The 144179-nt window shown below is 45.1% G+C and overlaps 1 protein-coding gene across 2 annotated transcripts; it reads left to right on the forward strand.

Annotated features, from left to right (window-relative positions):
* Window positions 1-19438: 19438 nt before the first annotated feature.
* On the forward strand, window positions 19439-106349 carry LOC106601601 (speckle-type POZ protein). Of its 2 annotated transcripts, none has more exons than XM_045715379.1 (11): window positions 19439-19517; window positions 43168-43325; window positions 63357-63620; window positions 64018-64139; window positions 64309-64460; window positions 71265-71392; window positions 91471-91648; window positions 98111-98166; window positions 100150-100272; window positions 102467-102609; window positions 105409-106349. In XM_045715379.1, exons 3-11 carry the CDS (start codon window positions 63543-63545, stop codon window positions 105551-105553), a joined length of 1125 nt encoding a protein of 374 aa, XP_045571335.1. In that variant the 5' UTR covers window positions 19439-19517; window positions 43168-43325; window positions 63357-63542; the 3' UTR covers window positions 105554-106349. The 2 variants fall into 2 exon arrangements, with proteins under 2 accessions (XP_045571335.1, XP_045571334.1); XM_045715378.1 differs by having other exon boundaries at window positions 43168-43311.
* The last annotated feature ends 37830 nt before the right edge of the window (window positions 106350-144179 follow it).

Genomic DNA, 144179 nt, shown 5'->3' on the forward strand with positions numbered 1-144179 from the left:
CAATTTAACAGCCAATTCAAAGGAAATACCATTGGAATGAATCAGGGACTGTGCTGGAGTCTAAGGTGCCTAGTCACTTTGGAAACATTTCCTGATTCTGAAGTTAAATGGCAGCTACTGTCTGTGTGTTATCAACACCTTTACTCAGAGGGGTAAGATACAATAGGAGAATATAGAAAACAAAAAAACACAACAGATAAACAAACATCTATATCCAAGTTCTTATCATCCATGGCATCTGTGTGTTGATTGAAATCGAATCTAATCTTTTCTTCAACCGTGGAAAGAAAGCAGGTCAAAATTTAAATAGCTGAAAATAGAACATCTGGCTGGGCCTTGTCAGTCACCGGTGCGTAATGAAATATGGAAATGAGGGCGCTCTTCAAAGAGATGCGGGCCTTCCGTGCCGTCTTGGGTCTCCAGCAGGCCCCTCAACAGCCCTGGTAGAACCCCGCCCTCCTGAAACACACAGTGCATTTTCAGGTGCTGTGGCCCAAGCCATCAGCGCTGCCAGTTCGTTAGCGCTTGCAGACTGGCAAGGCTGGCAGGTGGCATCATTAAACTTCAAACCCGCTTTCGACCTGGGGTTCTGCCGCAAGGAGACCGCCCGCTCACACGCTTGCCAGCAGCTGATTAGCGCCACACCACCACCCAACACCCAACACACCTTACCCCCCTCTGCTACCATCACCAGCCCAAATAGAAAGCACCCTGTCTCTGGCCAAGCATAATATCTTTATCAATAACACCAGTCTGTCTTCCTTTTGTTGTCCCCAACATCACTCTTCTCTTTTCTTCGCCTCCACTGAAGGCTGACGGCATATCTCCCCCTGGCAATTTCCTCTGTGATTGAGTCATGAATGATAATGGCTGAATTATTTGCTGAAATGGTCTCGTAGGATTCATTTCATGTTCACTGATAATGGAAGGGCTTTGTCTGTCTTGCTAATGGTAAACTGGTGAGAGAGACGGATCATATGTCTTTGTAGGCAGCCTGACTTTGTATTTTCATTGCCACATTGTAGAATCATTGATGTATTTTTATATTTTGTGTAGTGGTTCAACCTATGGACGACAGGATCCATTTCCACATGTTCTACTTTATTACCACAATATCTAAGAGTGACCAGAAATCCTGTGAGTCTTTCAAACTTCTACTTTGAGGTCCACATGATCTCGCCATCCCTTCAGATCCCAACACGCTGTGTCACTGACCTCCCATCATGACATGCAAAGCCCCAGAGTGTTGTCAGGGAGCTGTGGCCCTCCCATTGGCCCCCCTGGTCAATCTGCGTAGCACAGTCTGTCACTCTTAACAGCCAGAGCCTTGAGGAGGTACAGTCTAGAATTTAAGACCCAGTCAGATTTCCTCAGTCCTGTCTCTTAATATAAATCACAGACATTTCAGTTGGGACTCTTTCTTTAATGCTGAGAGAGAGCTTTTGCCAACTGTACCTTTTTAACTGGACAGAAGAAGATCTGATAATGTGCTCCAAAAGCACCCCCGGGAGATGTAAGGACTGCTGTGAGGAGAAACAACAGTTTTGCTGCTGTAAGACGATAAGAAAAGGGGCCTTACTCATAATTCAGATCTGTAGCTAATGAACACAGACACCCACACAACTGAGGCAGACTCCAGGAGAAACTGGAACAGGACTGAACCAAAATGTCCTCTGACGGGGAGGGAGACAGATGAAGGTCTAAGGAAGCCCTAGAGTAAAAAATAAACACATTTACAAATATGTGTAACTTGTTTCTCCTTCCTCAAGGGAAACAGTTTCCAGTTTTTGGATTGTTATCTTTTATGCCACGTTGCTATCTTGGTACCAGTAATTAGTGTCCAGGGCATGAACACAAACAAATGAGCATGAGGCTAATAGGAAGACCAGTAGATCAAGCAACATTTGCTTGTTTATGTCTTATAACTCTCCACTCTGTATGGGTGTAAAGATCTTCTCCACTGATTTGCCACATGAGCAGTGGCACAGAGATCACACAGTTACTCTCATCAACTTCACAGACTTGGGGCTTTGACACAATCCAGTGAACCCCACTATGCTGTTCCTCCTGAGTCAGGACTGGCTTCTCATCATGTTGTCACACAGTGCACGCAAGCCACATATACAAAGAAGTCATAGGGGACCACAGACAGAAATGTTCCACTGCCTTATTGCAGAGGATTGCTGGGTATGTTACTGTAGCTCTCAACATGACCGCTGATGAAAATGAATGTACATTCATACACATTCTGTGAGTTTGGGTGAAAAGCATAGGCCTCCGAAGATATACAACACTCTTCTCTAATAGGAGTACATGCAACAGGGTATTCATCTTCATCACAATTATTTCTCTCTCTGCAATGTTGGGAAGGGCCCGTCAGTAAGCATTTCACTGGTAGTGTACACCCGTTGTCTACGAAGCATGTGACAAATAATATTTGATTTGAATTCACAGATTGCTTTGACGTTATTTCCTCCACAGGGAGGCAGCAGAGTGTGTGTGCGTGCGTGCGTGCGTGCGTGTGTGCGTGTGTGCGTGTGTGCGTGTGTGTGTGTGTGTGTGTGTGTGTGTGTGTGTGTGTGTGTGGCAGCAGAGGTGAGCACCAGGCAGGGCGACCCCTCTCTGTAAGTGGTTGACCCCCGGGGCTGGGCATGGCCACCATGTTCCCCTGGCTGCTGGCCCTCATCCAGAGCAGTCAGAATGGTGGAGCAGCGCTGGGACTGGAGCAGAACCTTCGGACTCCATCTGTCGCCTTCTCCGCAGTCACAGCAGAGCAGAGGGAGACAGAGAGAGCCACAGACAGGCGTGCCCACCCCCACCAGCTGCCAGCACTCCCAGCATCTGACTTTCCTTCCTCCTCATCTTCTCTATCACATCCTTCTGTTCTCCTTCCCGCTTTGCCTCATTCTGTTTAAGCTCAAAGTGTCTTCACCCAGGATGTTATTATTTTTGGGGCTATTTGTGATAACCCCTAATTTCTACATTTGGAGTGAAAGTATCTGTAGAAAGCACCAGGTTAGAGGGGAAGTGTTTTTGCTCTTCCAGATGTTGCTACAGTGAGAATATGAGTGTGTGCAATATATGACGCTGACCCTAGGGGGCGGTGTCACCTCTTCTAGATACCAGCCACTGTATTTTAATTATGTGAAGGTCCCAAACACTGCTGGGACCCAAGAGTCGTGCTCTGCTACACTGGGACTGGTTTTTGTATTCTGAGCTCAAGTGCTTCTAAATGGTACCACAAGGTTTTAACATAGGGATTCACAATTGACATTCTGTCCTTCCCCTGTCTTACAGCCTACTGCAGAATGAACCTGTCCTTCCCCTGTCTTACAGCCTACTGCAGAATGAACCTGTCCTTCCCCTGTCTTACAGCCTACTGCAGAATGAACCTGTCCTTCCCCTGTCTTACAGCCTACTGCAGAATGAACCTGACCTTCCCCTGTCTTACAGCCTACTGCAGAATGAACCTGTCCTTCCCCTGTCTTACAGCCTACTGCAGAATGAACCTGTCATTCCCCTGTCTTACAGCCTACTGCAGAATGAACCTGTCCTTCCCCTGTCTTACAGCCTACTGCAGAATGAACCTGACCTTCCCCTGTCTTACAGCCTACTGCAGAATGAACCTGACCTTCCCCTGTCTTACATCCTACTGCAGAATGAACCTGACCTTCCCCTGTCTTACAGCCTACTGCAGAATGAACCTGTCCTTCCCCTGTCTTACAGCCTACTGCAGAATGAACCTGTCCTTCCCCTGTCTTACAGCCTACTGCAGAATGAACCTGTCCTTCCCCTGTCTTACAGCCTACTGCAGAATGAACCTGTCCTTCCCCTGTCTTACAGCCTACTGCAGAATGAACCTGACCTTCCCCTGTCTTACAGCCTACTGCAGAATGAACCTGACCTTCCCCTGTCTTACAGCCTACTGCAGAATGAACCTGACCTTCCCCTGTCTTACAGCCTACTGCAGAATGAACCTGTCCTTCCCCTGTCTTACAGCCTACTGCAGAATGAACCTGTCCTTCCCCTGTCTTACAGCCTACTGCAGAATGAACCTGTCCTTCCCCTGTCTTACAGCCTACTGCAGAATGAACCTGTCCTTCCCCTGTCTTACAGCCTACTGCAGAATGAACCTGTCCTTCCCCTGTCTTACAGCCTACTGCAGAATGAACCTGTGCTTCCCCTGTCTTACAGCCTACTGCAGAAATGAACCTGTGACCGCAGATGTGTTTGACTAAGACAGAGAAAAAAACATGACTAATTCTGATACATCTCTGGTGGACCATTCCCATTTAGTTGCAAATTGAAACAGGCTGGAGAGGAATTTTCAAAACAGACAATCAGCCAGAACTGACTAGGCTGTAATTAACTCAGCCTCAACAGCTACAGACAAATCGGCTTGCTGTAGTTTTTGGTACGTATGCTACCCCGGTCCCCATAACACACTGGACATTCAATAGTACGGATGTGTAACTCCTTAATATAGCAGGTTTAATTTGTCCAGCAAGTTTGATGTTACTTATTGAAAACTGAATCATATAGTCAAAGCAAAAAATGTTATGAGACCTGGAGACTTCTAGCATGCTTCAAACCAAAACATTATGCACAGCTAAAGTGAAAACTCATCAGGAGCTATGCTGGTCATTATAGCTGGAGCCTCGAGGCAATGATATGAAAATGTAAAACTATTAAATAAACTAAACTATTTGTCTAGACTTTCATATCACTTTTTCCTTCCTGTCAAATGCGTACGTGCATGAGGCAGAGTTGAGATGATCACAATATCGTATTCATGCTGGCAGTATTTTGATGAGAGACAGGGATATAACCGAGGCCTGCTTCCAAACCACTGTGCGTAGACTGCTGTTTAGGGTCAGACGCCACACGGGGGACACGAAATGCACGCTCTCCTAAAACCGGAGAGCTAAACAATAATTTGTCCGTGCAAATATCCTCAGCAATAGCATCCACTGTCACATAGTCCATTAAGCGACACATTGTGACATGGTGCGAATATGGCCTCTGATTTCTTAGGGCCTCTATTCCCCCAGACAGACCTGGCACTGATTGTGTCCCTGCTGGGTCACTAAAATCAGCGCTTTGTGAAACCTGCAGGCTATCAATTGCAAGAAGATTGATGGATGTGCAGCAGAGCATTTATTCAATGGCCCAACATGACATTATTTGTTAAAACATGCCTATGATGTGATGGTCATCCTCATAAAATCATTTAAAACATATGTCTATGCTGATAGGTGCTTATACCTCTTCTCTAAACTCATGGACCTCTCTTACAGTGACACATATTTGCCTATCCTGCCTGTCTTATTGACACATGGGTGGTTTGATATGTGAGTGAGGTGAAACATTTTCATTTTCTACCTTGGTTTGCTCTAACGTCCCGGGAGACGGCAGACGTTTGGGCCGCGGCTCAGCTCACAATCACACTGAAGAAATGGCCAAGCGCGCTATTGAGGCGATTACCGCCTACACCTTTGACTTTCCGCTCCGGGCCTGCTGTGATGCATCGCATTTGGAATTCCGACAGTCGTTTTATAAAGCTATTTCAGCCACCCAGGTGCTTTTATACGCATGCTTCCCCCCTACCCACACAGCAGAACAACCATCCAACTAAAACCCCATTTTATCATCTCTCCGCGTGAGGATATTGGGACACATATCAAAGAAGTCTGGTCTTATGTTTAGCCAACTGAAAAGAATATGGTGGATGTATAAGCAACCAGGCTAGCCTAGTACAGCTTAGTGTGAAAAGGGTAATAGGCTAAACAGCAAATGCTAAATAGTAGCATAGCCATATGCTTTTCTTGTGTATTCTGTTAGAAATCTGTCTACATAAGTGACATCACTTATTTTCAATGAACATCTCCCTGTGTGTTTTACCTGAGTTGAGTAACAGCTGATGCAGGAATTCTGCTCTGGACCATGTGAATAATTGTAGGTCTATTCCTGATTTTTAAAGCTCCAGACTCGTTAACCATATGAGCCTACTGTATTGCTGCCATATTTGCACAATATAGTGGAGACAAATGCCCCAAATCGCCCATATCCGCACTTTCATAGGGAAGTCTAATCCCATTGCAAGTTATTGCCTTCATTTGTCTCCCGTGTTATCATTACTGTGCATGTGATTGACACTCCCGCGAGAATCTATTTGGCAGGCTCACCTTCCGTTCCTCTCCTGTAATGTGCAAGCCCCGCGTGATGGACGCTTCTCTCGGGGCCGATGCACCTTTCTTCTGATCATCCTTTATCTCTGACTGAACATATTGGATTATTGATTTTGCGAAAGACTCGGCGTGTCGGGAGTGTGTGGTTGTGAGCGTTCAACAAACCCACATTCCTCTGTTGCAAGTTGCTCATAATAACCCTGACATCTATCAACATACAGACACAAAATGGGACATAATGAGCAGGTTATTTATTATTTATTCCATCGCAGTTTAGATTCCATTCGCTATATAATTGGGCTTATGTAATAGGGGACAGAGCTGTCCATGGTGCTGAAATGTCTCACACGCAATGTCGAATCTCAGAGAAGTGGCAAAAAGAGATTGAGAGCAGATGATTAAGGAAACCCTTCCTCCAAACCGTACTCTGCTCTCTGTGCCGTTGTTGGGTTGACTCGTGGGTGTTTTTTTTACGCAAGGTAGGCACACATATGGCTCCAATGTGGAAGTGGATTAGGCAAAGTGGAGCGAGGTCATTAAACAGAAGTTAATAATCCAATGAAACAACACACACCACACACACACACACACACACACACACACACACACACACACACACACACATACACACACACACACACACGCACACACGCACACACATACCATCAGAGACGGACCATCTGGAATCTCACTCGTCCTCTGAAGAGATGAATTACTGGACTGTAGCTCCAGCGCCAGCAGCATCCACAGGCAGTCCTCCTCAGCAGTACAGTGGAGGGAGGAGGAGAGGGGAAAGCTGGGAAGAGAACACAGACAAAACAGGTAGCACTTTCATGGCTCCTCAGGAGACTGTGTGAATTAGGGCAGTCTGATGGGGAAATCAGCAGGAGGAGGGAGGAGGCTTCAGTCAGGAGGAAGACATCAACTTGGGACATGGATTTTATTGATATTAGTGTGTAAACTCAGTCGGTATTTGTGTGAGAGAGGGAAAGAGGCAGAGAGAGAGAGAGAGAAAGACAGAGTCAGATGGAGAGAGAGATGGAGAGAAAGTGAAAGAGGCCGAGAGAGAGAGTATTTGTCTCCAAAGGCCTCCCCAAGTGGGACGCCTCTCGCTGTTCACTGACGTCAATGGAGCAGTGACATGTGACTCATTAGAGCAGCAGACACGTGACTTGTTTGCTAGCTGTTCAGTTTCAAGGCCCCCACCACACCACAACCAGCACCCTGTCCGCTACCCTCTCCCAGACAGCTTGTGGCATACAGTGTGTAAAGCAGAGAAAGCCCCAGGGACCCGCTCCCCATGTCCCCCTGCTGTCTAAATGAATTAGTAACATGCAATGCTACAAACACTAGCAGACCACAGATTCATGCAAAGCAACATCTGGGCACACCTGAGCATCACAGTGACAGCGGGAGCCCCCATGAACTTACTAGGGAAGTACCCCTAAAGGAAACTTGTAACTGTCACCATATGGAATGTGTAATTGTTGGAGTACAAACACTCACATGATGTGCCAAAACTGAGTGTCTCAGCATAACTGCATAGACAATATGGTTGTCCTCCCTGTACTGTGTTTACCAGTGTGGTTGTCTTGTCTTGTCATATTTAGAACTCAGATAATTGGTGTGTGTTCAGGTGAAGTCATTCCCACTTGATTCACTGACTGTGTGTGTAACTGGCTTGTGTTGACAAAGCCCTACCCCTCCCACTGCTTCCTCAACACTTCCGTTAGACTGCAGAGAATCTCAATATCTCGTCCCCTCTGCCTGGCTCTCTGTTAGGACTCTTTCTCTCTATCTCTTCTTGCTATCTCTCCATTTTCTCTCAACATTTCCACCTATGTCATGTTTCTTCTCCTCTCTTCCCCTCTTTCCTTCTCTCGTTCTCTCTCTCCTCCAGACAAATGCCACCAGTGACAGAAACAGCTCTGCTGGTTTGCTCTGAATTTGCATACTGTATGTAAATGAGTGCCAATGTTGTTCATAGATCTGTAATTAACCAAACAGCCGAAGCTTACAGACAAACGTCGGTCTCCATTACTTTTCCAATAATAGAGTTTCTGGTGCGCTGCTTTTAAGTGGCTAACCCGATTACCTTCTCTCTAATGCCTTTCCAGGATTGGTTGAAACTAATGTCCTAGATGGGACTGCAGGTCTTTGACTATTGGAGCTCGAGTTTGTTTCATGATGAAAAGAAGCTCCCCCCTCTGAATGCCTGAACGGATGCAATTATATTCATTATAGGTTCTTGGGCCGAGCGTTTATATAATAATGTGATACTTTCATGTTTTTAATATACCACTGCCTGAGAATATGTGTCATCTATATGAATTATGTGCTGTACAAAGAAGACTTAAGCCATTCCCAGTCTGTCAGTTGATTTGAGGAGGTAGGACACAGTTTGATCTGGTGATGCCATGTGAGAATGGCCCTATGAGTGACTCTACAGACTGGGATTCAAAGGATTCAAAGCCCATTTGTGCCTGAGGAATCAACATCTGAAGCTATCCAAATCCAGGTCATACATTTCTGATCTCTCTCTCTCTCTCTACAAATCAACAATGTGATTGATGGCTGAGGTCAAGAGGGAGCGGTAATAAGAAAGTCAGTATTGCTTTGGGAGATGATAAGGTATTACTGAGACACTGATGACAGAGATGTTAAATGTTTCTGTTTCAGCTCTTCTTTAAGACACTGTAATGAGAACACACTATTCTCTGCGTCTCAGAATCTCTGAACACCCAACTGAGATAGGATGGGCTTTACTCTGTATCACTTCATAGTGCCTTAATGAGACTTCATTAAAAAGTCCATGGCATCTTTAATGGCCACAGCAGTTTTTGTTTGTCTATAAGCACTGCTGTTCTACTGGCCTAATTTGGGGATGGAAGAGAAGAAAAAGTGCATTGACCTGTGGCTTGGAGTCGTTACGCCCTTTCAATGTCAGGAAAACAGATTGATAAAGACAAGTACAAACCCATACTGAGCTGATTGGTATCTACTGCAGTGAGCAGACATACAGTATGGGCTAAACAGTGTGAAGAACATGACTTGTGTGCCAGAATGTCTTAGTTGGAAGTGCAGCAGTGCAGGTACAGTATATGGCACATAGCCCTGAGATTCACCTTGCTGAGAAGTCAATCATAGCAGAATTTTTTTATTCCAGGCTTTATGAGGTAATTATCATTCCAATTGCATTGTGCTGGCTACAGCCTAACTGTGTCCAAGCAGTTTCCACTTCAAATATTTCTCCCTCACTTTTCATCTCCTAGTAGCTAATTAAGATATTAATAATTGGCTCCTTTGACAAGAAATTTGGGGAAAAAACTGAAATAGCAAATAGGACATCTATCTGAGAAGCATTATATTGGTTGGATTAGAAGAGATTCCCTTCCCATCTTGGGCAAACTGAGAATCTGGTTCTCACAAATGTATGCTAATGTCCCAGAGCACACAAACTATCTTGTTATGCTCTTAGCCCTCAAGAGGCCTTTCTGGAAATGTTCAAACTATCTTTTCAACTTAATCATTTCATTGCAGGACTCTTTTCCACCCGGCTGACTGATTGAGTATGCATTTCAAGCTCGTCATAAGAGAGGTAGCAAGCACAAACAGCACTGATTTCTTCTTTTCAATAAAGAAAACTACCTCCGTTTGGAATAGTGGGACCGTCTCTAATTAGAGGAGAAAGAGTCCCTTTCTAACAGCGTTGGGATTTTGAAAAAGTCCATTTGCCAGAGTAAGGAATCATTAAACACACCATTAAAGCCCTCTCCTTTAATATTGTTGAAGGGAGTTTTAGCCCATTTAGTCTGTGGATTGAGCGTTGTGAGCTTTTTCTATGCATATTTTCATTTCCTTGGCAGGGAAGTCAAGGATACAAGCCTGATCAAGCAAACACACACACTGAATATTTAGTCTTACAGTCTGCATTATCCATTGAGTGTAGGCCTAAAGTCCAGCATTCATCTCCACACAAACCACAGTGAAATAAAGTAGAATACCCTGTAACATCTAAATGACAGTCTGACTTGTAGTTTTTTGTTTCTGTCTTTACAGTTGATTTTTTTCACTCAGCGGTCTGACTTGGCCTGCAGCGAGGGGCTGGTGAGTCTCGGTGGATATGTTGGCCTAAGCAGCCGGGTCTGAAGTGATTATGTGAGTGCGGTGGGAGAGATTCCTTCAGGGCCTGTGGGAAGACTACACACAAGGCTACACGGCCTCTATGTTGACGAGAGACAGAGAGAGAGAGAGAGAGAGAGAGAGAGAGAGAGAGAGAGAAGAGATCTGATCTGTCCTGATCTGTGGTCTCAAATCCCATTCTAATTATTATTATGCAAAGCATGTGGACAATGGACATATCATTGTAGGCCTATTACTTTCTAAATTAGTACAGGAGGCTAATATGCTTCAAGTCATTCCTCTGTGTCTGTTCACACATTTTGTGTAGGGATATTTCAAAAAAAAATTATCATTTTATTTTCATTAATTATGATACATTATGATATAAGTTTGACTGAAGAATTTTAAACTGATTTTTGCCACTGTATTGCCTCTGTTCAAGTTATCCCTTTGAAATGTTTTAATCTGAGTCTGTCTTGATTGTGTAAACAACACAAACAGTAATTAAGCAGTAAAAGCCCGCCATAATGACCTGTAACAATTAATTATTCATATTATCTCGCTTTGTCTTTTAAAGTGCAGCCAAGCAATCAAATTAGTTTATTTTTCCTTTTTGCCATTGCCTTGTTTACTCTATAAGCACGTCCTTCAACGATCTCTTTTTCAGAACTGAGGAGCTAATCCGAAGAAAGGCAAGCTGTCGTTTATCGCTGCCTAACAGACAAATCCACTCTAAATGGCCGGAGATATTCACTCATTGGCTCAATAAATCCATTTGTGAATTTACCCAGGGACTCCGGCGGATTGTTGTGGTTGATGTTGTTGTTTACTATCCTTTTTTACTGACTCCTCGGTCTAGACTCTTCAACTTTAAGGATAATTATGTAAATAAACAGCACATAAATGGAAAATGGGGAGATAAACACTTCAACAGACAAAAAGTCATCACTGTTGGACTGAGTGGTTAGTATCCATTTGCTTTTAATAAAACGTAGAGAAGTGCACTGGGAATGTATTCAACCTGCCTCTCTGCTCAATGTTTCATAATTCTCTTAATTTCTTAGGTTCTTCCTTTTGCCTACCCCATCTGTTATTTATTCTCACTCTCCTCACATGTCCTCAGTACAGTCTACTAAATGACCTAAACTGCACCTCAGCCCCTCATCCTGTCATATCCAACCTTCCTCATTTCCTCCTGTACCTTCTCTCTCCTAACCCTAACCCTCCCGTTCCCCCTCTCTGCTGTCCCTCCTCCCATGGTGTGGTTGGTGTAGTAATTGAGTGAGAGCAGTGACCCTGGAGTGCTACGTGTAATCCACACTCTATAAGCACTCTAATTAAAGTGCAAATTCAATACTCCCTCATCAACATTTTACTGGCTGCACATTTGCTCGCCTGACACCCCTCAGGTAATTACAGGGAGACTGGCAGTTCAATCATTCACCAGAAGAAAACATGAGCAAAAAACATGAGCAAAAAAAAGACAATGTGCTGCCTTTTTATGGTGTGGGGATAGGAGTGCACAACTGAAGCACACTGACTGTACCACCACTTGACCTGCCTCCTGGAAATCTTGCTTTCACTTTTTTCCACATTCAGATAATCTAATTCCTTTCTTTCTAATGATAATGATTACATTATCAAAACCAATGAAGTGATGTGTGGCCACATGAGAGGATATTCTCCAGATGCTACACATAATAAAAGCCATGAGCACACACATGCACGCACACACAACAATTTTTCGCCAGTATGTGTTTGTTTGTGTGTTTCACTATGTGTGTGAGTTTGTGTGTGTGTGTGTGTGTGTGTGTGTGTGTGTGTGTGTGTGTGTGTGTGTGTGTGTGTGTGTGTGTGTGTTTGTGTGCATGTGTGTGTGTGTGAGTAGGAGTATGGTTTCGCAGCTTTAATTAAACTTCCACTATTTTCTCTCAGCTTGTCCCCAAAGGGCCCCGTCTTCTTCCCCACCACATGCTTATTTATTTATAATTGCATTAAACTCCTTCAGAGTGGAGCTACCGGAGAACATGGTGCCAACCCTGCAGACTGAGCAGACACTGTCACAGGGTAATACACTACTATGTGGTGACTGCATTCTATTGGCTTGGAATAATAAGGATTTTGCATAACTCATGAACATGTGTGTTATGCTTGGTAGTAAAAATCACAAATGAAATATGTAATGGTATTCCTGTCAAGGCTGTTCCCCTTGCTATGAATGGGAAAGAGCAAACATATCCACTGTTTCGGGAACATCACGAATGTTCAAGCCAACATCCAAATTCTGGTGCCAATGCATTTTTTTATTTTAGTAAGAGTTCAATAAACGTTTAAAGTTATCTTTTTTCTTCTTGACAAATATTTTACATTTCTTTACTATATTTCTATAAACTTCTTCTGCCTTCAAAACCATATATCCCGGTAGACAACTGCTTGGAAGAAGATCACAGAAATAGAATCTAAGAACTTCAGTTCAAGATGAATAATCTATGAAAGATTAAAGTCCACAAAATAATATGCAATCTGTCTGTGAAAATCACATCTTTCATTTCAACGCTGTGAAATTGTCACTTTCTGCTACAATAGTTTTCACCAGTTCCACGTACAGGAGGACACAAAGTTTTGGAATGTTCAGATAAACCAAACATGCCTCTCTGACATCTAGAATAAGGAATCACATCAGCTCTATTTGTGGTATTTCTATCTACAACATTTTCGTAATGAACATGGCCCTGGAATGAGATCAAATGGCGGGAGTAGTGCGGACAAAGTGGAGGAAATGGAGAAAAGGTTGGGGAAGCAACAGCTGTGCTGGAATGCGTTCTTTCTGGGTGACAGTTCTGATGATATGGAGTGGAAGGATGAGGGTCAAGGATCTGAATGGTCTGTAGTGGAAAGACATAGGAAGAAGAGAGATCATGACACTGAAAGCAGTGGAGCGTCTAGTATGGAAAGCATAAAGACACCATAAGGTAGGAAGTAAGAGTAAAAATGTGTCCGAGTGGAAAGTTGTGATGGTGTTTGATGAGAACACAGGGCCTTATTTACACCCTATCCGATTAAGAGAGAGGCTAGAGAGGCTCAGAGATATAGAATCAGTCATGATGTATCATATGCAGATTGGTGGAACTACAGTGAGGAGTCCTGTAGTAAGTGGACTTCCTCTCGGGGCTGGTGCTTCTGCTGGTCCTGGTTTCAAGACCTGTTCAGAAATCTTGCGCTCTTGAATGTGCTTTGTCAAAGGACACGTTGATAATGAATAAAGTTGACTTCATAGCTTTCATTGGTAAGGTTATCAACACGACTTCGGTTGTGGAAAGCAGAAATGCCAGGTTGAAGGTTATTGTAGGTATGACAAAATAGTTATTGGAGGTAACAAATGTTACTGTGGAAAAGGTTGCTGACATGCTGAATAATCCTAAAGGTGGATAGTTTCAGCATGATATAGATTAAGTTTAATGGGATTGGGGGGGTCTGGGAGGGATTTTGGGGGGAGCATGTGCTAGAAGTTAGTAGGGATTTATTTAATTATTTTATTTTATACCTAACAAAAATATAAACGCAACATGTGAAGTGTAGGTCCCATGTTTCATGAGCTAAAATAAAAGATCACAGAAATCTTCCATATGCGTAAAAAGCTTATTTCTCTCAAATGTGGTGCACATGTTTGTTTACATCCCTGTTAGTGAGCATTTCTCCTTTGCCAAGATAATCCATTGATTGGTGTGGCATATCAAGAAGCTGATTAAACAGCATGGTCATTACACAGGTGCACCTTGTGCTTGGGACAATTAAAGGCAACTCTAAAATGTGCAGTTTTATCACAAAACACAATGCCACAGATGTCTCAAGTTTTGAGGGAGTGTGCAATTGGTATGATGATTGTGGGAATGTCCACCAGAGCTTCTGCCAGAGAATTGAATGTTCATTTCTGTGCCATAAGCCGCCTCCAATGTCAATTTGACAGTATGTCCAACCGTAACCACGCCAGCCCAGGACCTCCACATCTGGCTTTTTCACCTGCGGGATCATCTGAGACGAGCCACCCGTACAGCTGATGAAACTGTGGGTTTGCGCAACTGAAGAATTTCTGCACAAACTGTCAGAAACCGTCTCAGGGAAGCTCATCTGCGTGCTCATCATCCTCAACAGGGCAAATGTTCACCTTCGATGGCCACTGGCACACTGGAGAAGTGTGCTCTTCACGGATGAATCCCAGTTTTAACTGTACTGGGCAGATGGCAGCCTGCGTGTATAGCATCGTGTGGGTGAGCGGTTTGTTGCTGTCAACATTGTGAATAGAGTGCCCCACGGTGGCAGTGGGGTTATGGTATGGGCAGGCATAAGCTACGGACAACGAACACAATCACATTTTATCAATGGCAATTTCAATGCACAGAGATAACGTGAGGAGATCCTGAGGCCCATTGTCGTGCCATTTATCTGCCGCCATAACATCTTGTTTCAGCATAATATACGGTCCCATGTCGCAATTCCTGGAAGCTGAAAATGTCCCAGTTCTTCCATGGCCTGCATATTCACCAGACATGTCACCCATTGAGCATGTTTAGGATGCTCTGGATCGACATGTACGACAGCTTGTTACAGTTCCCGCAAATATCCAGCAACTTCACATAGCCACTGAAGAGGAGTGGGACAACATTCCACAGGCCACAATCAACAGCCTGATCAACTCTATGTGAAGGAGATGTGTTGCGCTGCATGAGGCAAATGGTGTGACCAACAGATGCATATCTGAATTCCCATTCATGTGAAACCCATAGATTATGGCCTAATGAAATCATTTCAATTGATTGATTTCCATATATGAACTGTAACTCAGTAAAATCTTAGAAATTGTTGCATGTTCTTACAATGTTCTTATAATGGTGCTGGAGGGGATGGTTGCCGTTTTACGGGCTCCTAACCAACTATGCTATTTTGTTTGTTTTTTTGCATTGTTTGTAACTTATTTTGTACATAGAGTTACTACCTCATCCCCATATTATTACTTACTCTCTTGCTTTTTTGCACCCCAGTATCTCTACTTGCATATTCATAATCTGCACATCTATCACTCCAGTATTTATGCGAAATTATAATTATTTTGCCTCTAGGGCCTATTTATTGCCTACCTCCCTACATGTGTCTACATAGATTTTTCTATTTTTCTATTTTTCTTTTGTGTTATTGACTGTACGTGTAAGGGTGCGTGCTGGTGGCAGGGAAGTCAGGCGCAAGAGATCGAACTTGGTATAAAATGGAGCAGTTTAATTAGTGCTCAAAACTCAGAAAACCAAAATATACAAAATAATACAAGTGGGTACAAAACCCGTCACACACCAGAACATATCTAGCACAAAGCTTACAAACAAACAATCACCAACAAGGACAATGAGGGGGAACAGAGGGTTAAATACACAACATGTAATGAATTGGATCGGAACCAGGTGTTATACAAGACAAGACAAAACCAAAGGAAAATGAAAAGAGGATCAGTGATGGCTAGAAGGTCGGTGACTTCGACCGCTGAACGCCGCCTGAACAAGGAGAGGTACCAACTTCGGCGGAAGTCGTGACAGTACGTTTGTTTATGTGTAACTCTGTGTTTTTGTTTTTGTCGCAATGCTTTGCTTTATTTTGACCAGGTCGCAGTTGTAAATGAGAACTTGTTCTCAACTGGCCTACCTGGTTAAATAAAGGTCAAATAAAATTTTTTTAATAAAGTTGCTGCTACTGTCTCTAATGACCGAAAATAGCTTCTGGACATCAACACAGTGATTACTCAACTAGAACTGGACAAAGGGTTTTATATAATCAGTCAGACGCAAAGGATATACTGCTTCCCGGAGACCAGGCCCAAATCCCTATCATTTGCGTCGGGGTGCCTTGTGAGGATTCGTAGGTTAGTGAGTAAATCGCCACCACCATCGGTTCTGTTGGCCAATGTGCAATCACTAGAAAACAAACTGGATTATCTACAGTCAAGATTATCCTACCAACGGGACATTAAAAACTGTAATATCTTATGTTTCAAAGAGCCATGGCTGAACGACGACACGGATAATATAGAGCTGGCTGGGTTTTCCGTGCATCGTCAGGACAGAGCAGCTACATCTGGTAAGACGAGTGGCAGGGGTGTGTGTCTATTTGTCAATAACAGCTGGTACTTAATGTCTAATATTATTGAAGTCTTGAGGTATTGCTCGCCCGAGGTGGAGTACCTCATGATAAGCTGTAGACCACACTATCTACCTAGAGAGTTTTCATCGATATTTTTCGTAGCCGTCTGTTTACCACCACAAACCGATGCTGGCACTAAGACCGCAGTCAACGAGCTGTATAAGGCCATAAGCAAACAAGAAAATGCTCATCCAGAAGCAGAGCTCCTAGTGCCTGGGGACTTTAATGCAGGCAAACTTATATCTATTTTCCTTCATTTCTACCCGCATGTCACATGTGCAACCAGAGGAAAGGAAAACTCAAGACCACCTTTACTCCACACACAGAGATGCATACAAAGCTCTCCCTCGCCCTCCATTTGGCAAAACCATAATTCTATCCTCCTGATTCCTGCTTACAAGCAAAAACTAAAGCAGGAAGTACCAGTGACTCACTCAATGCGGAACTGGTCAGATGACGCGGATGCTACGCTACAGGACTATTTTGGTAGCACAGACTGGAATATGTTCCGAGATTCATCCAATGGCATTGAGGAGTATACCACCTCAGTCACCGACTTCATCAATAATTGCATCGATAACATCGTCCACACAGTGACCGTATGTACATATCCCAACAAGAAGCCACGGATTACAGGCAACATCCACACCGAGCTAAAGGCTAGAGCTGCCGCTTTCAAGGAGCGGAACACTAATCCGGACACTTAAAATAAATCCCGCTATGCCCTCAGACAACCATCAAACAGGCAAAGCGTCAATACAGGACTAAGATTGAATCCTACTACACCGGCTCTGACATGGCAGGGCTTGCAAACTTTTACGGACTACAAAGGGAAACCCAGTCGCAAGCTGCCCAGTGACGCGAGTCTACCAGACGAGCTCAATGACTTTTATGCTTGCTTCGAGGCAAGCAACACTGAAGCATGCATGAGAGCACCAGCTGTTCCGGACGACTGTGTGCTCACGCTCTCCGTAGCCGATGTGAACAAGACTTTTAAACAGGTCAACATTCACAAGGCCGCGGGGCCAAACAGATTACCAGGGCTTGTACTCAGAGCTTGCGTGGACCAACTGGCAAGTGTCTTCACTGACATTTTCAATCTCTCCCTGACCGACTCTGTAATACCTACATGTTTCAAGCAGACCACCATAGTCCCTGTGCCCAAGAATGCGAAGGTTACCAGACAAAATGACTGCCGCCCAATAGCACTCACGTCGGTAGCCATGAAATGCTTTGAAAGGCTGGTCATGGCTCACATCAACACCATCATCCCGGAAACCCTAGACCCACTCCAATTTGCATACCGCCCCAACAGATCCACAGATGACGCAATCTCAATCGCACTCCACCCTGCCCTTTCCCACCTGGACAAAAGGATCATGTATGTGAGAATGCTGTTCATTGACTACAGCTCATCGTTCAAGACCATAATGCCCACAAAGCTCATCGCTAAGCTAAGGACCCTGGGACTAAATACCTCCCTTTGCAACTGGATCCTGGACTTCCTGACGGGCCGCTTCCAGGTGGTAAATGGTAGGCAACAACACATCTGCGCCACTGATCCTCCATACGGGGGCCCCTCAGGGGTGTGTGCTTAGTCCCCTCCTGTACTCCATGTGAACCCACGACTGCGTGGCTAAGCACGACTCCAACACCATCATTAAGTTTTCTGACGACACAACAGTGGTGGGCCTGACCACCGACAACGATGAGACAGCCTATAGGGAGGAGGTCAGATACCTGGCAGTGTGGTGCCAGGACAACAACCTCTCCCTTAATGTGAGCAAGACAAAGGAGATGATTGTGGACTACAGGTTAAAGGATGGCTGAACAGGCCCCCATTAACATTGATGGGGCTGTAGTGGAGCGGGTCGAGAATTTCAAGTTCCTTGGTGTCCACATCACCAACAAACTATCATGGTCCAAACACACAAAGACAGTCATGAAGAGGGCACGACAACATCTTTTCTCCCTTCGGAGACTGAAAAGATTTGGCATTTGTCCCCAGATCCTCAAAAGGTTCTACAGCTGCACCATCGAGAGCATCCGGACCGGTTGTATCACCTCTTGATATGGCAACTGCTCGGAATCTGACCATAAGGTGCTACAGAGGGCAGTGCATACGGCCCAATACATCACTGGGTCCAAGATTCCTGCCATCCAGGACCTATATACTTGGCGGTGTCAGAGGAAGGCCCAAAAAATTGTCAAAGACTCCAGTCACCCAAGTCATAGACTGTTCTCTCTGCTACCGCACAACAAGCGGTACCGGAGCGCCAAGTCTAGGTCCAAAAGGCTCCTTAACAGCTTCTACCCCAAGCCATAAAACTGCTGAACAATTAATAAAATGGCTCCCCGGACTATTTACACTGTTTTTACACTGCTGCTACTACACTGTTTATTATCTATGCGTAGTCACTTTACCCCTACCTACATGTACAAATGACCTCGACTAACCTGTATCCCAGCATATTGACTCGGGACCGGTACCCCCTGTATATAGCCTCGTTATTGTTATGTCATTTTATTGAAGAAGAAGAAGAAGTGGAAGAAGAAGACTGTATAGTCAGGCTTTTTCACATACTGACTGTCCTATCACAGCATGGCAATTATATATATATAATTTATACTTTATTGTAAACCAATTCAAAATATATAGAAAAACAATGAGTTTACAACAGAGAAAACAAGCATTACAAACGACAGTGAGGGGAATACAGACAATACATTAAAACAATAATGTGTCTTGATTGTTTTTTTTGCTATGAGAAGAATGAATTGTGTATATTTATTGTTCAATTTAATTCTCAAAAAGAATAAAGAGGTTTTTGACTCTTATATTTACATGAATAAATGTATTAATAAGACATGTACTTTCATGAATAAAGTATTTAGCTAAAATTACAAAGCATGGCAATGTTTTGGTATGGGCGTGCATGCTTTCGTCACAGGCATAACCCGGATGTAGAGTGCCAGTGCTGACAAAAAAAAATCATATCCTGCCGTGGAACAGACTGAAAAAAGGTGAGTTTTAAAACAAAAGGGAACATTGCTTTGAACAAATTCTAAACTTTGCTTGTACTCGCTTTCATTCTGAGACCAAACACCAGTGAACGTGTGAGTTTGGTATCTAACAGGAATACGGAAGGCACTTAGCCAACTTGTATCTATCTATTTTACCTTCTCAACAATCTCGACTGTTGATGTTCAAGATAGCAAGCTACACTTAGCTAGCTAACGTTAGCTCGCTAGCTAGCTAGCTAGTTAACTAGCCAGCAGTCTGGTAGCTAGCTCGTCGGAAGCAAGCCCTGACAAATCGTCTACCAAACATTAGCTAATCGTGCTAAAATGTAGCAAACTACTTGTTGTAGTTTCCTACTTAGCCAGCTTACTAGCTAGTTGGTTAGCCAGCTGAGCTAGTTAGCTAGCCAATCTACGCTGCCTCGCGCTTGTCTGACAATGGTTTGACAGCTGGTTTTAGTTTGACCACTTGTGAAGGAAGGATTCATTTTATGTAGTTGGTGTGCGGGAAAGAGGTAGATTATTCCTAGAAATGAATACATGAGTAATTCTCACAGGGGCCCTGTGCGTCAGTAAAAGCATATTTTTTTGTTGTTGCCACATTATGAACCCACAATTTGCTCTGAAGCCACCATCCCACAACTGCCCGTATCCTGCCAAATAGTGACCATCACTTGTATCCCGTATTTGTTTGCATGAGTTGTGCGGCACAGTGGCCTTTGCCAGAAACTGAGCTCCATAGATAATGTGAAGAGCAGGCTGAGGGGTTGCTGCATTGCAGAATAAGGTCCTGCCTAAAGATGAGCAAACTGTGAAATTGTCAATATGGTTAACCATGCACAGACAGAGGAAATTACGATGGCAGATGTTTTTTAAGTGGGCGTTTTGGGGCACAGCTGGTATTTCACCAAATAAAATGTTGATGCAAGATTAGTTTTAGTACATGAAGTGCTGTGGGAATTCTCAATCATTCTTGTGTGGTCCTTCAGCATTTTTCCAGATTGTAAACACATGCAGGTTGAAACTGAGGGAGCCATGTTGGAGTTTAGTTGAGCATCTGAGTGGTTTAGGGAGGTATGCTCTGAGACAGCATAGATAACAACTACTGGGACACCCATTACAGTCCCAGTCCTAAAAGCTGCCCGCAAGGAGCTGCGCTAGAAGTACTCATTCACCTGCCACACACCTGCTCCAACAGACACCTCAAAACTGATAGGCCTACACTATTTCAGTGTAAGTCAGAGTTTTGGCTCTGTTGATGAAAATGGGGCCTGTGAAAGTCTGAAGACAGACAGGTGTTTAGTTGTGGCTTGAGTGCAGAGACTTCATCTTGGCAGCTGTTTAACTGGGAAAGTCATTTTGGTGTGAGTGGAGTACTTGTCTGACTAGAGTACTTACCTTGATTTGACATGCTGGCCTCACCAGTCAGTGTGGCTGTGCTGAGAGGCAGCCATCTCATAACGGTAAGGAAACCCCTGTGGTTGTCAACAGGAATGTGCTTCTCTATATGAAGACACATTTTGTACATGCTTCCAGACTGCGTTGACAGGAAAGGATCCTCAGAGCAGGCACAGAGTTCCGTAGTTAGTCAGGCTGTAGTCAGTGATTAGGCCAAAATGGTAAAAGAAATTTCCGTTGCACAACACCTTAATGACCATGACTGGCGATGGAACACTTCAAAAGTTACCGGTTCTGCAGTACCTACCTAGTCGTTTCACTGCACACAAACTCCTAGCCAGCCATCACTTCCCAGCCAACTCCATCCATCCATTCTATGTTATGATATGTTAAATTGGTCAGCACTCGATTTAGCGGAGATGCACTCTACACACCATCCACAGGACAGAACACTTTGTTTTATTTACGTGAGGTGCTTCTTTAACTGCTAGGAATAACAGCCAATCGAAGTGCATGGCGGAGGGCAAGCTAATGTAATCTGACAGCAATGGAGTGGTAGAGGCCGCTCAGGAATCGTAAAGCTGTCGCTGTTTAAGCTCCTAAATTTGTTGCTAATACCCGCCTGCCTCAGCTTCCACATGGCCACAGAGCCGTGAGAAGAGCACCGGAGTGTGCGTCCAGGCAGTTTAGTTGTGTAACTGTGTCTTTCCACCTGTGTATATATGTGGATAATGGTGGTAATAGGTGTGTGTGTGTGTGTGTGTGTGTGTGTGTGTGTGTGTGTGCGCAGCTCCAGTAAATGTGAGTCAGTGTGACACTACAGGTGCAGCTTTAGAAGAAGCCCATTTCTCACAATGCTGATTACTTGTGAGGGAATGCAACAAGTATTGAATTAGTTTGCTGAGAGGTTGGAAATTGAAATATGGATTGGGGCCGCAAACGCCTGCCTGTGCTATTGGCTGTTTTGGATGTGTGGGATGAAATGTATTTTGTGTGCGTGTGACTGATGCAGACAGTGGCGGTATCTAATGGTTTTCCACTGCTCATTCCTGCATTCCAATAACAGGATGGGAGCAGGAGTGACACAGATGAAGTGGATGTTTTTAGTCACCTTAAAGAGACGCCAGGCCATTTTTTTCAGCCAGACTAACACCAAGCCTGCTGCTCTTCCATTACATTATGGCATCCATTTTAAAGTGAAACACAAACCAGGGCCGGTTTCCTAAAAGCATCATAAGGCTAAGTTCATCGTTAGAGCCTTCGTAGGAGCATTGTTAAATCCAAGCTTTTTCCTTAACCTGTCTGGGAACGTGGGACGCTTGCGTCCCACCCTAGTCAACAGCCAGTGGAATCGCGTCGCGCGAAATACAAATACCTCATAACTTCAATTTCTCAAACATATGACTATTTTACACCATTTTATAGATACACCTCTCCTGAATCGAATCACGTTGTCCGATTTCAAAAAGGCTTTACAGCAAAAGCAAAACATTAGATTATGTTAGGAGAGTACCCTGCCAAAAAAAATCACACTGCCATTTTCAAAGCAACTAGCATGCATCACAAATACCCAAAACACAGCTAAATGCAGCACTAACCTTTTGACAATCTTCATCAGATGACACTTCTAGGACATCATGTTACACAATACATGCATTTTTTTGTTCGATAAAGTTCATATTTATGTATAAAAACAGCATTTTACATCGGCGCGTGACGTTCAGAAAATATTTTCCCTCAAATGCTTCCGGTGAATCAGCGCTACAATTTACAAAAATACTATTCTAAAACATTGTTAAAATGTAATATTGTCATTCAAAGAATTATAGATTAACATCTCGTGAATGCAACCGCATTGCCAGATTTAAAAATAACTTTACTGGGAAATCACACTTTGCAATAAACGACGTGGTATGCTCAGAAAAATAGGCTAGGCGATACATGTTAGCGCCATCTTGGAACCATCTAAAATCAAATATACTATTGTAAATATTCCCTTACCTTTGATTATCTTCATCAGAAGGCACTTCCAGGCATCCCAGGTCCACAACAAATGTAGTTTTGTTCGAAAAAGTAAATTTATGTCCCAATAGTTCCTTCTTGTTAGCGCGTTCCAAAGGCTACTCATAATGTACTGAAGCGCGCGGGACTTGTCCTCACGAATGTGCAAAAAATATATATTTACGTTCGTTCAAACATGTCAAACGTTGTATAACATGAATCTTTAGGGCCTTTTTCAACCAGAGCTTCAATAATATTCAAGGCGGACGATTGCATTGTCTTACTAAACGTTTCGGAACAAAAGGGTTCCCATGGGCGCCCGCGTCATAGTAGTAATGGCCCTCCCCCTGTGACCAACTTCCCAAGCCTCTCTTTGGGTCAGTTTCTACCATAGAAGACTCAAACCACTTTGTAAAGACTGTTGACATCTAGTGGAAGCCTTAGGAAGTGCTAAATGATTAATAAGTCCCTGTGTGTTTCAATGGCAAAGGCTTGAAAGTGATTCCACACATCAGATTTCCACTTCCTGTTCTCTAATTTGCCTCAGTATATTTCATGATGTGTAGCCTAACATGCGCAATGATGTGCCAAATCGGTGACTTAGTGCATTTGTATTGGGTAAGCATTAGAATAAGACGCCTCAATATTTGCAGCCTTAGGTGGTAACTTCTAAGTTCTGATCCGTCGTCAGTATTGTGAAATCATTCTTATGTTAAGGCAAGATTAATGGAGAAAGCTGATCCGAGAGCAGCACTGCCTTTTCTTTCCAGCCTATCAGTATCGACACATGCTCCTACAACTCACTTAGCGACCATTCTCTCTGCGTGGTGATTTGGGAAACGCCTGTTACGTCTTTGGCCGTTATAGGAAAGATGCATTGTTAAAACACTCATAAGTGTAAATTCCTTCGGTATCGGGAAACCGTGCACAGCTCACTCCATCTGCCATTTAGATGTATTTAAATGTGCTGCTTTGCTGTGCTGGTGGCGGTTTAGCTTAGTGAGCGTCTGGCTGGGTGTGGAGAGTGTGGGCTGGAGGCTGGCCTGGTCTGGGGGCTAGAGGCCATCTTCTCCCTGGCCGAGTAGCCTTGCCGCTGACCCCGGGAAGCTATCTGAATATCAATGACAATGCAGTGATTTAGAAGTGGCCGTGGCCCCAAAGTCAGATCTAATCGTGCTGGTATTTACTGCCATTTGAGCTTGGAAAGCAGCAGTAGACCATCTTGCTGTTGTGATGTGAGGCCAGTTGAATTCAAAGGTAATATCCATATGGCTGTTTGGTATTTGGGGAATGAATCACCCATCTAGGGGTAGTATTTCTGAGGATTGGGTTAAACAGGGTTTAAGCGCCGTGTAAATTCAAGGTCAAAGGGGAAATTATGCAAAGAGATGCCCAGACAGACGGATGGAGTGAGAAAGATAAGTGAGACTTTACAGAGGGAGATGCTAAACTATTGTCTAGTAAATTGGAAGTGAGAGGAACTGGTTTAATGCAGGTGGAGTGAGTGTTATGTGCAAAGATGGAGATAAAAAGATGAACAAATCTAGATAAGATGGAACGAGAAAAGGAGTTATATAGGAGGTGGAGGTATAGAGAGAGCGAGTGAGATGGGGGAGAGGGAGGTGATGTTGGGGGTGGAAGAGGATTGCGGTAGTGAAATCGATAGTTCATACCATTCTGAAATTGAGTTTCTTTCTTTTTTTCTCTCAGAGAAACAGGTATGGAGGGTATAATATGAAATGGCTCTGGCTGAGGACCGTTACTCGAGCAGCAGTATCGATTCCTGGGCCGTGTTCCAATTATAGTTGGGTATTTTTGTCCGAGGCCCTCGCTCTGCAGCCCTTAAAAAGCTGGGGACAAGGCCGGACAAAGTTTTTGGGTGACGACTGATTTTGTCTTATCGCTTCCCCAAAGCGGCCCACTTTTTCAGTCATCAAAGAAGTTAGCTGGGAAATATCGTGTGCTGTCTCACTGGTCTCTGAGGACATCACTAGAGAATGGAGATTTCCCCCATGGCTGTCCCTCTTAACCTGTTGGGGCTAGGGGGCAGTATTTACACAGCCGGATAAAAAACGTACCCGATTTAATCTGGTTACTACTCCTGCCCAGTAACTAGAATATGCATATAATTATTGTCTTTGGATAGAAAACACCCTAAAGTTTCTAAAACTGTTTGAATGGTGTCTGTGAGTATAACAGAACTCATATGACAGGCAAAAACCTGAGAAGATTCCTTACAGGAAGTGGCCTGTCTGACAAGTTCTTGTTCTTCTTGGCTCTGTTTATTGAAGACTGAGGATCTTTGCTGTAACGTGACACTTCCTACGGCTCCCATAGGCTCTTAGAACCCGGGAAAAAGCTGAATGATATCGAGGCAGCCCCTGGCTGAAAAACATTAGCGCGTTTGGATATTGGCCGGTCAGAGGATCATCAGACTGGGGCTCGTGCACGAGATGTTTTTATTTTCTCTCTCTTTGAACGTAAACACGCTTTCCCGGTCGGAATATTATCGCTTTTTTACGAGAAAAATTCCATAAAAATGTATTTTAAAATCGGGTACGTTTTTTTTATCCGGACGTGAAAATACTGCCCCCTATCCATAACAGGTTAAGAGATTCACTGGCATTACAGAATAAAGAGAAAATAATATTGTTTGTGTGTAGGTTTGTCAGTGTGTGTCTGTAGCTAAGTGGATTTGGCCATGTCTCTGTTGTGGGTTTGCATAACCTATGTGCAGGAAACATACATTCTTTCTACACTTGTGTGATTGAGTGTGTGTATTTGGGGGGGCAGGTTGGAAAAACAACACCAGGTTGCAGACTCTCTTCTCTGGCTGAATGGCAGTAGAATGACAGTAGATTGCTCTGTGGCGTCCTCCACGCTGCACTTAGCCGTTCATTGTGTGTGCAGCCAGACATGAGCAGAGAAATTGTAGCTCTTTGTCGCCTTTGTTCCTGGAGGATTTCCAAGGTACAATGGCATGTAATTCCCAGCCTGATGTCCTTGCCTTTGCTCCTGCTTTTAGAGAGACTTATCTCGGTTTGGAATTGGGGGAGAGGGGGCTGCTGGATCTTGGAATAATGTAGGACAACTTTCTGGTACTCTTGAGGTTCAGTAAAGTTATTGTGTTGTCTGTCTCTATTAGCGGACTCTCTCCTCTTTCTCTAGCGTCTGTCCCATTTGTATTTTATTCCTTTTCTCTCTTCCTCCCATCTCTCCAAATAATGTCAGGCTCATGCAATATGTTGTTTCTCCACTTATGTGTTAATGAAGTGGATGAATATTCATGAGGCAGAGCTGACATCGCTGTGGAGATCTTGTCAAGGGAATATAGAGTGGCAGGGCTAGACATTAACTTTTTGCTTGTCATGCCACTAACACCATTTGCACGTCATTGTATGATGCAAGGAGCCATGCATTACTATCTTTTTTTACCATAGAGACTCAGACCAAAATGTATGCTACACTCTTTGCGTAGTCGAGCCTATCTCAAAATACAACACTGCCCCTTTAAGGCTCTCCTGGAGGATGGTTAGCCACCCTTGGTAGCCTATAAAATAGTGCAACTTTACAATTACTACAAAATACTTTTCCCTACAGGGCTCGACATTAAGGGAGTCCCATTGTCCCTGTGATGATGATAAATGTCTGTTTTAAAATGGACTGTTTTAAAATTCATCCAACCACTGCACATAAAAAAAACTAAAATCCCCAATGTGGCTGATGCAACAGATCAGACCATTTAGCTTAAAATGTTGATAGTTTTTTTTCTTTATATTAGAAGCTCAACAATGCGCACATGGCTGTAGGCTATCCGTGGATGTTCCAAAATGCAATTAGCAGGAAAACATCTTTCTCAAAAGCGCACCGCATGCACCAGTGGTTTCATGTAAAAATTAAGGGGAGATCTAAAGATGCATTAACTAGCATGGCTTACTAATATGACTAGGATTATGCTGTTGGACAATAAAATAACGTTGACTTTAAAACCAGTAGAACATGAGAATCATGCTGTTTTCAATGGTGTATTAAGTGTTAATAAAATAATTCCCTCAACATTTCTATGGTTGTATTTTGGCTATGCTAGGCTACTTTGAAAGAAGGTACATGCTTCAAATTACATTAAATGTCCAGGTTTTAAACAATTATGTTTATGGTCAAATAGATTTAAAATGCTAACCTTCCCTGCTCAGATTTAAGGTGGGTGACGTGTGGTGCGCCACAGGCACTGTCCTTCACTCTCCAGTCTTGTGACCATTTGATCTGAAGGAACCGTGCCTCCAGTATGTCGACAGAATCAAGCCTTTACATGCTCATGTTAATTATCCTTCATTATATTTGTCAATCATCACTATATTTTTGTAATTAAGTCTCATTAAAGTTTGGCCACATTTTCTGGCACCTCATGTCAGTATCGGTTTGGACATGAAGCTGTAGCCAATATGCATATCACCTACATTTTGACATGTAGGATTTTTTTTCCTGAACATTAATAAAACTAGGGGTGTGAACATTTTAAATGAAGTTGGGATCCTTAACGTTAAGAAAAATCCTTAACCGAACCCCCACCCTACAAATTAAAGTCACAGTGCAGTTATCACACTTTTTAAATTTGTATTTATTTATTTTTTCTCTTTGTCATAGCCTTACTAGACTATGGCTATAAAGGCCTAGGGAAGGTAGTGTAATTTAAATTAATTCAGAGAGGAAGAGGTGAACTTTAGGCTACTGTGGTGAATTTGCAAGGCATGGAAGACAATTAAGACCTTGTGAGATGCAGATTCCCAAGATGTATATGGTTCTGCCTGCCCCTCCTCTCTCTCCCTCATGCTGGCCTGCCTGCTCTTTCTCTTCGCTAATGACCCAAGTGTGTGTTCAGTCTTTGGTCTGTTGCGAGGATATTCTACATGCTTAGGCTATTCATGGCACTGGTGTTGGCAGTATACAGTATCTTTGGGCCAGTCTTGCACGGGGTAGGCTTCTCTTAGTTGCTTAGTGGGTAGGGGTGTTACTGTCTCATATGAAATTACAGTAGGCTACTGGTGTAGCGTGTATTGATTACCCTTTTCAGATATAATGATATGTGTCCTCTTGTAAGCGCCTTGGTTACGACATGCTTGTTTGTCTGTTAGGGCAGGCTACACTACGGCTTTTTAAACGCTGACAAGAAACTTTCTCTGGAGACATGAATGCCATTTTATTTGTCTGTAAAGTAATGTCGAAGCGGGACTACTTTCCATCACTAGGCGTCCAGAACTTTCAATCCTAGCATGCCTGCTGCCTGTGCTCTGACTAAAAAAAGTACTTTAAAGTATGTTAATTATCACGACTTACGAAGACATTTAGTAGAAAGAAAGCACTTCTATCTACCCTACCATAAAAAACAGCATAAACAACACAGCAGCATCAATCAGCAACGTTTGTTGTCAGGGAAACAATTGAACATTCTATGCTGGAGCAAAATTTTAGTGTCTGAAAAGGTACATACGCTGCTGATGCGGCACTTTTTTTTAATTGTCAAAGTGATCAATTATGGACATGTTACTGTGTTGCGTTCTGTGTGTGTAAAGGGTCGCGGTAGATATAACTTCATTGCACAAACGGTCATACATCTGTAATAGGACCATTTGCATTATGAATAAATGTTGGTTATTAAATTTTTTTTCTTATCATTTTAAATGGAACCCCCCCCCTCCCCAAACATGGCAATTTAAACGTTAAGAAAAAATGTCCATTTGGCACATCCCTAAATAAAACATTACTCTGTTGGCCTCTGATCCAATTCTGATCAGAGTAATTGTTTGATATTGTGATTTTTGTGTGAGGCATTGTACTTAAACTTAAATCTATATTCTTCTGCCCATTTCAGAAATACAATCTCAATGTATATGATGTATGCTGTGCTTACTTCTCTCACATATTGCCAATCTATCTCACCCCCCTTCTTTCATTATGTCTGCTTTGTATTGCTTTTCAGTGTACAGATACTCTTTTTGCTTGGCAGCCTTTCATTTGGATTCTCGCTCTCTCATTCTTCTTCCCTCTCTTCCTTTCTCTCTCTCCTCCATTGCTCCATACCTCTGTCTCCGTGGCAGGGGATGTCAGACCCCTGCAGCCCACCGCTAAAGTATCTCATTCGATCTGTAAAATCTTTGATCTCACGATATCCATGCACTGAGCCACGACAGCAAATTGTATGGATGTTGCGGCACAAGAAAGAAACGTGTGCATGTGATTGTCATTGTCTGTGTGCTCAAAAACCTTTAATTTGGCAGTGTGATGGTGTCAGCATTTGTGGGAGAAACTCTTAATTAGAGGGAAGAGCTTGTCCTCTCTCTGCTTGTGACGTTCGATAGAGCAGTAGTTTTATCAGTTGATATTTAACCCTGTCAGCTCCAGACAGTATGACAGATCTCCAGTCTCATTCTCCCAGACATGCTCCCTATGGTCAGGGAAGGGTGGAGTTTGGTCAATTCATCTACACTCTATTACAGAACCCCTCCATCTTCATAAATCCACTCACCAGCTATCTATAGGCTATACACAACCCACTGGTATAGGCTTTATACAACCCACTGTCACTTCACCTGTCTCATCACTCACTAAAACTGATGCTGGGATCACTAGCAAGAGCATGTGTTGCTCAAATTGATGATATTGAAGGCCATGGAATGGGGTTACAACCTAACTTTGGGGGTAGCACCCTGACTTTGGGGGTAGCAGCCTAACTTAAGCCATTACAGTGTAATTGATCCAACCTTCTTGGGGGCAGCTATGGAGGCAGACAGCCCTTTGAATATGCCCCACTGTCATCTCCTTGGACACCTCAGGGTCCTGATGACAGGGAAGGACACTCATCTTGTCTGTGTGTCTGTCTCTCTGTCCCTCGCTCCTCTGACGGTGTGTGTGGGCTGTGTCCTCGCCCCCCCTCTGTCTGTTCGCTCTCCTCGCCCCTCGACTGATCAAAGCCCCTTTGAGGGTTCTGAGTAGTTCTGAGCTAATAGCCGATAGTGATCTGATGTGTGTGTGTGTGTGTGTCTTCTCAGTGATTAGACACCCAATGACAGGCTGAGCCAGCCCTGCCTACCGTTTTTATCCTTTAAATGGGCAATCTGCAGTTGCGGCATCCATTTGTTAAAACGTATGAATGATAAGTACCCATTTGATTCTTGAAGAATATAGCTTAGAAATGCATCATGAGCTTAGTACTACTGTCGTACCCCATGAGAACCCAAAATATAAGCTTGTTTTACTCCAATGTTTGTAAACAAAACATAGTTCAAACTTACATTTTGTCAGTCCTTGCATTCATAGCTCTGCCTATGAATTTCGTAGTGGTTACATTTTCTCCAGCCCCATCCCTCAACTGCGGATTGCCCCTTTTAATGTTGCACCTTCCCCAGCAGTCGACTCAATTATCAGTGATTAAGTTAGTGTCAGTCTTTAGCGCTGAGCCATACCTCTCCTCCCCGCCGTGTGGCACAGAGGCCCCGAGCAGAGCTACTGATCCCAAGTCAGCGCTGTGGAGGGACGTACATTATGTAGACAGCTCTAAGTATAACCTCTGTCCTCAACTCTGATCCCCAGACAACAAGGTGACAGCGTACTGAAAGTTGGCAACACCCCCAAAGCCTTAACCTCAGTGAGGAGGAAGAGGTGTTGCATTACATTATAGGATAACTGTATAAAGCCTTAACCTTAGTGAGGAGGAAGAGGTGTTGCATTAAGTTATAGGATAACTGTATAAAGCTTTAACCTCAGTGAGGAGGAAGAGGTGTTGCATTAAGTTATAGGACAACTGTATAAAGCCTTAACCTCAGTGAGGAGGAAGAGGTGTTGCATTACATTATAGGATAACTGTATAAAGCCTTAACCTCAGCGAGGAGGAAGAGACATTGCATTAAGTTATAGGACAACTGTATAAAGCCTTAACCTCTATGGGCTAGGTGGGACGCTTGCGTCCCACCTACTCAACAGCCAGTGTAATCCCGTGGCGCGATATTCAAATACCTCAAAAATGCAAAGACTTCATTTTTTCAAACATATGACTATTTTACACCATTTTAAAGACAAGACTCTCCTTTATCTAACCACACTGTCCGATTTCAAAAAGGCTTTACAACGAAAGCAAAACATTAGATTATGTCAGCAGAGTACCCAGCCAGAAATAATCAGACACCCATTTTTCAAGCTAGCATATAATGTCACAAACCCAAACCACAGCTAAATGCAGCACTAACCTTTGATCTTCATCAGATGACAACCCTAGGACATTATGTTATACAATAGATGCATGTTTTGTTCAATCAAGTATATATTTATATCAAAAACCAGCTTTTTTACATTAGCATGTGACTAGCATGTGACTAGCATTCCGACCGAACACTGCCGGTGAATTTACTAAATACTCACGATAAACGTTCACAAAAAACAGAACAATTATTTAAAGAATTATAGATACAGAACTCCTCTATGCACTCGATATGTCCGATTTTAAAATAGCTTTTCGGTGAAAGCACATTTTGCAATATTCTAAGTAGATAGCCCGGCATCACAGGGCTAGCTATTTAGACACCCAGCAAGTTTAGCACTCACCAAAGTCCGATTTACTATAAGAAAAATGTTATTACCTTTGCTGTTCTTCGTCAGAATGCACTCCCAGGACTTCTACTTCAATAACAAATGTTGGTTTGGTCCCAAATAATCCATTGTTATATCCAAATAGCGGCGTTTTGTTCGTGCGTTCAAGACACTATCCGAAAGGGTAAATAAGGGTTACGAGCATGGCGCATTTCGTGACAAAAAAAATCGAAATATTCCATTACCGTACTTCGAAGCATGTCAAACGCTGTTTAAAATCAATTTTTACGCCATTTTTCTCGTAAAAAAGCGGTAATATTCCGACCGGGAAAACGTTTTTTATTACAAAGAGAGTGAAAGTAAAAGCATGCTATCCCCTCATGCACGAGCCTCAGTCTAATGGCCCTCTGATAGAGCACTTGCCAAACGCGCTAATGTGTTTCAGCCTGGGGATGGAATTACATTGTTCAGCTTTTTCATGCCTTCTGAGAGCCCATGGGAGCCGTAGGAAGTGTCACGTCATGCCAGAGATCCCCTGTATTTGTTAGAGATGATCAAGGAGGGCAAGAAATGGTCAGACAGGCCACTTCCTGTAAGGAATCTTCTCAGGTTTTGGCCTGCCAAATGAGTTCTGTTATACTCACAGACACCATTCAAACAGTTTTAGAAACTTTAGGGTGTTTTCTATCCAAAGCCAATAATTATATGCATATTCTAGTTACTGGGCAGGAGTAGTAACCAGATTAAATCGGGTATGTTTTTTATCTGGCCGTGCAAATACTGCCCCCTAGCCCCAACAGGTTAACCTCAGTGAGGAGGAAGAGGCATTGCATTACATTATAGGATAACTGTATAAAGCCTTAACCTCAGTGAGGAGGAAGAGGCATTGCATTACATTATAGGATAACTGTATAAAGCTATCCTGGTGCTTAGGTTCTTATCCAAGCTGAGATGACCCTGCTTTCAGAGGGAGAAACAAGGACAGAGCCTTACATTGCAGAATGATATTAGTGATTCTTATTATTCCAGTTAGATTTTGAACTTGCAGGGGGTTACCGAAGATGGCATTGAGATATATAAGATCTGAGCCCTTGTCGCTCAGTCCTCACCCCCTCCTCTCCACCAGCCTTTCTCTAGAGTAGAGGACTGGCCTTGGTGGTGGCACAGGCGTGTGTTTGTGGGTGGGTGTGTGGATTATTGTGAGGCGTCGCGTAAAAAAACCCTCTTGGCTGCAAGGTCACGTCTCTTCTCTGCCTCATCCCCCTAATCCTGGCCTGTAAAGACATACCTAACACCCCCCACACTAACACCATAATACCTCCCCTTAGCTACACACACACACCCCTAACCCTCTCTGTTCTGCCCTGAAGTCTCCAGAAGGCACACCTCGCATGTCTTTGCCTGTAGCATTTTGACAAGTGAATAAACATCAGCTGCTTCAATGCCCCCCTGCCTCCCAGCCTCTACCTAACGCATAATGCTCCCCTCTCTTCCACCTCTATCTTATCTGCCCCTCACTTGTCCTCTACTCTCCCTCTAACTCTACCGTATCTCACAGGCTGGAAGTGGAAGCCGACCCTTGTAGGCTGGTTATGGATCCCCACAATCACTGGGCTATTACCTCTACCCTGTCATTACATATAGATAAGACCCACTTCTAGTCTTTAGTCTATCTATAGAAAACCTAGCAAAATGCTCTGTCCGTATAGGTTCTGAGTCCTCTCAGGGGACAGACAGACAGGTGTGGGTTGGACAGGTAGGGAGTTCTCAGTTGGATTTAAATGTATAAACCTCTGAATTGGGATGTAAATACCTTTTGCAGATTTGGTGGGTGTAGCTCTCTCCCAGTTTGGCGCTCCAACCACGATCTCCCTCCCTGTGCCTCCCTCCCCGTGTTGTCCAGTGAGCAGCAGCAGTGATCAGTAAGGAGAGATGGTAATCTGCCGTAGCCTTAGCGCTCTCTGGCTCTGCTCTCCTTGAAGAAGATTGATGGCCCTCCTGGAAAGGCTGCTTTTGTGGATGGGCAGAAAAAAAGAGGGGAGGGAGGAAATGGATTTAGAATGGAAAATTTGAAGGAGAGGGATAGAGGGAGGTAGTGGGAGAAGTAGATAAAAAAGAGATGGTGCTTGAGAGGTTAGGAGATGAATGGGGGATGAGTTGGAGTTGATGAAATTATGCGAAGGGGTCCGGGGGACTGTGTTTATCTGAATGTGTGTTTGTGTAAACATGGCCAGAGATTAGGCTTGGACTCATCAGTCCTCACCCATTATCTGACTCCCACACACACAGTACTCGCGCACACACAATTGTATGTTGGTTTAATCCATTTGAATTCAATCCATTTTTGACAGCATCCCTTTTGATTTAAGCGAAACCTTCCATTGATGTTTGCCCATGGAAGAAGGGGCCAGAAAGTGACTTTTTGGACCTGATTGCCTAAACATTCAGGAGATAATGGTGCTTAAAGTTCATCCACTTTGCATACCATACCATGAGACATCCATGTCTTCACCATTGGGGAAAATATAAACTGTTGAGTTTAAATTATATCAAAAGCTCACAAGCAGGGTTGTCAAACTATTTGATAATTTCTTCCCCCAAAAATGTTTTAATAAAAAAAAAAAGTGGACCAATTAGCATAAATGCGTAAGCTCAGATTTTTGTTGTTTTTGATATGGGCGTATATTGTAGCTTCGACCCAACTTTACATCTTCTGCGGTTTTGTGTTTGTGCCCGCTATCTGTTGAGACACAACATGCTCTTGAATACAGGGTGGTGGGTGTCATTTCAAGCATAGAACAATTATTCATAGAATGGACCTATCCCTTCAGACCACTGAAATTTAGCTGGTATACCATTGAAATGTAAATTGAATTAAAATTGTAACTTCTAATTATTACCACAGAGATGGCCGCCAGTCCACCCACCATCAGATGTCAACTTAAATGGTCATGTCTATACTATGTTTCCTATGGAGTATAAACAGTATCATTTAAAAACAACAGATATTCCCATTCAAGGCAACATTCCCTCTCACACCATCTTTGTGGTACCATTTCAAAGTGGAAATGTCTATTTTATTCCCATTTCAGTACATTTAGTTACCATAACATGACACCCACCCTGTATTGAAGAACATGTCTCAGCCGATGGTGAGCACAACACAAGGCTCTAAGCTACCACATATTTGAATCTAAAAAAACAGTAGTTTACGTGTTTTTAGGTAATTAACGTTTAAGGTAAAATAAATTATATTACAACAAATTGAGTAGTTTGATAACCCTGTTTTTAAGTGATATCAATCTCAACCGTTTCTCTTTTGCAGTGATGAAGACATGGCTGTCTGGTACCTTTTCTATCTCTTGAATCTCTTGGCATTCGGGTCCAAAAAGTAATTTGAGCATTTCTACAATGGGCAAATATGTATGTAAAGTTTGCTTCAAATCAAAAGGGGTGCTGTCAAAAAGGTATTCAAATTGATTTACCTTCTTAGTTCAGGTTTTCACGAATAAACAGATTTGTACTACAGTTCCTGTCAAGATGCATATTTGCATACACAAATGAGCTGTGCATAAGAACCATATGTAACCATAATGTGTGTCTAGGTCTGTGAGCACACACTGTTCCATTCTACGTTTTCCATTTTAGTCATTTAGCAGAAGCTCTTATCCAGAGCGACTTACAATTAGTGCATTCATCTTTAGATAGTTAGGTGAGACAACACATCACAATTGTATCAAGTACATTTCCCTCAACACATTTCTTCCAGATGTTTTTGAAAGATGGGCAGGGACTCCGCTGCCCTGACTTTAGGGGGAAGCTTGTTCCACCAAGTTGCAGGAGTTTGATGGCAGAAGCGGGTAGCCCAGCCAAAAGAGTTGCACTAGATGTGCCTGGATTAGGACCTGCACCGCTTCCTGTGTGAGGAAAGGTTGTACTCTGAAGAGAGTGAACTTGCAGGAGCGAGTCACTGCTTTGATGTTTGCAGAGAATGACACTGTTGTCCAGGGTCACGTCAAGGTTCTTTGCACTCTGGGAGGGGGGCACCTTGGAGTTGTCAACTGTGATGGAGAGGTCTTGGAGCGGGCAGGCCTTCCCTGGGAGGAAGAGGAGCTGTGTTTTGTTGAGCTTGAGGTGGTGGGCCGACATCCAAGCTGAGATATATGCCAGGCATGCAGAGATGCGTGTGTCCACCTGGCTGTCAGATGGGGGGAAGGAGAAAAAGTAGTGTCATCTGCATAGCAGTGATAGGAAAGACCATGAAAGGATATGACAGAGCAGAATGGCTTAGTGTAAAGAGGAGAGGGCCTAGAACCAAGCACTGGGGGACACCAGTAGTGAGAGCACGTGGTGCAGACCCAGAGTCAGCTTTGGCAAAGTGGAGAGCAGTCTCGGATGAGTGACACAACTTGAAGCCTAACTGGTTAGGATCAACAAGATTGTTCTGAGAGTGATAACGAGAGAGTTACAGCACGCTCAAGTGTTTTGAAAAGAAAAGAAGGGATACCGGTCTGTAGTTGTTGACGTCCGAGTGATGAAGTGTTGGTTTCTTAAGGAGAGGCAAACTTGAAGTCAGAGGGGACACAGCCAGTGGTCAGGGATGAGTTGAGGTAAGTGAGGAATGGGGATGGTCTGGAGGAGGGGATGGGGTCAAGTGGACAGGTTGTTTGGTAGCCAGCCTTCATTAGTCGCAGGATTTCTTCGAGAGAGAGAGGGGAGAAAGAGGTCAAGTAGTTCTGCGGGAGTTATGTGTCCCCCGAAACATGACCTGCCGCGCTGCTTTGCTTTGCTGCTTCTTTACTTCTTATGGGTACCTGGGACGGTAGCGTCCCACCTGGCCAACATCCAGTGAAATTGCAGAGCGCGAAATTCAAAAATTCAACATTCTTGAAAATGTGTTACACATCAAAATAAAGCTTAACTTCTTGTTAATTGTCTCAGATTTCCTAAAGTCTTTACGGCGAAAGCATACTATGCGATTATCTGAGGACAGCGCCCAGCACACAACACATTACATAGTTTCCAGCCAAGTAGACTAGTCCCAAAAGTCAGAAATGGCAATAAAATTAATCACTTTACCTTTGGTCTTCGTATGGTTGCACTCACAAGACTCCCAGTTACACAAATGTTCGTTTTGTTCGATAAAGTCCGTCTTTATATCCAAAAACCTCAGTTTTTGTTGGCGCGTTTTGTTCAGTAATCCAATGGCTCAAAGCCAGTCACAACAGGCAGACGAAAAATCCAAGAAGTATCAGTAAAGTTCGTAGAAACATGTCAAACGATGTTTATAATCAATCCTCAGGTTGTTTTTAGTAATAATAATCAATAATACTTCAACCGGACAATAGCTTCGTCAATATAAAAGAAAAATAAGAAAGGCGCACTCTCGGTCGTGCGCATAAAACGGGTCTGGGGACTTTCCACTATCCACTTATTCAGTTGTCTTACTCCCTAATTTTTCAGAATACAAGCCTGAAACAATTTCTAAAGACTGTTGACATCTAGTGGAAGCCATAGGAAGTGCAATTTGAGTCCTAAGTCAATGGATACTGTAATGGCATTCAATAAAAAACTACAAACATAAAAAAATCCCACTTCCTGGATGGATTTTTCTCAGGTTTTCGCCTGCCATATCAGTTCTGTTATATTCACAGACATTATTTTAACAGTTTTAGAAACAATGTTTTCTATCCTAATCTACCAATGATATGCATATCCTAGCTTCTGGGCCTGAGTAACAGGCAGTGTTGCTTTTCATCCGGAGGTTAACAAACTGCTCACTTAACCTGTTTGGGATAGGGGGCAGTATTTTCACGGCCGGATAAAAAACGTACCCGATTTAATCTGGTTACTACTCCTGGCCAGAAACTAGAATATGCATATAATTAGTAGATTTGGATAGAAAACACTCTAAAGTTTCTAAAACTGTTTGAATGGTGTCTGTAAGTATAACAGAACTCATATGGCAGGCCAAAACCTGAGAAGATTCCATACAGGAAGTGCCCTGTCTGACAATTTGTTGTCCTTCTGTGGCATCTCTATCAAAAATACAGCATCTCTGCTGTAACGTGACATTTTCTGAGGCTTCCATTGGCTCTCAGAAGGCGCCAGAAAGTGAAATAACGTCTCTGCAGTCTCTGGGTGAAAAACAGCAGGAGTTTTTGTGAGTGGTCAGGCAGGGAACAATAACACTGGAGATGCGCGTCCACGAGACGACTCCATGTTTTTCTTTCAGTCTTTGAATGAATACAACGTCGCCCGGTTGGAATATTATTGCTATTTTACGAGAAAAATAGCATAAAAATTGATTTTAAACAGCGTTTGACATGCTTCGAAGTACGGTAATGGAATATTTAGATTTTCTTTGTCACGAAATGCGCTCGCGCGTCACCCTTCGGATAGTGACTTGAACGTACCAACAAAACGGAGGTATTTGAATATACCTATGGATTTGTTGTAGAAACATTTGTTGTAGAAGTCCTGGGAGTGCATTGTGACGAAGAACAGCAAAGGTAATCCAATTTTTCTTATAGTAAATCTGAGTTTGGTGAGGGCCAAACTTGGTGGGTGTCAAATTAGCTAGCCATGATGGCCGGGCTATGTACTCAGAATATTGCAAAATGTGCTTTCGCCGAAAAGCTATTTTAAAATCTGACACCGCGATTGCATAAAGGAGTTCTGTATCTATAATTCTTTAAATAATTATGTATTTTGTGAACGTTAATCGTGAGTAATTTAGTAAATTCACCGGAAGTGGGTATGCTAGTTCTGAACATCACATGCTAATGTAAAAAGCTGTTTTTTGATATAAATATGAACTTGATTGAACAAAACATGCATGTATTGTATAACATAATGTCCTAGGAGTGTCATCTGATGAAGATCATCAAAGGTTAGTGCTGTGGTTTTGGGTTTTTGTGACATATATGCTTGCTTTGAAAATGGCTGTGATTATTTTTGGCAGGGTACTCTCCTGACATAATCTAATGTTTTTATTTCGCAAGTAAAGCCTTTTTGAAATCGGACAATGTGGTTAGATTAACGAGAGTCTTGTCTTTAAAATGGTGTAAAATAGTCATATGTTTGAGAAATTGAAGTTATAGCATTTTTGAGGTATTTGTATTTCGCGCCACGCTCTACCATTGGATATTGGTGAGGCGTTCCGCTAGCAGAACGGCTGTCCCTAACAGGTTAACCCGGAAGCCAGCTGCACCAATGTGCACCAATATGTCGGAGGAAACACCATCCAACTGAGGTCAGCTTGCAGGCGCCCGGTCGGCCACAAGGAGTCGCTAGAGCATGTTGAGCCAAGGAAATCCCCCTGCAAAACCCTCCCCTAACCTGGGCGACGATGGGCCAATTATGCGCCACCCCATGGGGGTCACGGCCGGCTGTGACAACCTGGGATCGAACTGGAGGCTGTAGTGGCGCCTTAGACCACTGCGCCACTCGGGAGGTCGTATTGTTTTGACAGTATCGCAATGTTCTTTTTGAGCTAGTTGGCTGTACCTGCACCAAAACTCCAGTATTTTTCCTTCATATATTGTTCTCCAACTTCTTTTTAAATAGATTGATTTAAATACATTTTCTCATGGCTCTCTGTTGTGCCTCTGCAGCAGACATATGGTGAGCAATATGCTTGGAACATCGAGTTGCAATACATACAGAATCGTGAGAATCGCAACAGGTATCGTATCAGCACCTAAGTATCGTGATCGTATCCTGAGATCCCTGGTAATGCCCAGCCCTATTATTAAGTAGCCACTGGATTGGCTGACGGTGTACACCCCCTGGACAGGATGCTAGTCTCTCGTAGGTGACCTTTGAATTACCCTAGGCATATTACTCCTTTATGGTTGTGTGTGTGTTTGTGAAAAACCCAGATCCTCCACTGTGTGTGCAGCAGCAACACAGGGTTGACTGGCCCAGTTGTGCTCATAATTATGACAGTTATTCACTCTTAGTGGCTCTTTTTAAACATAGTCAAGCGCTTGATGTGCCCCCCTGGCCAGCTGCCGCTCTCTAATTATTCCTCTTTGTCAAGTCTTAAGGGGTTTCAGCAGCGGTGAACCTGTGAGGAACAGTCCTTTTTTTCTCTTTTTCCCTGTATCATGGCTGACGTCTTTTAATGTCTCTCCCCGTCCCTTTCCGACCTCTGCTTAATTTGTCTTCCATCCTTTCTCGTTTTGTTTTTTTATCCTCGTCTTGTCTGCTGCTCCCCTTCTCTCTCTTTTTCATCAGCATGTAGTACATCGACCCATCTTTCATCCTGCCTCTCATCTCCCATTCTTCCTCTCGCTTAGCTTTTTCTGCTTTCCATTTGTTTTCTTCTTACACTTTTGTTTCCCCCGCTACTCTCCTGTCTCTCTCAGCTCCATCCTCCTCTCCTCCCCTCCCACCCTCTCCCTCATTCCCCTCCTCACCATCCAATCCCTGCTCTCTCAAGCTGAGGAGATGTAGGTTTGCTCTGCCATGGAGTTTTGACAGGATGGATGGCAGCGGGTGTCTGTGTTGTCATCTCATCTCCCCTCTCCAACCTGACTAAACGATCAGGCTCACTGGTGGACAGACAGACAGGCCGGGGCAGGGAGTGCAGAGGCAAGGAGGGTGGCAGGGCGAGGCCCCAGAGTTTACCCAACCTGATTACAGGATCACACACTGCAGGTCAACCCTCATTTCCTGGATTTCCAACTCATTACCACACCGCTGACCAACGCCTATCAGTCAGGGAGGGAGGGAGGGGAAGAGAAGGAGGAAGGCGGGAGACGGATGCATAGAGAATGAGTACAGGTCAGAGAAAGGAGAAGAGGGGGTGAAGGAGGGATGGCCTGAAGAGATTGAGATGAGAGAAAGCACAGTGTAAATGATCATAGGTCATAGACAGGGCGAGGAGGATAGCTGTTGCAGTGAGCCAAGGGGATTTTAGTCTCCGATTCAGACAGTAGAGGTAGTAGATCTAAGTAGCTGTTATGTAGGTCTGAAGGCTGGTTTAGCCAGATGACTTTCACTGTACAGACCAACCAGGAAGGCTCTGCCCACCACAGGACCACGGAGACGCACCCTCTTCACCTCACACAGTTGACTCATTATTTTGTACACAGTCTGACACAATCACAGCATATTGTCAGACCTAAGTTTCTCTTAATCGCCATTTTGCCTGTTAAACGGTGTTTGAACCAGGCGGCATTAGTGATTTTGGAGCCAAAAATATCAACCGGACTCATGCTTCTGTTGTCAGGTTTTGAATACACATCTGCTTTTCCAGTCAATAAGAACACTCACATATTCATTGCAGGTGAGCTATTGATCAAGCCTCTGTCCCCCTGAGACACACACCTCTGACAATTATACTGCCTCTCACATTCCGTGCTTGTATTTTGCCTCTATATTTTGCATCTGATTGACATTTGTGACTGGCTTGTGTAAACCTGAGGGTGTTAAGATGATTCCATTCATTCCTTCAGTCCACCTCTCTTCTCTCTGAGTTTCTGACCCAGGGGCTATGGCAGGGTCTGGATTAAAGAGAGGGGGAAGAGTGTTCTTTATTCAGAACATGTCACAGAGAGACATTGTTAGGCAGAATGGTATTGCACTTGGCTTCGTGTTGTGATTCAGTTGGATTGGCTTTCTTCATGGTCTCAAGTTGGGCCTATTTGTTTTAGATGACTGCTCTGAAACATTACTTTGTCTTACAAACCAGAAGAGCTTGACGTGTCATATCTCTCAGCAATTGTCTTTGTACATGTCTGTAAGTTATCTAATGAAGCCTAATATGAGTACATATCTTAAAGGGACCATACAACCTGATGAAGCTCATCTCCTGTTCAGTTATGTGGGAGTCTCTGCAGGAACTAGAAGTGCTAGTGTTTATTACTAGACATTAGGGATGCACCGATATGACATGGTTGGCCGATACTGATATCCGATATCTTCATTGTCAAAAAAAACCCTATACTGATAACTAGGGTTGCACATTTTGGGGAATATTCAGAGGTGGCAACTTTCCATGGGAATTAATATTAATACCATTTTAAATGTAGATATTTTTTCATTGGATATATTTACCATATCATATGGAGACAGAAACATAAACCTTTTACCTTATCATAAGTAGACATAATTGCAAATGATTAACTCCTTCCAGTAGAAAAAAAAACAAAAAACAATTTAGGTACAAATTGTACTTTAGTTAAATGAGTTGAGTCTTCACATGGGATGATTTCACTGACCAACAAAAGGGAATATTGAATGATCCCCAATGATCCATCACATCTCCCAAAAACATTTTCAACATACATATGTCAAATTATAGTCTAGAAACTTAAGCTTTGGTTGTCTTCCCCTCAGGCTTCCATGTCTTCTCCCTGGACCTCCTCAATGTCCACCTCTTGAACATCAGACTCTGAGTCACTTTCCAACCTTGTTGCGGATGGCTAGTTGTCAGGCTCAAAAAGCCTCAAATTTGCCCGGATGGCCACTGTGTAACTGCGGTAGGGCAACATCTGAAAAACAGTGCGTACCGGGGCTTGACCAGTCGGCGAAAGCCATCATCCACAACAGAGAAGGGTTGATTGTCAAGGGCAATGAGTTCCATGATCTTGGCGTTAATAGATTTCATCTTTGAGTTGTCTAGCTGAAATTGTCTTACTCATTCAAATTACTGCTGGACTTGAACTTGTTTAGTTGTTGGAAGTGTGCGCTGTATTTTTCTGCTTTTGTTCTGTGTAGCGCTGTATTTTTCTGCTTTTGTTCTGTGTAGCACTGTATTTTTCTGCTTTTGTTCTGTGTAGCACTGTATTTTTCTGCTTTTGTTCTGTGTAGCACTGTATTTTTCTGCTTTTGTTCTGTGTAGCGCTGTATTTTTCTGCTTTTGTTCTGTGTAGCACTGTATTTTTCTGCTTTTCTGTGTAGCGCTGTATTTTTCTGCTTTTGTTCTGTGTAGCGCTGTATTTTTCTGCTTTTGTTTTGTGTAGCGCTGTATTTTTCTGCTTTTGTTCTGTGTAGCGCTGTATTTTTCTGCTTTTGTTCTGTGTAGCGCTGTATTTTTCTGCTTTTGTTCTGTGTAGCGCTGTATTTTTCTGCTTTTGTTCTGTGTAGCGCTGTATTTTTCTGCTTTTGTTCTGTGTAGCGCTGTATTTTTCTGCTTTTGTTCTGTGTAGCGCTGTATTTTTCTGCTTTTGTTTTGTGTAGCGCTGTATTTTTCTGCTTTTGTTCTGTGTAGCGCTGTATTTTTCATGGTGTCATTACGTCATCTACCTACGTTATCTAGGTATGTTCGTCAGCTTTAACATCGGTTTTACATATTGGCGTAAGACATCGGGCCGATGTTGGCATTTTTTAAATAATATTGACATTTTCCGATATGCTCACAGATTTATCGTGCATCCCTACTAGACTCACTGAGATCATCTTCTGAGTGAACTACTGGGGCCCTACTTTCTACTGTCTTGCTGGACTTTCCTTGCTAAACTTACACTACACATTCACAAAAGTATTATTGTGTGCGTACATGTTAAGTAGCGGTAGCTGAGTCCGTTCAGATACACTTAGTCAGTGGTTTGTTTGTATGTATGTGTCTTGCGTAGAGGTGTTTTGTAATGGTTGTTTTTCACAATGAACTCACACACTCCTCTCGTCTCAATTAATCTCTTGTTTGTGTTCTCCTTCTCTACAGCCAGACAGGAGGCCCAGGCAAACAGAGGGACACAGCCAGAGACGCAGACAGACAGACGTACAGATAGAGGAGTGCTCCCAGACTGACAGACAGAGGGCCCAGCTGGCCCAGCCATGGCATCAGCCAGCAGCACAGATGTTTGAGGTACTTTGATCTGGGTGAGTACCAACTGGGTTGGATATAGGAGGGGGGGGCGCCTACCAACACAGGCAAGATGGGCGATTTTGGCTGGGGCAGTGGCTCGTTTGAAGAGACTGAGGGAAATGTTGTGAGAGAAAAATAACTAGGAGTGGGAGAATTTTGTTGATAGAGAGGAAGGTTACTTTTAGATGGGAGAAGGTGTGAGATTTAGTGTTTGAATAAATGAATGACGCAAAGAAGTGAAAGGAGAGGAAAGAGGACAAGGATAGACAAACAAGGAGAGGAAAGAGGGTGGATGCAAAGACAGCAGAATTAGATGTAGGTGGCAGCATTGAATCATTCAATATATGATTCAGATGTGTCTGTCTTCAAAGAGCTAAAGTAACACTTCATTTCTAATAAAGGACTTACAGGTGTGAAAAGGGGAATAATTATCAGTGTTGGTGTGAGAGATGAGGGAGGGGAGGATATTGTAACTGTAAATGACCGGTTACAGAACTGTAAACTGGAGAGAACAGAGGATTTTTAAGAAATAAAGTGTTTGTAGACGTTCTAGTAAACTTAACAAATCCTTAAATATTATCTGAAACAACCCTCTAGATGGAACCAAAGGTGAACAGAATCCGTTATGTAGAAATTGACCATCGCCCACACAGTGTTTCTCAGATTAAATGACAAGTATGCATGTTAAAATAGTTCTGTGTGCTTATTGTGTGTATGAGTGATGTGCGGGGCTGACCCTGCAGTGAGAGCGCTTAGCAGTGATCAGAGACCAGTGTCTCTTTATGGAGACAGAGTAATTAGTTCAGGGCATTAGAGGACCTGTCACTGCGTTTCTCTCATCCCCTTCCACCTCACCTCATCCTCGGTCAGTGGCTCCTTCCCCTGTCCCCCTCCCTCACGGCTGCTCCAGGTAATTGACGCCACTTAAGATCATTGAGTGTGTGTTTCTAAAATGTGTATTTTATTTGTATTTTTTATATTCAGTGGCTTTGCTATGCTCTGCTCTATGCTTGCTGGCTTCACCATGCCTGACTGGCCCAGCGTCGCTCACCTGACCTGTCGCTCACCCTTGGCTGGCCTGCCAGCTGGCTGCCAGGCCCAACGAGCTCCCAACGCTCTGCCTCTCCCGTTCAGCACAGCAGGGGTGCCCCTGGAGGACCTGGCCTGGCAGTGGACCGGTCCACTCACAATTAGTTAAAAGACTGCATTACAGACACTTTAATGAGAACAACTATTGTGATCTATGTGAGAGAAACAACTCATGCAAGACTGAAAATCTATGGTGGATGAAACCTCAAATCGCTTCATATAGACTTTATCCAAGCTGTTATTGATTGGTTTACTTTATTTAAGCAGCAAGGCCAGAGGGTTAGTGGTATATGGCCAATATACCATGGCTAAGGGCTGTGTCCAGGCACTCCACGTTGCGTCGTGCCGAGCACAGCCCTTAGCCGTGGTATATTGGCCATATACCACACCGCATCGGGCCATATTACTTAATTATACCATGGCATTGTTAAATACTTGTTTCTGATTGGCTTGAAGGGCATTCTAGAGTATGTTATTTCTCTAAAATGCATGGTATATTTGCACGGTAGAATTCAATATAGTTAATTCTTACATGTTCTATGTTTGAGCTGCTTTTGAAAGCAAAGGTCAAATTGAAAACATTATTGGCATTGTTCAATTGGATTTTTCATAATAGCATGCTAGGACTGATGGTTTGGTTCGCTAAACTAGCAAGTATCTTTGTTTGGTTACCAAGGCAACCACTGTAGCTATCTAGTACATTTTCTAGCTACTTCAGTGGATGTTGAATGCATTTCTTGCGTGGTGTTAAATTCTAGACATGGTATTAAAGGGATAATCAACTAGGGGCTCTCTGTGTTCTCTGGAAAATAATGCACCTAGCGCGTCGTGGAACACGATTTCCACGTCTTTATTTATTTAACCCTATTTCTCTCCCCAATTTCGTGATAGTTAGTCTTGTCTCATCGCTGCAACTCCCGTACAGACTCGGGAGAGGCGACGGTCTAGAGCCGTGAGTCCCCCGAAACACGACCCAACCCAACCTAGCTTCCCGGTCCTGACCGGCTGCGACTGAGCCTGGGCTCGAACCGAGTCTCTGGTGGCACAGCTAGCGCTGCGCTACAGTGCCTTAGACCACTGCGCCACCCGGGAGGCCGCTGCACTGCTTCTTGACACAATGCCCTCTTAATCCGGAAGCCAGCCGCACCCATGTGTCGGAGGAAACATCCGGCCCGCCACAGGAGACGCTAGTGAGCGATGGGACAAGGACATCCCTGCCGGCCAAACCCTCCCTTAACCTGGACGACACTGGGACAATTGTGCGCCGCCCCATGGGTCTCCCGGTAGGCTGCGACTGAGCCTGGACTCGAACCCGGAGTCTCTGGTGGCACAGCTAGCGCTGCGATGCAGCACCCACGCTCCACTCAGGAGGCCACGTCTTTCATGATTATCCATAGAACGCTTAGTCCCTCATTAATTATCCCTTACATGATTTGATCTTTGAGACCACGTAACAATGGACCTGTCAGTGCTGGGAAAGGGATCCTTAGGACCTGTCTGATATACACATCTAACTCAGTCATTACTCCAACCATATTGCATTTACTCACTAACACATGCTAACAGATGAATGTGGCAGCTCAACGGACATATGTGACAGTCCAGGTTTCCATCTTAAAGGTCTTTTCACAGTAATTCTTTTGGGACGTATTACTGCCCAGCGGCCAACTTTGATCAACTATGCTCTACATTCACTGACTGGCATTGCCTGTCGCTTGGCAACCTGGAAAGGTGTTTGATTCCTCTCCCTTTCTTTCGCCTCCTCAATCGCTCTCTTCTCTTTCACCTGGTTTCTGTCTCGCATTCGGCCTCCTGGTTCTAATTCCAGTTGCTGCGGCAACCCTGTAGCTTTTCTGCCGATGGCTCCCCCAGTCTCAAACAGGCTGCTTGTGTGGAGTTGCTTAATGATTAGGTTTTATTTCTATCTCTCCTCCTGAAGGGCCACATTCCAACTGTGATCAGCTCCTCAACACCCTGTCTATCCCTCTTTCCTTCTTTCCTTTCCTCACTTCAGCCACAGCTTCCCTTATGCATCTACAAGTACTTGCTCTGTGATGTGCCGTTGTTTACGTCTACCGGTTTGTGAATTGTCTCCGTTTGAGTGGGGACTTTCTCACTCCATCACTCTCTCTGCGTCATTGTCTGGTGTTGTCACCATGAGTCTGCTGGAACTGAATCCGTCTCGGTGGTGAGTTTGACTGGCCGGGTGGAGAATGGAATGTGCCAGACTAATGACTCCATTAGTGTGTGTTAATCTGTGAGGGGTGTGGCTGGGGGAAAGTTAACTCCAGCACAGACTGACAGGATGGACTGGAAGACTAAAGGGTCTGGCTGCTGAGAGTGTTGGCTGGAGTATTATGTTGAGGATAAGCGGCAGTGAGGAGAATGGGTAATGTTAAACTAAACTGGTGTGCTCTGAGAAGCAGTGAGGACTTTTAAAATGTCCCCCGGCACTGTGTGTGTGTGTGCGCATCCGTGCACGCCCAACACCAGAGCAGCCTTATCTGCCTGGCATTTCCAACCTCAGCGCTGGCTGCAGCAGTATTCTCTATCTGATGACTCACCAAAAGGCTTCTCTGAGAGAACATATTGAGAGGCAGCGAGCGCAGGTACACTTAACCTTAACATGAATTAGGAAAGGTCAGATGGGGAGGGTGAGGTACGAGGTGGGGACAGCCACTTACAGCACCGTTATTGTTTGGATCTTATCTTAATAGACTCTGGCTGGGTGGATGTGATGCCTGCTGTCTGCCAGGCAGCTTTGCACAGCGCTCTGTGGCCAGGTAATACACTGATCCTGGATCAGATCAGACTGGATGTTAAGTTGACAACATGCCTCACTGAGATGGCCAAATGGTCTGGAATCAGGTTGTAAAAGTTGCAAAGCTTTACAATTTTGTATATTTGTCCCAGTCCTGAGTCAAGACAGTGTCGGGTCTGAGTACTGACTAGACGCGGTGGCATTTAGAGGCCAGCCACCACACACACACACACACACACACACACCAAGGTGTCTGGAGTCTAGATGTACTGAACACTCAGCGTAGTCTCAACACTTCATCACAACCGCAGGGCTTTAAAAAGAAAGTTTGGCCATACCTACGGGTGGTGGCATCTGTTAGTCTTCATGCTTCTACACCTTCCACAGACAGGAGCTGCTCATTCTCAGCATTCACTGTATAACTAACTCACTGTTTAATTCATGTATGGATAATATACATGTAGAAAGGTGAGATGGAAGTATGTAAAGCAAGTTTAATAGTGCTGCAGAAATGTAAATGAGGGAAGAAGTGTGTGTGTGTGTGCGTGCAGTAGGAGGTGGAGTGTGTAAATGTGGTAATTGGGGAGCAGAGTGACGTCGGGGCACCAGAAGAGTAGCCCCTGTCGCATGGCGAGCAGCAGACGGATAGAGCTGAACTTATTAGTGCTGCTGCCTTCCCCTCCTTTCCCCCAGCTGAAAAGAGCAACACGAGAAGACGGGAAGAGGGAGAGCACGGCGTTTCCTTCTTTACCTCCATCTCAACCCCTCCCTCTCTCTATTCTCTCCCTCCTTCCTTTCTACTTGTCTATTGTGTTGAGTGTTTGTCGAAAAATGGCCAAGAAAAAGTCCATGTTACTTGTTGTATTGTCTCTGTCCATGCATTACCGTTCACTTGGACCCTCCATCATCTGACTAGCCCTTCTATCTCCATTACTAGACACAGCTCTGGCGATGGTGTACTACAGTGGGCTGACATGCCTATTCCACAGGGGGTTTGTGCTGTTGAATGGTCCTGCTTAGTCTCATTGTGGGGGGGGCCCACATGTTCTCCTGGGAGGGGCACAAAGGGAGGCTGTGTTCTGTTAGAAATGAGGGAGAATGTTCACAGAGGTGGGGTGACGGCGTGGGGCAAGGGGTGTACCCCGTTATCTCCCTGTGGCAGGCGTTTGCCCTTGATCGCAGTGTCTCAGCACACAGCATGACAACTTAAGAGAGGGGTTGATCTTAATTAGCTCTGCTGAAGTACCGTAATTTCCCGACTATTAAGCGCACCTGAATATAAGCCGCACCCACTGAATTATTTTGAACATAAATAAGCCGCACATGTCTATAAGCCGCAGGTGCCTACCGGTACATTGAAACAAATTAACTTTACACAGGCTTTAACGAAACACGGCTTGTAACAAAAATAAATAGGCTCTAACGAAACACGGCTTGTAACAAAAAATTATAATTAGCAGTAAGCTTTAGTTGTCTTTTTGCACTGAGTCAATTCCTCACGCTGCTGTTTCCAACGTCTTATCATCGACTCATTAAGACCAAGCTCCCGTGCAGCAGCTCTATTTCCTTTTCCAACAGCCAGATCAATCGCCTTCAACTTGAAAGCTGCATCATATGCATTTCTCCGTGTCTTTGCCATGATGAGGGTGACAAAATGACTACCGTAATCAGAATGATGGGAAGTTTGAGAGCGCTCGATTTAATCTAAACAGTAAACAAAAAAGTTGTTTTGACCTTAACCCGTTCGGCAATTTCATTGGTCTAATGAAAGCTTCATGCCGCCAAAAAACTGAGCACGTCACAGAATGTAATTTTTTTAAAAATTGAAAGCGGAAAAAATCCATATTAGCCGCGTCATTGTTTAAGCCGTGAGGTTCAAAGCTTGGAAAAAAGTTGCGGATATGATGGTGGTGATTGCAGCTATAGGTGTTCACATTCTTCCATGACTATATATTGCTCCTAAAGTAGTTTAGTCTCTCTCTGTGAGATGCCTTGTGGAGAGGCAGGTGGGCAGTGGGTGGTCTGGGCCTTGGTGTCTGACCCTCACTGTCAGCTGTGTCTGTGTGTAAGGGAGTACGTTTAGAAATGACAGGTTTCCATTTTTAATGAGAAGAAAAAAGCCTGTCCTCAACTCAAAACGCTCGCCCTCTTGTCTTTCTGTTTCTCTATGCAGCAGTGGACCTGAGTAGACCCACACACTCTCTGGTGTCTCTCTCTCGCGCACTCTGGCGTCTCTCTCTCGCGCGGCGCTCTGGCGTCTCTCTCTCTCTCGCGCGGCGCTCTGGCGTCTCTCTCTCTCTCGCGCGGCGCTCTGGCGTCTCTCTCTCTCTCTCGCGCGGCGCTCTGGCGTCTCTCTCTCTCGCGCGGGCGCTCTGGCGTCTCTCTCTCGCTCGCGCGGCGCTTCTGGCGTCTCTCTCTCGCTCGCGCGGCGCTCTGGCGTCTCTCTCTCTCTCGCGGCGCTCTGGCGTCTCTCTCTCTCTCGCGCGGGCGCTCTGGCGTCTCTCTCTCTCTCGCACGGGCGCTCTGGCGTCTCTCTCTCTCTCGCGGCGCTCTGGCGTCTCTCTCTCTCGCGCGGCGCTCTGGCGTCTCTCTCTCGCTCGCGCGGCGCTCTGGCGTCTCTCTCTCTCTCGCGCGGCGCTCTGGCGTCTCTCTCTCTCTCTCGCGCGGCGCTCTGGCGTCTCTCTCTCTCTCGCGCGGCGCTCTGGCGTCTCTCTCTCTCTCGCGCGGCGCTCTGGCGTCTCTCTCTCGCTCGCGCGGCGCTCTGGCGTCTCTCTCTCTCTCGCGGCGCTCTGGCGTCTCTCTCTCTCTCGCTCGCGGCGCTCTGGCGTCTCTCTCTCTCCGCGGCGCTCTGGCGTCTCTCTCTCTCTCTCGCGGCGCTCTGGCGTCTCTCTCTCTCTCTCGCGCGGCGCTCTGGCGTCTCTCTCTCTCGCGGCGCTCTGGCGTCTCTCTCTCGCGCGGGCGCTCTGGCGTCTCTCTCTCTCTCGCGGGCGCTCTGGCGTCTCTCTCTCGCGCTCTCTTTCTCTCGCGGGCGCTCTGGCGTCTCTCTCTCTCGCGGCGCTCTGGCGTCTCTCTCTCCGCGCGGCGCTCTGGCGTCTCTCTCTCTCGCGGCGCTCTGGCGTCTCTCTCTCTCGCGCGGCGCTCTGGCGTCTCTCTCTCGCGCGGCGCTCTGGCGTCTCTCTCTCTCGCGCGGCGCTCTGGCGTCTCTCTCTCTCGCGCGGCGCTCTGGCGTCTCTCTCTCTCGCGTGGCGCTCTGGCGTCTCTCTCGCGCGGCGCTCTGGCGTCTCTCTCGCGCGGCGCTCTGGCGGCGCTCTCTCGCGCGGGGCTCTCTGGCGGCGCTCTCTCTGGCGGCGCTCTCTCGCTCTCTCTGGCGTCGCTCTCTCTGGCGGCGCTCTCTCTGGCGGCGCTCTCTCGCTCTCTCTGGCGTCGCTCTCTCGCTCTCTCTGGCGTCGCTCTCTCTGGCGGCTCACTCTCTCTGGCGGCTCGCTCTCTCTGGCGGCGCTCTCTCGCTCCTCTCTCTGGCGGCTCTCTCTCGCTCCTCTCTCTGGCGGCTCTCTCTCGCTCCTCTCTCTGGCGGCTCTCTCTCGCTCCTCTCTCTGGCGGCTCTCTCTCGCTCCTCTCTCTGGCGGCTCTCTCTCGCTCCTCTCTCTGGCGGCTCTCTCTCGCTCCTCTCTCTGGCGGCTCTCTCTCGCTCCTGTATGTTAGACCATAAATCTAATATAGATCTAAATATAATAAGTCTGTCTTAGCTCTCATATCTGTCAGTGTAGACCAGTCAAGTTGTCAGGGGCAAGAATGACTGTCACAACAATGTTGTATTTCGAGAACAGAAAATAGGCCGAATGCCTGGCAGCTTTGGTCAGCATATGTTAAAAATAAAACAGTTAGGCACATTGATTGTTTCCAGGCAACACGATTTGTGAGAGGAATCAGAAGAGACAACTGGAGGGTATGGAGAAATGGAGCTTAAGACAGGCTTAGTATTTGGTCCCTTTATGAGCAAGGACTGCTAATTACCAAGCTCTCTAGTCCTCAAAAAATGTGTTTTGAAATCCACTTGATGTTTAAAATGGAGGCGAAAGCGTGTTACCTGGCAAAGTCAAACTAAAGGACATCTACTTCAAAAACATTATCTAATTCTCTTTTTGTTTGCTTTTTCTCTCATGCTCTCCTTTGAATTATAACACCCAAATTATAGAGCATTTTAGAGTATCTCTCTGGGTTGTTTATCAGGTTGCAGTTTTTGGTCCACATTGAGACACTTTTTTTCGTTATCTGAAGCAAAAAAGAATGGGTCGAAGGGGGAGTCTTGGGGATCCCCACTGTCTGTCTGAAAGCTCTCTCCTTACCTTACTGATTGCTTGGAGCTTATTATGGAAGTCAATCGTCTCTTCACATTTACAGATAGTTACATCTATGTTTACAGCTCATGTCCTCTGCTAGGTGTAATGATTGCTTTTACAGATATGAACACGGGCCTCCAGAAGGTAGGAGTGGGGGTTGTAGAGACTTTGTTGAGGGAAGTGCACAGGTCAATGAGAGAATACAGTAGATCGTCGTGTGGGGATTCTTCCTGATGGTATGAGCCTTATGGTCCATGTTAAGTCTTACATGGGATGAGCTTAATTAAAAAGTATGTAATCTGACTTTTTTTGTGTGTGAGTGAATACGTGTGCAAGGTTTTCTGTTTATCTTGATATTTTTTTTGTTTTTGGCAGTTTCTCTTTGTTCACATTTTGCACCATATTTCTCTCTTGGCCAGTCTCTAACAATGGAGTACCAGATACCAAGAAGGTCACTGAGGGAAAGGAAATGGATCACCAGAGTTGTTTCCATAACCACCAATAGCAAGTAGCACCATCCATCTAAAATGTGGTTACTGCCGTGTTATGGCAATCAGCAACCTTTAATGCTCCTCTGTTGGAGACTAATGGAACAATGGAGAAAAAATGAAAACATTTAAACAAGGCGAAGAGAGACTCCCTCTCACTTAATTTGCATTTTAATTATAAATCGCATAATTACAACGAGTAAGGTATCACACCAGCCTCTCTCTCTCCCTCCCTCTTCCTCCCAGCTTCGCTTCATAGGTTAGAAAAACTCTAACTCCATGTATTTCTTTAGGGTAGATAAATAAATAGGGGGAGGGGGAAAACAGCAGACTGCGGCAAGGCAAAGGTTAAAGCAGCATTACTATTAGCTCTGAAGTGTGTTGGTTTATACTTGATGTGCAGGAGATGGATATATAGCTACGCTCTACAGTCATGTCTGTTCAGAGTTCTTCTATGGGCGCTGTCATCTTTAATCAGGAGAAGGTTGGTGTGTTAAAGTCTCCTAAAGCTCAACACTATTTGTCTTTGTCAGGAAATCCTGTCATTTTGGAAAAAGTTACTTACATGTGGTGTTTGACTGTGCCTATGTGATTGTATGTGAGCTTACAACTGTGTTTGTCTGCCCTTACAATTGCACACAGTTAGGTGTTCCGTTGTGAGTGTAGCTCTAATTGATCCTACTGGGACTGTGAGCAAGGATTCAGACCTGTGACTTAATGAGAGGGGACTAGGTCACACGGCAGCTGGCCAGCTTTGAGGGGAAGCAGGGAGGGGAGAGGGTTGGGATATAAGATGTGATGGAGCCAAAGAAGGGGAGAGTGAGATCTAGGTTTAATGCCATGGCAGCCTTCTGGGGGCTATAGAAAGCCAGAGAAAGGGGGTTGAGTTGGAGGTATACTGAGGGGAGAGAAAGGTGGAGATCTCTGGGTAGGGAGTCAGTGATATGGAGCCAGATAATGATATAGTATCAGTTGGGCTGTCTCCACGGTTCTCGTAGGGCTTTTGTCTGAGTGGCTCTTAATCCATCTCTCCTGCCTGCGGCTCTGCAGCCCCGGCTCTGCAGCCCCGGCTCTGCTCTGACACACTCCTTGCCTCTGGTCTTGGTGTGTCTGGGGGATCAGGGCAGCTCTGTGCTGAGCTGGCTGGACAGACACAGCTCAGCTTACATGCACCACAACCATCACGTGTTTTTGTCAGAGCTGTACATGTCTGTCATACAGGTGCTGTATGTTACTCTTCCGACTGTCAATCCTACCTGGAACTGCACTCCATATATGTTGTATTCGCTTGCCTTTAAGGCCAGTATCTCTTCCTGTCTTTTACTGTAGCCATCATACTACATTATCTTCTCTCCAATCTCTCTTACCTTAGCCTGTTACTCTTACCTTTTGATTCCTCTATCTGGAAATAAAGTTATCCACCTGTTCCTTTGACCCCCACTGATGTTGGAGCAGTTTTTATCCCCGACTCAGTGAGACTCCTAGATCATATCGGAGCTAAGATCACACTTCAACTGCTCACCACACAGCATCCGGCTAGCCTGCAGGGACAATTATACATTCTCTAATAGCAGTGTTTCAGTGATCAGTTATGACTGGTCTGTCTGTCTAATTGGTGGGGAACCTTCAGTCAGTACCGTGTGTATTTTTCAAATGGGGGTCAGAGCCTTCAGCTGATCAATCTAGTCTGGTCTGGACACACTGCTTTAATACGCTCCCTTTCATCGCTCTACCACCCTAGCCGCTTTTAATTCAACCTGACCTTCTAATTAGCAGACTTCATTAACCCTCTGTCAGATGTCTCGCTGGAGGAAAGGGAGGAGGGGGTGATGTTAAAATAAGGTAACGAGAATCAACGTATTTTGATATGTGGACAAACTTCACACCACCCCCCCACTTCCTCTGGCTGCACATCCTCCCCCTGGCCAGGTGGTGGCGGTGTCTGGCTGCTCGGCGCTAGCTAGCGTGTCTTCTCCTCTCAGCAGGAAGCGGGCCCGGAGGGAGAGGCTGGTGGGTGGTGCCGTGTATTTGATGTTTCTCTTTCATGTTGCAAGTGAAAGGGAATTTAAATGGAGAGCCGTTATGCGTATGCTTTTTTTCCCCAGAATGAATGTTTTTTTTCTTCTGAGTAGAGCAGTAGCCAGCTGTAATGAATTCCAGAAGGGGTTCCATCCTCTTCTTCTCTTGTCATCCAGCAGGACCTCCTATTTGACAGCAGGCCCGGCGTCTTTAAGTCCCTGCCACATGTTGGCATGTTGTTCAGGCTATATTTTAACTATTCTATATGGATGTATTTAGACACTCACTAGTCCAGGGGTGGGCAATAACTTCGGCTTGAGGGCCACACTGGGATTTCAAAAATCAGCACTTTTTTTCCCCGGACTGATTTGTTTGTCTAAAGCAGTTTGTGGACCAGAGAAAGGACAGTTATTTGAAAATGTAGAGGTCCATTATCAATTCTCCATACATTGTCTAGTTTTAGAATTTCAATACATTTACATTTATTGTTTTACTCAAACCACCCCGGGGAATGGGCTTGGAGGCCGGAGACAGCCTGTGGGCCGTATGGTGCCCACTCCTGCTAGTCACTACACAAATTGACCACTCTTGCACTAGTGAAAGATTATGTCTATCTACAAATGTTCAATATATATACCCAGAGCTTTGTTCATGTGGTTCCTTTTTATTGATGTTTCTCAAACTAGAGTATGTAATAACTTGTGTTTATTAACCTCTTACATCTAGACGTTCCGCTAGCGGAACACCTGCTCCAATATCCAATGGTAGGCGTGGCGCGAATTACAAATTCCTCAAAAATACAAAAACTTCAATTTTTCAAACATATGACTATTTCACAGCATTTTAAAGACAAGACTCTCCTTTATCTAACCACACTGTCCGATTTCAAAAAGGCTTTACAGCGAAAGCAAAACATTAGATTGTCAGCAGAAGTACCCAGCCAGAAATAATCAGACACCCATTTTTCAAGCTAGCATATAATGTCACAAAACCCCAGAAGACAGCTAAATGCAGCACTAACCTTTGATGATCTTCATCAGATGACACACCTAGGACATTATGTTATACAATACATGCATGTTTTGTTCAATCAAGTTCATATTTATATCAAAAAACAGCTTTTTACATTAGCATGTGACGTTCAGAACTAGCATACCCCCCGCAAACTTCCGGGGAATTTACTAACAATTTACTAAATTACTCACGATAAACGTTCACAAAAAGCATAACAATTATTTTAAGAATTATAGATACAGAACTCCTCTATGCACTCGATATGTCCGATTTTAAAATAGCTTTTTGGTGAAAGCACATTTTGCAATATTCTAAGTACATAGCCCAGCCATCACGGGCTAGCTATTTAGACACCCGGCAAGTTTAGCCTTCACCAAAATCAGATTTACTATTACAAAAGTTTGATTACCTTTTGTTGTCTTTGTCAGAATGCACTCCCAGGACTGCTACTTCAGTAACAAATGTTGGTTTGGTCCAAAATAATCCATCGTTATATCCGAATAGCGGCGTTTTGTTCGTGCGTTCCAGAAACTATCCGAAATGGTAAATCAGGGTCGTGCGCATGGCGCATTTCGTGACAAAAAAATTCTAAATATTCCATTACCGTACTTCGAAGCATGTCAACCGCTGTTTTAAAATCAATTTTTATGCTATTTATCTCGTAAAAAAGCGATAATATTCCGACCGGGAATCTCCTTTTCGGCAAACAGAGGAAAAAACACAAAGACGGGGGCGGCCAGTGCACGCGCCAAAGCCCACAGTCCCTTGATCGGCCACTTGACAAAGGCGATAATGTGTTTCAGCCTGGGGCTGGAATGACGACATTCAGGTTTTTCCCGGGCTCTGAGAGCCTATTGGAGCCGTGGAAAGTGTCACGTTACCGCAGAGATCCTTTGTAATAGAATGAGATGTCAAAGAAAGACAATAAATGGTCAGACAGGCCACTTCCTGTAAAGGAATCTCTCAGGTTTTGACCTGCCATTTGAGTTCTGTTATACTCACAGACACCATTCAAACAGTTTTAGAAACTTTGGAGTGTTTTCTATCCAAAGCCAATAATTATATGCATATTCTAGTTACTGGGCAGGAGTAGTAACCAGATTAAATCGGGTACGTTTTTTATCCAGCCGTGAAAATACTGCCCCCTAGCCATAACAGGTTAAGAAGTGTACTGTTGAATCTGCAAGCTCCCTCCAAGCTACAGTCTAGCTGTATATTAACTCTAGGAGAGAGAGAATGGAGTGTTGTTCTGAATGCTGATAGATTGGAATCATGGCTGGTCTGTCACATATGAGTAGACTAAACCCCCACTGGAACGTTCTAATGAGAAAGAGAACCACGAGGTACATGGGATGCCTCGACTTTCAGTTAGGCTACCTGAACTCACCTGAGATGACTGAGAAACATTCATATTGCCCCAGTTCCAAGGTGGCGTAGCAGTCCGACGTCTTTGTCCTCGTCGTGTCCCGTGTATATATATTTTTTCTTCACATATATTTTAAAAATATATTTTTCTTAACCTCAACTACAACATACTCTCCTGCAATCCGCCTCACCCATGTGGTATGGGATCTGCTATTTTCTTTCTTTTGAACCGGAACCCCCAACAGAAGCTAGCCAGCTAACTAGGTCGTAGTCATCGGCTAACCTTTAGCCCGGACAACTCTTGCCAGTCTGCATAGCGCGACTCAAACCAGAGCAAATCAGACATATTTTTCTCCATATCTCTGGTTTCCTACCGCAAGCTCAACCTTTTCACCTGGATCATCGCAGCTAGCTAGCTGCTATCCGAGTGGCCACTCCTGGCTAACGTCTCTGTCCCGAAGCAAGAACCAATTAGCCTAGAGCTAGCCATTGCTAGGCCCATCTCCCGGCTAGCTGAAGAGGTCCATCAGCCACTCCTTGGGCTACAATACCTATTTTTCCAATTGGCCTGGACCCCTTTTACTGCTGACACGGAGCCCCGCCGATCCATCACGACTGGACTATGGACGTAATCTGCCCGAGAGGTGTTTTCCAACTGGCTCCTCTGTCGCGTTGTCCCCTGAATGCCCATCTGCTAGCCTGCTAGCCGCGGCCCGCTAGCTGTCTAGAGCATATTGGGCTGTTAGCCGAATAGGTCCATCGGCCAATTTCTTGGGCCACTATGCCTATTTTGCCAATTGGCCTGGACCCTTTTACCACACGAAGCCCTGCTGATCCATCACGACTGGACTGCCGACGTAACAGCACGAGGGGGCTACAACAGACTTCTTCCTTCGACGTCCCCTTTCTGCTAGCTTGCTATTCCCGGCCCGCTAGCTGTCTGAATCGCCGTGTCTCCAGCCAGCCGAGCTACTCACTGGACCCCTATGATCACTCGGCTATGCATGCCTCTCCCTAATGTCAATATGCCTTATCCATTGCTGTTTTGGTTAGTGATTATTGCCTTATTTCACTGTAGACCCTCTAGCCCTGCTCAACACGCTTTAGCTAACCATTTAGTTCCACCTCCCACACACGCGGTGACCTCACCTGGTTTAAATTATGTTTCTAGAGACGATGTCTCTCTCATCGTCACTCAATGCATAGGTTTACCTCCACTCTATTCTCATCCCAGCATACCCTTGTCTGTACATTATGCCTTGAATCTATTCTTCCGTGCCCAGAAACCTTGCCTTTTTACTCTCTGTTCCGAACGTACTAGACGACCAGTTGTTATAGCCTTTAGCCGTACCCTTATCCTAGTCCTCTGTTGATGTAGAGGTTAATCCATGCCCTGCAGTCCCTTGCTCCACTCCCATTCCCCAGGCGCTCTCATTTGTTGACTTCTGTAACCATAAAAGCCTTGGTTTTATGCATGTTAACATTAGAAGCCTCCTCCCTAAGTTTGTTTTACTCACTGCTTCAGCACACTCTGCCAACCCGGATGTCCTAGCTGTGTCTGAATCCTGGCTTAGAAAGACCACCAAAAACCCTGACATTTCCATCCCTAACTATAACATTTTCCGACAAGATAGAACTGCCAAAGGGGGCGGAGTTAGCCTACAGAGTTCTGTCTTACTATCCAGGTCTGTGCCCAAACAATTTGGGCTTCTACTTTTAAAAATCCACCTTTCCAGAAACAAGTCTCTCACTGTTGCTGCTTGCTATAGACCACCTTCTGCCCCCAGCTGTGCCCTGGACACCATATGTAAATTTATTGCCCCCCCATCTATCTTCAGAGCTCGTGCTGTTAGGTGACCTAAACTGGAACATGCTTAACACCCCGGCCATCCTACAATCTAAGCTTGATGCCCTCAATCGCACACAAATTATCAATGAACCTACCAGGTACAACCCCAAATCCGTAAACACGAGCACCTTCATAGATATCATCCTAACCAACCTGCCCTCCAAATATACCTCTGCTGTCTTCAACCAGGATCTCAGTGATCACTGCCTCATTGCCTGCGTCCGTAATGGGTCTGTGGTCAAACGACCACTCCTCATCACTGTCAAACGCTCCCTAAAACACTTCAGCGAGCAGGCCTTTCTAATCGACCTGGCCCGGGTATCCTGGAAGGATATTGACCTCATTCCATCAGTAGAGGATGCCTGGTTATTCTTTAAAAGTGCTTTCCTCACCATCTTAAATTAGCATGCCCCATTCAAAAAATGTAGAACCAGGAACAGATATAGCCCTTGGTTCAAAAAAGTTCTGGGACACTGTAAAGTCCATGTAGAATAAGAGCACCTCCTCCCAGCTGCCTACTGCACTGAGGCTAGGAAACACTGTCACCACCGATAAATCCACGATAATTGAGAATTTCAATAAGCATTTTTCTACGGCTGGCCATGCTTTCCACCTGGCCACCCCTACCCCGGTCAACAGCCCTGCATCCCCCACAGCAACTTGCCCAAGCTCCCCCCATTTCTCCTTCACCCAAATCCAGATAGCTGATGTTCTGAAAGAGCGACAAAATCTGGACCCCTACAATTCAGCTGGGCTAGACAATCTGGACCCTCTCTTTCTAAAATGATCTGCCGAAATTGTTACAACCCCTATTACTAGCCTGTTCAACCGCTCTGTTGTATCGTCTGAGATCCCCAAAGATTGGAAAGCTGCCCCGGTCATCCCCCTCTTCAAAGGGGGAGACACTCTAGACCCAAACTGTTACAGACCTATATCTATCCCAACCTGCCTTTCTAAGGTCTTCGAAAGCCAAGTTAACAAACGGATCACCGATCGTTTAGAATTTCACCGTACCTTCTCTGCTATGCAATCTGGTTTCCAAGCTGGTCATGGGTGCACCTCAGCCACGCTCAAGCTCCTAAATGATATCATAAGAGACAATACTGTGCAGCTGTATTCATCGACCTGTCCAAGGCTTTCGACTCTGTCAATCCCCGTATTCTTATCGGCAGACTCAACAGCCTTGGTTTCTCAAATGACTGCCTCACCTGGTTCACCAACTACTTCTCAGACAGAGTTCAGTGTGTCAAATCGGAGGGCCTGTTGTCCGGACCTCTGGCAGTCTCTATGGGGGTGCCACAGGGTTCAATCCTCGGACCTACTCTTTTCTCTGTATACATCAATGATGTTGCTCTTGCTGCTGGTGATTCTCTGACACCATTCTGTATACTTCTGGCCCCTTTTTGGACACTGTGTTAACTAACCTCCAGACAAGCTTCAATGCCATACAACTCTCCTTCCGCGGTCTCAAACTGCTCTTAAATTCAAGTAAAACTAAATGCTCTTCAACCGATGGCTGCCCATGCCTGCCCACCCGTCCAGCATCACTACTCTGGACGGTCCTGACTTAGAATATGTGGACAACTACAAGTACCTAGGTGTCTGGTTAGACTGTGAACTCTCCTTCCAGACTCCCATTAAGCATCTCCAATCCAAAATGAAATCTACAATCGGCGTCCTATTTCGCAAAACAAAGCATCCTTCACTCATGCTGCCAAACTTACCTTCGTAAAACTGACTATCCTACCGATCCTTGACTTTGGCGATGTCATTTACAAAATAGCCTCCAACACTGGATGCAGTCTATCACAGTGCCATCCGTTTCGTCACCAAAGCCCCATATACCACCCACCACTGCGACCTGTATGCTCTCGTTGGCTGGCCCTCGCTTCATATTCGTTGCCAAACCCACTGGCTCCAGGTCATCTATAAGGTGGGGCTTTACCTAGCAAAGACTTATCTCAGCTCACTGGTCACCATAGCAGCACCCACCCGTCGCACATGCTCCAGCAGGTATATTTCACTGGTCACCCCCAAAGGCAATTCCTACTTTGGTTGCCTTTCCTTCCAGTTCTGCTGCCAATGACTGGAACGAACTGCAAAAATCACTGAAGCTGGAGACTCATATCTCCCTCACTAACTTTAAGCACCAGCTGTCAGAGCAGCTCACAAATCACTGTACCCGTAAATAGCCCATCCAACTACCTCATTCCCATACTGTTATTTATTTTGCTCCTTTGCACCCCATTATCTCTACTTGCACACTCATCTTCTGCACATCTTTCACTCCAGTGTTTAATTGCTATATTGTAATTATTTCGCTACTATGGCCTATTTATTGCCTTACCTCCCTTATCCTACCTCATTTGCACACACTGTATATAGATTTTTCTTTTGTATTATTGACTGTTTGTTTGTTTATTCCATGTGTAACTCTGTTTGTGTCGCATTGCTTTTCTTTATCTTGGCCAGGTCGCAGTTGTAAATGAGAACTTGTTCTCAACTAGCCTGCCTGGTTAAATAATAATAATAATAATAATAATAATATATATATTTTTTAACATCTTCCTCTGCACCCCGATCTTCTGTTTCTAATGGGAGGGATGGAGAGGACACGACATCATTCAGACCCTTGGTTTCCTGGGAACTGTTTGTCCATATGTCAATGTTTGAGTAATGCACGCACCTCTTAGTGGTGAGGTGAAGGCTGTGGTGGGAGGGAGGTGAAGGCTGTGGTGGGAGGGAGGTGAAGGCTTGCGGTGGGTGGGAGGTGAAGGCTGCGGTGGGTGGGAGGTGAAGGCTTGCGGTGGGTGGGAGGTGAAGGCTGCGGTGGGTGGGAGGTGAAGGCTTGCGGTGGGTGGGAGGTGAAGGCTGCGGTGGGTGGGAGGTGAAGGCTGCGGTGGGTGGGAGGTGAAGGCTGCGGTGGGTGGGAGGTGAAGGCTGCGGTGGGTGGGAGGTGAAGGCTGCGGTGGGTGGGAGATATGGACTGGCACAGTGAGAGAGGCCTGTCTATGTAATTAATATAAATGTGCTCCAGGTCTCCTTTCTCCCTCATCCTGTCGGTCCCCACAGCAGCAGACTAGGATGGGATATGGAAATGAGATGTGGGCGGTAGGCAATCACGCATGTACACAAACCGAGAAACACTCACCACACACCTGTCTGTTACACACCGCTGCCATCCTTAACTCATACTTTGTTTAGTGATTTGTTTTCAGGGGAGCACACAATCCACACAACCCTCTTAACGCTCTCTGACGTAGTGCTGTGATGATATTTATTTCCCCTGCCGTGTGTGTTCTTACCTGTTAGTCCTTCTGTCCATTGGTGCTGACTGTCACCAGCTGAATCACCATGATGAATGAACCTTCTTAAGATTTTGAAGTGAGGGAGTTCAAGGATTACCACACACACACACACTACCACACCCCCCACTATCTCTGAGTTGTTACTGTCATTTTTCTGCTTCTCTGCTCCTGATGATTGTCCTGAAAAGACAAATCAATCCCCAGCTTTATTCTGGTTAAGTGTCATCTGGGTGTATTTAGAAAAGCTGTGAAGTTGTTAGCAATGATGCCAGTATTGTCATGTTTTCTTAGTGGTTCCCTCGTGATAGCTGTTGGCAGCACACATGTTGGGAGACAGTAGCCTATACAGAGACATGAGAAAACACACAGCTTAAGGAAACATACGGGGGCCACACATTTATTGCACCCATACAACGCACACATTCCGCCACACAGCAGTTTGCATGTGTGCATGCATTTGTGCATTTAAGCTGCATATTTGTTACACCCATGAACACTCACTAGTTCACACAGACTATAATTCATTGTTAGGACGTCTCAGGTAATTTAAATTGCAAATCAGTGCTGCCTTGTTCTCCATCTTTTGATTAATATTGTATTGTTTTACTGAGTAAAAATGCCACCAGTGTTTTTCATCCGATGCAAATAGAAAAAAATAACAAACAGAAAGATCAGATCCAACAAAGTTCTCTCTAAACATTCATTAAGTCCTGTCTGTGTGTCGTCTCACCCGTCTCCACTCTGTCAGGCAGAGGAGGTGGACGGCCCCCCCCATTGCCCTTTCCTTCCCTCTCACTCTCTCACACACAGATTCTGGGAAGTTCTCTAGGTCCTGAACTTCCCTTTCAATCAGCCACTAATTAAGAAGCAAAGCGAAGGGATTGTCTGGCTACGAGACAGGGGGACTTGCAGGTTGACTGAGAAAAGAGAGAGAACAAGAGAAGAGATGAGACTTTGCCCTGAGACCCTGCGATATCTTCAATTTGACATGTGCAGGATGAGTGAGAAAATGGAGAAAGGAGCCAGGGGGGAGAGGGAGGAAAGGAGCCAGGGGGGAGAGGGAGGAAAGGAGCCAGGGGGGAGAGGGAGGAAAGGAGCCAGGGGGGAGAGGGAGGAAAGGAGCCAGGGGGAGAGGGAGGAAAGGAGAACAAAAGATGATAATTTGTTGATTTTATTTAACCAGGCAAGTCAATTAAGAACACATTCTTGTTCTATTCCCAGGGGTCATCTGTGGTTCTGTAAAGGTGATATTGAAGAGAAGTAATTGGTTAAAGTCACAGTTCTCTCTCATAGATTGTAGATCTATGGTTCAACTGAAGTCAATGCTGTTTTTCTATTGTGGCCGTATTCACACATGTACCTTGAAAAACAGAGTGAATAACTTGTGCACACACAGACTGATAGAAGTTTGCACATTTTGGAATAGGCTATGACTTTTCCAAGTCAATGTGCTCTTTGAAAGTTCTATATGACCTTGTGTAGGCTACTTGAGTGAGTGGAGATTGGCAGGCAGGTGTGGGATGATAGTCTTAAGCCTTGCTCTTCACTCTCAGTCACAGATCGGCTGGCACTCCGCTCCGCTCAAAGCAAAAGAAAGGCAGAACCACGGCAGATAAACGAGGGCTTTTCTCACTGAAGCCAAGCGAGCAGCGTGCACAGCCTCTCTGATTTAAATGCAGAGGCCCTTTGAAAACAACAATTCAGAGCTGTTTTGTCCTACTTACTGAGCAATACCGCTCAATTACAATTAGCCTTTTAACACACACGCACTGACTATAACACCTATGATAATGCTGCTCTCTCTGGTTGTAGGGTGTTGCTGTGGGTTCCCTGGACATTCCCCAGACGTTATCCTTGGCTGGACCCTTGGCTGGTGGTCTGGTTGAATACTTAGCCCATTCAGTGGTGTTTTGTTGGCCTCAGCCACCCCTCCACTCTGCCCCCCTCCTGGCTGGTGCTCAGGCTCCACTCAGGCCCCCCCCTGCCTCAACGCTGGCGATGTCAAGAGTCCCGAGTCCCCCTCCCCCCGCGGACATGTCCAGCGGCCCTGTGGCTGAGAGCTGGTGTTACACTCAGGTAAGCGTGTGTGTACATGTATCTGTTTTTCTATGTAGAGTACTTACGTCTGTCTGTCTGTCAGTCAGTCAGGACTGACAGACAGTGCTGGTGTTTTTGATAACAGCCTGTTTAAAGAAGAGGGATGTATTTGTTTTTTTCTATTGATGTTTTTCATCTCTCTGTCCTTGCAAAATCATTTTTTGTTGCAGCTTTTTAATATCCTTTCTTCTTCCCCTGTTTGTTGTCAGTGTTTATTGAGATGAAAGGCAGGTTTGATGTGTGGTTTTGAAGTCCAGGCTGACCAACCAGCCACTTAGCTACCTGTATGGAATAGATAAATAAATTAAAGTCATCATGTCTGATTCCGGCCTTGTGTGTGTGTGTGTGTGTGTGTGTGTGTCCCTACCTCTGTTAGATCAAAGTGGTGAAGTTCTCTTACATGTGGACCATCAACAACTTCAGCTTCTGTCGCGAGGAGATGGGCGAGGTCATCAAGAGCTCCACCTTCTCATCGGGAGCCAATGACAAGCTTAAATGGTGAGTGGAGGCGGGGCCAAGAAGTGGGCGCTATGGATAAGCCATAAGGGACTACAGGACCAATAGCTTGTCCATGATTGATCTGATTTAGACTCCTAAGTCTGTTGGACAGGTAGTTGACTGACCTTGTCTCTGTATGACTGATGCTGATCCCTCCCTCTGTGTCCAGGTGTTTACGTGTAAACCCTAAAGGCCTGGACGAGGAGAGTAAAGACTACCTGTCCCTCTACCTGCTCCTGGTCAGCTGTCCCAAGAGCGAGGTGCGTGCCAAGTTCAAGTTCTCCATCCTCAATGCCAAGGGAGAGGAGACTAAGGCTATGGGTAAGTCACACTTGATTTGAGTTGATTTGGATCCCCGTTAGCTAATGCCATGACGACAGCTAGTCTTCCTGGGTCCGACACATGACGAGAATGGCATTACAGACAAAAATACTTTAAAATGTACATGTATTTAAATAACATTAACAAGTAGACATTACAGACATTTAAAATACCTGGAAGGAAACAGTCAGTTCAGGTGTCAGTATCTGTCCAGTCATATGGTCAATCTTAGTAGAAGTACTTTTTAATGTTTTGCTTGGGAAATATCTATCCCCAACAACCCACCCTCTCTATAGGGTCAGTGGTGCTGTGCCATTGTAGTCCCATTGTGTACCTAGCTTGATATTCTGCTGGTGTGAGAGAGGTAATGTGATAACAGAACTACTTATAACAATACACTCTTGAACCTCTCAGCTCAAACCTGTAGCTTGGCAGTAGAAAATGGAAGCCATGTTGACCAATAGGAACAAGGTTAGGAAGTTTCAGAGATGTATTACCGGTGTCTCTGAAGTTTACTAAGTGAGTGTGTGCATAGGAGGGGGTGAGGGAGCCAAAGTGTGTCTAATTCAGTGTGCGGGCCGAGGTGTTGATAGCCGTATGGGTGTGTGTAATCACTGCAGGTGGGATTCGTTCCCCCCCTGCATATTTAAATCAAAGTAGCATGGAGCAATTATTGTCTTCTGCCTCTTCTCTGGCTGATGAATTGGAAAGGAAACGTGTTTCTTCCAATGCCTACTCTTTTTAATTAGGTTATGTTATGGGGAGGAAAAGCAGACTTGTTTGGAATTGATTAGAGTGGGCCAGATGTGACCGCTTCCTGGTTATCAGGCTCTCTACCTGGTTGGTTGTCTCTCCTCCGGCACCCCGTCGAGCACAGGAAGTATGGGAGGAGGTGAGGAGAGGGGCAGAGGAGGAATGTTTGTATCAGAGGTGTATGCAGCAAGACTGTTTACAACCCCCCGCAGTGCAGGTCGTGTAGAAAGGGAAATGGTTTTCCTGTTGAGAAACAACTACCGCGTGAACTCAACCCCTCACACACTTTCGCTCTACATCTTCATTGTGGCAGTGCTTTTTCACTCCTCAACAACAACACGTTCACAAACACTACTGTTATGAAACAGGCCCTGTGCCGCATACTGTAATTGTGCATCAAGATCACTTGAGAGGCTCTTAAGGTACAGTTAATGCATAGTTGGCTGTGCCCATTTCGCTGCACCACTCTAAGGGGGACAGCAGTAGCCTGCAGAGTGGGTAGCAAACACCACCTAGAGTCATTTCATTCCTTCACTCGGTCAGCTCACCTGAATCTGCCTCTCCACATGACCACTAAAAGAGATTAAAGATGGAGAATGTTGAGAAAAGGTCTTCTGTTCTCCTCTTCGTGTCTCTGGGGGGGTTTGTTGTAAATTGTGGTCTTTGGTGGTAGACCCCCAGCCCCCCCGCCCCCAGACGCAACCCATCTTGCCCTCAGCTCTCTGCTCGCCTTGTCACTGGTGAAAATTACCCGTAGCCACCGTATTCGTGACAAGGGGCTTCAGCGAGCACTCCGTCTGAGAATATGGCAGTAAAGATAGCTCTATCTGTTCTGGATCATTTAGAATCCAATTAAATCCATGCCTCCTGAAGAGAACCCAGGCCAAATAAAAACTAAGTGCCTTAATTAAGAAGGCTGTGGCTCAGAGTGTGAGGACTGTTTATGTGGCATGTCACTGCCGGGGCTCTCCACACAGTCTCACAGGGCCACACACGCCACTGAAATGGATAGTAAGACCAAGTACAGATTACTGTGATACATAGCTAAATAAACAGATATATAGATGGTTAGAAATATGGTTAAAGATTATTGTGAGTAATGTAAAGATGCTGCATATATCATTTGCTGCCTTAAACATGAACTGTTTCAAGTGGATCTAACCTTTAACCTCATACTGTTCAGCCACCCCCACCTGAATAGAGGGCCTCAATCAGTAATGTATGTTGGTCTCCTCTGTTGGTCTCTGATGGTGTTACTGCCTGCTAATGGAGATAGATTTGGGCTCCACTGGCAACCCCCCCACCTCTCTCTCCCCTGAACATCCTCTCTTCTCCGCCACATCATTTCTCTCCCTGGCTTAGTCGCTAGCTAGCTGGCTCTCCTGTGGGATTGTGGAGGAACGGTTTGTAACGTGTCTCTTGGCACCCCCCCTCCTCTCCTGTGCCAGATAAAGCAGCCTGCTGGCAGACACACTGCTGCACTGACAGCTCTGAGAACACAGAGAGAGAGGAAGTCTCCTGCTATATGGTGGTGGTGGCTAGGGTTTATTTAAATGGCCCAGAGCTGAGGGTTCCTCTCAGACACTGGGCTCTGTAGTGCTGTTTAGGTACTAAGTGCTAAGGAGAGGTTATGTCTCCAGTGTGTTTGGTCACAGGCTCAAGTTCAGGTTCATTTGCTGTGTACACAGGTCTTCATACACTGTATATTTGAAAAGAACCATCTCATTTGCCAGTAGTGTTTGTGGTGTTGTGGTTAGTGTCTCCTGGCTGATTGAAACCTCTGTCTGAATGCTTGTCTGTGGTTGTCAGAGCTGGTTGCCCGCGGTAACTGATGGGGGCGGTCAGGCATTCAGTGTGGTTGTGTTGTGGGAAGAGTCATTGGACAGTCTTTACATAATCACATATCCACACGGCTAGAAGGAACGTCGTTACACATGTTTGTGCTGACACTTGCTTATAGAGCTCATTATTCAATAGAGATGAGATTTTCTTCGGAAATGGCGTGTGTGTGTGCTCGTTTGTGTATTTGTTGTGTGTGTGTGTGTGTGTGTGTGTGTGTGCGAGCGAGCTTGTGTGCCTGCCTTCCAGGTTATATGTCAGCCTATGTAGGTGTGTGGGGGTTGATGCAAATGCAGGTACTCCATTACACATACTGAAGCGTTGACTGTATGTGTTGTGTAGTGTATTTAATGAATGGGATTTAGACTAAAGGGCAGCAGTTGAAGTGGAGGGAAGAAGTGGGATGTAGGCAGTAGTGGTTGGGAGGATGGGGTTGAAGTGTGTGTATGAAGTTCTAGGTGTGTGTGTTTTGATTGTGTTTGTGTAATTGGGAAAAGCTCCAGGCTCCTTTTGGGATTCTCTAAACCTCCTTCCAGAGAACAGATGATCAGAGGGATGGAGGGATTAGAGTTGTGTTTTGAACTGATGTACAAACTGTACATTACACGTTCTCTGTCATGCCCGCACACACACACTCTTAGTGTGACCCACACTATTGAGTAGTGCTCCTCTGTTGGCCCGGAGTGTGTGATGTTTGCCAGCCAGTCTTCTGGGTGACCTTCTCACTGTGTGTGTCAACCAGGCCCCTGAGCCACAGCCTGAATATGTATGCTATGCTCTCTAAAACACCCTGGCTCTCCTCTCTCTGGCTCGCTCTGACTCCATCTTTCCCTTCTCCTCTCTGAAACTTTGTCCCTGTCTCTCTCTTTCCTATTTTTTTTCCTTTATCTCTGTCTCACTTCATCGATCTACATATCTCACCTCACATGCCACCTCTGTTAGTGACAGGCTTCTATCCACTGTTTGAGTGACCTGCTTCCATCGCTGGTCTTCTCACTCCTCCTCCTCCTCTCCTATTTGTCATTCCCCTCCTGACTCGGTGGCCCAGCCTGCTGTGACCCAGCCTGCTGTGACCCGACCGTGACCACATGCAGTCTGACCTGGTTGATCCCATGGCAGTGTGAGGTTCTGGTCCTGCTCAGGAGACCCAGTGGAGGCAGCAGGGTCAGCTGAGCTCAGCTTAATACACACACACGCATACACTCACACACACAAACGCACAGTCGCGTGCACACAGACATACACCTTAGTGTGGAAAGTGAGCAGGGACTGAGCAGTAGAGGAGAAATCTCACCTCTCTCCCTCTTCCTGCCGTTGGACTCCTCTCACCCTTTCTTCTCTGTGTTCCGTTCCGTCCCTCCCTCCTCCCACCGTCCTCACACCTCACTTAGGCTGAGACCCAGCCCTGTAGGAAGTTGTCACAGGCTGCTGGTCTTCTTCCACATACCCTGATAACACACAGAACAATCCCTCCACCACACAGGGAGAGGAGCTGCTGGTCTTCTGTCATATACCCTGATAACACACAGAACAATCCCTCCACCACACAGGGAGAGGAGCTGCTGGTCTTCTTCCACATACCCTGATAACACACAGAACAATCCCTCCACCACACAGGGAGAGGAGCTGCTGGTCTTCTTCCACATACCCTGATAACACACAGAACAATCCCTCCACTACACAGGGAGAGGAGCTGCTGGTCTTCTGTCATATACCCTGATAACACACAGAACAATCCCTCCACCACACAGGGAGAGGAGCTGCTGGTCTTCTTCCACATACCCTGATAACACACAGAACAACCCCTCCACCACACAGGGAGAGGAGCTGCTGGTCTTCTTCCACATACCCTGATAACACACAGAACAATCCCTCCACTACACAGGGAGAGTAGCTGCTGGTCTTCTGTCATATACCCTGATAACACACAGAACAATCCCTCCACTACACAGGGAGAGGAGCTGCTGGTCTTCTGTCATATACCCTGATAACACACAGAACAATCCCTCCACTACACAGGGAGAGGAGCTGCTGGTCTTCTTCCACATACCCTGATAACACACAGAACAATCCCTCCACCACACAGGGAGAGGAGCTGCTGGTCTTCTTCCACATACCCTGATAACACACAGAACAATCCCTCCACTACACAGGGAGAGGAGCTGCTGGTCTTCTTCCACACCCTGATAACACACAGAACAATCCCTCCACTACACAGGGAGAGGAGCTGCTGGTCTTCTGTCATATACCCTGATAACACACAGAACAATCCCTCCACTACACAGGGAGAGGAGCTGCTGGTCTTCTGTCATATACCCTGATAACACACAGAACAATCCCTCCACTACACAGGGAGAGGAGCTGCTGGTCTTCTTCCACACCCTGATAACACACAGAACAATCCCTCCACCACACAGGGAGAGGAGCTGCTGGCCAGGGGACCATGCCTGATTCTCTCTCGCATATCGGAAAGGAAATGGAGAAAAGGCAGACTGAAAGATTTGAGACAAACAGGCAGTTGATGCTAAGACAAAGATGCAGTGCTTTTGCTCTGTGTGTTTGTGTATCCAACCATACACTCCTTGGCATGTCAAGTCCATAAAAGTTTGACGTGGCTTTCAACAACACAGGTTTAAGATGAGTGAGAGACTGACGCAAAGCCTTTAAATGAAAGTCTTCTGACATCAGTTCCTATTATGCAGAGAGGAAAAGAGGAGAGTGACGATGAATAAAGTAGGGAAAAGAGGAGAGAAAAGAGCCTTTGGAGTGTTTGGATTTCTGTCAGTCTGAGAGGGTGGCTGTCAGGGCCTGTTTGTAGCCCGTCTCTAGAGGAGGGATTAGAGGGAGAGGACCCCCTGATTGAGCACTGGGGTGGAGAACTGGATATGCGCTCAACTCCACCACTGCCTGCATGCATCCCAAATGACAGCATGTTCCCTATTCTATATAGCCCATAGGGCTCTGGTCAATGTCGTGCACTATAAAGGGAATAGGGTGCCATTTGGAACGCAGCCCCTGCCTGCCTGGTTGACTACTGTACCCACCACTGCATCATACCGCTGCTGGTGAATTTCACATAGAGCTTTCAGCAGAGCTGTTACCCCATCTGAATGTCTCCCACTTGGATATGGCAGGAGATCTCTTATGGCTTGGACACCAGTAGCGTTTGCTGGCTGATGGTACTCAGCACCCCTGCACAGAGTTCTGGCTGTAATTTGCTAACCGATTCTTCATGTAGAATCGGGTGAAAACGTCTGCAGCCAGACGTCCATCAGTGGGTGGTTCCTAAAACACACCACGACGAAAGAGCGGCAGACAGGCCGTCGGCCTGGTGTGTGTGGTTCTCTAGACCCCAGGGATCATCCTATATGGCAGGGGGGGCCTGCCCTACAGGGGGGGCCTGCCCTATAGGAGCTTCTTAGATGGGATCCTGTCATTCTATACGTGACCAGGGATCTTTATGTGACGTTTCATTGGAGATCTTTGAGAGGGTCTTGGAGGAGTAAAATGTCTGGGCAGGGAATTCATTGTTATCTGACTTGGCAGACTCTTTGGTCCTGAGCCATTTACAGTGAAGTGAGTGCATTTATATTTGTAGTATGTGATCCCTGAGGGTCTTGAACCCATGACCTTGGCGTTGTTAGCATCGGTCTTACCAACTGGGCCATCAGAACCACTATGGTACAGCAGCGTCTCTGACTCTTGTTATTGTGTTATGTACGTTGAGTATGTCCTCAGTGGTCTTGTCCCAAATAACACCCTATTCCCTATGTAGTGCACTACTTTTGTAGTACACTATATGGGGAAAAAGTGGCCATTCTGGACGCAACCAGTGTATGTACGTATTCCTGGTGAAGGACCGCATGAAGGCATTTCTCTTGTGTGTTTGTAGTGCACAGAACCCTCCCTGCCACTTCTCAGGCAGACATACTTGGCAGTCCATAAGCACTTTATAATGGGATGCTTTGATCCCTGCTTTTTCCACCTGCTTATCGTGCCTGTGTGTGTGTGTGTGTGTGCCAGAGATGAGGGAGTGTATGAAAAATGTCTCTGTGGAGTGTGGCATCGTTTTCTTATGAGGTGTTAAAAGTCCCCTGCAGGTGACACTTCCTTCATTCAACCTCCTGTCTGGCTATGCTCACTCACTTTCTCCTTTCTCATGGTCATGACAGACACACGTGCACTAACTGTCTGTGTTGTTCCCTTTTACAGAGAGCCAGAGGGCATACCGGTTTGTCCAGGGGAAGGACTGGGGCTTTAAGAAATTCATCAGGAGAGACTTCCTGCTGGACGAGGCCAATGGGCTGCTGCCTGACGACAAGCTCACTCTCTTCTGTGAGGTAGGACACAAGTTCACACAACATAGAGATACAGGTAACTGACAAAATAAAGTAAATGAGGGATTCAAAGTATATTGAAAGCAGGTGCTTCCACACAGATGTGGTTTCTGAGTTAATTAAGAAATTAACATCCCATCATGCTTAGGGTCATGTATAAAAAAAGCCCAGTTGTCAATTATTTTGTCTACCCTGGCTAGAATAATGGATGTCAGTGACTTTGAAAGAGGGTCTCAATGGAGCATATGGGGTTAAAGGGTGTGTGTCAGTCACCAGATCTCAACCCAATTGAACACTTTAAATTCGATTCTGGAGTGGCGCCTGAGACGGCATTTTCACCACCGTCAACAGAACACCAAATGATGGAATTTCTCAGGGAAGAATGGTGTCGGATCCCTCCAATAGAGTTCAAGACACTAGTAGAAATCTATGCTAAGGCACGTTGAAGCTGTTCTTGTTCATGGGGCCAATGCCCTATAATGTTGGCAGTTAGATGTATCTCTATAGACGGGTTGGTTGTTTAGCAACTACATCGACTTGTGTTCAACTATGGGGCAAAACGGACAGGGTTGGCTAAAATTGTTGATAACATGTAAACAATATTTTGTCCCCAATGTTTATTGAAAACCTAAATGAAGTTGCACAATGAGAACTTGTCTCTCAAATACTTTGTTGCGGTTGTTGGTTGACTAGCTAGATAGCAAATTCTTTACCATGTTAGTATAGATGTGAAATCAGTCAAAACGCTTCAAAACAAGGCATGGTATCAAGATCAAATGAGCTGAAACGAGACACTTACGCTTCACCACATCCTAGTTTCTTGTCGTTGTTGCTAGCAATCTGACCATAACACACGGCCTTATGCCCCTTTGAAGTGGCACACAGCTAACCCGTTTATAGGACACGCACAGCTAACCCGTTTATAGGACACGCACAGCTAACCCGTTTATAGGACACGCACAGCTAACCCGTTTATAGGACACGCACAGCTAACCCGTTTATAGGACACGCACAGCTAACCCGTTTATAGGACACGCACAGCTAACCCGTTTATAGGACACGCACAGCTAACCCGTTTATAGGGCACGCACGCACAGCTAACCCGTTTATAGGGCACGCACGCACAGCTAACCCGTTTATAGGACACGCACAGCTAACCCGTTTATAGGGCACGCACAGCTAACCCGTTTATAGGGCACGCACGCACAGCTAACCCGTTTATAGGGCACGCACGCACAGCTAACCCGTTTATAGGGCACGCACGCACAGCTAACCCGTTTATAGGGCACGCACGCACAGCTAACCCGTTTATAGGACGCGCACAGCTAACCCGTTTATAGGACGCGCACAGCTAACCCGTTTATAGGGCGCGCACGCACAGCTAACCCGTTTATAGGGCGCGCACGCACAGCTAACCCGTTTATAGGGCGCGCACGCACAGCTAACCCGTTTATAGGGCGCGCACGCACAGCTAACCCGTTTATAGGGCGCGCACGCACAGCTAACCCGTTTATAGGGCGCGCACGCACAGCTAACCCGTTTATAGGACGGACGCACAGCTACACTGGGACTAGGGCCAGGAGTCTGTCCTAACCATGTGACCTGACCAGGAAAACCTCATGGGTCATCACTAGTTGCCACAAAGTCATAAACCCGTCTATTTCTGCAATTACTCTTCGCCAACCCTAACATCACTCCTAACCTTATGCCTAACTTTTTAAATTAAGACCAAAAAGCTCTGTGCTGATTCTTATTCGGTCAGTTTGTCAGTAGGGCTCAGGTCAGATGCTATAGTGTTGGGCTAGATTATATCCCCTGTTATTACTAGGCTGTAACAGAGGGGGCAGCAGAGGTCAACCATCTCTCTCTCTGTGTCGCCCCCGTTGGATCGGGGAACAGAGTAGAGGTGAACTTCCTGGATATGTTAATGTTCTCGTTGTCATGCATGCGCCCATAAATGTTTAAAAAGCATGGTGGTGGCTGTTTAAAGCAAACCTAATTAACCCTGCGGGTATGGTGCTGGAATCCATGTCTGGAAGTTTCCCCCTGTTTGTTACGAGAGAGAGAGGAGCGATGTGCAAGTCTGTTTAAAGTGCTTCCATACTGGGCCTATTGACAGAGGAGTAGGAGAAGCATAGCAGCTACTACAGAGCTGTGGGGGGCGGGGTGAGGTGTGTGTGTACTGTGTGTGTGTGACTGCGTGTACTGTGTGTGTGTGTGACTGCGCGTACTGTGTGTGTGTGTGAGACTGCACGTACTGTGTGTGCATGCACAAGTGCCTATGTAAGAGAGGCTTGGCATAGAGAGTACTTCCAACACAGCCCTCCCCAGTGGTGTTAGGCTGCTGGTTGGTTATAGTCCTGGGTGGCTGCCCCTCTCTTCTGTAAATCTCTGGTAATTACACCAGCTCCATTAATGAGGAAACCCATGTGGATTTGGCTGGGCGGTACACTGTATTTTACTATATACCAGCATTGATGCAGGGACCGGTTTAGGTTTTTACTTTAACTTCTATAACAGTATTTGAATGTTTGGTTTGTAATATGCCATGTGTAATGTCCATTTCCTCGCAGACCCACACTTGTGTTCAGTCTACGTGTTCAATGCAGCACATGCTACAATGTTGATGACATCGATGTTTCCACTTAGCTTCTTAATATAAATCCACAAGCGTTCTATAAATAAACTATGAGTTGAGTTTCTTACAACCAGACCTCAACCTCAACGAACACCTTTGGGATGAATTGGAACGCCGACTGCGAGCCAGGCCTAATTGCCCAACATCAGTGCCCGATCTCACTAATGCTCTTGTGGCTGAACGGAAGCAAGTCCCTGCAGCAATGTTCCAACATCTAGTGGAAAGCCTTCCCAGAAGAGTGGAGGCTGTTTATAGCAGCAAAGGGGGGGACCATCTCCATATTAATGCCCATGTATTTTGGCCATATCACCCAGTCCTAGTGTGGGTTACTGTAGTGAGTTAGTGACCCTGGAATAAATGATGAGGGTGCTACCACAAGGTCTTCCCGTGGGCAGGTAAGAATGTAAAGTACTTCAATATTCCAGGTCTCCGATGGCAGTCTTTACTACCATCGGAGACCTGTCTCCTCGTTCTCTCATTCTCTTCTCTTTTTTTTTTCTTTCTCTTTCATTTCTGTATCTCTTTCTCTCCTCTTTCTCCATTCTCTCTCTCCTTTTGTGAGTATGCTGTTCATTGACTACTGCTCAGCGTTCAACACCATCGTCCCCTCCAAGCTCGTCACCAAGCTTAGGACCCTGGACTTCCTGACGGGCCGACCCCAGGTGGTGAAGGGTAGGCAACATCACGTCCACCAAACTGACCCTCAACATGGGGCCCCCACAGGGGTGTCCAAATCTCGTAAGGACTTAAAATGGTCCACGTGCACAGTCATGAAGAAGGTGCGACGACGCCTCTTCCCCTTCAGGAAGTTGAAAAGGTTTGGCAATGGACCCTCAAATCCTCAAAAAGGTCTACAGCTGCGCTATTGGGAGCGTCTTCACTGGCTGCATCACTGCTTGGTACGGCAACAACACCGCCCTCGATCGCATGGTGCTAGAGGATGGTGCGGACAGGCTAGTACATCACTGGGGCTGAGTTCCCTGCCATCCAGGACCTCTATATCAGGCGGTGTGAAAGGAAGACCCGGAAAATCATTAAAGACTCCAGCCCCCCCAAGCCATAGACTGTTCTCTCTGCTTCCGCACAGCAAGTGCTACCGGTGCATCAAGTCTGACACCAACAGGGTCCTGAACAGCATCTATCCCCAAGCCGTAACACTTCTAAATAGGTTCTAGGGAATATCTGAGTTGGCCCTTGTATTTAGTTCTCTATGGCACGCTCACAGGACACTACGCACACATATACTCCAACGCACACACATTTATACTGAATCTACATACATGCACACACACTCACATACAATCATCAACAGAGTAGCAGCAGTGTAAATGATCATACACTGACTATACAAAACATTAAGGACGCCTGTTCTTTCCATAAGACTGACGAGGTGAATCCAGGTGAAAGCTATGATCCCTTATTGATGTCACTTGTTAAATCCACTTCAATCAGTGTAGATGAAGAGGAGAAGGATTTTTAAGCCTTGAGACAATTAAGACATGGATTGTGTGTGTGCCATGCAGAAGGTGAATGGGCAAGACAACATTTTTAAGTGCCTTTAAACAGGTTATGGTAGTAGGTGCCAGGCACACCAGTTTGTGTCAAGAACTGCAACGTGGCTGGGTTTTTCACGCTCAACGATTTCCTGTGTGAATCAAGAATGGTCCACCACCCAAAGGACATCCAGCCAACTTGACACAACTATGGCAAGCATTTGGGTCTACATTTGCCAGAATCCCTGTGGAACGCTTTCAACACCTTGTAAAGTCCATGCCCCGATGAATTCAGGCTGTTCTGAGGGCAAAAGGGACGGGGGAGCTACTCAATAATTAGGAAGAGGTTTCTGAGGTTGGGTATACTCTGTGTATATCCTATGCCTAGTCACCTTACCCCCATACAGTTGAAGTCGGAAGTTTACATACATCTTAGCCAAAATGCATTTAAACTCCAGTTTTTCACAATTCCTGACATTTAATCCTGGTAAAAATTCCGTCTTAGGTCAGTTAGGATCACCACTTTTATTTTAAGAATGTGAAATGTCAGAATAATTGTAGAGTGATTTATTTCAGCTTTTATTTCTTTCATCACATTCCTAGTGGGTCAGAAGTTTACATACACTCAATTAGTATTTGGTAGCATTGCCTTTAAATTGTTTAACTTGGGTCAAACGTTTCGGGTAGCCTTCCACAAGCTTCCCACAATAAGTTGGGTGAATTCTGGCCCATTCCTCTTGACAGAGCTGGTGTAACTGAGTCAGGTTTGTAGGCCTCCTTGCTCACACATGCTTTTTCTGTTCTGCCCACACATTTTCTATAGGATTGAGGTCAGGGCTTTGTGATGGCCACTCCAATACCTTGACTTTGTTGTCCTTAAGCCATTTTGCCACAGCTTTGGAAGTATGCTTGGGGTCATTGTTCATTTGGAAGACCCTTTTGCGACCAAGCTTTAACTTCCTGACTGATGTCTTGAGATGTTGCTTCAATATATCCACATAATTTTCCTCCCTCATGATGCTGTCTATTTTGTGAAGTGCACCAGTCCCTCCTGCAGCAAAGCACCCACACAACATGATTCTGCCTCCCCCGTGCTTCACGGTTGGGATGGTGTTCTTCGGCTTTCAAGCGTCCCCCTTTTTCCTCCAAATATAATGGTCATTATGGCCAAACGGTTCTATTTTTGTTTCATCAGACCAGAAAGACATTTCTCCAAAAAGTACGATCTTTGTCCCCATGTGCAGTTGCAAATCGTAGTCTGGCTTTTTTTATGGCGGTTTTGGAGCAGGGGCTACTTCCTTGCTGAGCGGCCTTTCAGGTTATGTCGATATAGGACTTGTTTTACAGTGGATATAGATACTTTTGTACCTGTTTCCTCCAGCATCTTCACAAGGTCCTTTGCTGTTGTTCTGGGATTGATTTGCACTTTTCGTACCAAAGTACGTTCATCTCTAGGAGACAGAACGCGTCTCCTTCCTGAGCGGTATGACGGCTGCGTGGTCCCATGGTGTTTATACTTGCGTACTATTGTTTGTACAAATGAACGTGGTACCTTCAGGTGTTTGGAAATTGTTCCCAAGAATGAATCAGACTTGTGGAGGCCTACAATTTTTTTTTCTGAGGTCTTGGCTTCTTTTTTTTAATTTTCCCATGATGTCAAGCAAAGAGGCACTGAGTTTGAAGGTAGGTCTTGAAATACATCCACAGGTACACCTCCAATTGACTCAAATTATGTCAATTAACCTATCAGAGTCTTCTAAAGCTATGACATAATTTTCTGGAATTTTCCAAGCTGTTTAAAGGCACAGTCAACTTAGTGTATGTAAACTTCTGACCCACTGGAATTGTGATACAGTGAAATAATTTGTCTGTAAACAATTGTTGGAAAAATTACTTGTGTCATGCACAAAGTAGATGTCTTAAACGACTTGCCAAAACTATAGTTTGTTAACAAGAAATTTGTGGAGTGGTTGGAAAATGAGTTTTAATGACTCCAACCTAAGTGTATGTAAACTTCCGACTTCAACTGTACATACAGTGCATTCAGGAAGTATTCAGGCCCCTTGACTTTTTCCACATTTTTTTTTGTGACTTTTTCCACATTCCACATTCTTGGCTCTCTTCCCAATGCCACCCCTCATCTCTTCCCTCTCTCCTGGCTTTGCTCCTCTGCCTTCTCTCGTTTCCTCCTCACTGCTCCCTTTGCTCTACGCCTCCCCTCTTTTTATATCTTTCCCTCTCCTCTACATCTCTCCTCGCAGGTATTTAATGAAAAGATAGCCAGCACAGAACCTTTAATGGAAACTGTCATTAGAGGTGGTCTGAGAGGAGGAGTAAAGGAAAGGAGCGTTCCCTTCAGTGGAGGAGAGAGAACAGGAGGTGGCAGGAGGGGAGGGAGCGGAGGAGGAGAGACAGAGAGAGTAAAGGAAATGTGGATGACCGGAACAAGAGGAGATGATTGTCTAGCTCTCGCTTGCTCTCATATCTCTCTCTCTCCCGTTATATATATATATCTCTCTCTCTCGTTATATATATCTCGCTATCTCTCGTTATATATCTCTCTATCTCTCATTATATATCTCTCTCTCTGTCGTTATATATCTCTCTCTCTCTCGTTATATATCTCTCTCTCTCTCATTATATATACAGTGCCTTGCGAAAGTATTCGGCCCCCTTGAACTTTTCGACCTTTTGCCACATTTCAGGCTTCAAACATAAAGATATAAAACTGTAATTTTTTGTGAAGAATCGACAACAAGTGGGACACAATCATGAAGTGGAACAAAATTTATTGGATATTTCTAACTTTTTTAACAAATAAAAAAACGGAAAAATTGGGCGTGCAAAATTATTCAGCCCCTTTACTTTCAGTGCAGCAAACTCTCTCCAGAAGTTCAGTGAGGATCTCTGAATGATCCAATGTTGACCTAAATGACTAATGATGATAAATAGAATCCACCTGTGTGTAATCAAGTCTCCGTATAAATGCACCTGCTCTTTGATAGTCTCAGAGGTCCGTTTAAAGCGCAGAGAGCATCATGAAGAATAAGGAACTCACCAGGCAGGTCCGAGATACTGTTGTGGAGAAGTTTAAAGCCGGATTTGGATACAAAAAGATTTCCCAAGCTTTAAACATCCCAAGGAGCACTGTGCAAGCGATAATATTGAAATGGAAGGAGTATCAGACCACTGCAAATCTACGAAGACCCGGCCGTCCCTCTAAACTTTCAGCTCATACAAGGAGAAGACTGATCAGAGATGCAGCCAAGAGGCCCATGATCACTCTGGATGAACTGCAGAGATCTACAGCTGAGGTGGGAGACTCTGTCCATAGGACAACAATCAGTCGTATACTGCACAAATCTGGCCTTTATGGAAGAGTGGCAAGAAGAAAGCCATTTCTTAAAGATATCTATAAAAAGTGTCGTTTAAAGTTTGCCACTAGCCACCTGGGAGACACACCAAACACGTGGAAGAAGGTGGTCTGGTCGGATGAAACCAAAATCGAACTTTTTGGCAACAATGCAAAACGTTATGTTTGGCGTAAAAGCAACACAGCTCATCACCCTGAACACACCATCCCCACTGTCAAACATGGTGGTGGCAGCATCATGGTTTGGGCCTGCTTTTCTTCAGCAGGGGCAGGGAACATGGTTAAAATTGATGGGAAGATGGATGGAGCCAAATACAGGACCATTCTGGAAGAAAACATGATGGAGTCTGCAAAAGACCTGAGACTGGGACGGAGATTTGTCTTCCAACAAGACAATGATCCAAAACATAAAGCAAAATCTACAATGGAATGGTTCACAAATAAACATATCCAGGTGTTAGAATGGCCAAGTCAAAGTCCAGACCTGAATCCAATCGAGAATCTGTGGAAAGAACTGAAAAATGCTGTTCACAAACGCTCTCCATCGAACCTCACTGAGCTCGAGCTGTTTTGCAAGGAGGAATGGGCAAAAATGTCAGTCTCTCGATGTGCAACACTGATAGACATACCCCAAGCGACTTACAGCTGTAATCGCAGCAAAAGGTGGCGCTACAAAGTATTAACATAACCTCTCTGGGCTAGGCGGGACGAATTCGTCCCACCTACGTAACAGCCACTGGCAGCCTGTGGCGCGATTTTCAAAACGTTAAAAATCCTATTACTTCAATTTCTCAAACATATGACTATTTTACAGCTATTTAAAGACAAGACTCTCGTTAATCTAACCACACTGTCCGATTTCAAAAAGGCTTTACAACGAAAGCAAAACATTAGATTATGTCAGCAGAGTACCAAGCCAGAAATAATCAGACACCCATTTTTCAAGCCAGCATATAATGTCACCAAAACCCAGAAGACAGCTAAATGCAGCACTCACCTTTGATGATCTTCATCAGATGACAACCCTAGGACATTATGTTATACAATACATGCATGTTTTGTTCAATCAAGTTCATATTTATATCAAAAACCAGCTTTTTACATTAGCATGTGACGTTCAGAACTAGCATACCCCCGCAAACTTCCGGGGAATTCGCTAACATTTTACTAAATTACTCACGATAAACGTTCACAAAAAGCATAACAATTATTTTAAGAATTATAGATACAGACCTCCTCTATGCACTCGATGTGTCCGATTTTAAAATAGCTTTTTGGTGAAAGCACATTTTGCAATATTCTAAGTACATAGCCCAGGCATCACGGGCTCGCTATTTAGACACCCGGCAAGTTTAGCACTCACCATAATCATATTTACTATTATAAAAGTTTGTTTACCTTTTGTTGTCTTCGTCAGAATGCACACCCAGGACTGCTACTTCAATAACAAATGTTGGTTTGGTCCAAAATAATCCATCGTTATATCCGAATAGCGGCGTTTTGTTCGTGCGTTCCAGACACTATCCGAAATAGTAAAGAAGTGTCGCGCGCATGGCGCAATTCGTGACAATAAAATTCTAAATATTCCATTACCGTACTTCGAAGCATGTCAACCGCTGTTTAAAATCAATTTTTACGACATTTTTCTCGTAGAAAAGCGATAATATTCCGACAGGGAATCTCCTTTTCGGCAAACAGAGGAAAAAATCCCAAAGGCGGGGGCGGTCGGGGTCACGCGCCTAAGCCCAGTGTCCCTTGATCGGCCACTTGAGAAAGGCGATAATGTGTTTCAGCCTGGGGCTGGAATGACGACATTCTGTTTTTTCCCGGGCTCTGAGCGCCTATGGACGACGTGGGAAGTGTCACGTTAGAGCAGAGATCCTTAGTAAATGATAGAGATGGAAAAGAAGTTCAAGAAATGGTCAGACAGGCCACTCTCCTGTAAAGATTTTACCTGCCAGGTTTTGAGTTCTGTTATACTCACAGACACCATTCAAACAGTTTTAGAAAATTTAGGGTGTTTTCTATCCATATGTAATAAGTATATGCATATTCTAGTTACTGGGTAGGAGTGGTAACCAGATTAAATCGGGTATGTTTTTTATTCAGCCGTGTCAATACTGTCCCCTAGCCCTAACAGGTTAAGGGGGCTGAATAATTTTGCACGGCCAATTTTTCAGTTTTTTATTTGTTAAAAAAGTTTGAAATATCAAATAAATTTCGTTCCACTTCATAATTGTGTCCCACTTGTTGTTGATTCTTCACAAAAAAAAATACAGTTTTAGATCTTTGTTTGAAGCCTGAAATGTGGCAAAAGGTCAAAGTTCAAGGGGGTCGAATACTTTCGCATATATATCTCTATATATATCTCTCTATATATATATTCTCTATATCTCTATATACTGCTCAAAAAAATAAAGGGAACACTTAAACAACACAATGTAACTCCAAGTCAATCACACTTCTGTGAAATCAAACTGTCCACTTAGGAAGCAACACTGATTGACAATACATTTCACATGCTGTTGTGCAAATGGAATAGACAACAGGTAGAAATTATAGGCAATTGGCAAGACACCCCCAATAAAGGAGTGGTTCTGCAGGTGGGGACCACAGACCACTTCTCAGTTCCTATGCTTCCTGGCTGATGTTTTGGTCACTTTTGAATGCTGGCGGTGCTTTCACTCTAGTGGTAGCATGAGACGGAGTCTACAACCCACACAAGTGGCTCAGGTAGTGCAGCTCATCCAGGATGGCACATCAATGCGAGCTGTGGCAAGAAGGTTTGCTGTGTCTGTCAGCGTAGTGTCCAGAGCATGGAGGCGCTACCAGGAGACAGGCCAGTACATCAGGAGACGTGGAGGAGGTCGTACGATGGCAACAACCCAGCAGCAGGACCGCTACCTCCGCCTTTGTGCAAGGAGGAGCAGGAGGAGCACTGCCAGAGCCCTGCAAAATGACCCCCAGCAGGCCACAAATGTGCATGTGTCTGCTCAAACGGTCAGAAACAGACTCCATGAGGGTGGTATGAGGGCCCGACGTCCACAGGTGGGGGTTGTGCTTACAGCCCAACACCGTGCAGGACGTTTGGCATTTGCCAGAGAACACCAAGATTGGCAAATTCGCCACTGGCGCCCTGTGCTCTTCACAGATGAAAGCAGGTTCACACTGAGCACGTGACAGACGTGACAGAGTCTGGGGATGCTGTGGAGAACGTTCTGCTGCCTGCAACATCCTCCAGCATGACCGGTTTGGCGGTGGGTCAGTCATGGTGTGGGGTGGCATTTCTTTGGGGGGGCCGCACAGCCCTCCATGTGCTCGCCAGAGGTAGCCTGACTGCCATTAGGTACCGAGATGAGATCCTCAGACCCCTTGTGAGACCACATGCTGGTGCGGTTGGCCCTGGGTTCCTCCTAATGCAAGACAATGCTAGACCTCATGTGGCTGGAGTGTGTCAGCAGTTCCTGCAAGAGGAAGGCATTGATGCTATGGACTGGCCCACCCGTTCCCCAGACCTGAATCCAATTGAGCACATCTGGGACATCATGTCTCGCTCCATCCACCAACGCCACGTTGCACCACAGACTGTCCAGGAGTTGGCGGATGCTTTAGTCCAGGTCTGGGAGGAGATCCCTCAGGAGACCATCCGCCACCTCATCAGGAGCATGCCCAGGCGTTGTAGGGAGGTCATACAGGCACGTGGAGGCCACACACACTACTGAGCCTCATTTTGACTTGTTTTAAGGACATTACATCAAAGTTGGATCAGCCTGTAGTGTGGTTTTCCACTTTAATTTTGAGTGTGACTCCAAATCCAGACCTCCATGGGTTGATATATTGGATTTCCATTGATTATTTTGGTGTGATTTTGTTGTCGGCACATTCAACTATGTAAAGAAAAAAGTATTTAATAAGATTATTTCTTTCATTCAGATCTAGGATGTGTTGTTTAAGTGTTCCCTTTATTTTTTTGAGCATTATATATATATCTCTCTCGCTCTTGCTCTCGGTATATATATATCTCTCGCTCTCTCTCGTTATATATATCTCGTTATATCTCTGTCGCTCGCTCTCTCGTTATATCTCCGTCGCTCGCTCTCTCGTTATTTTGCTCGCTCGTTGTTTTGCTCGCTCCCTCTCGTTGTTTTGCTCGCTCTCTCTCGTTGTTTTGTGCTCGCTCTCTCTCGCCATCTTTCTCTCTCTCGCCATCTTTCTCTCGTTATTGCTCTCTCTCTCATCTCGCACGCTCTCGTTATCTCACGCTCTTTCTCTCGTTCATGGCCATATGGTCCCGTCCTGCCTCTGAGAGGGTGGAATAGCCCCAGAGCCCAGCACACATCTCTTCCCTCTCTTCTGGTATTTGTTCTCCATCTCGTATCCTCTCCTGTGGCCCCCTTCCCTCTCCTATCCTCTCTCCCTCCCCTGGCCCCTCATCTTCTCCCCTCAGGCAGAGATGTAGAACAGGGTGTGTGGTGGAGAGGAGACATGTACCAGTGTGAATTGGTGCCAGCTGAAAGCCCTCTTTCTGTCTGCTCCTTAGTTATTTAAACACCACACCAGCGAACTGGCTGGGTGTCATGTAGGGGAGTGCCAGAACAAACCCGGCCATCCTTTCTAGCCATCTTTTTTCTCTTCCCTCTTGTTATCTCTCACTCTGGTTATCTTGCGCTCGTGATCTCGCTCTGGTTATCTCGCGCTCGTGATCTCGCCCTCTGGTTATCTCGCCCTCTGGTTATCTCGCCCTCTGGTTATCTCGCCCTCTGGTTATCTCGCCCTCTGGTTATCTCGCCCTCTGGTTATCTCGCCCTCTGGTTATCTCGCCCTCTGGTTATCTCGCCCTCTGGTTATCTCGCCTCTGGTTATCTCGCCCTCTGGTTATCTCGCCCTCTGGTTATCTCGCCCTCTGGTTATCTCGCCCTCTGGTTATCTCGCCCTCTGGTTATCTCGCCCTCTGGTTATCTCGCCCTCTGGTTATCTCGCCCTCTGGTTATCTCGCCCTCTGGTTATCTCGCCCTCTGGTTATCTCGCCCTCTGGTTATCTCGCCCTCTGCTGATCTCGCCCTCTGGTGATCTCGCCCTCTGGTGATCTCGCCCTCTGGTGATCTCGCCCTCTCGCGCCCGTGATCTCGCCCTCTCGCGCCCGTGATCTCGCTCTCTATAATCTTCCCTCTGTCCATCTCTGCCAAAACTCCAGACACCTGCAGGTATTTAATGAGAAGATAGTTCCCATTAAAGGTTCTGTGCTGGCTGTCACCAGGTGCACTGAAAAGAGGAGTGAAGGAAAGGAGAGGTCCCTTCAGAGGAGGAGAGAGCACAGGAGGTGGGAGGGGGCGGAGGAGAGAGTGAGAGAGAAAAGGACATGTGGATGACAGGAAAAAGGGGAGATGATGGGCAGAATTGGATGGATAGAAGTTTAGGAGAAATGTGCAGACAGATTAATGGGTTGGTATGTGGGGGAGAAGTGTCTTTACTTTCCTCACTTCTCTAATGAGACACCCTGGTAAATGGCTGGTCTCGCTCTCTCTCATCTCTGACAGGGCTCATACTAACCTCACCAAGGTCAGTTTAAATACACTGTATGGATCTAGTTTTAAAGCAGTGTACTGTATGGATCTCTAGCTCCGGTCCTGGAGAACTAACTGTATGCAGGATTTAGTTCCAAAACCAGCTGGGATGAAGCAAAACCGACACACCAGTAGTTCTCAAGGACCATAGTTTTCCACCCCTTACATACGTTAGTTGGAGAACTTCCTCATAAAATGTACTGTATCTGTGCCTAAGGGGTTTTTCTTACTGTTAAGTGTGGCTAGCTCTATTCAGAAAGTTGAACAGAAGTGTCTTTCGGATGGATACTCTGTCATCCTAAATTGGTAAGTCAGTGGTCCACCTTTAGGCAGACAGAGGTAGTTTCAGAGAGCATCGGCTGGTGGGCATGATTGGCTTGTTTCAGGTAGCCTCCATCTTTTTCACCCACTCTGTCACCTCAGGGAGTGAATGAACCACTGAAGGGTTTTCTCGTTCTACCCCAGTATAACTCTTACTTCATAACAGTGATGATACAATAGTGCTTCTTGTCTCATCTTAACCACCCTACAGCCTCTTTGTATCCACAGAGCTTTCTTTCTATCTTTCCCTCTCGCCTCCGTATCCTCTCTCCTCTTTTTATCTCCACTGTCTCCTTCCAGGGAGTGTGAATAAATGAGGTGGGTGCTGATGTTCAGCTGTTTCCTCCTCTTACTTCTTCTCTCTAGCTCTCTCTCTGTCTCCCCCCCTTCTTTCTCCTGGCTGTCTGTGGGTAAGCACTTTGCCGGGTGACAGCGCCCATCCTTCACAGGGCCCTGCCATATGCCATGCTGCTGTCAGAGGAGACTGCTGCAGATGCTCCAGCTGCTCTCTTCACCCCTATCTACCTCCCTACACACCTCCCTTTCTCGCCTCACACACCTCCCCAAAACTGAGACTGGGAGATGTGTAGAGGCTCAGTGAGACTGAGACACAAAGTGAGAGACTTGGTTAGGGAGGATAGACAGAGAAAGAATGGGAAGGATGGAAGATGGGTGTAAGAGGGTGGAAATAGTTTGAGAGAAGATGTAACAGGGTTTGGAGTAGGCTTGGGCGGTATCCAGATTTTCATATTGTCATATCGCCCTTCTCATATACCAGGATTTACAGTATAACCGGCATAGCACACAAGGGGGGTGCTAAAAACGCAAGAAAAGCCCATTGGGCCTGTATTACCAGAATGCTAACAAAATTAGCACAATCTACTATAATAGTGAAATCACATAGCTAAATGCTAACGGGCAAAAACGGACAAACTAATTGCAAAGACTGGCAAACCCAGCTCATAAAGTTATACAAGCATAGCTACTAACTACCGGATATCATTTTCGATCTGTATGGACATTGGCAAGCGAAAGTGATAAATAAAGTGATAAATTGTGCAAATGAACAAAGTTGTGATGCTTGCTTTTCTGAAGGAAGAGCAGCATGTGGACATGGACCAGATGGGAGAAGAATGGAGGGGGGAAAAAACACTAGTAGGAAGCACAGGGGGAAAAAGAACTCATCCAGAGATCTTTGACTTCTGTCAGAAAGCCATACTAAGATATCTGATGGAAAACATTGAGTAGTGAATTGCACATAAGTGGAACTTCATCACCTCATGTGCGCTGCACAACAGAGACTAACTGATAGATACAGAATGCTGTGGACTCACCACATGGCTTTACTCGTTGTGCTGTTTATAAACAAACACGTGACTGGCTCAAGTGTTCTGGGGAACTACGATACGCTTCATCATTTAAAATGTGACAGGTGAAATGAAGAAAGCAATCTGCTTTATCTCCTAACGTATTGCACAAGTGGACTGAAGGTAACAACTTAAAAAGTAGCTACAAATATGAACATTTATTGAATAAGTTTGAATAAATATTTTTGAATATTGGAAGAACCATCCCGTGGCTTTTTCCAAATACACCGTTATACGATATACCGCCCAAGCCTAGTTTGGAGTAGGGAGAGAGCGAGGGTAAAATGGTGAAGAAAGGAGTTGGCGACAGAGAGAATAAGTGAGGGAAATAAAGCAAGATGACACTTGAGAGAAAGAAAGAGGGTTAGAGACCCAGTAACTGAGATGGGCAGATGAATAGTGATAGATGGTGAGAGAGGAGAAAAGTGCCTTTGTTTCATGTTGATCCTCATCTGATCCTCATGGGCGGCAGGTAGCCTAGTGGTTAGAGCGTTGGACCAGTAACCGAAAGGTTGCAAGATCAAATCCCCGAGCTGACAAGGTAAAAATGTGTCGTTCTGCCCCTGAACAAGGCAGTTAACCCACTGTTCGTAGGCCGTCATTGAAAGTAAGAATTTGTTCTTAACTGACTTGCCTAGTTAAATAAAGGTAAAAGTAAAATCTACTGGGTTTTCACCATTTCGCTGTGTCCCCAGCGCCTCAACGTTGACCTCAAGTGTATCTGTTCCAAGTTGGGTTAGGCGGTATCCAGATTTGCATGTCTTCATACCGTGCTTGTGCCTTCCCAGGATAGGCGGTCTTACCGGTAGTGCACAAAATGCTAACAGGTACAAAGGAAGACCCATAGCGGTTAAGTAAATGCTAACGAGCGCTAAGACCAACAACCCATCTCATACAAGTTTGCAAGTATCTCAAAACACACAAAACAGATATTAGTCAGCAGGGATCTTAATCCAGGAGGGGATTATCTCTTCTGTTACAAGAAGCTTGATCTTTCAAGCTAACGTTAGCTGTTTAGCAAAACCTAGCTGGAGAGAATTTGTCACATCTTAGATAATTAACTTAATAGTTATAAGATATATAGCTGGCAAACATTAGTAGTGAATATCAGACAAGTGTAACTTGATCACCTTCAGTTGCGCTGCAAGGAGTGACTGGCCTTAAGAAGCTCCCGTTTTGCTCATTGTGCTTCTTTGTAAACAAACACACGTGACAGCTGTTTTGGAGAACAAGTACTGTACAAGTAGTAAGCTTCATAATGAAAAATAATGTAACAGTCAAAATAATGAATGTAATCTGCTTCGTCTATTACCTGGTTCACAAGTTGACTGCATGTATTTATATAAAATGTACAAATATTCAAATTTGCTTACGAGGGTATTTAGAAACCCTAGTTTCTAGGCCACCTCATTCAGGTTGAGAATAAGTTACACCTTGATGCAACAACATCAACAGATCTTTAAACCCAATCAAAAAGCCCCTTTAGTTGTTCTTATACAGAAGGAAGCACCCAGTAGCGGTCTTCTTCCCGTGCTCCTCCAGATCGCTTCCTTCAGGCGCTGTTAAGTCAGGCCTCCGTCTCAAAGCTATCAGTTTAGTGTCTCTGATCTTCCAGCAGAGAAAACACAGCTACTTTCAAGGGACCTGAATGGCTGGCCTGCCTGTTTTCCTGCATCCGTGTGTCTGCGTCGGTCTGTCTGCACTTCTCTCTGCCACCCAGGCAGTTGTTTGTCTCTGTGGAAGAACAAACCTGGCGAAACAACAGTAACACATGGCTCTGAAACAATGGGAAACTGGCTGCTGTGGCTCCGGTCCGCTCTCTCTCCCATGCGCGTCGTTCACCAGCTTGACTTCAAATCATGCATGAAATATGCCTCTGCCCCCGTCTCTGTGTCGATCCACTCAAAAATGTCTGTGGCGGTCGGGTGCAGGTGCAGGCTGGTCTACTGAAATACCAACTGTAGATCTAGTCCAGTACCCTGGTTTGAATGGTGTCTCCACGGACTCAATGGAATGCTCATCAGTAGTGTTAACTGTCACTCACCATCTAATAAAGTAGGGGAATAATTTGGCTCATCCACTATGAAGCTTTAATGGGTTGCCAGCAGGGTTGACTGGTATGTTTTGCCCCAGTTAAGCACCTAGATTTAAGTCATTTGGTTTAATGTATGCATGTGTGAGTGTGGGCTTTTAGATGTGTGTGGCCTTATTTTGGGGATTGCTGATACCTCTGAGGAAAGTATGTTTATAAAGACAGTGTGTTAGCATTCAATATAGTTTGTGTGTCTTGAGCAGCACTGTTTACTCTGGTTGACTGGAGAGCGGCTGGAGAGAGAGCGGAGGAAGGGCTAGTCATGCATTATAAAAAGCTGCTGATGAGTTCTGTGCTCGGGGTTCAGACGACAAGTTTAAAAGATCACACACCTATTAAGGCAGAGCTGAGGAAAGGTGTGTGTGTGTGTGTGTGTGTGTGTGTGTGTGTGTGTGTGTGTGTGTGTGCGTGCGTGCGCGCGACATAAGACAAACTGGAGTGAAAAGAAAAAGTGTTCCATAACTTAATGAACTTGATTTGCTAATTTGTTCAGGACTATTTCACGCATGGCGTATTGTAAGTCTAAACAGACACGTAGAGGAGTAAAAGAGACTGACGCATAAATTAATGAATCTTCTGGGCTCTGAGATTCCATAGTAACTGTCTGGTCTGCAGAGATCAACAGGCTGCTGTGAGTCAATAGAGAAACCAGCAGGTCAGGGGTTAAGGCCATCAATGAACATCGCCACCATAATTATGCGGTAATATATTGTTTCCACCTAGTTAGTTGATGGAATAATGGGCCAGGTTAGCCTAGCCTAGCCTAGCGTGTGGCTAGCCTAGCGTGTGGCTAGCCATGCCATACAGCGGCTGAATGTACCGCCATGCTTAATGGTTTATTTATACCAGCAGACAGACATGAAACAGAAACACTCCCATCTGTATTTACCACTATAGATAATGAGTGCGGCCCAATTGGCACCCTATTCCCTACAGTCAAAAGTTGAGCACCATATAGGGAAAAGGGCGCAATTTGAGACGCGGCCATACAGAGTGCATCTCAACAGACCCTGTTCCCTTCCTCTTACTCAGTCTCCAGTTTACCAGTCATACAGAGTGCATCTCAACAGACCCTGTTCCCTTCCTCTTACTCAGTCTCCAGTTTACCAGTCATACAGAGTGCATCTCAACAGACCCTGTTCCCTTCCTCTTACTCAGTCTCCAGTTTACCAGTCATACAGAGTGCATCTCAACAGACCCTGTTCCCTTCCTCTTACTCAGTCTCCAGTTTACCAGTCATACAGAGTGCATCTCAACAGACCCTGTTCCCTTCCTCTTACTCAGTCTCCAGTTTACCAGTCATACAGAGTGCATTTCAACAGACCCTGTTCCCTTCCTCTTACTCAGTCTCCAGTTTACCAGTCATACAGAGTGCATATCAACAGACCCTGTTCCCTTCCTCTTACTCAGTCTCCAGTTTACCAGTCATACAGAGTGCATTTCAACAGACCCTGTTCCCTTCCTCTTACTCAGTCTCCAGTTTACCAGTCATACAGAGTGCATTTCAACAGACCCAGTGCTGTCTGTGTTGACTTACTTACCTGCCTCTTACTTAGTCTCCAGTTTACCTCTTTTAATCTGCCTCCTATACTGTCTTCTTTCTCCTTCTCTCTCTCATCTCAATCTTCATCTCTCCTCCACACATGTCTGTCTCTCCCAGTCCTTGTATAAGTTGCTAAGGCCGTGTGTGTGTGTGTGTGGAGATGGATGTACATCATTCATACTAAAGTCCCCCTGGAGTGTGATTTATGGAGCCAGCTGTGGGTACCAGACTGTGCCACACACAGTGATACACAATACTCGTGGTCACAATGCTCTCCTCTCAACAACAACATTTTTTTGTACTGTGCCCCTGTAATGTCATCACAGGAAATTAGCTTGTGTTTATGAGAGTCTATTTCCTCCTTGGGATCCTATACCCTCTTATTATTTGTCTGTCTGTCACCCTGTCCTGCCTTTCTTCTCCCAGTCTTTTTATTCTGCATGTCTAACCCTCCCGCCCTGTCTTTCTCTCCCCTCCAGGCTAACACTTACACCTCCATCAGGAGCAAACAAGGGTCCTTGACATTCAATTTCCTGCTTGCCACACACTTTTTCATTGTGTGTTTTTCTCCCCTTTCGTCTCTGCCTGAGTCAGATGGGCAGACAGAGGGACGGCAGACAGAGGAACGGAGAGAGGAAAGACAGAGAGGGGGACAGGGAGGGTGTTTTTCATGGGGGGCAGCCTCCATCCCTCCCCATCTGAACAGCCCAGTAGCAAGGTCACCTTACTGGGATGCATTTGGGAGTTTCAGTGGCCATGACACAGCTTTTTCTGGGAACAGTTTTAGTGGTAATGAAACATTTTTCCGGGAATCGTTTCAGTGTCTTAGGAATTCTGATTCAAAATGTTTGGATTCTTCTTGGAAATTGTTGGGCAATGTTTGGTTCTTTACTTCTGTGGTTTTAAAGGTTGCTGATAACCTAATAGGAGTGTGTCTGTGTGGACGTGTTTAACTATACTTGTGAGGACCAGAAGTCCCCACAAGAACAGTAAACAAACAAAAACTGGAGACATTTTGTTAGTCCCCACAAGGTCAAATGCTATTTCTAGGGGGTTTAGGGTTAAGGTTAGAATTAGTGTTAGGGTTAGGAGCGAAAATAGGATCTTGAATGGTACTGAATTTGGTGTCCCAACAAGGTTAGTTGTACAAGACTGTGTGTGGGGCGCACACTGTCCTGTAGTGAGATAAATTAGTATGTTCGATGTTGTCTTGAACAGGTGGCTAAGCCAGCATGGAGTGTGTGTGTATATATATATATATATATATATATATATACACACACACTAATGATTAATAGACTGAGTCAAGTCCCTGTCTAGTGTCTTGTTTGTGAGTGGATGTGGTAAATGAGCAGAGCACACCGTTAATTCTTGGAGGTGTGTGTTTGCATGGCAGCTTTATTTAACGGTTGATATATTGATTGGTGTGGCAGAGATCATCTGTTAATGGCTGGTCTTCCTGTATATGATTTGATGTGTGTGTTGTCTGATTTGTCCATTAGAAGGTGTAAGGTGATAGACGGTCTAATACCACTGATGTCTGTCTGTTGGTTACTGTAATGTATACAGTGTGAGTAGACTGACTGATCTTCTCATCTTTTTCTTTCTCTTTTTATTCATTTCTTTTTCTCATTCTTTTTCTATCTCTTTCTCGTCTCCTGTCTCTCCGTCTAACTCTCCCTCCCTGTAGGTGAGTGTGGTGCAGGACTCTGTGAACATCTCAGGTCAGAACACTATGAACATGGTGAAGGTGCCAGACTGCAGGCTGGCCGATGAGCTGGGAGGGCTGTGGGAACACTCCCGCTTCACTGACTGCTCCCTGTGTGTGGCGGGACAGGAGTTCCAGGCACACAAAGCCATCCTGGCAGGTAAGACTACTTTTGTCTCACACGCCACGCACGTGCACACTGACCACACAGAACACCGGACCGACTTCTTACAGATATTGACACATCAATGACAGAAACACAGACTATGGGCTCTATTGTAACAAACCTAACACAATGTTAAATCTTAGCGCTGGCGGTAGCGTTAGAAATATTTTTGCAATTTTCACAACCAGAATTATGGCCCCAGTAGCTGGCAGTGGAGTGAAAGGTCTTATAAAACACAGCCGAGGCTTGGCCCCACACTGACCAATCGGAACGTGCTCCATGGCTAAGTATGTAGTTGCTTTAAGTTGTTTATTTAGTCTTTTATGTGTAGCGTTGTCATCAACTCCAATTCCAATATTAGTCCCTTATAGCCTAGTTCGTTAAATATCCTTCAGCATATTAGCTAAATATTTTCAACATGTTTGCATTCCACATTGTTTTAATTGCATTGCTTTAATATGGAAATACATTATTAAACAGGCTATAGCATTCACACTGATATAGGGGCAAGCTTACTGTAAATTGCAGTGTGGTCAATAAGCAAGACTAAATTCACTAGACTATTGATAAGGCCTAAAAAGAAAGTGTATAATTGTAATAACTAAACAGCTGGGCCTCCTGAGTGGTGCAGCCGTATAAGGCACTGCATCACAGTGTTACGGCATCACTACAGCCTGGGGTTTGATCACAACCGGCCGTGTCCGGGAGTCCCATAGTGCGGCGCACAATTGGCCCAGCGTCGTCCGGGTTAGGGGAGGGTTTGGCTGGGGCGGCTATACTTGGCACATTGCGCTCTTGCCACTCCTTGTTCCGGGCCTGGCGCCTCCATGCTGACTTCGGTCGTCAGTTGAATGGTGTTTCCTCCGACACATTGGTGGAGTTGGCATCCGGGTTAAGCGAGCCCGCGCGCCATGACCCGCGCGGCTTGGCGGGTCATGTTTCGGAGGACGCATGACTCGACCTTTGCCTCTCGTGAGCCCGTTGGGGAGCTGCTGCAATGAGACAAGCTTGTAATTGGATTGCAATTGGATATCATGAAATTGGGGAGAAAAAGGGAGTGAAATTACAACAAAAAGAACAAATAATAAATACTAAACAGCACCTTGTTTTAAATAAGCTATGTTTACATTTTGAGTTGAAGGCACCATAATTGCTCCACGTGGGCATATAATACAGAGAAAACGTGGACTATGTAGGATTTTACAAACATCCATACTTTTTAAAGGAGCTGGATAAAGATCCAAAATAGAGGGCGAATGCCCACTCACTGTTATACTACTCATAAATGTAATGTTTTATAAACATAATGGTACCATCTCACAGATCATATTTGCACTTCTACAGAAATAGTAGTTGGGGTCTCAACTTACCGTTGCGAATTAGAAGAGTAGAATACACAAGGGGCAATTTCTAAATGTGTTTATCAGCAGTTATAGAAATGTGAGTTATAGATCTGTCATTCTCATTGAAAGCAAGTCTAAGAAGCGGTAGATCTGTTCAATGTACACTATTTCTATGCTTCCCGTTCATAAGTATTTTTTTGCGTCTCTTACTTTTGGTTTTGTACAACAGCTGAAAATATATTATTTTTTGTTATTGAAAATATATTTCACAGTGTTTTAGATGTTCCAATGATCCTCTACACTGCTTGTTTTGTCACAAACTGAAATCAGGCGAACTATTAGAATTTGAGCAACCAGGATATGGCGGAGTGATTTCTGCATATTGCCCCTTTTTAAAACTGCAACATTTTCTCTACACCCCATGGCAAAACGTGTAGAATTGCACAAAATGAACTGTAAAACTTAAAAACATGGCTTTCTACTGTCAACAGGGGGGCAACCAAAATGTTCTACTCGCAGACCCTCAAGCAACCGTGGCCCCTCATGATAAGTTTAGATTTTTGGGGGGCCCCCAGCCCCATTAAAGTTTCCCATCCCTGCCATAAACCCATAGATGGTGAATCTTTCAAATAAGTTTTTTCAAGCAAAAAACAAAGCACTTTAAAAAAGAAAAAATTTAACTAACAACAATATTTCTAGACAGGATCGGGTCAGAAGCATGATATCATAAATCACATCTCTTGTTCCATGAGCGTAAGGCAATGTGTGCACACGTAGACTTAGGGCTCTTGGGCCGGAGGCATGCAATATAGTTTATTAAATAGTACACACTAACCATATAATAGGCCTAGTTAGAACAAACATAGCCAATGTATTTTTTGATATTGGCTTCAACATGGAAATATTAGTCTACACACATTGCACTTAAAGCCATGGACAATTGGACATTGCCCAAACATTATAATAAGATAAGTCTACCATCGCTGTTGATATGGCCGGTTAGTGACTTTGCCACGTAAAATGTAAACAAATTAACAGGCTAAGTGCGGATTCAGCGCCAAGGACAGCAATTGGAATTTCCGTAATTTCACATTTAGGTTCAGATTAAAGTGGAAGATGGAATTGTTTTTGTCAATGATAAAGGAAAAACACAAGCAGTCTATTGCAATAACTTAATGTTCCTAAACTGACTTCCTACAGTCACTGGCACCTTTCATTCCATAGGCCTAATGAGTCCAAACTTTTCACAGTAGCTGCATGGATAAAAATAATGTCCAATATAAAGAAAAAAACGTGAATGTCTGACTGTTTTGATGCTCATGCTATTTTTTTATAAAACATTGCTTATAGGCTACTGATTATGCTACTGTGAGCCTCCACTGACCAAATCAATGCTAGAAACCAATTGCATTACCGCAAAATCCAGCTTTTGGTGAGTCTTAAATATCACCAGAAGCGCTGCTTGAAATTGGGACATTGGCACACGTATTTAAGGACACCCCAAATATTTCCACTTCTCCCACCGCACCGCCCCTCCCACCGCACGCGAGCTGATATAAGACAGGTAAAATAGTGGAGCGCTGGCTTTTAGAAGTTGAAATTGCCAAAGAGCAGGCTGTTAATGGCAGCCGCAAATAGAGCCCCATGACTGAGTATCTGACTGAAACTTTAAGGAACTCTCCCTGTGGAGAATGGGAATGGCTGTCAATTATCCAGTCATTTTGAGACATTTTAATTGTGTGCTGCTGTGGTATTGGGGTCTTCAATCTCTCTCTCCACCCCCTCATCTGGCTGTCTGCACCTCCCCCTCTCCTTTTCTCCTTCTCCCTCGCTTCTTCCGCTACCTGGGTTAGGTGACACCCACTCCCCTCATTGTTCTCCCTCTCCACCACCGTTCCTGTGACAACTCTCCGGGCCGTTAATCGCTGTGGAGACGGACAGAGCAGGATCAAAAGGGCTGTGGAGTGTGTGTGTGCTGGCTGAGTGGAACGCTTTAAATTGGCTTCTTATTGGTCATGTGATCTAAAACAGTGTGTGGTGCTTCTCTGTCTACTGCAGAACGAGCTCGGCACTGCATCTCTATAATACCCTCACACAGCTATGGAACAACACTCACAACAAAACAGCTCTCAGCTATGGTACAACACTCACATCAAAACAGCTCTCAGCTATGGTACAACACTCACAACAAAACAGCTCTCAGCTATGGAACAACACTCACAACAAAACAACTCTCAGCTATGGAACAACACTCACAACAAAACAACTCTCAGCTATGGAACAACACTCACAACAAAACAACTCTCAGCTATGGAACAACACTCACAACAAAACAGCTCTCAGCTATGGTACAACACTCACAACAAAACAACTCTCAGCTATGGTACAACACTCACAACAAAACAACTCTCAGCTATGGTACAACACTCACAACAAAATAACTCTCAGCTATGGAACAACACTCACAACAAAACAACTCTCAGCTATGGTACAACACTCACAACAAAACAACTCTCAGCTATGGTACAACACTCACAACAAAATAACTCTCAGCTATGGAACAACACTCACAACAAAACAACTCTCAGCTATGGAACAACACTCACAACAAAACAACTCTCAGCTATGGAACAACACTCACAACAAAACAACTCTCAGCTATGGTACAACACTCCAGTTGTCCTACTCCCAAGCACACTAGTCTAATACTGTAATAGAGAGGAATCCCATTTCTTTATTAGAAAAACATATGTAGACTATGAAACAGTGATGATTTAGAGGGGGGAACTGTCTCCCTTTGGGAATGGCTGTCAATTATTGAGTCATTTTGAGCCATTTGAAATGTGTGCTGCTGTGGGGTTGGGTTTATCTCTCTCTCTCTCTGACAAATCTCTGATGAATTAAACAACGCTATGTGGTTTAGTGCATCCCAAATTACATCTTATTCCCTAGTGCGCTACCCTGGTCAAAAATAGTGCAATATATACAGTGGGGGGGAGTATTTGATCCCCTGCTGATTTTGTACGTTTGCCCACTTACAAAGAAATGATCAGTCTATAATTTTAATAGTAGGTTGATTTGAACAGTGAGAGACAGAATAACAACAACAAAAAATCCAGAAAAACGCATGTCAAAAATGTTATAAAATGATTTGCATTTTAATGAGAGAAATAAGTATTTGACCCCGCTGCAAAACATGACTTAGTACTTGGTGGAAAAACCCTTGTTGGCAATCACAGAGGTCAGACGTTTCTTGTAGTTGGCCACCAGGTTTGCACACATCTCAGGAGGGATTTTGTCCCACTCCTCTTTGCAGATTTTCTCCAAGTCATTAAGGTTTCGAGGCTGACGTTTGGCAACTCGAACCTTCAGCTCCCTTCACAGATTTTCTATGGGATTAAGGTCTGGAGACTGGCTAGGCCACTCCAGGACCTTAATGTGCTTCTTCTTGAGCCACTCCTTTGTTGCCTTGGCCGTGTGTTTTGGGTCATTGTCATGCTGGAATACCCATCCACGACCCATTTTCAATGCCCTGGCTGAGGGAAGGAGGTTCTCACCCAAGATTTGACGGTACATGGCCCCGTCCATCGTCCCTTTGATGCGGTGAAGTTGTCCTGTCCCCTTAGCAGAAAAACACCCCCAAAGCATAATGTTTCCACCTCCATGTTTGACGGTGGAGATGGTGTTCTTGGGGTCATAGGCAGCATTCCTCCTCCTCCAAACACGGCGAGTTGAGTTGATGCCAAAGAGCTCCATTTTGGTCTCATCTGACCACAACACTTTCATCAGTTGTCCTCTGAGTCATTCAGATGTTCATTGGCAAACTTCAGATGGGCATGTATATGTATTCTTGAGCAGGGGGACCTTGCGGGCGCTGCAGGATTTCAGTCCTTCACCGGCGTAGTGTGTTACCAATTGTTTTCTTGGTGACTATGGTCCCAGCTACCTTGAGATCATTGACAAGATCCTCCCATGTAGTTCGGTGAGGAATCAGCCCAGTTCTCATGATCATTGCAACTCCACGAGGTGAGCTCTTGCATGGAGCCCCAGGCCGAGGGATATTGACAGTTATTTTGTGTTTCTTCCATTTGCGAATAATCGCACCAAATGTTGTCACCTTCTCATCAAGCTGCTTGGCGATGGTCTTGTAGCCCATTCCAGCCTTGTGTAGGTCTACAATCTTGTCCCTGACATCCTTGGAGAGCTCTTTGGTCTTGGCCATGGTGGAGAGTTTGGAATCTGATTGATTGATTGCTTCTGTGGACAGGTGTCTTTTATACAGGTAACAAGCTGAGATTAGGAGCACTCCCTTTGATTAGGAGCACTCCCTTTAAGAGTGTGCTCCTAATCTCAGCTCGTTACCTGTATAAATGACACCTGGGAGCCAGAAATCTTTCTGATTGAGAGGGGGGTCAAATACTTATTTCCCTCATTAAAATGCAAATCATTTTATAACATTTTTGACATGCGTCTTTTCTGGATTTTTTTGTTGTTGTTCTGTCTCTCACTGTTCAAATAAACCTACCATTAAAATTATAGACTGATCCTTTCTTTGTCAGTGGGCAAATTACAAAATCAGCAGGGGATCAAATACTTTCCCCCCCCCACTGTAGGAAATAGGGTGCCATTTGGGGGCACATCCTGTATCTCCTGGTTCATGGCCCTGCTAGTCTTCAGTGAGAACTGGTGCTGCTGGTCAAACTCATTGAACATGGCTTCATTAGGCCTTGGGAGTAGCAGTAGCAGGACGCTGTGTACAGGAGGCTGTTCCTTCTTTCCACTGCCCCTGTGGCTGGCCAGGCAGACAGGCAGACAGGCAGACAGACAGACAGACTATTCTTTCTCTCTCTCGCTCTCTCCCACGTTAGCTCTATCAATCTATCCATGTACGAATTACCTCAACTAACCTGTACCCCCGCACATTGACTCGGTACCGGTACCCCCTGTATATAGCCTCGTTATGTTACTTTTTATTTGAGTTTATTTAGTAAACATTTTCCTAACTCTATTCTCTATTTCTTGAACTGCATTGTTGGTTAAGGGCTTGTAAGTAAGCATTGTATTCGGAGCATGTGACAAATACATATTGATTTGCTCTCTCTACCCCCTCCAGCCCGATCGCCAGTGTTCAGTGCCATGTTTGAGCATGAGATGGAGGAGAGTAAAAAGGTGAGTGTTGTAGACAGTGTTGTGACCTGAACAGTCCTGTGTCTCAGTGGGGAGGATCTTCATATATCTTTCTCTCTGTTGCATCATCACTAGTTCAGACAGGGATGTGTGTATACAGTTACTGTACCTTTCCAGAATGTTGCCTCTGTCTGCATGGAGTTGGCAGCCTCACTGTAAGATCTGTAACTGTAGGATTTGTGGGAGTTTGACCAAAATAGATCCTTGCTAGGTGTGTGTGTGAGCCCCGTGCCATGGTGGGTCCTGCTCATTTGATAGGGAGGTGGTGAGATTGAACGTCAGTGATTTAGAGGTCGTGTCGGAAGAATATTGATGCGGGCCCTGTTCAAAAGGGGAAATTATAAAGCACACAGCGAGGAAATACATCTCAATTGCTATATAAGTGGGCGTCTTCATCAGGGAGAGGGGGAGGGATGTGTCCCCATATGATAGAGAAAACAGATTCAACAGTCTGTAGTGGGAGAATGAATGCGTTTGTAAATAAACACAGTAATAGCCAAGCTTTGTGCCTGTTTGTGTGTATTGGTAGACTCTGTATGTCTGTGTGTTTGTGTGTGTTGGTAGACCATGAAAGATCACATGTGTACTCTCTGTACAGCATGAATGTTTGTTGGTGATAAACAAACACGTGTATGTCTGTGCTAATGTGTTATGGGTTGATTTGTAGTGTGCTGTTTTGTTAGTGTCCAGAGTGGAACATTAATGTGCTATGAGCTGTCTGTATACCCGGCCTGACCCCGCTGAAATACCTCAGGTCGCCGTGACGACGATAAAGCAGCAACATAATTGGTTTACTGCATTCCTCTGCCTCTCGGAGCGGAGAAAAGGGTTCAGGTTACCGTTACCGTGCCGACGAGCGATAAAGAGCGCTTGCCGTTGGCTGCAGGCACCGTTCGTTGGGAATGAATGCTCCGGATTAATTCCAGGAATCGACTGTGGGGGAAAAAAATACATCTCAAATGTCGTTTTCAATTTTGGGGTTGAGACTGTTTCAGAGGTGTTCTGGTGTTCTGGTCTGCTCACAACTATTTGGTGTGTGTGTGTGTGTGTTATATGGGTTTAGACATGGTGGGTTTGTGACATGAATGATAAAGTAGATAGTCAAATTAGCTATACTGAGCAAAAATATAAACGCAGCGATTTTACAGAGTTACAGTTCATAAGGATAAATTCATTAGGCCCAAATCTATGGATTTCACATGATCGGGAAAGGGCGCAGCCATGGGTGGGAGCCATGCCCAGCAAATCAGAATGAGTTTTTCCCCACAAAAGGGCTTTATTACAGACAGACAAACACTCTTCAGCACCCCTTCCTCTTCCCCCCTGACTGTCCCACAGGTGAAGAATCCAGATGTGGAGGTCCTGGGCTGGCGTGGTTACACGTGGTCTGCGGTTGTGAGGCCTTTTGGATGTATTGCCAAATTCTCTAAAACGGCGTTTAAGGCGGCCAATGGTAGAAAAATGAACATTCAAATCTCTGGCAACAGCTCTGGTGCACATTCTTTCGGTCAGCATGCTAATTGCACGCTCCCTCAACTTGACACGTCTGTAGCATTGTGTTGTGTGACAAAACGGCACATTTTAGAGTGTCCTTTATTGTCCCCAGCACAAGGTGTGTAATGTTCATGCTATTCAATCACCTTCTTGGTATTCCGCACGTGTCAGCTGGATGGATTATCTTGGCCAAGGAAAAATGCTCTCTAACAGGAATGTAAACTAATTTTGTGCACAAATTAGCTTTTTGTGTGTGTGGAACATTTCTGGGATCTTTTATTTCAGCTCATGAAACATGGGACCAACACTTTACATGTTGCGTTTATATTTTTGTTCAGTGTAGATAACTGCATCATGGGAAGACTGCTGGAACAGGATCACAGTCAATGGAGCGCTCATAATGGGTCTGATGTTTGGAAGTTGTGGTAATATAGGCTCTGAGCACTGCCCTGGGTCTCTTCTCTCCTCCAGAACCGTGTGGAGATCAACGATGTGGAGCCCGAGGTGTTCAAGGAGATGATGTGCTTCATCTACACGGGCAAAGCCCCCAACCTGGACAAGATGGCTGACGACCTGCTGGCTGCGGCTGACAAGGTTAGTGTGGGTGGAGGAGGAATGAGGTGTGTATCGTATCTGATATCATATTGTATGGATGAGTGAGTGAGTATATCATATGTTATAATGTTCCCTGGCGTGTACAGTATGTTATGTTCATGTGTGTGAGGTCTATGTGATGCTATGTACCATATGTAGTGGTCCTGTGTGCAGAATGATGCTAGGTCTTTGTTAGGTGTCAACATATCTGAGTAATTGCTAGGACCCCAGATCTTTTGATGCGCTAACACTACATTGTTTGTTAAGTGCTGCCCTTCGCTCCTCAAGGATTCATTTTGTGACACTCCCTCATCTTAACTCTGCATTCATCCTCTCTCCTCCCATTAATTTCCTTCCCTCTCTTTTCTCATGCAGTGTGTGTGATTTATTTAACGGTGCATGTGTGTAACTCTGTAAGGAGCTGCTGGAATAACTGGAGGCCAAGGCCAGGTCTCACTATGTTCCTCCTTACCCCTCTGATGCTATCCCAGCAGCCTCTCTGGCTACACAATAGTACAGCTCTTATGTAATACACACACACCTGAATCGCCAGCCTCAGTCCTCCTGGCTGATTAGCAATGTTATGGGGCTTTGTGTGTGTGTGTGTGTGTGTGTGTGTGTGTGTGTGTGTACGTACACTATATATACAAAAGTATGTGGACACCCCTTCAAGTTAGGGGATTCGGCTATTTCAGCCACACCCGTTTCTGACAGGTGTATAAAATCAAGCACACAGCCATGCAATCTCCATATACAAACACTGGCAGTAGAATGGCCTTACTGAAGAGCTCAGTGACTTTCAACGTGGCACTGTCATACGATGCCACCTTTCCAACAAGTCAGTTTGTCAAATTTCTGCCCTGCTAGAGCTTCCCTGGTCAACCGTAAGTGCTGTTATTATGAAGTGGAAACATCTAGGAGCAACAACGGCTCAGCCGCGAAGTGGTAGGCCACACAAGCTCATAGAATGGGATGGAGTGCTGAAGCGCGCAGCGCTTAAAAATTATCTGCTCTGGGATGCAACACTCGCGACCGAGTTCCAAATTGCCTTTGGAAGCAACGTCAGCATAAGAAATGTTTGTCAGGAGCTTCATGAAATGGGTTTCCATGGCCAAGCAGCCTAGCGTCGCCTGGAGTGGTGTAAAGCTCGCTGCAATTGGACTCTGGAGCAGTGAAAAGCGTTCTCTGGAGTGATGACTCGCGCTTCACCATCTTGCAGTCCGACGGACAAATCTGGGTTTGGCGGATGCCAGGAGAACGCTATTTGCCCCTATGCATAGTGCCAACTGTAAAGTTTGGTGGGATAATGGTCTGGGGCTGTTTTTCATGGGTTGGGCTAGGCCCCTTAGTTCCAGTAAAGGGAAATCTTAACTCTACACCATACAATGACATTCTAAATGATTCTGTGCTTCCAAATTTGTGCCAACAGTTTGGGGAAGGCCCTTTCCTGTTTCAGCATGACAATGTCCCCGTGCACAAAGCAAGGTTCATAAAGAAATATTTTGTCGATCAGTGTGGAAGAACTTGACTGGCCTGCACAGAGCCCTGACCTCAACCCCATCGAACACCTTTGGCTGAATGCTCTTGTGGCTGAATGGAAGCAAGTCCCTGCAGCAATGTTCCAACATCTAGTGGAAAGCCTTCCCAGAAGAGTGGTGGCTGTTATTGCAGCAAAGGGGGGGACCATCTCCATATTAATGCCCATGGTTTTGGAATGAGATGTTTGATGTGCAGGTGTCAATACTTTTGGTCATGTAGTGTATATGTGATGTGCCCATTTGCACGCAAGGACACACTCACCTATCTGTCAGTGTGTGGATGGTGGCCAGGCCTTTTGTGAGTGACTTTCTTCCTCAGAGTTGTGTGTGTTTGTCTACACTGTGGGTGGACTGTACCGTGTTGAGTTGGACACCCAGGGTTTAACAGGACGTCAGATAAATCACCTTTCAGTGTTTACACACTACCATGATCTCTGCTCTCTCTCCCTGGTTCCCGCGCTCCACCTCCAGCACTCACTGTCAACACTCCTTTTCAAACCCTCTCCCTCTCTCTCAAAGTCAAACTAGCTTCATTAACGTGACAGGAGCAATTTGATGTTATGAAATCATTACACAGTCCAGCATTTCCTATTGTAAATGGTGATAGATAGCAAGTACAAATATATTCGTTTTCTCCCCCCCCATCTCTCTGTCAGTATGCTCTGGAGAGGCTGAAGGTGATGTGTGAGGATGCTCTATGCACCAGTCTGTCTGTGGAGAACACTGCAGAGATCCTCATCCTGGCAGACCTGCACAGTGCAGACCAACTCAAAACACAGGCTGTGGACTTCATCAACTAGTGAGTGGCACACACACACTGCACTCCTCTCTCATTCTATACTCCTTACTCAAACACACACACTGCACCCCTCTCTCATTCTATACTCCTCACTCAAACACACACACTGCACCCCTCTCATTCTATACTCCTCACTCAAACACACACACTGCACCCCTCTCTCATTCTATACTCCTCACTCAAACACACACTGCACCCCTCTCTCATTCTATACTCCTCACTCAAACACACACACTGCACCCCTCTCTCATTCTATACTCCTCACTCAAACACACACACTGCACCCCTCTCTCATTCTATACTCCTCACTCAAACACACACACTGCACCCCTCTCTCATTCTATACTCCTCACTCAAACACACACACTGCACTCCTCTCTCATTCTATACTCCTCACTCAAACACACACACTGCACCCCTCTCTCATTCTATACTCCTCACTCAAACACACACACTGCACCCCTCTCTCATTCTATACTCCTCACTCAAACACACACACTGCACCCCTCTCTCATTCTATACTCCTCACTCAAACACACACACTGCACCCCTCTCTCATTCTATACTCCTCACTCAAACACACACACTGCACCCCTCTCTCATTCTATACTCCTCACTCAAACACACACACTGCACCCCTCTCTCATTCTATACTCCTCACTCAAACACACACTGCACCCCTCTCTCATTCTATACTCCTCACTCAAACACACACACTGCACCCCTCTCTCATTCTATACTCCTCACTCAAACACACACACTGTACCCCTCTCTCATTCTATACTCCTCACTCAAAACCCTCTCGCTAAATACCTAGCACATACCGTTACTATACCCCTTACTCAAAACACTCTTGCTATATACCTAACACAAACTGTTACTGTACCCCTCACTCAAAACACTCTCACTGTTACTGTACCCCTCACTCAAAACACTCTCAATGTTACTGTACCCCTCACTCAACACACTTGCTATATACCTAACACACACTGTTACTGTACCCCTCACTCAAAACACTCTTGCTAAATACCTAACACATACCGTTACTGTATCATTCACTCACTGGGAGCTCGATTACTCTTTTTGGAAATAGTATTTTACCTCTTCTCAGACCAATTTGATGCCATATTAACAGGGGCAATTTAGCAGCAAACATGTTTTGACAAATCTGAACTTGTATGGCTGGGATATGAAGGTATACTTTGGGATTTCAGAATGAGGCCCTTTATCTACTTCCTCAGAGTCAGATGAATTCGTGGATACCATTTGTTATAGCTCTGTGTCCAGTATGAAGGAAGTTAGAGGTAGCATGCTAGCAGATAGCCATAGACTTTGAGGCACTGCGCTAACGTTAGTTAGCATTGTCTTGCAAAACTACCTCTATCTTCCTTCATACTGGACACAGAGACGTAAAAATGGTATCCACAATTGTATCTGTCTTTGGGGAAGTAGATAAAGGGCTTCATTGCCAATGTCCCGAAGTATCCCTTTTATCTAAAGCGATTCTCTATGACCGAGGCCATACACGGCATGAGGTTGCTCCTCAATGTGCTGGTTGTTTGTGATTCGTCAACATTCATGTGAACACGACATTACTGTTCCCTTTAGTCAACACTGACGAAGGCCATCCATTGAACTTGCCATACCAATAAGGGCATTTTAATTATGTGAAGAGGGCCTTGGTCCTCTATATTCTGTACTCTCTTCAGTCCCTACTCCTGCACACATCCACTCTTTTCTTTCTCCATCTTTGAGTCGTTCTTTCCTTTCTAAGTCACCCTCTCCCCCATTACCTTATGCTCTGACCCCCCCCCCCTCTCTCCTACTCTGTCCTCTCTCTCTCTCGCCTACTCCTCTGTCCTCTCTCTCTCTCGCCTACTCCTCTGTCCTCTCTCGCTCCTGTGATTCCACTCCTAAACCTGGTCATTAATTGTGGTTATGGGCATTATGACAGTTTTTAATTTGACTGTGTTGTTGTGGAAATTGACCATGGGGGACTCCAGGTTGCAAGGCGCTATCAACCCTCCTCCCTCTGACAACATCGACAACAACTGAAATCAATAAAGAGGACGAATATAGAAAATAAACTACACAGTGTAACCAATAAACCCCAGACCTCCCTCCCCCCGCCCTGCAGTCAACACCGTTAGCTCCCACCTCTCTTCTTCTTCCACTCGCTCTCCTTCCATTTTCTCCCTCCCTCTCTCCTTCCTTCCCTCCCTCTGCTTCTCCTTCATCTCCCCCTCCCTTCTCTCTCTCCTCTCCTCCCCCTCTCCCCCAGCGCCCTGGGCCTGGCCTGCTCTCCAGCTGTGGCTGCTCTCTCTGTGCTCTTTGCTGGTCTGCTAACCCCAGGCACAGCTCATAGCTCACAGCCTATTGGCCATTAGAGGGAGCAGGGGGTCTCCCCTACCAGGGAACTGGGTCAGAGGTGGGCTGGATTTCTGGGAGGTATGCTGCTGGACACACACACACACACTTTCATTAACATACACACACACACTAATACACAGAACAAATGTCATTAAAGGCCATGTATGTGTGTGCGTGATAGTGCAGTACTGCACCCTGAGGGTGTGAGGAGGCTGGGGATTCCCACAGGGCCCAGTGGTATGCAGTCTGTCAGGCCTGTGTGGAGGGATGGGATGGAGGGGCCAGGTGAGAACAGTGCTAATCTCTCCTTCTTCCTCTCTGCCTCACTCTTTCCTCCTCTCCTTCTGACTTTTCTCTCTTTGTCCCTCCCTCCCCCTCTCTCGCCCTTTCCTCTTTCTCCCCCACCTCTGTCTCTCTCTCTGTCTCTAGCCATGCTGCTGAGGTGATGGAGACGTCTGGCTGGAAGTCCATGGTGGCATCCCACCCCCACCTGGTGGCTGAGGCCTATCGCTCCTTGGCCTCGGCCCAGTGCCCCTTCCTGGGACCCCCACGCAAACGCCTCAAACAGTCCTAGTGTCCCTGGATCCCTTGCCCAGCTCTGCTCTGCCCTGGGACCACAGAGGGCCCTACTCTGCTCTCCTCCTCCTCCAGGCCCCCTCCAGAACCTCGAGACGCCCAGATTGATACCAGAGCTCCTCCCTCCCTCCTCCCTCAGCTGAAAATACGGGGGGGTGGTATGGATTTAGTACAAAGACGATGAAAAAAAGGGATGATCCACCCTGATAACTGAATATAGACAGTGACTACCTTGTCTTACCCTGTACACCTGTAGAGAACAGTGTTTGGGTATAGGAGGGAGGTAGAAGTTGTAAATTGTTTGTTTTTTTACTTTACATTTTTTTTAAGTCCTCCTTGTAGCATTGTGTAAAAACCCAAGCTTTATGTATGAAATCAGAAAAACAAACAAAAAAGACAATAACCAAAAATGGACAAAGAGAAAGTTTTGGGTGATGAAGTGCCACCATGTCCCAGTCATCTTCCCTGAGCAGAGAAGCACCCCTGTAGTTCATGTTTGACATCCATCTTGTACAAAATAACATTTTAAGCATTTTTCTCACCGAAGGGCGAAAAGAAAGGTGATTTTTGCAGGAAACAAGATGGAGATGAACACGTTTTAATGTTCAAAATGTCCAACCTTTTTCTCTAAGAAAAACGACATACAAAAACATATTATATCAACTGTTTTTACTCTGACCCTTTTCAGGACTACTTTCCTCATTGGTGGAATTAGAACGCACTCCTACATCACTGTCAAAACGCTAACAAATGTTTAGTCTCAACACAAAATACAGCTATTTTGGATTGTAAAAGCCTTGTTGTCTTTCAATATCTGCTGAGTTGTCATTAGTGTGTGTGGTGACCATGTCTGCCAACGATTGACTGGTTAAACACCCAGTTCAAACTGCTGCACTCAGCCATATTTACATCTCATGATCAGTCTGTTAAATTCCCTACACACACCTCATCCTACTGTACTGTAAGTGCCAGGGTACGTCTGGTGGTGTATAGCCTTTCCTGTTGGCACTGTCAGTTCTAGTTGTTTGACTTGGTCTTAGTGTGCTTCCTGTCTGTGACTACAGATGTAATCTCCTCGGTCCACTGGGCTAATGGTGTGTATTTGAACAGGATTTGTCTCTGTTGACCGAGGTTGTAGCCCAGCAGGACTCCGATCAGCATTCCCATCACCCTGAAGTCTCTAGAGAAGCTGTTTCCACACCAGTCTATCAGTCATCATCTGCCAGGTGTCCCAGCCACCTCTGTCCACTACCTAACACACCGTCCAGACTCTACATTAGCTACAATTGTGGCACAAAAGGCACCCTATTCCATGTTTAGTACACTACTCGTGACTAGGGTGGCCATTTGGGACACAACCTACATCTCTTTTAGGATAGAATGGTGTGATCGCTGGTATTAGTAGTGTAGTGAGAAGGAGCATGTAGGAGATGGACATCTGAGTGGTCACAGGCAGAGCTAGGCTAGTGGGAGGGGAGAGAAAGTGGTCACAGGCAGAGCTAGGCTAGTGGGAGAGGAGAGAAAGTGGTCACAGGCAGAGCTAGGCTAGTGGGAGGGGAGAGAAAGTGGTCACAGGCAGAGCTAGCCTAGTGGGAGGGGAGAGAAAGTGGTCACAGGCAGAGCTAGCCTAGTGGGAGGGGAGAGAAAGTGGTCACAGGCAGAGCTAGCCTAGTGGGAGGGAAAGTGGTCACAGGTAGAGCTATGCTAGTGGGAGGGGAGGGAAGGTGGTCACAGGCAGAGCTAGCCTAGTGGGAGGGGAGGGAAAGTGGTCACAGGTAGAGCTAGGTTAGTGGGAGGGGAGGGAAAGTGGTCACAGGCAGAGCTAAACTAGTGGGAGGGGAGGGAAAGTGGTCACAGGCAGAGCTAGCCTAGTGGGAGGGAAAGTGGTCACAGGCAGAGCTAACCTAGTGGAAGGGGAGAGAAAGTGGTCACAGGCAGAGCTAGCCTAGTGGGAGGGGAGAGAAAGTGGTCACAGGCAGAGCTAGCCTAGTGGGAGGGGAGGGAAAGTGGTCACAGGCAGAGCTATGCTAGTGGGAGGGAAGGGAAAGTGGTCACAGGCAGAGCTAGTGGGAGGGGAGGGAAAGTGGTCACAGGCAGAGCTAGTGGGAGGGGAGGGAAAGTGGTCACAGGCAGAGCTAGTGGGAGGGGAGGGAAAGTGGTCACAGGCAGAGCTAGTGGGAGGGGAGGGAAAGTGGTCACAGGCAGAGCTAGTGGGAGGGGAGGGAAGGTGGTCACAGGCGGAGCTAGCCTAGTGGGAGGGGAGGGAAAGTGGTCACAGGCAGAGCTAGGCTAGTGGGAGGGGAGGGAAAGTGGTCACAGGCAGAGCTAGCCTAGTGGGAGGGGAGAGAAAGTGGTCACAGGCAGAGCTAAACTAGTGGGAGGGAAGGGAAAGGGGTCACAGGCAGAGCTAGTGGGAGGGGAGGGAAAGTGGTCACAGGCAGAGCTAGCCTAGTGGGAGGGGAGGGAAAGTGGTCACAGGCAGAGCTAGGCTAGTGGGAGGGGAGGGAAAGGGGTCACAGGCAGAGCTAGTGGGAGGGGAGGGAAAGTGGTCACAGGCAGAGCTAGCCTAGTGGGAGGGGAGGGAAAGGGGTCACAGGCAGAGCTAGCCTAGTGGGAGGGGAGGGAAAGTGGTCACAGGCAGAGCTAGCCTAGTGGGAGGGGAGGGAAAGTGGTCACAGGCAGAGCTAGCCTAGTGGGAGGGGAGGGAAAGTGGTCACAGGCAGAGCTAGGCTAGTGGGAGGGGAGGGAAAGTGGTCACAGGCAGAGCTAGGCTAGTGGTCGGGAGGGAAAGTGGTCACAGGCAGAGCTAGGCTAGTGGGAGGGGAGGGAAAGTGGTCACAGGCAGAGTTAGGCTAGTGGGAGGGGAGGGAAAGTGGTCACAGGCAGAGCTAGGCTAGTGGGAGGGAAGGGAAAGTGGTCACAGGCAGAGCTAGCCTAGTGGGAGGGAAGGTGGTCACAGGCAGAGCTAGGCTAGTGGGAGGGGAGGGAAGGTGGTCACAGGCAGGGCTAGTGGGAGGGAAGAGAAGTTTTTCTATATAAGTTATTTCTATATGTATGATTTAGTGTCACTTCCTCTTACTAAGCCTTGTCCTTGAATTGTTGTCAGTTCTCCTTTATAATACCAACAAGTTTGCCTTTGAGGAGAGAAGATCTGGGACTCCTCTGAGCTGGCTTCTTTACTTTACATACTCATGTCCTAGCTTCCCTTGTGTGTGTGTGTGTGTGTGTGTGTGTGTGTGTGTGTGGGTGTGTGTGTGGGTGTTGTAAGCGGTTTAGACTGTTGGGGAGAGATGGATGGATAGAGGGATAGAGGAGAGGCGTGTGCTATTGTCATGCATGCTGTATAAGTCTGTCGCTCTCTCCTTCCTTCCCCTCCTCCCTCTCCCTCTTTCCCATGCCACCCCATCACTCACTCTCTTTATGGGAGTGAGAGATGAGCCGGCAGGTCAGTGCTGTAAACTGGGTAACAAGCTCTGTGGCTGTGTCAGCCCGCCACAGCTAAAGAAGAGAAGCCGGGCCATAAGATTGATGTCCACTGCTCCACTCTGCCCTGTAGCAGGAAGAAGAGGGAGGATGGAGGGGAGAGGGGGGAGGATGGAGGGGAGAGGGTGGAGGGGGAGGATGGAGGGGAGAGGGGGAGGATGGAGGGGAGAGGGGGGAGGATGGAGGGGAGAGGGTGGAGGGAGAGGTGGAGGGGAGAGGTGGAGAGGGTGGAGGGAGAGGTGGAGGGGAGAGGGAGAGGTGGAATGGGGAGAGGTGAAAGGGGAGGAGGAAGATGGGGAGCGGGGAGAGGGGAGCGGGGGAGAGGGGGGAGGATGGAGGGGGGAGGATGGAGGGGAGAGGATGGAGGGGAGAGGGGAGAGGATGGAGGGGAGAGGGGAGAGGTGGAATGGGGAGAGGTGAAAGGGGAGGAGGAAGATGGGGAGCGGGGAGAGGATGGAGGGGAGAGGGGGGAGGATGGAGGGGGAGAGGGGAGAGGATGGAGGGGAGAGGGGAGAGGAGTGGGAGAGGATGGAGGGGAGAGGGGGGAGGATGGAGGGGAGAGGGGGAGGATGGAGGAGGGGAGATGGAGGAGGGGAGGATGGAGGGGAGAGGGGGGAGGATGGAGGGGAGAGGATGAGAGAGGGGGAGGATGGAGGGGAGAGGGGGAGGATGGAGGGGAGAGGGAGGGGAGGATGGAGGGGAGAGGATTGAGGGGAGAGGATTGAGGGGAGAGGATTGAGGGGGAGGGAGAGGTGGAAGGGGGAGGATGGAGGGGAGAGGGGGGAGGGAGAGGTGGAATGGAGGATGGGGGAGGATGGAGGGGAGAGGGGAGAGGATGGAGGGGAGAGGAGGGAGAGGATGGAGGGGAGAGGATGGAGGGGAGAGGGGGGAGGATGGAGGGGAGAGGGGGGAGGATGGAGGGGGAGAGGGAGGAGGGGAGGATTGAGGGGAGGGGAGAGGTGGAGGGGGAGAGGATGGAGGGGAGAGGGGGGGAAGGGAGAGGTGGAGATGGAGGATGGGGGGAGGATGGAGGGGGAGAGGGAGGGGAGGATGGAGGGGAGAGGGGGGGAGGGGAGAGGATTGAGGGGGGAGGGAGAGGTGGAAGGGGAGGATGGAGGGGAGAGGGGGGAGGGAGAGGTGGAATGGAGGATGGGGGAGGATGGAGGGGAGAGGTGAAAGGGGGAGGAGGAAGATGGGGGGGGAGTAAGATGGGGAGGAAAGGAAGATGGGGGCAAGGAAGACTGTGGGGAGGAGGCAAGACGGAAGGGGAGGAGGCAAGACAGGCGGGGGAGGAGGCAAGACGGGCGGAGGGATGAAGGGGAGGAGGAAAGACTGGGGAGGAGGCAAGATGGGCCGAGGCAAGATGGGGAGAGGGAGGAAGGGGAAGAGGAAAGACGGGGAGGGAGCAAGACGGGCGGGGGAGGCAAGACGGGCGGGGGAGGCAAGACGGGCGGGGGGAGGAAAGACGGGGGGAGGGATGAAGGGGAGGAGGAAAGACTGGGGAGGAGGCAAGATGGGCCGAGGCAAGATGGGGAGAGGGAGGAAGGGGAAGAGGAAAGACGGGGAGGGAGGCAAGACGGGCGGGGGGAGGCAAGACGGGCGGGGGAGGCAAGACGGGCGGGGGGAGGAAAGACGGGGGGGGAGGGATGAAGGGGAGGAGGAAAGACTGGGGAGGGGGGCAAGATGGGCCGAGGCAAGATGGGGAGAGGGAGGAAGGGGAAGAGGAAAGATGGAGGAGGGAGCAAGACGGGCGGGGGGGAGGCAAGACGGGCGGGGGAGGCAAGACGGGGGGGAGGGATGAAGGGGAGGAGGAAAGACGGGGGGGAGGGATGAAGGGGAGGAGGAAAGACGGGGGGGAGGGATGAAGGGGAGGAGGAAAGACTGGGGAGGAGGCAAGATGGGCCGAGGCAAGATGGGGAGAGGGAGGAAGGGGAAGAGGAAAGACGGGGGGGGAGGCAAGACGGGCGGGGGGAGGCAAGACGGGCGGGGGGAGGCAAGACGGGCGGGGGGAGGCAAGACGGGCGGGGGGAGGAAAGACGGGGGGGAGGGATGAAGGGGAGGAGGAAAGACTGGGGAGGAGGCAAGATGGGCCGAGGCAAGATGGGGAGAGGGAGGAAGGGGAAGAGGAAAGACGGGCGGGGGGAGGCAAGACGGGCGGGGGGAGGCAAGACGGGCGGGGGAGGCAAGACGGGCGGGGGGAGGAAAGACGGGGGGGAGGGAAAGCAGTTGTGAAAGGGCAGGCTTAGAATTTACTTAGGTTTTCTAGACAGCAGTGTAAACCCTGACAACTCCAATGGCAAAGCCTGGAAATGGATTATAAAGGAGCCCGCACACAATGTGTTCACATACATACATTCAGCATATCCACTAATATACTAACACATGGCTGATATTTTCTATTAATACATTATACTGTTGTATAACACTGTCTGTACACTCACCAATCAATGTATACAAGGTCATAACATATTCCTTTGGTCTATTTCTGTACAGTTTGTAACAGGCTTCACTGTACTGCTGAGCGTGTTGTTTCCTCTCCCACAACATGCTTGATCTCGTGCTCCCTGCCACGCCAACACGTCTACCTCGCCGCCATGCTTCACAACGTTCTCGCCAGTTGTCCACTGAAAAATATCTGATTCAATGGCACCATTGGCTCCTTTTCAAGCTGTGGGTGACTATCCTGTACGATCTGACTCCATTACACACTACAACACGTATGATAAGTCCTCTACTCCATGACCCCTCCCTCTCCTGTGACAAGTGAAAAAGACTGAGGCCTCGGGGAGAGATGAAAGAGGAGACGGATGGGGATAATAGCTAGATGAAGGGAGATGATCAGGTGACAGATGGGACAAGACAGTGAGAGAAGGAAAACTAGACAAAAGTAATTGATCCTCTTGTACAGATCTGTCTGGTTTATTGACGGATCTTGACAAAATAAATCACAAAACTTTGTTTCGATAACAAACATATTACTTTTTCCCAGTGTGTCTGTTTAGTTTTGTGTAAAAAGCAGGTGTTCTGATTCCACCGTAGTGTTCTGAGAGGATAGTCTGCAGCATGCAGAGGGCAGACAGATATGTGAAATGAACCGGCTGCTAACAACGGAGGGAGAAATTAGAAAAGGGAACGAATTATACCAGGGAGTTGAGAGCACACCAACACACCAACACACTAACACATAGACACACACATACACACTCATATATAAACTGCTAATTACTTTGTGAGCTCCAATCTGTGGTGCGATGGAGCAGGAGCAATATTGTGCGATTGTGGGTGTTTGCCTGGCTCATAACAACAGACCAGTGAGGGGGAGACAAGCTCATATATTAAGATAACCCTGAAATGGAATTGTATTTCCCTGGCGGTTCAAACGACTTCTGTGCTTGTGAACTGATAGTGGGTGAGATTTGGCTTTAATGAAGCAAGACGTATTGTGCACAATGCAGCAGAGGTAGGTAGGTGGGGGGGTGTTCGTGTATCCCATTTTCACTAGGTGCCCTGTTATCAGTATGTGTTTGTGTAGCCACAGAGGAGACTTTGTTGCTATTATTCAAGCTAGGTTGAAGTGTGTGTCTGAGCGCGGAGAATCATTTGGCTTGAAATAATCAAATGAAAGAGTTTTATTCCGTGAGTGTCAGGCTCATCCCTGGCTTAATCTTTCTCAAGATCCCCAAAGACGCATGCGATTGTGTGTGTTAATTTGTGTGTTTGTACGTGTATGCATTCGTGTGTGTGTGTATACCCACTGTTGTGGCAGTGTCACATTCATCTATTTATTAAAATGTTCCCTCCTGGCCTGGCCCGTCCCTAATGAGACCTGTGGAGCAGATGAGTGATGGAGCTGAACTCTGCCTGGGAGGACAACACACACCTCTAGGAGAGGGAGGAAGGAGAGGCAGGAAGGGGAGAGCAAGGCAGGAAGGGGGAGAGCAGGAGGGAGGAAGGGAGGGAGCGAGGGAAGGAAGGAAGGAGAAATGGTGAGGAGAGGGAGGGTATGTGACTGATAGAGATGCACTGTTGGTTAAGACAAGGAGAAGAGGGAAGGAGCTGGAAGACTGGAGGATTAGAGGACGAGATAGACAGAGGCGGTAGAGGACGAGATAGACAGAGGCGTTAGAGGATGAGCGACGGAGGCGGTAGAGGATGAGCGACGGAGACAGGCGGAATGAAAGATACTGCACAAGGACAGGCAGAGACAGGAGGGAAAAAGACAGAGGGAAGATGTGAGGGTGGGGAGGGAGGAGAGGAATGAGAGAGCACGCTAATACAGAGGGGAAGAAACCGAGATGGCGTGAGCTGGAGGGAAGGAGACAGACGTGTCATGATGGAGTGAGATATTGAAGGACAGCGAGGGAGGGGGGTTGTCTTGCGAGGGGCCCGGTCCATTTGTTACCAGCATGTGGGTAAATGAAAGGCTTCTCTCAGCCTCGTTAAGCTTGATGCACTGCCCCAACCATCCTAACGCAGCGCTGATTAAAATGCATCTTCTGCAGCGGCAGGGCTGGAGAAGCCAGAGGAGTGGGCAGCAGACCAGGGCTGAGGCTGCACTCCTGTCCCCTTGCTGCAGTGCCACAGCAAATGGGCCGAAAGGTCACGCCTCAGTGACCCCACAGCCATGCCTTATTTATCTAGCCTTTTACCTCAGCCAGAGGGGTGGGGAGAAATGAAGCAAGAGGGAGGTTATTTGGCTCATTTGTCCATTTTGAGGACAAGTGATTTACAGGTTATACAGAAGCTTGAACTTGCAACTCCTCGTGAGTCATTGGAATAGCTGAAGTCCATCTTCTTGGAATATTCAGTTCAGCCACACATACTCACACTGGCTAGCGCTAAGGCTCACACTGGCTAGCGCTAAGGCTCACACTGGCTAGCGCTAAGGCTCACACTGGCTAGCGCTAAGGCTCACACTGGCTAGCGCTAAGGCTCACACTGGCTAGCGCTAAGGCTCACACTGGCTAGCGCTAAGGCTCACACTTATACCATTGACGCAGGGTTATCAGAATTGAGTCTTCATACACACACACACACACACACACACACACACATTTCCTCTCCCCCTCCCTTCCTTCCTCTTCCATTCACTCAGTGTAATGAGCCCGTACCTGAGAATAAGCTAGAAAGACAAAGTGCACTAATTCGATCTCCTCCTCGTTTCATCTCTCGTCTCGTTGATAGTTACAAACACCAACTGTATAATCTCTGTGAACAGTTTTGGCGGCTTGGGGGGGAAAAGGGAAATGTGGAAGAAGATTTAACCTGCTTCTGTCTGCCCAGCTCCTCCGCCCAACCTTCACTCTTCATGAGATCTGTGGCTGCCTGCTGTGCTGTTCTCCGTGAGCTGATGACGGAGGCTAAAAGGAAGGAATTAGGTTAGAACCGTAAACCACTAGCCTGCTAGTAAACCAACACTAGCTGGGACTCAAGACAGCTCTAATGATCTGGCACAGTTCCTTGTTCAGTTGAAACACAAGGCATAGTGACGGGATTGGTTTGGTGACAACGGGCGCTCCCCAATTGTCACCTTTTTCCCATTATAGTGCACTACTTTTGATCAGTGTCCATAGGGCTCTGGTAGAAGGTGGAGTGCCATTTGGGATATGATCGTACTGTTGAAGGGCAAGGCATTGGGTAGCGACAGGTAGTTACTGTGCTGTCAGTGCAGCCATGCTGATCTATGGTCTTGTTATAGAGGAGGCTTATAAAGACTTGGCTGTTTGATCTGTGGGTGCACCTGGCTGTTTGATCTGTGGGTGCACCTGGCTGTTTGATCTGTGGGTGCACCTGGCTGTTTGATCTGTGGGTGCACCTGGCTGTTTGATCTGTGGGTGCACCTGGCTGTTTGATCTGTGGGTGCACCTGGCTGTTTGATCTGTGGGTGCACCTGGCTGTTTGATCTGTGGGTGCACCTGGCTGTTTGATCTGTGGGTGCACCTGGCTGTTTGATCTGTGGGTGCACCTGGCTGTTTGATCTGTGGGTGCACCTGGCTGTTTGATCTGTGGGTGCACCTGGCTGTTTGATCTGTGGGTGCACCTGGCTGTTTGATCTGTGGATGCACCTGGCTGTTTGATCTGTGGATGCACCTGGCTGCACATGTTGGGTGGTGTGACAGGCTTTTGTTCATTTGAATTCCTCTGTATTTGTCTCGTTCCGCTCTCCCTTCTCTACCCCCCCTCCTTTTCTCCCTCTATTGCACCCTTGTGTTTCCTCTCCTGCTTTCTCTTGAACCCCCACTTGGTCTGTTTGCTCCCTCCCTCTCTTTTTTCTCCTACCTCTCCATCTTCTCTTCCCATTCTTGCATACACTGTCTATCTCCTTCCTTCCTCTCGCTCTCACCTCTCACTCCCTCGCCGCCCCCCCCCATCCCTCCTCTCTCTCTGTGGTGCAGGTCCAGAGAGGTATAATTGGGCTGTGCCCTGTTAGAGAGCTGCTGGGAGAGGAGCTTTAATCTTTAGTCTCACTCAAAATGCAAAGTGAAGACTGGAGGCTGCTTGCTACACCACGGCCGGGATTTTACTCTACTTCTCACACACACACACACACACACACACACACACACACACACACACACACACACACACACACACACACACACACACACACACACACACACACACACACACATAGACACACACACACACACACATAGACACACACACACACACACATAGACACACACACACACACACATAGACACACACACACACACACATAGACACACACACACACATAGACACACACACATAGACACACACACACACATAGACACACACACACACTAGACACACACACACACACATAGACACACACACACACACATAGACACACACATATAGACACACACACACATATAGACACACACACACATATAGACACACACACACACACACACACATATAGACACACACACACATATAGACACACACACACATATAGACACACACACACATATAGACACACACACACATATAGACACACACACATATAGACACACACACACACATATAGACACACACACACACACACACACACATATATAGACACACACACACACACACATATATAGACACACACACACACACACATATATAGACACACACACACACACACACATATAGACACACACACACACACACATATATAGACACACACACACACACATATATAGACACACACACACACACATATATAGACACACACACACACACACACACACATATAGACACACACACACACACACACACACACACACACACACACATATAGACACACACATATAGACACACACACATAGACACACACACACACATATAGACACACACACACACATATAGACACAGACAGACACACACATATAGACACAGACAGACACACACACATATAGACACAGACAGACTCACACACATATAGACACAGACAGACTCACACACATATAGACACAGACAGACACACACATATAGACACAGACAGACGCACACATATAGACACAGACAGACTCACACACATATAGACACAGACAGACTCACACACATATAGACACAGACAGACTCACACACATATAGACACACACACACACATATAGACACACACACACACATATAGACACAGACAGACACACACATATAGACACAGACAGACACACACATATAGACACAGACAGACACACACACATATAGACACAGACAGACTCACACACATATAGACACAGACAGACTCACACACATATAGACACAGACAGACACACACATATAGACACAGACAGACACGCACACATATAGACACAGACAGACTCGCACACATATAGACACAGACAGACTCACACACATATAGACACAGACAGACTCACACACATATAGACACAGACAGACACACACACATATAGACACAGACAGAGACATATAGACACAGACAGACACACACACACACATATAGACACAGACAGACACACACACACACATAGACACAGACACACACACACATATAGACACAGACAGACAGACACACACACACATATAGACACAGACAGACACACACACATATAGACACAGACAGACACACACACATATAGACACAGACAGACACACACACATATAGACACAGACAGACACACACACATATAGACACAGACAGACACACACACATATAGACACAGACAGACACACACACACACATATAGACACAGACAGACACACGCACACATATAGACACAGACAGACACAGACAGACACACACACACACACACACATAGACACAGACAGACACACACACACACATATAGACACAGACAGACACACACATATAGACACAGACAGACACACACATATAGACACAGACAGACATATAGACACAGACACATATAGACACAGACAGACAGACACACACAGACACACACACACATATAGACACACACAGACAGACACACACACATATAGACACAGACAGACACACACAGACATATAGACACAGACAGACACACACAGACATATAGACACAGACAGACACACACAGACATATAGACACAGACAGACACACACAGACATATAGACACAGACAGACACACACAGACATATAGACACAGACAGACACACGCACACACACAGACATATAGACACACACAGACATATAGACACACGCACACACACAGACATATAGACACACGCACACATATAGACACACACACAGACATATAGACCCACTGGAATTGTGATACAGTGAATTATAAGTGAAATATTCTGTCTGTAAACAATTGTTGGAAAAATTACTTGTCATGCACAAAGTAGATGTCCTAACTGACTTGCCAAATCTATAGTTTGTTAACAAAAAATTTGTGGAGTGGAGTTTTAATGACTCCAACCTAAGTGTATGTCAACGTCCGACTTCAACTGTATACAGACACATACACACATATACATACACACTGCGTGCATAATTATTAGTTTGAGGTTCAATAACATTTTGGATTGACTGAGAGCATTGTGTTTGTTCAACAATAAAATGAATCCCGAGGAATACAATTTGCCTAATAATTGTGCACGCTGTGTGTGTGTGTGTGTGTGTGTGTGTGTGTGTACATACATACAGTGGGGGGGAAAAGTATTTGATCCCCTGCTGATTTTGTACGTTTGCCCACTGCTAAAGAAATGATCAGTCTATAATTTTAATGGTAGGTTTATTTGAACAGTGAGAGACAGAATAACAACAACAAAATCCAGAAAAACGCATGTCAAAAATGTTATAAATTGATTTGCATTTTAATGAGGGAAATAAGTATTTGACCCCCTCTCAATCAAAGATTTCTGGCTCCCAGGTGTCTTTTATACAGGTAATGAGCTGAGATTAGGAGCACACTCTTAAAGGGAGTGCTCCTAACCGCAGCTTGTTACCTGCAAAAAAGACCTGTCCCCAGAAGCAATCAATCAATCAGATTCCAAACTCTCCACCATGGCCAAGACCAAAGAGCTCTCCAAGGATGTCAGGGACAAGATTGTAGACCTACACAAGGCTGGAATGGGCTACAAGACCATCGCCAAGCAGCTTGGTGAGAAGGTGACAACATTTGGTGCGATTATTCGCAAATGGAAGAAGCACAAAAGAACTGTCAATATCCCTCGGCCTGGAGCTCCATGCAAGATCTCACCTCGTGGGGTTGCAATGATCAAGAGAACGGTGAGGAATCAGCCCAGAACTACACGGGAGGATCTTGTCAATGATCTCAAGGCAGCTGGGACCATAGTCACCAAGAAAACAATTGATAACACACTACGCCGGTGAAGGACTGAAATCCTGCAGCGCCCGCAAGGTCCCCCTGCTCAAGAATACATATACATGCCCGTTTGAAGTTTGCCAATGAACATCTGAATGACTCAGAGGACAACTGATGAAAGTGTTGTGGTCAGATGAGACCAAAATGGAGCTCTTTGGCATCAACTCAACTCGCCGTGTTTGGAGGAGGAGGAATGCTGCCTATGACCCCAAGAACACCATCTCCACCGTCAAACATGGAGGTGGAAACATTATGCTTTGGGGGTATTTTTCTGCTAAGGGGACAGGACAACTTCACCGCATCAAAGGGACAATGGACCATGTACCATCAAATCTTGGGTGAGAACATCCTTCCCTCAGCCAGGGCATTGAAAATGGGTCGTGGATGGGTATTCCAGCATGACAATGACCCAAAACACACAGCCAAGGCAACAAAGGAGTGGCTCAAGAAGAAGCACATTAAGGTCCTGGAGTGGCCTAGCCAGTCTCCAGACCTTAATCCCATAGAAAATCTGTGGAGGGAGCTGAAGGTTCGAGTTGCCAAACGTCAGCCTCGAAACCTTAATGACTTGGAGAAATATCTGCAAAGAGGAGTGGGACAAAATCCCTCCTGAGATGTGTGCAAACCTGGTGGCCAACTACAAGAAACGTCTGACCTCTGTGATTGCCAACAAGGGTTTTGCCACCAAGTACTAAGTCATGTTTGCAGAGGGGTCAAATACTTACTTCCCTCATTAAAATGCAAATAATTTTATAACATTTTTAACATGGGTTTTTCTGGATTTTTGTTGTTATTCTGTGTCTCACTGTTCAAATAAACCTACCATTAAAATTATAGACTGATAATTTCTTTAAGTGGTCAAATGTACAAAATCAGCAGGGGATCAAATACTTTTTTCCCCCACTGTATACACACACGCATATATACAGACACACACATACACACACACACACACACACATAGTAAGCATTTCACTGTTAGTCTACACCTGTTGTTTACGAAGTATATGACAAATACATTTACATATATTTACATAGAAATACACGAACACACATGCTGCTGTCTGTCCAGCAGTCCGTTTTCCATAAGTTGTTGGGACTGATGAATACTGATTAGGTGTTTGTACAGAACATGTCAAAGAAGCTGTGTCTCATTCTATGGAGGATATAGAGACGTGTTGTGTTGACTGGTTAATGCTATGGAGGATATAGAGACGTGTTGACTGGTTAATGCTATGGAGGATATATAGACGTGTTGTGTTGACTGGTTAATGCTATGGAGGATATAGAGACGTGTTGACTGGTTAATGCTCTGGAGGATATAGAGACGTGTTGTGTTGACTGGTTAATGCTATGGAGGATATAGAGACGTATTGTGTTGACTGGTTAATGCTATGGAGGATATAGAGACGTGTTGTGTTGACTGGTTAATGCTATGGAGGATATAGAGACGTGTTGACTGGTTAATGCTATGGAGGATATAGAGACGTGTTGTGTTGACTGGTTAATGCTATGGAGGATATAGAGACGTATTGTGTTGACTGGTTAATGCTATGGAGGATATAGAGACGTGTTGTGTTGACTGGTTAATGCTATGGAGGATATAGAGACGTGTTGACTGGTTAATGCTATGGAGGATATAGAGACGTGTTGTGTTGACTGGTTAATGCTATGGAGGATATAGAGACGTGTTGTGTTGACTGGTTAATGCTATGGAGGATATAGAGACGTGTTGACTGGTTAATGCTATGGAGGATATAGAGACGTGTTGTGTTGACTGGTTAATGCTATGGAGGATATAGAGACATGTTGTGTTGACTGGTTAATGCTATGGAGGATATAGAGACGTGTTGTGTTGACTGGTTAATGCTATGGAGGATATAGAGATGTATTGTGTTGACTGGTTAATGCTATGGAGGATATAGAGACGTGTTGTGTTGACTGGTTAATGCTATGGAGGATATAGAGACGTGTTGACTGGTTAATGCTATGGAGGATATATAGACGTGTTGTGTTGACTGGTTAATGCTATGGAGGATATAGAGACGTGTTGACTGGTTAATTCTATGGAGGATATAGAGACGTGTTGTGTTGACTGGTTAATGCTATGGAGGATATAGAGACGTGTTGACTGGTTAATGCTATGGAGGATATAGAGACGTGTTGACTGGTTAATGCTATGGAGGATATAGAGACGTGTTGTGTTGACTGGTTAATGCTATGGAGGATATAGAGACGTGTTGTGTTGACTGGTTAATGCTATGGAGGACATAGAGACGTGTTGTGTTGACTGGTTAATGCTATGGAGGATATAGAGACGTGTTGTGTTGACTGGTTAATGCTATGGAGGACATAGAGACGTGTTGACTGGTTAATGCTATGGAGGATATATAGACGTGTTGTGTTGACTGGTTAATGCTATGGAGGATATAGAGACGTGTTGACTGGTTAATGCTATGGAGGATATAGAGACGTGTTGTGTTGACTGGTTAATGCTATGGAGGATATAGAGACGTGTTGACTGGTTAATGCTATGGAGGATATAGAGACGTGTTGACTGGTTAATGCTATGGAGGATATAGAGACGTGTTGTGTTGACTGGTTAATGCTATGGAGGATATAGAGACGTGTTGTGTTGACTGGTTAATGCTATGGAGGATATAGAGACGTGTTGACTGGTTAATGCTATGGAGGATATAGAGACGTGTTGACTGGTTAATGCTATGGAGGATATAGAGACGTGTTGTCTGGTTAATGCTATGGAGGATATAGAGACGTGTTGACTGGTTAATGCTATGGAGGATATGGAGACGTGTTGACTGGTTAATGCTATGGAGGATATAGAGACGTGTTGACTGGTTAATGCTATGGAGGATATAGAGACGTGTTGTGTTGACTGGTTAATGCTATGGAGGATATAGAGACGTGTTGTGTTGACTGGTTAATGCTATGGAGGATATAGAGACGTGTTGTGTTGACTGGTTAATGCTATGGAGGATATATAGACGTGTTGTGTTGACTGGTTAATGCTATGGAGGATATAGAGACGTATTGTGTTGACTGGTTAATGCTATGGAGGATATAGAGACGTGTTGTGTTGACTGGTTAATGCTATGGAGGATATAGAGACGTGTTGACTGGTTAATGCTATGGAGGATATAGAGATGTATTGTGTTGACTGGTTAATGCTATGGAGGATATAGAGACGTGTTGTGTTGACTGGTTAATGCTATGGAGGATATAGAGATGTATTGTGTTGACTGGTTAATGCTATGGAGGATATAGAGACGTATTGTGTTGACTGGTTAATGCTATGGAGGATATAGAGACGTGTTAACTGGTTAATGCTATGGAGGATATAGAGATGTATTGTGTTGACTGGTTAATGCTATGGAGGATATAGAGACGTGTTGACTGGTTAATGCTATGGAGGATATAGAGACGTGTTGACTGGTTAATGCTATGGAGGATATAGAGACGTGTTGACTGGTTAATGCTATGGAGGATATAGAGACGTGTTGACTGGTTAATGCTATGGAGGATATAGAGACGTGTTGTGTTGACTGGTTAATGCTATGGAGGATATAGAGACGTGTTGTGTTGACTGGTTAATGCTATGGAGGATATAGAGACGTGTTGTGTTGACTGGTTAATGCTATGGAGGATATAGAGACGTGTTGTGTTGACTGGTTAATGCTATGGAGGATATAGAGACGTGTTGTGTTGACTGGTTAATGCTATGGAGGATATATATATATATATATATATATATATATTTTTTTTTTGTACATTTTTATATAGACGTGTTGTGTTGACTGGTTAATGCTATGGAGGATATATAGACGTGTTGTGTTGACTGGTTAATGCTATGGAGGATATAGAGACGTATTGTGTTGACTGGTTAATGCTATGGAGGATATAGAGACGTGTTGTGTTGACTGGTTAATGCTATGGAGGATATAGAGACGTGTTGACTGGTTAATGCTATGGAGGATATAGAGATGTATTGTGTTGACTGGTTAATGCTATGGAGGATATAGAGACGTGTTGACTGGTTAATGCTATGGAGGATATAGAGATGTATTGTGTTGACTGGTTAATGCTATGGAGGATATAGAGACGTATTGTGTTGACTGGTTAATGCTATGGAGGATATAGAGACGTGTTGACTGGTTAATGCTATGGAGGATATAGAGATGTATTGTGTTGACTGGTTAATGCTATGGAGGATATAGAGACGTGTTGACTGGTTAATGCTATGGAGGATATAGAGACGTGTTGACTGGTTAATGCTATGGAGGATATAGAGACGTGTTGACTGGTTAATGCTATGGAGGATATAGAGACGTGTTGTGTTGACTGGTTAATGCTATGGAGGATATAGAGACGTGTTGTGTTGACTGGTTAATGCTATGGAGGATATAGAGACGTGTTGTGTTGACTGGTTAATGCTATGGAGGATATAGAGACGTGTTGTGTTGACTGGTTAATGCTATGGAGGATATAGAGACGTGTTGTGTTGACTGGTTAATGCTATGGAGGATATATATATATATATATATATATATTTTTTTTTTTTGTACATTTTTATATAGACGTGTTGTGTTGACTGGTTAATGCTATGGAGGATATATAGACGTGTTGTGTTGACTGGTTAATGCTATGGAGGATATAGAGACGTATTGTGTTGACTGGTTAATGCTATGGAGGATATAGAGACGTGTTGTGTTGACTGGTTAATGCTATGGAGGATATAGAGACATGTTGACTGGTTAATGCTATGGAGGATATAGAGATGTATTGTGTTGACTGGTTAATGCTATGGAGGATATAGAGACGTGTTGTGTTGACTGGTTAATGCTATGGAGGATATAGAGATGTATTGTGTTGACTGGTTAATGCTATGGAGGATATAGAGACGTATTGTGTTGACTGGTTAATGCTATGGAGGATATAGAGACGTGTTGACTGGTTAATGCTATGGAGGATATAGAGACGTGTTGACTGGTTAATGCTATGGAGGATATAGAGACGTGTTGACTGGTTAATGCTATGGAGGATATAGAGACGTGTTGTGTTGACTGGTTAATGCTATGGAGGATATAGAGTCGTGTTGACTGGTTAATGCTATGGAGGATATGGAGACGTGTTGACTGGTTAATGCTATGGAGGATATGGAGACGTGTTGACTGGTTAATGCTATGGAGGATATAGAGACGTGTTGACTGGTTAATGCTATGGAGGATATATAGACGTGTTGTGTTGACTGGTTAATGCTATGGAGGATATAGAGACGTATTGTGTTGACTGGTTAATGCTATGGAGGATATAGAGACGTGTTGTGTTGACTGGTTAATGCTATGGAGGATATAGAGACGTGTTGACTGGTTAATGCTATGGAGGATATAGAGATGTATTGTGTTGACTGGTTAATGCTATGGAGGATATAGAGACGTGTTGTGTTGACTGGTTAATGCTATGGAGGATATAGAGATGTATTGTGTTGACTGGTTAATGCTATGGAGGATATAGAGACGTATTGTGTTGACTGGTTAATGCTATGGAGGATATAGAGACGTGTTGACTGGTTAATGCTATGGAGGATATAGAGATGTATTGTGTTGACTGGTTAATGCTATGGAGGATATAGAGATGTATTGTGTTGACTGGTTAATGCTATGGAGGATATAGAGACGTGTTGACTGGTTAATGCTATAGAGGATATAGAGACGTGTTGACTGGTTAATGCTATGGAGGATATAGAGACGTGTTGACTGGTTAATGCTATGGAGGATATAGAGACGTGTTGTGTTGACTGGTTAATGCTATGGAGGATATAGAGACGTGTTGTGTTGACTGGTTAATGCTATGGAGGATATAGAGACGTGTTGTGTTGACTGGTTAATGCTATGGAGGATATAGAGACGTGTTGTGTTGACTGGTTAATGCTATGGAGGATATAGAGACATGTTGTGTTGACTGGTTAATGCTATGGAGGATATAGAGACGTGTTGACTGGTTAATGCTATGGAGGATATAGAGACGTGTTGACTGGTTAATGCTATGGAGGATATAGAGACGTGTTGTGTTGACTGGTTAATGCTATGGAGGATATAGAGATGTATTGTGTTGACTGGTTAATGCTATGGAGGATATAGAGACGTGTTGTGTTGACTGGTTAATGCTATGGAGGATATAGAGACGTGTTGTGTTGACTGGTTAATGCTATGGAGGATATAGAGATGTATTGTGTTGACTGGTTAATGCTATGGAGGATATAGAGACGTGTTGTGTTGACTGGTTAATGCTATGGAGGATATAGAGACGTGTTGTGTTGACTGGTTAATGCTATGGAGGATATAGAGATGTATTGTGTTGACTGGTTAATGCTATGCAGGATATAGAGACGTGTTGTGTTGACTGGGTAATGAGTGTGGAGGTAATTGATTGGAGGCTGTAATTAGTAGATTGCTGTCATTGATTAATCACAGTCCAGTAGTGCTACATTATCACCTGTTGTTCATGTTTTTCTGAGCGTGTTTGTTTGCTCTGGTGAGCAGACTAGCTATATTCATCCCTCTCACACAGTCTACCAGCGCTGGAGACTTTGTCTTCCTTTCAACAGGCCCGGACAAAGAACATTCTGTATTGTCTTTCCTATGCTCCTTCACTTTCTTCTCCTTTTAAATGTCCTCCATTTACCCATCATTCCATCCTGCTCATCTTTTCAGTTTTCTGTCATCTTTCCTCTCTCACTTTTCTTCATTCCTTGCTTCCTTTTTCATCCTTTATTTCTCATTGTCTTCTCTCCCTCTCTCTCTTCACTGTTTGTTAGGTCTCTGTTAGGTTCTGCCATTGTCATTTTGGATTAGTGCTGATTAGTCTAATTATTATGATTTCTTCGTTGCTTTTTGGACATAGTATCAGATGGAACTCTTCTAAATGACTCATGTATTTTATCACTTGTTAAGTCACTGTGCTAATAGGATAATTATTCTGCTAATCAGCAAGTTTCCTTGAGATACTAGAAGTATAAGGATGTTCTGTTACATCTCCAGATTCTTGTCAGATAGCTGGTGCACTTACAGTACATGCTGTATGATACAGAATTAAAGGGGACAAATTTTATATATTGCCCATATACGTGTGTGTGTGTGTGTGTGTTCATGGCTGTAGTGGAAGTGTGTAGGGAAGGTTCCCTGATTGATAGTCTGGTTGTGTAAGAGAGGCTGGATGGACTCCAGACAGGAAGTGTCATGGTAACAGACAGTAACCCACGGTAGCGTGTCCTTCTCAAGCTGAGGTGTGTGTGTTTTCATGTGGGTGCGTATCGTGTATGTCTGAATGCGTGTGTGTATTTCCACACACGTGTGTGCATGTGTTTGTTCGAGCAGCGGGGACAAAATCCCTCATTTCACTGTGAGACCAGCAGAGTCCCAGGGTGATGTATGAGGTCACTCAACCATTCAGAGGCTCAGCCTTCTCCAGAGTTATCTAGTCCCCTGTCCTTCCAACACACACACACACCTGAAAGGTCACACTGGAGAGTGTTTGTCGTGTCCGCTTGAGCTATTACCCCATTATTACCCTTACTAGATATCTGTCTCTGTCACCTTCTATCTCTCTACCTCCCCATCTCCCTCTGTTTCTCTGTCCACTTGTCTGTGTGGATAGATGCTTTCATCTAAGCAGCTTTTTAGAAATATGAATAAGACATGTTTACCAGCCTAAGCTATCACCCAGTAAAGTGGTCAATAGCACCATCAGATGGTCCTTGAACAGCCAATTAGAATTGCTCCAGACGCATCTAAGTGTTCAACCAACCATATAGTCCTAGATTGGCTTATGAAAACATAATCTATTCTTCAAGGGACCCATTGCCTTTCTCCTGGACTTAAGCCCAAGTCATAATGCCTTCTCATCACTCTGGCTAAGGTGAGTGTGTGACTGCTTCACACCATCAGTGTGACAATCGCTCAGTCAGCCTTGTTAAAAATTCCATCAAAACCCAACGCTGAGGTTGTTGTTGCTTTGTTGTTTACGTAATTGTGTATTCTTTACTTTATTTACATTCCATTCAAAATTTTCATTAAAATGCAAAGGATTTTCTCCCCCCCTCACTTTTTTTTTTTTAATCTCCCGAATCCCTCAGCACTTGAGAATTATCTTGATTTGTTAGGCTTTGTTCTTTTCTCCTCTGCTTTCGTTCTCTCTCTCTGTCTGAGGACTCCCTAGTGTTTGGGGGGTTCTGTGTAGAGGAGTAGAGACAGGGGGTCTCTCTTTGCTGTACTGCAGTGATTGCTCACACTTTGACTGTTTCTGTGAACTGTAGAGTTCACCGCAGAGGATTAGAGAGTGGAGTTGTATACTAACCCACTGTAATGCACTGATAACCAGGTCTGAAGGACAGAACACCTGCTATCAACGCTTGTTTACATCTGATAATTGTGTTTTCTTAGAGAAAGGTAAATAAATCAATTAACCTATTAAACTCAATCAAACAATATATTCATTTTCTGAGTACTTACAAGGTACTCATTCGAATTGGTGCAGAAATAATGTATTAATGATGGGTAAGTGTAGCTGGATAGAAAGTCATGTATATGGACAAACAATGCTTTTACATTGCAGATTGTTTGCATTCCCTTTTTCACTCTTTCTCCCACTTTCTTTATTCTTCCTCTTCATCATGTTGTGCTCTTCTCTCTCAGATCACTTCACTTCTGGTAGGACTCTTCTGCTCTTTTCCATTTGTGCTAACATGATTTACTGTATTCTCCTCTCTTGTTTGGTTGGGCTTGGTTACTGTGCCAAATTGATCTGGAATCCAATGTCCCCTGAAACTATTCCAGCAAGGTGTGCCGGTAGGGATGTGTGTTTTTGTGTGTGCGGTACAGCATGCACAGTAAGTGTTTGGGTGTGTGTGTGTACCTGCGCAGCCTGCAAAACACAGAGGGCATGTGTTGGTGCTTCAACAATCTGCATCATCACTAGATTTAAAATGAATAAATAAATGAATGAATAAATGAATAAATTCGCCTCACAAAGGCAATGACGTGAAAAATAATCATCATTACGCTGTGGCTCTGGCTAATGAGAACTACCGTGATAGCTGCACAGTACACTACCCACTCTGTTTTATTAACTTGCAGTCATCAGATTTATCTGGTACCTAACCTAAACATTACTTATCCTCTACTGTAACTCTACCCAGATCTCAAAGTATATTAAGTTTGATGCATGGAAGAATTACACTGAAAATAGATACTAATTTGATGCCAGCTCACTAAAACAATATTTTTTCAACGTAAAGCAAGTGAGAGCTGTCACTTTTACTACTCACACGATCACGTTCTCTCAAGTTAAATGTACTGTAGAGCTGTGTTGAGACTGGACGGGTTTTCAGACAGACAGGTGTGTGTTTGGTGCTCTGGGCTGATATCATTCTTCTCTTAAACACCAGATATGTATGCTCTTGAAGTTTCCTGTCCTTTGTTCAATGACTCCTCTCCTCCATCTAGCTGAGGAGCTTGGATATCTGATCGACAAACATGTTACCAGCCTTTAAAAAAGTTGGATGGTGTGACAAGTAATAGCACTTCTCTCTGTCTGTATGTCGTCTGTCTGTCTCTCTCTGTCTGTATGTGTGTTGTGTAAATGTATGTGCCTGTGTGTGCGCGTGCTAGTGCGTGTCTGTCTGTGTGACCCATCACGTTTTGTACTGTAGTGTGTGCACAGGAAGTCTTAACAAACATCTGTTTTGTGCAACACTCACCTACTGCACAGTATTAGGCTGACATGTTTATCAGATTATGACTGATTATGGTGAGGGCATGTAGCCAAGCGGCTGAAGCAGGTGAATTGGCTGTGGAAAGATAGGGAGAACAGTAATCCAGATGACGGAGAGAAGGCCAGAGGGGAAATGAGACCAATACAGATAAACTGATGACATATGATGGGACTTTTGTCTCACTGCAACTTTGCCTTTGTGAAAATAACCTCATTGCAGCAGTCTGGGAGTAAGTTACATAACTCCTTCAAAAGAAAGTATTGACTTAGGTTTCTATTGTTTTTAAGATATGACACAGCACTTGAACAGGGGCAGATGTCTGATGTTACTACTTTACAGGAGAGGCATTTTAAAGTCATTTTTTGAATGTTAGAAATGACTTCTTCAATATTTGAACATTCATGTCATGTCAATTTAAATTTCTGTTGGGAACAGAATAATCTGAAACACAACCAAAACATACAGCAAATGCATCCAACAAAGCTTGATGTAATCATTACGTGCTAGGAATATGGGACCAAATACTACACTTTTGACTACTTTAATACACATTTTTTTGCAATTCTTTTGGTCCCCTAAAATGGGGGGACTATGTACAAAAAGTGCTGTAATTTCTAAATTAATAACTCTTATTGGCCTTGGCTTATTCACTAGGAGCCTCTCAGGATCCCTCGCCCTGGACGCATCTTCCTCTACTACTCTCTTCACTGCCTCTGCATATGACATCTTCCTCTACTACTCTCTTCACTGCCTCAGCATATGACACCTTCTGTACTACTCTCTTCACTGCCTCAGCATATGACATCTTCCTCTACTACTCTCTTCACTGCCTCAGCATATGACATCTTCCTCTACTACTCTCTTCACTGCCTCAGCATATGACATCTTCCTCTACTACTCTCTTCACTGCCTCTGCATATGACATCTTCCTCTACTACTCTCTTCACTGCCTCAGCATATGACACCTTCCTCTACTACTCTCTTCACTGCCTCAGCATATGACACCTTCTGTACTACTCTCTTCACTGCCTCAGCATATGACACCTTCTGTACTACTCTCTTCACTGCCTCAGCATATGACATCTTCCTCTACTACTCTCTTCACTGCCTCAGCATATGACACCTTCCTGTACTACTCTCTTCACTGCCTCAGCATATGACATCTTCCTCTACTACTCTCTTCACTGCCTCAGCATATGACACCTTCCTCTACTACTCTCTTCACTGCCTCAGCATATGACACCTTCCTCTACTACTCTCTTCACTGCCTCAGCATATGACATCTTCCTCTACTACTCTCTTCACTGCCTCAGCATATGACATCTTCCTCTACTACTCTCTTCACTGCCTCAGCATATGACATCTTCCTCTACTACTCTCTTCACTGCCTCAGCATATGACATCTTCCTCTACTACTCTCTTCACTGCCTCAGCATACGACATCTTCCTCTACTACTCTCTTCACTGCCTCAGCATATGACACCTTCTCTACTACTCTCTTCACTGCCTCTGCATATGACATCTTCCTCTACTACTCTCTTCACTGCCTCAGCATATGACATCTTCCTCTACTACTCTCTTCACTGCCTCAGCATATGACATCTTCCTCTACTACTCTGATCCTGGATAACTCAACCTGCCTTTCTCTAACTGCATTTCAACTCTAGGCTTACTGATGCTTTTGTCACTACAAATGTTGCATAGGTATAGCGAATGTGGCCCCTGGTATTCACACCTGTGCTCTAGCTAACAGCTAACAGATACAGAGTGGGTATAGCCTACATGATGACATTATTATGGACAAAAGAGCAGGATTGTTTTTATTTGTCAAATGGCAGCCATGCATAGATCATCATGTCACCAGAATAAGACCCTCGCTATTTATTGAAAGTAGCATCAAGCTCATCACTGTGCACTTTCACCACCCTGGGAAGTTCAGCGTAACTTATTTCATCTGTAACCTAATAAACTGCATACTATCAAATCAAATGTTATTTGTCACATGAGAATACATCAAGTGTAGACTTTACCGTAAAATACTGATGAGCTTTTTTCCAACAAAGCAGTTCAAGTAAGAAAATGTGCAAACAGATAAAGAACATACTCTTAGTGGGAGGACCACACAACATACCTCAATCTCGCATGATATATTTTAGACAGTAAAAGATCACACCTTGTCGAGCGTATTTTGTTTTGTCGACATTTGAAAAGTTTCCCGATACATTTTCTGCTTCCATCAGGCCTGTCATTAAATGTTTTATCCAACATGTACTTTACTCACATAAAAAGCCATTTTGAGGATGCTGGAATTATATTTTGGACCAACGTGCGCATGCATAAAGAAGAATTTTGAAGTAGCATAATCAGATTCAAACATTGGACTGGTTGTGTTTATGCCACATATAAAAGGTAATACATTTCAGTAAGTTAAATTACAAATATTTAGGCTATAAAGCGTTAGGTTCTAAGTCAGCAAGGAATAGCCACATGGATTGGAGATGAGGCAGAGCGCGTGTTAAGTTTCCTGAATAACTGGGCCTGCGGGAGCATATGTGGCCACATTATTATAGGAGGACTTAGGAGAATGATGATTCGCAACAGACAGTGCATCTCAGTATCAGAAGTAGAAATACAGCCAGACTGGCCTGCTACTGTGTCTTTCTAGACCTTATGAACTGTAGAGAGTAGACCCACAAGTGATCCAAATGGAATGGAACATTCAAATCACAGGGCTTTTGCGCCATTATTCAAATGTCATTTTCACTGCAGCCTAGAGTATAATTTTGGACTCGCATGAAAACAATTATGCAATTATTCATTGTATTGTGGCGTTGTAGGCTGGCCTAGATGATTGTATTGTCTCTAAACAAGATAAATAGGGGAGCTTTTTGAGCTGTGTGTCTCGTGTCTTCACTGTTTCCACTGGCCACACACTGGTTGAATCAACGTTGTTTCCATGTCATTTCAATGATACGTTGAACCAACGTGGAATTGAGGTTTGTGCCCGATGTGTTTTCATGCACCAGGCCTCAGCTTTTCCTATTTGTTCTTGTGGATTCATATTGGAGCAGCTTTGAATGCTTTTATGTGTGGTATGAGTGCTAGTTAGCCTATTGCAGATCTGGACACACGATCCACCTACCACTATTGTCACTATGAATGGTGGATAGAGGGCAGGATAGACAGTAAAATCTGCAACAGAGTGAATGTAAACCGGGGAAAAACACACTACCCTCCCCTGTGCCCAATAGAAAACCACACAATAGTCCACCCCCCTGTCCCTAACAACAACCTAGTATGCAAAGTGTAAATACAAAAATATATTTGAAGTTGGTAGGGCATGGAAAAAGACAGACAGGAACCTTCCCGTTAGCCATGATTGGTTGAGATAATAGTTGGCCTGGACATGCCTAGAGATGAGTTCTGATTGGTCTGCTATGTTAGAGCCTTCTGTCAATAACCGGAATGGGAGCTTCATAGCTGTGTGATGCATTTGGTTGAAGGGTGTTTCTTCTCATAAACATTTGTATGCATATGTTTCCACTTACACATGATTTACAAATTTAACATCTTGTTTGTACGTTGTATGTTTGCGTGTGTTTCCTGCTGCTGTGTTACTTGTCTCTGTATTCTTCATGCTGTGCAGTAGGTGTTCTTTCTTGGTATCCCACCCTCTCTCCCTACCCTCTCTCTTTATGATAGTACATCACATGTTGATATGTAATATATGACTGGTGTCCAGTGACCCTGAAGCCAAAGCGATATTGGCCCACTCTGGGTTCTTTAGTGATATGGATGGTGATAAAATAAAGATGAGACGGGGCCCATGATATTTACAGAAGGACAACGTGATTATGTGAGCCCTGTTTGTTCTGCTATGGAGAGCTCGGGTTGTGATGAAAAGCAAGAGGACGATATTAAAGCTGAACCATTTTGTAAACGATTGAAAGATGGACAGACAGAAGAAGAGAGAGTGAAGGACAGACTGAGGAGCGGGAAATATGGCAAAAGATTGAGGGAGGGGGAGTGTTGTTTTTTTTGTTTTTTTTGCGTGGCTGGTCACTGGGGCGTTGCTGCGTGGCTGGTCACTGGGGCGTTGCTGCGTGGCTGGTCACTGGGGCGTTGCTGCGTGGCTGGTCACTGTGGCGTTGCTGCGTGGCTGGTCACTGGGGCGTTGCTGCGTGGCTGGTCACTGGGGCGTTGCTGCGTGGCTGGTCACTGGGGCGTTGCTGCGTGGCTGGTCACTGGGGCGTTGCTGCGTGGCTGGTCACTGGGGCGTTGCTGCGTGGCTGGTCACTGGGGCGTTGCTGCGTGGCTGGTCACTGGGGCGTTGCTGCGTGGCTGGTCACTGGGGCGTTGCTGCGTGGTGTTGCTGCGTGGCTGGTCACTGGGGCGTTGCTGCGTGGCTGGTCACTGGGGCGTTGCTGCGTGGCTGGTCACTGGGGCGTTGCTGCGTGGCTGGTCACTGGGGCGTTGCTGCGTGGCTGGTCACTGGGGCGTTGCTGCGTGGCTGGTCACTGGGGCGTTGCTGCGTGGCTGGTCACTGGGGCGTTGCTGCGTGGCTGGTCACTGGGGCGTTGCTGCGTGGCTGGTCACTGGGGCGTTGCTGCGTGGCTGGTCACTGGGGCGTTGCTGCGTGGCTGGTCACTGGGGCGTTGCTGCGTGGCTGGTCACTGGGGCGTTGCTGCGTGGCTGGTCACTGGGGCGTTGCTGCGTGGCTGGTCACTGGGGCGTTGCTATTTCATACCTGAGGTGGCTTCATTGCTTTTGTCCCTTTGAGTCCAGCACTAAAGCTGAACTGCGCTGCTTTAACTTCATTTGTATAATCATAATCCCCAAGGTACTGTAAGTTTGTGTGGGAGGCAAAGACAAATGTGTAAACATGAACAAAATGGATCATCTGTGGTAATAACTATGTAATAACACCATAATAGTAGTATTAAACCTGTGATCATAACAGTTATGCTAATGCGATGACTGAGGGGTAATATCATGGACAGTTTGGATGAGATGTGTTGATGGAGGGAATATCATGTGAGTCTCCAGCCTCCCAGTGGCATAAAATGTCATTCAGGTTCTGAAGATGGTGCTTCTCTTCTACTGCATCTCAATTTCCGAGTGGGTGAATCTGATTTACGACAGTTTCATAGACTTTCACATTGAGCTCCATGTGAGAAGACGGTGTGAATGCACTGTGTCCAGTGATGTGACAGGATTTTTGAACTGAGAAACCCCTGAATTGAAGCTTGTGCTGCAGGCCTCGTCAAATCAGAAGTGGAAAATTGGGAGGTCAGTAAAGGTATGATGGTGATGGTTTGGGGGTGTGAGCAGCGGGCCAGCTCCTCTGGCTTGAAGGTCGCCAGGCTTGGCCAACGCTAAAAGCTGCTCGACCATTTCTTCCCTGCTAATAGAATTTGTGCACCATCTGTTATCTCGCGGCGTGCCAGCCCAGAACCCCTGCTAATTATGATATAATATCCTGTTCTACGGCAGTCCGACGTCTTTCATATTCCCAGAGCAAACACACCGGGGGCGGCCGCAGCAGCACATAGACACACAGAGACAGAAACCTCCACGCTACCACATAATAAAATAACGTTTCCATGCTGAAAGAATATATCTTAACACAAGTAGAGTCAGGAAATATGTTTAGAGCCTTAACGATGTTGCCAGGCGACTGTTGCCTGGGCTCTGGGGTCCCTGATGGCAGACGGAGGGACAAGGTTTGGGCAGAGCAGAGGCTTTGTACACAGTGTTTAAGGGAGATTTCTGCTGCTCGGCTGTCATCACCGTGACTATGATGGGTCTGTTCACAATGTCACGCTCTAACAGGGAGCAGGAAGGCCAACACTTCCCTTGTTCACTCTCTCAGGGGTTTTTCTTTAGAAAATAGCCCATCATAAACTATAGCATTATTGTTATCTCTACTTCAATTTGAGAAATTTTCTCTGGACATTGTGTGTCTTGCTGAATTTGTTATAATGCAAGACCATGATCTCAATATGAAATCTGTGCTTTAGCTCAGTTCAGTGATGCTGTCCCTGTTTGTGCTGGGTTGTAATCTGGCTACTTGACTCTCCCAGGTTGCCCTGGCTCTGTCTTGTTGATGTTTTCCCTGCATGCCCTTGTTTTCACAGATTAACCTTGCTCCAGACAAAGTGAGACGGCGACTCAACAGAGCACGCAGAGCGTGCCTCATTAAATTAAAACACTGTCAGAGGGGAATTGAAGTGATGCTGTTAGACCCATTGTCTGGCCCTCTTTGTCACCTCAACGAGGCCTCTGCTAGATTATTTTCTCCTCATCTCTCCATGTGTAGAGGTGTTATGGTGCATGACTACAATAAACATGACAGCAAAAGGGACTACTGTGTGGAATTGGAAGTTCTGAATATAGGAATAAAAGATCTGTGAAGACATAAATATTTCACCACATGCTCCCTTTGCTAAGACTTTACTTAAGATAACTAGGTGGGACTTCTGGTTATAATAAGATGAATGCACTTACTGTAAGTCGCTCTGCATTAGAGCGTCTGCTAAATGTCTAAAATGGAAATGTAATGCAAATATAAATGCTTGCTATGGTTACTGTGTTTGTTTGTAGTTGCTACATTTGCTGTTTGTCTGTGTATTCTGGTCTGGTTACCAGATATATCCCTTTTGTGCTTTGGACAACACTTCCAAGGTTTGTTAGCATGCCGTATGTGTATGACATGACAACATGTACATGTATAGCATGACAACAAACTTCACATGAGATGGCTAGAGTAGAAACAGATCTAGTGACCAGATATGTCTCCACTGTCTCGTGTATAATTATCATAGCATGACTTGACTTTTTCCACATTTTGCTACAGCCTTATTCTAAAATGGATTTTTTTTTAAATCCTCATCAATCTACACACAATACCCCATAACGACAAAGCGAGAACAGGTTTATAGACATTTTTGCCAATGTATAAAGATAAATAAAAAAATACCTTATTTACATTAGTATTCAGACCCTTTGCTTTGAGACTCGAAATTGAGCTCAGGTGCATCCTGTTTCTACTGATCATCTTTGATAAGTTTCTACAACTTGATTGGAGTCTGCCTGTGGTAAATTCAATTGATTGGATATGATTTGGAAAGGCACACAGCTGTCTATAAAAGGTCCCTCAGTTGACAGTGGATGTCAGAGCAAAAACCAAGCCATCAAATCAAATGTATTTATATAGCCCTTCTTACATCAGCTGATATCTCAAAGTGCTGTACAGAAACCCAGCCTAAAACCCCAAACAGCAAGCAATGCAGGTGTAGAAGCACGGTGGCTAGGAAAAACTCCCTAGAAAGGCCAAAACCTAGGAAGAAACCTAGAGAAGAACCAGGCTATGAGGGGTGGCCAGTCCTCTTCTGGCTGTGCCGGGTGGAGATTATAACAGAACATGGCCAAGACGTTCAAATGTTCATAAATGACCAGCATGGTCAAATAATAATAATCACAGTAGTTGTCGAGGGTGCAACAAGTCAGCACCTCAAGAGTAAATGTCAGTTGGCTTTTCATAGCTGATCATTGAGAGTATCTCTACCGCTCCTGCTGTCTCTAGAGAGTTGAAAACAGCAGGTCTGGGACAGGTAGCACGTCCGGTGAACAGGTCCGGGTTCCATAGCCGCAGGCAGAACAGTTGAAACTGGAGCAGCAGCACGGCCAGGTGGACTGGGGACAGCAAGGAGTCATCATGCCAGGGAGTCCTGAGGCATGGTCCTAGGGCTCAGGTCCTCAGAGAGAGAGAAAGAAAGAGAATTAGAGAAATCATACTTAAATTCACACAGGACACCGGATAAGACAGGAGAAATACTCCAGATATAACAGACTGACCCTAACCCCCCGACACACAAACTACTGCAGCATAAATACTGGCGGCTGAGACAGGAGGGGTCAGGAGACACTGTGGCCCCATCCGATGATACCCCCGGACAGGGCCAAACAGGAAGGATATAACCCCACCCACTTTGCCAAAGCACAGCCGCCACACCACTAGAGGGATATCTTCAGCCACCAACTTACCATCCTGAGACAAGGCCGAGTATAGCCCACAAAGATCTCCGCCACGGCACAACCCAAGGAAGACCATGTCAGTGACTCAACCCACTCAAGTGACGCACCCCTCCTAGGGATGGCATGGAAGAACACCAATAAGCCAGTGACTCAGCCCCTGTAATAGGGTTAGAGGCAGAGAATCCCAGTGGAGAGAGGGGAACCGGCCAGGCAGAGACAGCAAGGGCGGTTCGTTGCTCCAGAGCCTTTCCGTTCACCTTCACACTCCTGGGCCAGACTACACTCAATCATAGGACCCACTGAAGAGATGAGTCTTCAGTAAAGACTTAAAGGTTGAGACCGAGTCTGCATCTCTCACATGGGTAGGCAGACCATTCCATAAAAATTGAGCTCTATAGGAGAAAGCCCTGCCTCCAGCTGTTTGCTTAGAAATTCTAGGGACAATTAGGAGGCCTGCGTCTTGTGACCATAGTGTACGTGTAGGTATGTACGGCAGGACCAAATCGGAAAGATCGGTAGGAGCAAGCCCATGTAATGCTTTGTAGGTTAGCAGTAAAACCTTGAAGTCAGCCCTAGCCTTAACAGGAAGCCAGTTGTAGGGAGGCTAGCACTGGAGTAATATGATCACATTTTTATGGTTCTAGTCAGGATTCTAGCAGCCGTATTTAGCACTAACTGAAGTTTATTTAGTGCTTTATCCGGGTAGCCGGAAAGTAGAGCATTGCAGTAGTCCAACCTAGAAGTAACAAAAGCATGGATTAATTTTTCTGCATCATTTGTGGACAGAAAGTTAGATTTTTGCAATGTTACGTAGATGGAAAATAGCTGCCCTTGAAACAGTCTTGATATGTTCTTCAAAAGAGAGATCATGGTCCAGAGTAACGCCGAGGCCCTTTTATTTGAGACGACTGTACAACCATCCAGATTAATTGTCAGATTTAACAGAAGATCTCTTTGTTTCTTGGGACCTAGAACAAGCATCTCTGTTTTGTCCGAGTTTAAAAGTAGAAAGTTTGCAGCCATCCACTTCCTTATGTCTGAAACACAGGCTTCTAGCGAGGGCAATTTTGGGGCTTCGCCATGTTTCATTGAAATGTAAAGCTGTGTGTCATCCGCATAGCAGTGAAATTTAACATTATGTTTTCGAATGACATCCCCAAGAGGTAAAATATATAGTGAAAACAATAGTGGTCCTCAAACGGAACCTTGAGGAACACCGAAATTTACAGTTGATTTGTCAGAGGACAAACCATTCACAGAGACAAACATATCTTTCCGACAGATAAGATCTAAACGAGGCCAGAACTTGTCCGTGTAGACCAATTTTGGTTTCCAATCTCTCCAAAAGAATGTGGTGATCGATGGTATCAAAAGCAGCACTAAGATCTAGGAGCACGAGAACAGATGCAGAGCCTCGGTCTGACATCATTTAAAGGTAATTTACCACCTTCACAAGTGCAGTCTCAGTGCTATGATGGGGTCTAAAACCAGACTGAAGCATTTCGTATACATTGTTTGTCTTCAGGAAGGCAGTGAGTTGCTGTGCAACAGCTTTTTCAATTTTTTTTGAGAGGAATGGATGATTCGATAAGGCCAATAGTTTTTTATATTTTCTGGGTCAAGGCTTTTTCAAGAGAGGCTTTATTACTGCCACTTTTAGTGAGTTTGGTACACATCCGGTGGATAGAGACGTTTATTATGTTCAACTTTGGAGGGCCAAGCACAGAAAGCAGCTCTTTCAGTAGTTTAGTTGGAATAGGGTCCAGAATGCAGCTTGAAGGTTTAGAGGCCATGATTATTTTCATCATTGTGTCGAGATATAGTACTAAAACACTTTAGTGTCTCCCTTGATCCTAGTACCTGGCAGAGTTGTGCAGACTCAGGACAACGGAGCTTTGGAGGAATACGCAGATTTAAAGAGGAGTCCGTAATTTGCTTTCTAATGATCATGATCTTTTCCTCAAAGAAGTTCATGAATTTATTACTGCTGACATGAAAGCCATCCTCTCTTGGGGAATGCTGCTTTTTAGTTAGCTTTGCGACAGTATAAAAAATAGATTTCGGATTGTTCTTATTTTCCTCAATTAAGTTGGAAAAATAGGATGATCGAGCAGCAGTGAGGGCTCTTCGATACTGCATGGTACTGTCTTTCCAAGCTAGTCGGAAGACTTCCAGTTTGGCGTGGCGCCATTTCCGTTCCAATTTTCTGGAAGCTTGCTTCAGAGCTCGTGTATTTTCTGTATACCAGGGAGCTAGTTTCTTATGAATTTTTTTTTAGTTTTTAGGGGTGCAACTGCATCTTGGGTATTGCACAAAGTTAACCTGTTGGCTATAGCCGTTCCGCTAGCGGAACGCCTAGCCAACATCCAATGGAACAGCAGGGCGTGAAATACAAAACATAAAAAATCGAATGTCAATTTCTCAAACATACGACTATTTTACACATTTTAAAGATACACTTCTCCTTGATGTAACCACATTGTCCGATTTCAAAAAGGCTTTACAGCGAAAGCAAAACATTAGATTATGTTAGGAGAGTACGTAGACAAAAATAACCACACAGCCATTTTCCAAGCAAGTATATAAGTCACAAAAACCCAAAACACAGCTAAAGGAAGCACTATCCTTTGACGATCTTCATCAGATGACACTCCTAGGACATCATGTTACACAATAAATGTATGTTTTGTTCGATAAAGTTCATATTTATATCCAAAAACAGCATTTTACATTGCCGCGTGATGTTCAGAAAATGTATTCCCACCAAAACCCCCGGTGAATGAGCACATCAATTTACAAAAATACTCATCATAAACGTTGACAAAATATATAACAATTATTTAAAGAATTATAGATATACTACTCCTTAACCTCTTACATCTAGACGTTCCGCTAGCGGGACACCTGCTCCAATATCCAATGATAGGCGTGGCGCGAATTACAAATTCCTCAAAAATACAAAAACTTCCATTTTTCAAACATATGACTATTTCACTGCATTTTAAAGATAAGACTCTCGTTAATCTAACCACACTGTCCGATTTCAAAAAGGCTTTACAGCGAAAGCAAAACATTAGATTATGTCAGCAGAGTACCCAGCCAGAAATAATCAGACACCCATTTTTCAAGCTAGCATATAATGTCACAAAAAACAAAACCACAGCTAAATGCAGCACTAACCTTTGATCTTCATCAGATGACACACCTAGGACATTATGTTATACAATACATGCATGTTTTGTTCAATCAAGTTCATATTTATATCAAAAAACAGCTTTTTACATTAGCATGTGACGTTCAGAACTAGCATACCCCCCGCAAACCTCCGGTGAATTTACTAAATTACTCACGATAAACGTTCACAAAAAACATAACAATTATATTAAGAATTAGAGATACAGAACTCCTTTGTGTAATCGAGGTATCCGATTTTAAAATAGCTTTTCGGTGAAAGCACATTTTGCAATATTCTGAGTAGATAGCCCAGCCATCACGGCTAGCTATTTAGACACCCACCAAGTTTAGCCCTGACCAAACTCCGATTTACTATTAGAAAAGTTTGATTACCTTTGGTGTTCTTCGTCAGAATGCACTCCCAGGACTGCTACTTCAATAACAAATGTTGGTTTGGTTCAAAATAATCCATAGTTATATCCAAATAGCGGCGTTTTGTTCGTGCGTTCAAGACACTATCCGAAGTGTAAATAAGGCTCACGAGCATGGCGCATTTCGTGACAAAAAAATTCTAAATATTCCATTACCGTACTTCGAAGCATGTCAAACGCTGTTTAAAATACATTTTTATGCCATTTTTCTCGTAAAAAAGCGATAATATTCCGACCGGGAATCTGCGTTTAGGTAAACAGACGAAAGAAAATAAAGCATGGGGTCGACTCGGGCACGAACCTGAGTCTCACAGTACTGTGACCAGCCACTATCCAAACGCGCTACTTTTTTTCAGCCAGAGCCTGCAAAGCCACGATTCAGCTTTTTGCCGCCTTCTGAGAGCCCATGGGAGCCGTAGGAAGTGTCACGTAACAGCAGAGATCCCCTGTAATGGATAGAGATAATCAAGAAGGGAAAGAAATTGTCAGACAGGGCACTTCCTGCATGGAATCTTCTCAGGTTTTGGCCTTACATTTACATTACATTTTAGTCATTTAGCAGACGCTCTTATCCAGAGCGACTTACAGTAGTGAATGCATACATTTCAAACATATATATTCCCCCCCGTACTGGTCCCCCATGGGAGTCGAACCCACAACCCTGGCGTTGCAAAGACCATGCTCTACCAACTGAGCCACACAGGACTTTGACTATTGGATGTTCTAATAGGCACTTTAGTATTGCCAGCCTAATCTCAGGAGTTGATAGGCTTGAAGTCATAAACAGCACTGTGAAGCAAGCACTGCTAAGAGCTGCTGGCAAACGCAGTAAAGTTTGAATGAACATTTACGAACGTGCTGCCGCCTACCACTGCTCAGTCAGACTGCTCTATCAAATCATAGACTTAATTATAATAAACACAGAAATAGGAGCCGTTGGTCATTAATATGGTCAAATCCAGAAACTATCATTTCGAAAGTAAAACATTTATTCTTTCAGTGCAACCCTAAGTCTAAATATTGCTGTTACATTGCACAACCTTCAATGTCATAATTATGTAAAATTCTGGCAAATTAATTACGGTCTTTGTTAGAAAGAAATGGTATTCACACAGTTCGCAACGAGCCAGGCAGCCCAAACTGTTGCATATACCCTGACTCTGCGTGCAATGAACGCAAGAGAAGTGACACAATTTCCCTAGTTAATATTGCCTGCTAACATGAATTTCTTTTAACTAATTATGCAGGTTTTAAAAAAATGTACTTCTGTATATTGATTTTAAGAAAGACTTTGATGTTTATGGTTAGGTACATTCGTGCAACGATAGTTTTTTTTCGCGAATGTGCTTTTGTTAAATCATCCCCCGTTTGGCGAAGTAGGCTGTGATTCGATGATAAATTAACAGGCACTGCATTGATTATATGCAACGCAGGACAAGCGAGTTAACCTAGTAATATCATCAACCATGTGTAGTTAACTATTAATTATGTTTTTTTGTAAGAGAAGTTTAATGCTAGCTAGCAACTTACCTTGGCTCCTTGCTGCGCTCTTGTAACAGGTGGTCAGCCTGCCACGCAGTCTCCTCGTGGAATGCAATGTAATCAGCATCCAAAAATGCTGATTACCGATGGTTATGAAAACTTGAAATCGGCCCTAATTAAATCGGTCGACCTCTAATTCTGATTGGTCAAGAGAGTAAAGATTATTATATCTAATTTTGACTATATGACTATCCGGAAAAATATATTTTATGTGAATAGTGAAATAATTTCAAATGCTCATCCCTAGTGTGTGTACTGACTTGGCCTGCCAAATGAGTTCTGTTATACTCACAGACACCATTCAAACAGTTTTAGAAAGCTAATAATTATATGCATATTCTAGTTTCTGGGCAGGAGTAATAATCAGATTAAATCGGGTACGTTTTTTTATCCGGCCGTGAAAATACTGCCCCCTAGCCATAACAGGTTAATGCAACCGCTGTGTCAGATTTGAAAATAGCTTTACGGCGAAAGCACATTTTTCAATATTCTGAGTACATAGCACGCCATCACAGCAAGCTATACAGACACCCGCCAAGTTCGGGGTCAACCAAACTCCGAATTAGTATTATAAATATTCTTTTACCTTTGCTGATCTTCGTCAGAATGCACTCCCAGGACTGCTACTTCCACAAGAAATGTTATTTTTATTCGAAATAATCCATATTTATGTCCAAATACCTCCGTTTTGGTCGTGCGTTCAGATCACTATCCAAAGGCATAATGCGCGAGCGTGATTCCAGACACGAAAAGTCAAAATGTTCCATTACCGTTCGTAGAAACATGTCAAACGTTGTTTGCAGTCAATCTTTAGGGTATTTTTAACGTAAAATTGCGATAATATTCCAACCGGACAATAGCGTATTCATTCCAGAAGAAAAAGAAGGAACGACGCGCTCGCGGGATCGCGCATACCCAAACCCTTTGTCCATAGGCAGTCCACTCCTTGACTGAGCTCCTATTCTCTGCTCAGTTACAGGAGAATGATGAAAAAACTTTCTGAAGGCTTTTGACAGCCAATGGAAGCCTTAGGAAGTGCAACGTGACCCCACAGACACTGTAGTTTGGAAAGGGATTCAAAAGAAGAACTACAATTCTCAGATCTCCCACTTCCTGGTTGGATTTTTCTCAGGTTTTTGCCTGCCATATGAGTTCTGTTATACTCACAGACATCATTCAAACAGTTTTATAGACTTCAGAGTGTTTTCTATCCAAATCTACTAATAGAGTAGTGGTAGAGTAGTAAGAGTAGTAACCGGTTTCATTTGGGTACGTTTTTCATCCGGCCGTGAAATTACTGCCCCCTATAGCGAAGAGGTTAAATTGAGTTCCTCAGTTAGGTGGTTAACTGATTTTTGTCCTCTGATGTCCTTGGGTAGGCAGCGGGAGTCTGGAAGGGCATCAAGGAATCTTTGGGTTGTCTGAGAATTTATAGCACGACTTTTGATGCTCCTTGGTTGTGGTCTGAGCAGATTATTTGTTGCGATTGCAAACATAATAAAATGGTGGTCCAATAGTCCAGGGTTATGTGGAAAAACATTAAGATCCACAACATTTATTCCACGGGACAAAACTAGGTCCAGAGTATGACTGTGGCAGTGAGTAGGTCCAGAGACATGTTGGACAAAACCCACTGAGTTGATGATGGCTCCGAAAGCCTTTTGGAGTGGGTCTCTGGACTTTTCCATGTGAATATTAAAGTCACCAAAAATTTGAATATTATCTGCTGTGACTACAATGTCCGATAGGAATTCAGGGAACTCAGTGAGGAACGCTGTATATGGCCCAGGAGGCCTGTAAACAGTAGCTATAAAAATTGATTGAGTAGGCTGCATAGATTTCATGACTAGAAGCTCAAAAGACGAAAACGTCGGGGTTTTGTTTGTAAATTGAAATTTGCTATCGTAAATGTTAGCAACACCTCCTCCTTTGCGGGATGCACGGGGGATATGGTCACTAGTGTAACCAGGAGGTGAGGCCTCATTTAACACAGTAAATTCATCAGGCTTAAGCCATGTTTCAGTCAGGCCAATCACATCAAGATTATGATCAGTGATTAGTTAATTGACTATAACTGCCTTTGAAGTGAGGGATCTAACATTAAGTAGCCCTATTTTGAGATATGAGGTATGTGGTCGATGAATCTGAATCAGAATTAGTTGGGTAACATAGATAATTAAGATGTTTTATTAGTATAATATGCTTATGTGAGATACTTGTCATTAGAAAGTGTCCTTTGGACTCTGGTGTCTTTCAGTTGCACGTTTCCCTTAGCTGGGGCTCAGTCACTTGGAGCCCAGAGGGGAGAGGTCAGACTTGTCTTCATGGGAATGTGTCTTTACCTATTCTTAAACCATGTGAAGAGATGGCGTGATTAATGGGGAACCAATTATTTGTC

The sequence above is a fragment of the Salmo salar genome, chromosome ssa03, assembly GCF_905237065.1.
Source record: "Salmo salar chromosome ssa03, Ssal_v3.1, whole genome shotgun sequence".
In the NCBI taxonomy this organism is placed as follows: domain Eukaryota; kingdom Metazoa; phylum Chordata; class Actinopteri; order Salmoniformes; family Salmonidae; genus Salmo; species Salmo salar.

Coding starts and splice junctions, on each gene's coding strand:
- LOC106601601 (XM_045715378.1), top strand. Junction 63,621..64,017: donor AGAGCTGGTGTTACACTCAG/GTAAGCGTGTGT, acceptor TACCTCTGTTAG/ATCAAAGTGGTGAAGTTCTC. Junction 98,167..100,149: donor AGATGGAGGAGAGTAAAAAG/GTGAGTGTTGTA, acceptor TCTCTCCTCCAG/AACCGTGTGGAGATCAACGA.